Here is a 112,529-nt window from a genome sequence, read left to right as displayed (position 1 = left end):
CACTGTGAATCTCAGGAGTTTCTGAGTTTCAGTGAGACTCAGGACTGTGAAACTCCAGCCCTGCTGGAGCCCACGGTACCCACAGGTGAGCACTCTGCACTTCTGCACTGCCTCTGCTGCTAAGAAAAGGAAGAGTTTATTTTGAATCACGAGTTCTTCACTCTGTTCACGTACTGTGTCTCTCTCCAGATGAACAGTGAGAGTCTGGCATCTGTTTGAAACTGAGCCTTCTGTGAGGTGCAATCTGCAGTTGGTAGGAATTGCTTTACATTATGGAAAAAACCTACCCCCATTGCCAGTCCATATGATTGAGATGGGAACAGTTGTCAGGCAGATTTGACAGCCTTTGCTTTGACATATGTTATGCATTACCTTATTAATAATCCCAGTGGACTAGGTCCAAAGTTAGGGTATTGGTATTATGTGAAACCACTCTAATCTTCATAGCCCAAAACCACTGCTGGCTCTTGCTTTGTCAAGAGGAACAACCAGAAAATACACTGGCTTTTCTTGCACCAAAGACTGTAGAGCTGTTCCACGGACTCATCTTAATTCTGAGTTGAAAATGCCCCATAGACAAGGTGTTGAAGAAATATTTATCACAACTTCTTCACCTTTGTATTATTCAGTACTGAGGTACCTGCCAGCATGTTTATCTTTACATCCCAGGCACAAAAGGAACCTTATTTTTGTCCTAGTAGCCTTACTGCCCAGAGGACATAACCTCACCAGTATAGCCATGATTAATGTCTCCCTGGGAGTTTATACTCTGCTGCCTGTAGGCACACACAGAACCCGTTTGGATGAGTGCTATAAACAGCTGAAATTCAGATTATGAAATCTATTGATGAGGCAGCATGAGTTAAAGCACAATGGGCTACAGGGAGGCAGTGGACTGGTGAGCAGTTGGTCTTAGGTATGACTACTCACTGGAGTTTATTTCAGTGATGTGGTGTGTAGTTATATATATATGTTTAAATCTACTTCGGTCTTTTAACTGCAAATCTCAAGCATTTAACAAATGTGAACTGGCTGGGGATTACAATACCTTTGGGAGGGCACAGGGAAACACAAACCTGTTGCTGTCAGGTATGAAATAGCAGGGAAACAGAAACCATAAACAACCCCAGTGCAAAGTTCCCTTTCTGAGCCCTGCTGGGCCTTGATTTATCTGTCCTCTACTTGTGTGCAGAGCTCAGACTGTGAATAGGCTGTTGCTGTGTGGGGGTGCTGATGTCATTTTTAGGTAGCTGACCTCACTGTTGGACAAAGCTAATTGAGGGAAAAGAAACCCATCCATCTGTAGGCAGCACTGGATCTGATCTGGGCAGGGGCTGCACAATCAGTGAATTTCTGCAGCGCACTGAAGCCTCAAGCTTGCCAGGCTGAACCATCCTTCCTATGAATCTCAGCACCTTAACTTTGCTAAAATGCAGACACCTATCCTGACAATCTGCATGGTTGCAGATGGAGGAAAGAGCTTGCTGACAGGTTTTACATCCTTCAGCCAGGGATGCACCTTTTTGTGAAGCAATAAACTCGGGTGCAGACCCATCTCTTCCTAGGAACATGAAGGTACTGCAAAGACCTCCATAGGGAGATTGGGATGGCTGGGGCCGCCAAGGACAGGGAAGACCCAAACCCAGGTGAGCTCTGGGTGTACCCACAGCTGCAGCTTCCCTGGAGCTGCGTGTGCCTGGCCCCAGCTCACATCCTGGCTGCAGGAGGTTCGATGCTCAGAAAGGAGGAATTATCTGAGCAGGAGAAGGATCACAGCACCATCTGCTGGGACTGATCGACAGTCCCATGGCAGCAGGGGGCTAGTAAATAGCAAATACAGGATAATTTTACATTTTCTTTAAGTGTTGGAGAGCCATAAGGCAGCTGAACATTCTCCCAGAGATAGCTTTGCCCAAGAATAAATTTTAAAAAATATATGTATTAGCTGAATTTGTAGGATTTTTTTCGGTGCTATTCTGTATTGGGTTATGCTGTGCCATGGTCATTCTTGAACAGTGACTTTGCATTGCCCAGGGTTGGCTTGTAGTGCTTTTCCTTATTTCGACTCATGGTGTGCAGGGTGTTTTGCTACAGAATTTCCCTCTCTCAGCTCTCTGAGCATGGCTGCACCCTTAGCACACACAGTCCTACCCCTCTATTTGTGAGGCCACATCTGGGATGCTGTGTCCAGTTCAAGGCGCTGGTGGAGAGGGCTCTGTGAAGGGCCACAAAGATAATTTGGGGTCTGAACATCTCTAACGAGGAGAGACTGGAGGAGCGGGAGTTCTTAATTCTAAAGAGAGAGGGAATCTCATGAATCCATATATATATCTCAAAGCCAGATGTCAAGGGGATGGTGCCAGAGCCTGTTCAGTGGTGCCCAGCACCACGACGAGCAATGGCCATGAACTAGAACACAAGAGGTTTCACCTCCACGAGGAAGAACTTCTATACATGGAGGGTCCTTAATTCAGGGACTCTCCCTGGCCATTGGCAGGGACATGGGCACGCTCCCCAGCCCCTGCGGTAACTCCAGCGGTGCCAGCTGGATGTCGCAGTGCCTCTCCTGCCGTGCCACCCGTGCCATCCCCCCCGCCAGCCCTGCCCCGGGGCAGCCCCGCTCCGTCCCGTCCGCCGCTCCGCTCTCCGGGTTTCCCCGGCGCCGCCCGCGCCGCGCCCGCTCCGCGGTTCCGCGCTCCGCGTTTCCGCTGCGGCCCGCGCCGGCCCCGCCCCGCGGCTCCGGTTTCAGGCGCTGCTACAGGGACCCCCAAGATGGAAACGCAGGGGCTGCCGGCCGCGGAGGCGGCCCGGGCCCGGCCCGCCGCGCAACATGGCGGCCCCGCCGCGCCGCCGCCGCCCGGCTGGGACCCGCCGCCCACCGCCGCCTCCTCCGCCGGCAGCAGCCCCGCGCCGGGCCTCTACGTGAGCTTCCCGGTGCTGCTGCTGGAGGAGAAGCCGGAGCCCGCCGCCAGCCCGGCGCCCAGCGCGCCGCCGGCGGGGCCCGCGCCCGACAGCGACGGGCTCCTGCTCGTCTTCAACGTGGTGCGAGGCGCGGCCGAGCCCGGCGCGGGCGGCGGCGAAGAGGGGCGAGCCCAGCCCGGCCCGCCGCCCGCCGAGCCGCCGGAGGAGGCCCCCGACTCGGCCCCGCCGCCGCAGCCGCCGCCGCCTCCTCCCCCGCCGCCGGCACCGCTGCCCCCCGCGGGCGGCGACGGCGGCGATGGCGGCGGGGCGGAGGACGGCGCCTTCTCGGGGACCATCACCATCAACAACCAGAGCCTGCTGGTGCGCATCGAGAACGGCGTCCTGACGCTGGGGCCCGGCGCCGAGCAGCCCGCGGGCGCCGCGCCCCCCGCCGCCGCCAGCCCCGCCGAGCCGCCGGGCGGGCCGCGGCCGCGCTCGCCGCCGGCCTTCGCGTGCCCGGAGCCGCGCTGCGGAGAGGCCTTTCCCCGCAAGCAGCAGCTGCGGCTGCACCGGCTCTCGGCGCACGGCGGCGGCGAGGACGGGCGGGGCGGCGCGGCGCGGCCCTTCGGCTGCCCCGTGCCGGGCTGCGCCTGGTCCTTCGCCACGGCCTACAAGCTGCGGCGGCACCTGCACTCGCACGACAAGCTGCGGCCGTTCGCCTGCGCGGCGCCCGGCTGCACCAAGCGCTTCACCACCGTGTACAACCTACGGGCGCACAGCCGCGCCCACGAGCAGGAGGCGGCGCACAAGTGCGAGGCGTGCGGGCAGCGCTTCCCCAGCGCCGCCCGCCTCGCCGCCCACCGCCGCCGCAGCCACCTGGAGCCCGAGCGGCCCTTCCGCTGCGACTTCCCCGGTAAGCCGCCTCCGGGGCTGGGCTCCCTTCCCTCCCCTTCCACACACTGGGATCATCCCTGCCCTAAGGCCCTGCGGCGCTCGGCTCACTTCTTCTGCTCCCGCTGCTCCTTCCCCTTCGTGGTACCTCAGAATGTCAAGGAAGGTTCTCCTCCAAACCACCTCAGTTACCAAAGGAAAAGTTTGGGAGCTGGAGGATGCTGTGCTTTTCCTCCTGTGACTTTGTGCTGGTGCAGTGAAACACCGCAAGACACGGCGCCAGCGTTCAGAGCGCCTTAACCCAGGCTATACCTGATTGCCCACCCAACAATTGTAATTTCTGGGAGTAATGTGTAGGATTTCGCTGTTAGTTTTTTTTCCCTTTCACTAGACATAATATCCTGAAAAACGATCCTGAAAGTACCTCGCTAAAAGCTGGGAGGGAGAAAAGAGAGCAGTTTTGTCACTGAGTTTTGTCAAGCAAATTTGCTATTTCCCTTTCCTCCCCAGGCTGTGAGCGAACGTTTATCACAGTGAGTGCATTATTCTCCCACAATCGAGCGCACTTCAGAGAGCAAGAGCAGTTCTCCTGCTCATTCCCTGGCTGTAACAAGCAGTATGACAAGGCCTGCCGACTGAAAATCCACATGAGGAGTCACACAGGTATTCACAGGGATTATTTGTACATGGGGAGGTACATGGAACACAGTATGTGAAAGTGGACTGCAGTTTGCTGGAAAAACTGAAATTCAGGAAAGGTGACATTAGTTATTTGGAGTCAGAGAAAACATTTGATTCTTGGCCTTCTGGGGGTAGGATTCTGTTGAATCAAATTGTCATGTGCAAAGTAGTAAAGCACATAGGCAAAGCTGTGGCTTTTGTCATTGTGCATTTTGTCCAGAAAAAACTATCCCGGCTCTATTCCCAAGTTCATAGATGTTCAAAACGGTGCATTAATTTTACTCATGATACAAACAAACAGCTCAGAACATGTGAAAAACTCTCAGAACATGTGGAACGTACGTACCAAGGTTTGGAACAGCAAGAAGATAAATTTCAGCTCTGGCAAGCATGACTGACTTGCAAGGATCACTGCAAAGCTGAAATACAGCCTTGTCATGTTACTGGTGTGACCTCTCTTTTCCTGATTTCGTGGTTTTACACTTTTGAGGTTTTTCAAGTGTCACTTGAAGTTCATAGATGTGATGGAAACCAAATCACACTTCACAGTCTTGTAATCAAGACACAGTGGCAGACCATGAAAACAGGAAAAACCAGTTCAGTTGTGTTTCTGTTTTGAGTGATGCTGTTAGTGACTATTGAAGTATTTCAGGATATGAGGTGGATTGATAAATACTTGTGCTCTCTGATGCAACAGCATGGAGTTAAAGAAAGCCCAGATTGTAGGAGGGGGAAGGGATATGATAGGACTTTGGAGTGTATTGCAGGAGGGGCTGGTTGAGTTGTCTTTTCTTAAATTATTTCAACTTAAGCAGGTTTTAATATTTTCTAGTAGCAGTATGTGTTTTGTATTAGATTATTAATGTAACATTTTTTATTCAAGGTGAAAGACCTTTTATCTGTGACTTCGAAGGCTGTGGCTGGTCTTTTACCAGTATGTCCAAGCTTCTGAGGCATAAAAGGTACAGGAAGCTTTTTCTTATTATACTGTCCTAAGCCACTGGCTGTTTGCTTGTCTTTGTTTCTTTTCAGTAGCTAAGCAGTAGTGGATGTAATCATGCCAATGACAATTTCCTTCCCTTGTAGGAAACACGAAGATGACAGGAGATTCATGTGCCCAGTAGAAGGCTGTGGGAAGTCCTTCACAAGAGCAGAACACTTGAAAGGCCACAGTATAACTCACCTTGGTACAAAACCATTTGAGTGTCCAGTAGAAGGTATTGCTCCACTCCCATATGTGTTTCCTGCTAACTGGTGTGTATTTTTGTCTAAAGGTTATGTGTGCTTGGTACAGGACTGGAGCAATTAAGAGTGGGTCTTCTAACAGGGTTTGAAGAGGCAGAAGTCTTGAACAAGTGATCATTCTCAGAGTTACGAATGACAGAGCAAACTCTGTTTCATACTGTAGCTTGACCACCCTCACCACTTCAGTGACACTTCAGAAGCAAAGATTTTTGGGTGTGATCTGGATTATTCAGCTCTAAAGTAAAGCAGCTCTACTTGATTGTTTCTACTTTTTATGGTGTTTACAGCAATTGTCACGAAGAATTTCAGATGCCATAGTGTTAAAAGGTTACGAAGAATTTCAGATGCCATAGTGTTAAAAGGTTGTGCTTTCCACTCAATGACTTTAGAATTTCATGTTGTCAGAAGGAGGTTGTTAAACTCTCCTACCCTTTGACAGGTTTACTTTCTTGTGGTTCCTCTGAGTGTATGCACAGGTGCTGAAAAACAGCAAGCAGAGGATATTCTGATTTGTTAAGACATTAAAATGAATATTAAATAGAAACTTCATTAAATTTGAAACTTCAAAGCCTTCTATATCTTCTTTCAGGCTGTTGTGCAAAATTTTCAGCACGAAGTAGTTTGTATATTCACTCCAAGAAACATCTTCAGGATGTGGACTCGTTGAAGTCGCGGTGCCCCGTTTCCAGCTGTAATAAACTGTTCACTTCCAAACACAGCATGAAAACGCACATGGTCAAGCAGCATAACTTCAGCCCAGGTAAAGAGTTTGGCTATCAGAGGGTGCAGTGGAAAAATTAAGTGCTTTATTAAGGGAAATGTGTAATTACTGATGTTGAAACCTGAGTTCTATTGATATGAATGACAGAATCTTCTCTGAGACTGAAGTTGGTTTCACGCTCTAAAATTCAGTGGGATCTCTGTATCAGAAAGTGATACTTGAGTATGACCTCTGAAATTGTGAGAAATTGCAGCATTTTTCAATAAAGCAGAGCTTGTTCTTTTCCATGCCATGTGTAAAATATGAATAAGGACTAAAAGGATTTCTCTTTTCACCCCTTTCACTCCTCTACAAGCTGTACTTGGCCTGCACTGCCTTAGCGTTATTTTTTGGCAAGTGCTTTTATAAGCACACTTCTCAGTAAAAGAATGAACTTATTTTGGAAGGCTGCTTTTCCCTAAATATGCTTTCAGGGAAGGTGGGAAATATTTTAGTAGGCTATGAATATAGAATTTTATAGAATTTTACCTTTCTTTTCTTCCTGTTGTCTGTAGAAGCTCTGTCTTACAACCAAACCTTTCTCTTGCAGATCTCCTAACTCAGCTGGAAGCAACCTGCTCCCTCACCCCCAGCAATGAGCTCACTAGTCCAGGGCAGAGTGATCTCAGCAACATGGACCTCGTCTCCCTGTTTTCCAACGTGTCCAGTAACAACTCTGGAATTGCAGCGGACATGGCGCTGGTGAACTCTGGCATCGTCACCATCGACGTGGCCTCGGTGGGCTCCACGCTGGGGGGCAGCCTGCCTGTCAGTAACAGCTCCCTAAGCCAGGCCGTGGATCCCTTGATCCTGGTGGCCAGCAGTGACATGCCCCAGAGCCTGGACAGTTCTCTCCTGCTGGGAACCAATGCAACGGTTCTACAGCAAAGCACTTTAAATTTGGATGATGTACAGACTGTCAATGCCGAAGCCTTGGGTTCGCTGGCGTCTCTGTCAGTGAGGAATTCCAGTCAGGATGTGCACGGGCTGACATGCAGCAATAATTTAACAATGGACACAGCCACTTTGACTCCTTCCAGCAGCCTGGGCAGCACCAACGTGCCTGAGTTACTGACACCAGTTAAAGCTGAACGGAATTTGCTCCCCAGCTCGGATGTGGTTGGTCAGCAGGAGGGCAGCAAGGTCGTGACGCAGTTTGTGTTCTCCAACCCCCCAGGGAGTTACAGTGCACAGAAGGAAATGGATCTTGGCACAGTGACTGGCAGCTCGTTTTTGGTATGGAGTAACTGTACTCACCCTTGGATGAGACAGCCTGATTTTGAGGGTATCCCTGGCTGCTCGCACCTTGTTGGGAGACCTTTCAGATTTTGCAGATCATGCATTTTATCTCTCTTTTCATGAAAGATGTAGAAGGATGTGTTGAGTAGTGTGTTTTCACAGGTAGATTCAGCGTGGTGACAAGTTCTAGGAAATACTGAAATTCTGGTGGGGACAGTTCAGGAAGAACCTTTCAAAACAAGCAGCCGCCCATCTGAAATGGAATTTGCAAGAACACCCAAGAATAAGTGTTACACGTGTTACTTGTTCATTTCATTCCAGGGAAGGATTTGGGCTGTAACACTAACTGCAGCATTTTCATTCCAGTCTGCATTCCTCTTTTAAGTACTTTTCCCTTTCTGTTTCACTGTGTTATTGCAGACTTAACTTTTTGTTTATGTTATGAAGTACATGTTTACACACTTAAAATCTGAGCACTTACAAATGTGGAGCTAACTTCTTCTTGTGTTGAGCTGCAGATATTGAGTAGATACAGGGAATTTATTGAAACTTATCAGAAGATCAGGGGAAACTAGAATTCAATGTTTGCAGCATAGAAGATAAGTGCATCTGAGAACTCATTAGTGTGTGTTTTCATTATCTTGTTTTGTTCTTAATGTCAAAAACCTTGCATCTCTGGGCTTTTTTGTTTTTCCTTTAACTAGGAGAGCAGTGGGTCTGCGAGAACAGACTACAGAGCCATTCAGCTGGCCAAGAAAAAGAAACAAAAAGGGAATGGCAGCAGCACAGGTGAGAAGCCATTAGTTACATTTACTGAATAAAAATATTTCGTAATTTTGGCAGTGCAGTGGGAGCAGGTTTCTGAGTAACATTATTAAATGTCCTGTCCTGTTTATTGATAGTTAAAATAATTATGCCTGTGGTGTACCATCTGTTACTCAGGATAATCACATTCTGTGGAATATCAGATTCACAGGAAGTTTACAAAGAAAGCTGTGCCCTGTGTTTCATGATTATTAACAAGACACTAGCTGTCCATCTCTTCATCTGCTTCTTATTACAACTAAAAATTATGTTACTGTGCTGTTGTTTATGCTTTTGGTCCTATCTAGGAAGTTCTTTTACTCAGTACAGACAATGGAAATTTCAGCTAGATTTTGCTTTTGTATTTCACTTAGTAACAGTGTGAAGGAATTTATTTTTTTATTATCTAGATATACTCAAACCTCTCTCTTATACTTTAGCCTTGTGGAGAGTTCTTGTGCTGGGTGAGTTTAGGTCATGATTCCAGATGTGTCCTCTTAGTTTCACTCAGAGCCATTTGATGTGAATTCCTTTGTCAGATGAAATGTGGTCCATGATTCCCTGGACTTGCACAAGCTCAGGTGTTTGAGGTGTGCCTACCTTTGGGGCTGGGGTGGAATATTACAGATTTATGATACATCAATATCATATACATAGAGTGAGTTTAGTGCTGCCTTGCTGTGTCTTAGACCTCCCTCTGAAAATCAAGGCAAAAGTTTTTGAGGCAAGACTGCTTCTGATTTGAGAGCTGTTTTGTTTGTGTGTTTGTAAAATGCAGATGTGCACACATTCTGTCTGGTTCAGCAAATCATCCCATGGAAGGAGAAGTGCTTTATGAAGCTAGTTCTAAAGGCCCTTATATTATCAAACACATGCATGTATCATCAAACATGTCTTTTGGACATTAGTTTAAAAAATAGGATTGCACTTTGCATGACTCCTAAGATGACCTCAGAAAATTCCTGTTTCTGTTCCTGTTCAAGACTCCCAGTAGTCCACTTTTCACCAGCTGTTGCCTGAATGGTATGCTGTGCCTTTCAAAGAGGTCTAGAGAGTCTTGTATTTCTGATTAGTTTAACTAGATTGAGTGAATACTGTAGAGGGAAGTTCAGGGTTTAAATACAGGTTATCCAAGCCCTTCATTTATTACAGATTTTTTTTAAATCCAAACAAAAACCTGAGCTGACAGGACTGTATTATTACATTTGTTTTGAATAGGGTTTTGGTTTTCAGCTTGTGATACAGCAGCTGGTTCATCCTGCTTTAAACTGAAAAGAAGCTTAAGGTTGTTATAGTTGTACTTGTGTAGCCTGTTCTACCTAGTAGTCCTTGAAATCTTCCTGTAAATAATGATCTTCAGTATGCTTTTTTACAGTTTAGAAAAATCGTGCGTGACTTCTCAGGAAATGAGTTGCAGAATGAAAAATAGAATCCTAATACTTCCTAATTCCTTTCTATAGCACCACAAATATGCTGATATTTCTGTGCTACCACAGGGGAGGGCCCTAAGCTTAGCAGTTTGTGATTTTTCAGTGGTGTTCAGGTGAAAAGGTGCTCAGTGAGCAGCTGGGGTTCGGCAGCTGAGTGCTCTCTGCCTTTGAGCAGTTGTCACATGGTGCTTAATTATATTGCACTGCTGTGGGCATTTGCTGTGTGCTATAAACAGCTGCAAAAAGTTGAAAAATACGAGCAGAAAACTCTAGCAAATTTATCTAAATATTAAAATTGCTTTCTTTTAGGGGCATCTGGTTCTGGTCAGAGGAAAAACAAGGGTGGTAAAGTAAGCCCAACCAACTTTTCTTCCTCTACTCCTGGCAGTCGTAACATAGTTCTGCCAAATGGAGGGCTGACAATAAGGGACCCTGCCACAGGAGCCCAGTATGTGCAAATTCAGCTTCTCCAGGTAAGAGCTGAGGAGAAGAAAAACATGCTAAGCTTCTCTGTTATCCAGACTTGCATTTATGGAAGAATTTGAATGTTTGTGAACTCAGGTCCTACTACTGCCCCTGGGTGGAGTCTTGAGCTCTGCAGTGTTCTTACATTGTTCTACCTTTATTTATAAAGTAAATGAGCTGGACATGAAAATGTTCCTGCAAAAAGAAGTTTCAGCCTAAACTGTTATTTCTCTTATCCATTGAAATAAAGCTTAAAATTTAAAAAGAACTAAAACAACCTAATAATTGGTGGGGGCTGATTAGTGGTGCATGGCCGGTAATAGGTTTTGTGCCAGGTGTAGCTGTGTAGTATTCAGAGAAAGGATAAGTTCCTTCTCCTTCATTGCTAACAGCTGTGTTGTGGAGAGACCTATGGGCTGAGTTCTCCATTGATCTGTTTTTTGATGGATGTACACATTTGTAACTTCCATGTTAAGTATCAGCTTCATGAAAACATGAGAAACTTGTTGCATGTTTCTGTGTTAGATTTGTTGAAAGAGGAACCCTTCCTTCCTCTGTAGATCTTGCCAGTGTTCCAGGTTGGTGAGGACAGGATAATAGGTTGTACACTGAACTAGGTTCAGATTTAAGTTGTAGGGCCTTTCTAGTACAGTGCAGTGGCTTTATCAGATACTTTAGGGTTGTGAGACTGAGTGAAATTTGCCATATTGTGCTGAGTTACCTGCGGGTTGTGTAACTTGATAATTTTTCTGCATTCTCAGGATGAGTCCCCAGGAGAGGGAGATCTTCCCTTTCAGCTGAGCTCTCAGTCTTCCTCCTCACATTCTCAGCTTACAGTGGATTTACCTGTTTACATACTTCAGGTACAGCATGTCAAACCACTGGGTTTTATTGCCTTGCTTGAATGTAAAGACAGTTTACTGTGAGCACTCTCATGTTCTGCCTGATGAAAATACCTTGTTTTCCATTGGGAGTTGAATTCCATTCACAAGGAATAATAAGCAGAGAGCTGCACTGCACAAAGTATCTTGTGTCTGTTACCAACCTTTGACACATCAGAAGTGGTTGGGTAGTTTTTTCCTCTGTTACTGAGTAATGAATAACTAAAACTTATTTTTTCTGAAATGCCCCACCCTTGTTTTCCTGATCCCATCTTGCAGATATGAGGTGGGTCAAGAAACAGGATCAGAATTGGAATGTTGTAGGCTACAGAAAAGTGGGGTGGGAAGTGAGAAATAGAATCTTGAACTTAGATTTCAGAGTGATGCCCTTGTGGGAGTGTCAGTTAAGTTTAGAAGCCTGCTTGAAAACCTCATTTTTGATAAACTCTGCAATGTACCTATTCCTGCCAAGTGGGTTTCTCCTGGACAGAAAATAAATCTTTTTTGTTGAGGAGGGGCACTTTCCTCAAAACCTATAAGTACAAGACAAGTGGGGAAAGCTTTGGGTTTCCTCTGAGCCATTCCAAGCATTTCTCTGGTGTTGAATAAATGTCAAGATAATCTTGCTGATAAGCACTGAAACCATCTAGAGGTGAAAGTAGTTCATGCTGTCTGTTTGCTTTAACAGGAACCACACAATTCCACCGAAGATGATGCAGGTTCTGATAACTCTCAGTTCACTGGAAGCACAATAAATTTACAGGATCTGGAATGAGGATTATTAAGAGCAGTTACTTGAAAACAAATTGGGCAATCATGACAGAGTGAGATTACTGTGTGGGTCTTTTTCCAAGGAAAATAGGAAAAGTAGGAGAACTGAAGTATGGTTGCACTCTTTGTGATTTGCTTAAGACAGTTGCAGCTGAAAGATTTTTCTTTAAAAATGTAAATCCCACTTGATGTGCCTGTGTAAGATGCCCTGTCTGCCTGGTGGTTGGGAGGCTGAGGCAGACTGCTGTACAGTGTTGTTTCAGGGAGAAGTACTTTATTACACTTCAAACTGAGGTAATATTTACTGTTTTCACAGGAAAGCAAGTATTCTACAGCTAACAAATGCAAATTTATAATCCTGCCTGCGACAGTTAAAACTTTCCTTCCAAGGAGATGAGAGCTAAATTTTGCAAGTGTTTTCCACACACAAAGAAAAGGATTGTTTCGGCCCCTGTGTTTGGCAGAAAACCAGAATAAAGTGTCACATGTAACAAAATTAATGTTCTATGCCATGAAAATGAGATGCTCTAAAATCTTTGTTTTAGAAAGCTAGATTCTAAATGTTAACTTAGCTGTGAATCAGTTTGTAGCTCATGTTGAGTTTCTCCCTTTCCTTGCTCCTGCATCCCAAATACTTTGCTGAATTCTTCCAGCAAAACTTGAAAAAGAAAACTGCAATAGAACTGTACTCACTGTAAGTGATTTGCTAAGAGTCCAACAGCATCTGAGAGAGGTTTGTTTTATCTTTGTGTTCCCTTTTTTGGGAGGAATGTTGACCGTCATGTAAATTTAAGCACCTTGATTTTTATCTCATCTATAAACCGCTGCCAAGTTACCTGTGAACTGGTCACTACTTTTTTTATTTAGGGTTTTTTGGTGTTTTTGTTTTTTTAATTGAACACTGTTAACATGTGTTCTTTATTGCTATCCCAGAGTGTCAGATGCACCTGGAGCTGGTTTACAAAATATGCAGTTGTCAGAGTATTTTATGGGGGGAGAGAGTTGTTACCCAGGAAGAGTTGCCCCTGAAAAACTGCAGTTTCTCTTGGGGGTGGGGGGAGAGGTTGTATGTACTCACCTGGATTGCAGACACCTAAATAAGTATAGGGTTGTATAGGGAAAAATAAACCACCTTTGGTTACATTTTAAGGTAGTAATTTAATTGTTTCCTATGGTGATGTTCTGAATGCCTGTAAAAGTATGTATAGGAGTTTGATAAAAGACTGTTTGTACTTTTTTTTTATTCTCAGTGAGGTGTGTGTATGCACGTATGTGTATTTTCTTTTTTTTTTTACAAAATAAGATATGTCACAGAGGAGAACGTTGTGATCTTTTTAATCTTGCACATATTTATTTATTTTACAGTTATACTGATGTTAAATTCACATGAGGTCATTCAGAAATGCTTTTACTTCCTGTGCCTTTTGAACTATGTATGTGTCCATATAAATGCTTTTTTGATTGCTGACTTGGGGAGGAAAACAAGCATACAGGTTACAGTGAACTTCAGCTCCTGATTTGTAGGCAGTATTATATCTCTGGTTGAACCAGCTTTATTTTTCTATCTTTAGCCTAACTGAGCATTGAGGTCTCTCTGTTCCTCCCACTCTGAGTTTACAGCTTACATCCAGGGAAAGTCTGAACCCTCTCAGCTGGGTTTTCAAACCAGTTGGTATCTGGGATCTGCTGGTGGCTGTGGCTGCAGCACAGAGTCCCCTCCTGAGAGGAGGAAGGATTGAGGAGGAATTGTGCTGAGGGGTCACCGTGCTCTCCCTGGAAGCTGAGACACCTCGAGCTCCCAATGCCTGCATTATTCTGTTCTCAAGGACCATACCAGTTTGTAATCCATTAAAATGGCCAAGGAACACTCCATCTTTTTATGGGACTTGCAACCAAATCTTTCTACTTCTGAAAATGTACCTCACTCAGCTTTGTAAGTGAATGTAAAGTGCTAACCTCTTGAGGGCAGAAACTTGGATCACTTGGCTAGGGCTCCATTGCTGGCAATGGATACCTGAAGAACTGCTGGTGCAAAAGGGTTAATAAAGCTTTTTTTTTATGGTCACTTTGTCACTGGGTATTGTTCTTTGCATGGATGCATCTGACACAAAGCTAATTACTGGCAGCTTGATTTCTGCAGAGAGCTTGTGGTTTTCCTTCAGTTGTGTATTCTCCACCATAGTGGGGTAGAGTCTATAATGGCTTTTATAGTCCTTCAGAAGACCTGTGATTATCATAAATATCTATGAGGTGCCTGCCTTGGCTGTGCCTTAACAAAGATTGTCACCTAGGACTGTCATTGATCTCACTGCTCAGGTAATGCTATTGGCATCAAAAACTGAATGAGAAAAGAACTGGTGCTTAGCAGGAGCTTGAGAAGCAAAATGAGAGATTTTTTTATTTATTTTCATAGGCAAAACACCAAAGGAGGGGAAAAGGGGTTGCAAACTTTCCCTGGAATCTTAGGGTAGGAGAAGGAAATTTCATGGGACAGTAAAGTTCAGCTGAGCAAAGACTGACAGATTGTAGAGCTAGAAAAGACTTCTAGAACAGCATCAGCCCTGTAAGCTGTGGTTAAGGCTGTGCCATCAGGAGAAATAATACAATTGTTCTTCCTTCTTATCTATTTCCTTGGCTGTTCTTCCTGGCAGATGGGTTGGAAGGGAAGGCCACTTTCTTGTTCTGCAGAGGAGGAAGAGGCACTGATCAGTGCTTGGTGTCTGAGCAGGCACTGAAGCTACTGTGGGCCCTGCCCTGTGCCCCAGGCAGCTGCAGGCTGTCTGCAGAGTGACCTTGCTGTATTGGGAGGTGAATGTGAAGCACCTGAAGGCTGTGTGTGTGCTCCTGCTTCAGCTTCTGCAACTCACTGCTGTACCTACAACTGCTTTCTGACTAAAGCCTCATTATTCCTGTGTCAGGAAGAGGATGGGAAGTTGGAAATCCAAAGAAATTTTCTCTTGGCTAAAGGGGCAGGGACTCCTGGCCCCTGCTCCCAAGTCACCTGTGCTGTCACTGTGACAGAACCAGGGTCTCCTCATGGCTGTGCTGACCTGGGGAAGGTGCAGCAGCAGCCATGGCAGGAGCTCTGCATGAGCCTCTCAAGGGGCCAGAGCTGAGTGTGGCAGGATGTGGAACATGTCAGAAGAGATGTGGTTTGATGTGGCTGAGCTGATCTAGGGCCTTGCTACTGTCATCAGGAGTGTCCTGCTGCTGCCCAGTTCCTCATTTGCCAATTTTCATGCTTGGTTTAATAGAACCAAGGTCATGAGTTGAAATGAGCTTACTGAGAACTGGCAAGTAGTGGAGAGGGTCATGTGGTTGGGAGAAGGATGATGGAAGGACCCTGAGCTGGAATCATGTGCACTGTGACTGACTTCCCAGCAGTGGCCTAAGTTACATCACTCCTGCAAATTGGGTAAATCCTGCAAACTACACCTGGCTGTAGGTGCCATCCCCACACAGCTGTGGAGGCCCCTTAAGAATACTTTTCCCTTAAATACTTGATATTCAGGTACCCCCAGCTTCTCCAAAGTGAGCTGTGAAGTGAGGTATTTCCACAAACCCCTGCACTTACCTTATTTTCATCAGATACCTGTGATTTTTCCATATCCCTTTTCAATCCTTCATCCTGCTGATGCCTTGCTTGTTTCTGCTTTTCCTCTCTGAGCCTTTTGAAGAGAGGGAATAAAGGATGGGTTAAATGCAGCTTGCAGCTGCACCAGCTGTGCTTTTGGCACACAGCATCAACATCTAACACAACATTTACATCACACCTTCCATGCAACCACTGGAGCACAGGGGTTGGGGCACACCTGCTGCTGGAGCTGGTGGCTGTGAAGGGTGAGGGAAGCACTGCCTGCAGCTGGTCCTGCTCTTTCTGGAGTGATGGGATGAAAATGAAGTGCTGGAACAGGAACGGGCTCAAGCTATGGAACACTGGTGCAGAGAAACTGCAGTCTTAACCATGAAAACTTGAGGAAAATGTTTAATGCTCTTAGTAGGGCTTGTTGTGTTTTGGTTTTGTTGGTGTTGTTTGTTTTTTGGGTTTTTTTGGGTGTTTTTTGTTTGTTTGGGGTTTTTTGGGGTTTTTAAAAAAAATTATTTTTATTTGGGTTTAAAAAAAATTATTTCTATTTTATTTTTAATTTATTTTTTATTTATATTTTATTTATATAAAATATTTATATATTTTATATATAAATAAAATTTTTAATTTTATTTTATATGAAAAATAAAATATATTTATTTTATTTTATTTTATTTTGGGGTGTGTGGTATCTTTCCTTAATTATTCTCCTCCATCCCCAGCACAGAATAAATGTTTTTCATACTTATTTTGCAGTTTAAGAGTGCAAGCCTATTCACAGAACATCAGGAAGAGGCACCATCCCTTTTCTACTACACAGCTGAATAATGATGCAGAGAAAGAGAATAAGCAGAACCAAAATGTTGCTGTCTGGCTTTAAATCCTCATGTTAATCTGTCTGATCCACTTGAGGATGGCCAGATGCAGTCACCAGTTCAGTTATCTTTGTTATTTGTGAAGTGAAATTTTGTGTAACTGTGCCTATAAGAATGTGTCTCATCTTGGGACTTACACTGACTGTGTTTATTGCTACTATTTAATCTAGTAATACAAATTAAAATTAAAAGTTTTGTAGAAGAAACAATTCAAAGCTGGAGTTGTTGATAAATGCCCTTATGTACGTATTAAAGTCTGACAAAATATCAGGGCAAGGTGGGCTGAGGTTTAAAACTTGAGGTTTAATTTTCTATTTATTCAATTTAAATTTTGTTACTGAAATTGTTTTCTTAAAATTACGATTCTCAGAATCTGGTTTTGTTTGTGGGTTTAGTGTTTTCTTTTTTATTCTTCTAGATTTTTCTGCTGTAGTTTGCAGGCCTTTTCTAACGTAGCTGTGGGCTGCAGTTCACTGATGAAGAGATGCAAGTACTGTGAATGTAGAACCCTTACAGAAGTAAAATTGGATGGATTGCTTTAATGGGATTTCAGATTGCTGCTACAGGGTTTTTTTGGGGGTTGATTTGGCTCTTTCAGCTGTCAACAGTTAAAATAGAGATGTTTTCCAGAAGAAGGTCTTGCCTTACCTTGCCCTCTGTTCCCTTCTTATGTCTTTCACAGCCTTTTCTATCTTTGCTGCTGGGATTCTCTCCACGCTGTCCAGTAAATCAATAAGCTGTTTTTCTATGACCTTTAACATCTCTACTGTTGGCAGGTTTGCCTCATTGTCTCCAGTGCACTGGAAATAAACTTCCTGCACCTTCTTGTTCAGGCTTGTGAGCACTTTGTCCTGGAGGTGACAGGAGATATGGTGAGTGCCGCAGCTGGGTTCTGCCAAGTGGAACCATAACATCCCTCCAAAACCAAAGGAAATCTGTGAGGGAAACACTTTAATCCCCTCAATAAGACTCATTTGCTTGTTTCCTGGCTGGCCAAGGGCAATGGCAGGGACAGATGGCTGAACTTGTCCTGTTGGTCTCATCCTCCCAGCTTGGCTGTGACCTGGGTCAGGTGGCAGCTGCCCAGCTGTGTCTGGGAGCCTGCTCCCACCTGGAGCAGACAGGTTTGCCCCAGTTTGCTGCCTCAGCAGTGCCCCAAACCAGCCTTTCCATTGCTGGGAAACAGCTCTGATCCCTCCTCAGTGCCCCTCTGTGTGCTCTGTGTACGCCTGTGTGCTCTGTGTGCTCTGTTTGCTCTGTGCACACCCCTGTGTGCTCTCCCCTGTGTGCTCTGTGCACACCCCTGTGTGCTCTGTGTGCTCTGTTTGCTCTGTGCACACCCCTGTGTGCTCTGTGTGCTCTGTGCACACCCCTGTGTGCTCTCCCCTGTGTGCTCTGTGCACACCCCTGTGTGCTTTGTGTGCTCTGTGTACGCCTGTGTGCTCTGTGTGCTCTGTGCACACCCCTGTGTGCTCTGTGTCCTCAGTGTGCTCTGTGCACACCCCTGTGTGCTCTGTGCACACCCGTTTGCTCTGTGCACACCCCTGTGTGCTCTGCTCCCAGGATGGATGGGACTGGGGAAGAGGAACCACTTGTGCACATGTGAGCCCCCCTTGCCTGGATCCCAGCCTGTACCTGGTCATCACCTTCGTGTCCTGCAGGGGAAAAGAGCTGAACTTTGAGCTTCAGCTCGGCCACTTTCTCCTCTTCCTTGGCCACGGAGGCTCGCAGGGTGTTCACCTGCTCTTTTAGCACTGCCAGCTCCTTCTCCCTGGAGGGCAGAGAGAGGAGGCGTTTGGGAAGGGCAGCTCTGGAGCACACGGCTCTGCTCTCCGCAGCCCGGGCTGGTCCCTCTGCTGCCGGCAGATGGAGGTAACACTTCAGCCTTTCCTGAAAACCCGGGGAACTTCGGGGGTTTTTAATGGAAAAGCAGTTACTGTGCTGGTGTGTGTGGGGGGGGGGGGGAGAAGTAGCATTGCTAAGCATTCAAGATTTTGTAAATGTAAAAACTACATTTTAAATGGGAATATTTACGTCTATCTGACATTGACACTTAGATTACAATGGCACACGATGGGTTCTCTACTGCTTTCCTCTAGGAAGGTTTTGCACTGAGTCAGCATTTGCACTGATGACTCCAGGAACTGCCTTATTTCTTTCTTTGGTCTTCTTTCATGAGAATTGCACTAACATTGACTCCAGGATGCTCAGTGCATCATTCCCCACTATGCCTTGAGGACTAAGGAATTAGTCCCAAGCTCAACTATTACCTCCTAAATTAAGCACATATGGGACACTTTCCTAGGAGCTCAAAGAAAGACCCTGCTGTGTGTCTGACAGTGAGGTGTCTGTGGGGACAGAGGGGTCACTTATGTCTGGAAGCTGGACCCCAGAGACCCCTTCCATCCCCTGCAGGGCCACACTCACATGCTTTCACGTGTGCTGATGAAAGTCTGCTGGACCTTGTTCCAGCTCTCTGCAATATCCTGGGAGTTCAGGACAAAGGATAAGTTCTCATCCAGCATCTCCATGAAAGTATTAAGCAATTGTTCAGGATCAGTGAAGTAGAGCTCAGGCTCCTAGAGAGGAAAACATGTAATGAGTCTTTTCCCTGCTCTAGATTCTGTTTCACTGAACTGTGTGGAGATTGGTCTGCACCAGCCCTGGCTATTCAAATGTTCTTCCATCTAGAGAGGTCCATGTTTGTTTGTACATGGACATCCTTCCTGCTATGTGTGTAGTTCTACTCTGCCTCAACAGCTCACCCCCAAAACAAATTGCATTTTGGGGAGTAAAAAGTATTGCAAACATCAGTGAGTGGGAAAACTTCAATTTCAGACATAAGACAGTAACTGCACTAATATAAAAATCTTTCATTTTGTGATGTCATACCTCACTGGAGGATGGCAAGCTTAGAGATGATGGTAGGGTTTTGGAAACTGGAGGAAAGTTAAGCTAAGGTGTTTATAATATGTGTGAACAAAAGTGTGAACATTCAGGAATGTATAAATGTACATTTATAATTTGTAACTACAGTAAATCCTCAAAATTGTAACTAATGGTTAGAAGGTGAGGGAAATTAGTAACATTGATAAGTGACACAGGACAAACAGAAAATGCAAATTTTTCAACACATGACTTCTGACCTCATCTTCGTCCGAGCTGACTTCACTCTCTGCATCCTCCAGTGAACTTCTGAAAAAGCATTTTGTGTGTTAGGCCCTCAGAGAAACGACAGCTCAGAGGGATCTCATTAGTGACACAGGAACATTGCTGTTGTTCACTGTCCCTGTTTACTCCTCTGCACGTTCCCACTGTGGGATATTGAGGGGTCAGTAGGGTCGGGGGGCCACACAAACAAACAGCACAGGAGCTCCTTCTGTCCATGAGCAGCTGCCTTTAGTGCTGCCCTTGGCTGTGCTGGCCATGGGGCTGCCATGACACATGAACCTGAGCTGAGGGTGCTGATCCAAATGCCTTTAAACTCACTGGGAGTGAGTGTAACTCACTCATTTGTTTAGTGCTTCTCCCTCTGCACAAGAGCTGGAAGAGGGGGAAGTGATTCTTTGCTGCTGTTGGCAGCTCAGTCTGCTCATCACTTCCACTTGTACCTGTGCCATGAAGGGTTAAAAACCTCTGTTTGCATTGTCTTGGTGACAGCCCCCCTTGGGCAGGCTCTCAGCAGAGGATCTGAGGATGGAGCTCACTTGGAGCAGGCACACAGGACTGACTTGCACACTGACAGCTTTCTGTGGTCTCTGAGTTTGTTCCAATGAGCCCCAGAACCTGGAATGCCCAGCCAGGGTGAGCAGCAGGATTCCCCTGTGCTGGTTCCCAGTAAGCTCAGTGCTCTTTTCAGTCCTTAATCCTTTGCTTGCATCATCTGGTACTTACAGGTCTCTTGACAGAAGAGGCTGCAGGAAGTGTTTAAGCTGTGGCCTGAGATCGCGTGCCCTGAAATCCAAACTCTCTGAGAACAGCAGGGAGCTCGGAATATCCGTGAAAGTGACACTGTGGCCACTGGGACCCTGCTCTGGAGACAAGAGGAGGTGCCCACTTAGAGCCAAGGGCTGTCCCAGCAGCAGCAGCAGCAGCATCACTGTGCTGGCACTCACCCTGCTCTGTGCTGGAGGGAGGTGAAGCCCTTCCTTCATTCCTGGGTTCTCTTTCCTTATCCTTTTCCTTTTTGTGCCTTTTTCTGTGCTCCTCCTGCCACTCTTTTGGAGATAGCTGGTAGAGGATGTCCCTGTACATCTTGTACTCCTGCAGGGTGTCCTCAAATCTGGAGATGTCACTGGGGTGAGAGAAGTGGACAAGGTTTGTTAGCAGGGAGGGAAGCTTCTGATTGAACAGGTTCTTTCTCACTCTTGATATTCAGTTTCATCCAGAGAAGGGGAGAGAGGGCACACTTTTTCATGGATATGCAAAGGCAAAAGGGAACCTGTGCTCTTTGTGGTTTCTCATGTGGAAACTGAGAATCAGTCATATTCCCTGGTCATATCTCTTGCTATGGAACTGAGCTTGCTAATTTTTGAATTTTTTCTTGAAAAGGAATGAGACATTTTTCCAGCTCAATTCATAATGGTAATTATACTTTTTTTTTTTTTGTCTTTCCCTAGCTCCCCATCAAAATGCATTGCTTAGTTTTGTTTGGATTTTAATCTGATGCTAGGCATTTAATTTTGGAGTTGAAATATCTATACTTTAAAAAAAATATAATTAGAAAACTAGAATAGTTGTTTTAGAAACAAAGCCAGCATCTGGAAACAAAACATCTGGAAAACAAAAGCCAAAACATTTTGATCTTAAAATGGAAACATTTTTAGAAATCTATCCCCTGCAAGGACTGTGAAGCTGTAGCACTGTAGAGGCTGTTAAAGGTGAGGCAGAAGTAATGAGCAAGCTTACCTTTGGATTTTCTTTATTTCAGTTGTGAGTCCCTGGATCTCTGTTATTTTCTTCGTCTTTGCTGAGGTTTCTCTTTTGGCTCTAGGAAAAGATGCACAAACAAGCCATTAAACAATTTAGCAGTGAGTAGTGAATTGAGGTGCCTATGAAACAGTGAAAAAGATGTGATATGAGCCCTACAAATCTGTGTTATAGATGTGTGCCAGGAGACGCTTGGCTGCTGCCTGAAGACCCTTTGTCCTTGGCAGAGCATTGCACCCCAGTGTTCAGGCCTCCCTCACTGGCTGCTGCTGAGCATCAGTTGCAGCTGTGCCCCTGTGAGACCTGCAAAGGGCCAAAGTGCCCAATTTCCCTCACTGAGGGGCTGGGCAGAGGCATCTCCCTCCAGTGAAGGGTGTTGTGGGAAGAATGGAAGTGGTGGAGCCACCAGCAGGTTCCTTGCTGCCCCCAGAGCAAGGGCTTTTGCAATGAGGTATTCCCTGGATGTTGTTCTCCTTCCTCTCTTTTATTGAGTGTGTGGAGAGAAAGTGCAACCAGAACTGTAACTCTGGGAAACTCAGGGTGTTCAGACAAACCCTGCAGGGAGGTCAAGCAGCAGATTCCTGTGCCCAGAATGAAACAGCACAGTGGTGATTCCTTCAGAGCTCCTTACTTTCTCAGTGCTTCAACAGAGTTATTGTGGTTCTCCTTCAGGAAGGCATCAAACATGGCAGCATCCTTCTCCATCCTTCTCTCAGCCTTTTCCAGCTTTCTTTCCTCATCCTTTGTTATGTTCTCCATCTTTTCAATCTCCCCTCTCTTCACTGCAATGGTGTGCTGAAATGAGCCCCAAAGGCAACACAGACATCAGCTGGGTGGTTTTGAAGGTACATTGGTTTAGCTTTCCAAAATTCCCTGAGAGTTGTGGGCAGAGAGGGAAAGGATTTCAAACTCAGGTGTGTGACTTAGTGCAAGCCAGGTACATGGAGGCCAGGAGGTATTTCAGAAGGAACACAGTAAATAAGCAGTGAATCTAAAGACAGAATTCAGAAGTCCCAGCACTACATTAACTCCTGGCTGACAAAAGATTGATTCAGTTGTGTTACAGCTCAATAACAGATGACTAATGGGAATGTTTGAGCATGGTTACTCCATTCCCTCATGTTGAGTTCAGAGTGGCTCCCAGCCACAGTTTATTTACTGTGTAACTGTGCATCTCACAAATGGGATGCTTCCATGGTGGCTAATGAATGATGGGAATGACCTACATTCCTTTATTTCTTGGCTGGGAATTACTGGGCTACAGATTCTGAGTGGCTGTGAGGCAGGAGTTGGACAGTCAGTTCATGAGCTCTGATGTGTGCCACCTTGGAAAGACCTCCAGGCATTGATCTCGGGAGAATAAACATCAAAACAAAGCAACACAGGGAAGAGTAATTAAATGAACAAAGTAATGAGCTAAAAGCTATGTACCTCAAGAAAAAAGATCTGTTTTCTGTCCTGTAGGTAGCCATGGAAAGTCTCCCTGTCGAATTTATAATCTGAAATCAGAATATAAAGTTGCTTAGGCTAGAGAGGGGGAAATATGGCCAAGGCAAAACACAATGAATATGTAGGCTGCCGTGAGCATGGATCTGGCTGGCACTGGAGTCAGTAATACTGATTATTGTATTATAGTTATAACCTTGCTTAGGATCAGTTTCATATGGATTTTCATAGAGTAAAACCAGGGAGAATGGAGTGGACAATCTGGTCCTTGTCCTCTAGACACTAATGGCAAATCTTCTCATGTCAGAGGCAGAAAATCTAGGCCTGTATCCATTAAAATCCAACTTTAGGTTGGCTTAGTAGGAAGGTTTCCACCACACAAGGTCCTGCAACCCCTCAGCTGGCTACAGCTCACTGCTGCAAGGCTGGTGGGGCCCAGTGAGGGGTTGGCCCAGGCCCTGAAGGTAAACACCTGATCTGGAGATGGCTCAGCCACGCAGGGGCTGGCAAACACAGCACAGAACTGTCTGCATGGCCTCCCCAGGGTCAGCCAGAGCCAGCTGCCCTGCCCATCCCCTCTCTGGCCTTTGCTCTGGGCTGTTACCCAGCTGAGCAGCCCCACTGCAAGGACAGTGCCCGTTCTCCACCTTTTTTCATGGCCAACTTCCGCGAAAGCATCTCCTGCAGGTATTTCAGTCTCTCTTCACTGGTCGCCTCTTTTCTGCTCTCCTCTTCTTCCTCCCTTTTCAAAGCTTTTCTCAACCCACTTTTTGCCTTCATTTTAGTGGAGTAAGTAGTTTTCTCATGGACTTTCATGGTCTTCCTCTTTTCACGTTCCTGTGAGAAGTCAGATATGTGACTGTTTGATCCTGTGCTTTGTGTGCTGTGGTTTTTAAAGACATGAGTAAGTTATTGACAGCCTGGAAACTTGCAGTGGTGATACCCTGCTGATGCATATTTGCCTAGTTTATCTGACTAATTCTAATAATATTCTCTCTTGAGGCAATTGAAACACTAAATTTCTTAGCACTTGTTGTCATTATTCTGTTGATTTGTATTCTGCATCCATCCACCAGCTGTGCCAGTCTGTATCCACTCACTGTCCTCATTTTTCCTTCTTGGGTTATTGCTGTGAGCAAATGGAAATTTTCTGAGATTCATCCTTGGAGTCCCTTGGTTAAAGGGGGACAGCCAACACTTTACCAACTCAGTCCAACTTCTACAAGGACATTTAAACCATTAAATTCAGATTGAGAAGATCTATTCAAACCCACTCCAGAACCGTCTGGAGGGTAAAAGGTGTTCCTGCTCAGTGCTTTCACATGGACTGAAGCGTAATTCAGTGCTGTCTGCACAGTTTGGGCCTGGTTCATGGTGAGGACATCACGCAGCAGACATCCTTAGTACAATGCTTCCTGAGCTCTTCCCCATAATTGTCTAGTGCCCTTCAACCCAAGCTAAAACCAGACTGTGTCAGTCCCCAGTGTGAGGTGAGGAGGCCTTGCTTTAGACCTCCTGCTTCCTTTCACACTGTGCCAGGCTGTGCAACAGTCAGACCTCCCAGAGATCACAGAATCCCAGAAACGTTTGGGCTGGAATCTTTGGGATCATTTAGCTCCAAATCCCTGCCATGAATGGGGGCACCCCACTAGATCAGGTTGCTCAAAGCCTCATCCAACCTGGCCTGGAACAGGGATGGGACATCCCTAACATCCTTGAGCAACCTGTGCCAGTGTCACCACCCTCACAGTAAAGAATTCCTTCCTAGCATCTAATCTACATCTTTCTTCTCTTAGCTGAATCCTCTCCCCCTTGCTCTATCACAATCTGCTTGTGTGAAAAGTTGCTCTTTTGTTGCAAGAACCTTTTGAGTATTGAAAGATCACAATCAGGTCTCCCTAGAGCATTCTTTTCTCCAGGCTGAACATCCCCAGCTTTCCCATGAAGAGGTCTTTGATCTCTCATGTGCTAAATTTTGGTATTCTGTTGGGTGGGTGCCTGCCTTAGTAATTGCTTATTATACAGTTTAGCCTAAAGCATGTGTACATACCTCCTGTGCCTTCTTAATTTCCTTGTCTCTCATTGAGAAAAGTTCAGTGTCTGTTGGGAGCTTAAATGGATTTTTCATTGGCTTTTTTTCGTCCTCTTTTGTGCTTTCTGGGAAAAAAACAAACACAAAAACCAAACAGAAAAAAACCCAGGATGAGGATGTAGAAGATGTGAAGCTGAATATCTGGACCCAGTGCAAAGGGAGTGGGATGTGCTGGGTCACACCTGGAGTGTGGGCAGATGCTGGATCAAGGGCAGGGAGCTGGATTGGGCTTCTGGGAAGCCAGTGACAAAACTGAGACCTCTGTGTGGTTTATGTCACTTGGCCATTTCTGATGATCAACAACAATATTTCAGACAGGGATTTTTCTGTCTGTAACTGTTGTACCCATTTCTTCTGTTTTAGGGCAGAAGAACTCTGGGCCTCTCCTCTGAGCTGACAAGGAAACATTGCTGGAGCATTGTATCCTTACCTGACACGAGGTGAGTTTCCATTTCAAGTTTGGAAGAGAGACTTTTAGTTGTTGATGCTGTATGTCAGGATGGTGTCTTTGACCCTGGCCCAAAGAAAATCATAAATCAGTCAGCTGGGATCTGCCAGTAATTGATGTGATAAGTTTTACAGCAGCGACAGACCTGGGGGCTTTCTGTATCTTAACCACTGAGCCTTTAGTGCCTGTAGCAATTAACAAAAAGCTCCATTAATCTGGGAAACACATATGTTCTGACCTCCAGAAGATGTTCATCCTTGCCTTATGTGAAAGCTGTGTAAAACACAGTCCTCCTTACACATAAACTGATGGGAAAGCAACAACAAAACAAATTTGGACACAGCAAGCAACCCAAGTCCCCTGTCTCTTTTCTCACCCAGTCGCCAGTTCTGACCCACACCCATGCTTTTTCATCCTCCTGTCACTAGCTCACAAGCTACATTTTTACTCACTAAAGCTCTTCCCAGTAATTGCTTCAGCATTGTGCATTTCTCGCAATAAGCATGAATGATTGTTGGACAGCACAGACACACTTTGCAGAACTCTGTTCCCTTTCATTTTAGGTTGGCAAACTGTTGAAGGTTATTTTTTTGTTTCTCTGACTCTGGCCTTTTTGTAGTTTTTGCTATGGATCCTAAGGGACAAGCCAGAGTGGGAATGATCTCACTTACAAAGAACAGATAGAGCATTGTTAAAGCTATCCTTTAATCACCAAAGGCAGCAAGCTGGGCTTAGTGAGGTATTAGTTCAGTTGATGCAATTCTGCTGCTGGCACCATTCCTGACCTGCTCTGCTCTGAGATGCTGTAGAAAATATCCTCTTCTGCTTGCACTAGTTTTAGGGCTATTTTAGAGCTTCAGTTTTTGCTCTGAAGAGCCTCCAGTTTTTATGTATTTTGAGCTAAACTCATCTGGCCTAATTTCCATGTCTGTCCTTGGTGCTTTGTGTGTTTTCTGCAGCTGCCCAATTAGTACTTTATTCTTTGGAGGTGTCAAACTTTCACTGCTGATGAGACACAGAGGCTGAGGTAGAATTTAGGCTTTTGAATATATCCCAAATATTTTCTCTCTCCTTTTCAGTTCTTGAAGTACATTTACCAAGAACCTCCTTGACTGTTACTTGGAGTCCAAACCTCTCTGACCTTTGCTTAATGTAAGGGGATATTTTTCTCTAGGGTCTCTCATCTACGTCCTGGAACAGCATCAGCCTTGCTGCTGATGTGAGTTTTGGAGAAAGCCCCATCAGGGCAGGGGTGGGCAGGCAGTCAAATGCCCAAATACAGTTTGTGAACCTCAGAGAGCAGCAAACACCTGGAGCTTCAGCCCTCAGTGCACACCTTGATTTCTGTAATCCAAAGCTTTTATCACAAGAATTTTCTTTTTCCTGTGGTTGATTTAAATTCCTCCTACAGGTAATGAGTCTGAAAAGCAGGACTAGACAGTGGCATATGGAAAATAATTGTCAGTGCAACCCTCAGAGATAAAACGTGCTTTATGATAGAATTTTAGCTAAGTATAGGAAACTGTACCTATGATTAACTTATAAATATTCATTTTATTAAGATATTTTTTGTTTGAGGTTGCTGGGTTTTTTTATAGGTTGTTTGCGCAGCATTTTGGAAACAATGCCAGAAGCTACAGAAACTCTAGCTCTGCTAATTCATAATTATTAAGCTCAATAATGCATATTAAAAAAGCTTCATTGCTAGAATAATTTGGCATATATCTCACTGCCTCTGACATTATATTCCAGTAGCTGCGTACCAGTAGCATGTGAATCAATAGATAAGGCATTGAGGGTTTTAATTCACTGAAACCTTTATTCAGTGCTTTTTCCTAGCATCAGGCTGCCAAGCAAAAAAACCAACAAACCAAAAACAAAAACAACAACAAAAAACACCCCAAAAACCCCCAAAAAACAAACGAACAAAACCAAACTCCCACAAAACAAAACAAAAAGCCAAAGTAACTATGCAGACAGATCTAAGAACTAGTGCAATAAACCCATTCATGTTCCCAGAGCAGAGGGTGTCACACATCTGCCCCTTGCAGATTCTCTGCGCACCCTCCTTGCCCGCGGCTCTGTGTTGTCTCACCCAGCGGTGTCACCCAGCGGTGTCACCCAGCGGTGTCACCCAGCGATGTCTCTCTCACCTAGCACTGTTTCTGTCACTCAGGGGTGTCCCTCTCACCCAGCGGTGTCCCTGTCACCCAGAAGTGTCACCCAGGGGTATCTCTCACACCCAGCTGTGTCCCTCTCACCCACCGGTGTCACCCAGCCGTGTCCCTGTCACCCAGAAGTGTCACCCAGGTGTATCTCTCACACCCAGCTGTGTCCCTCTCACCCAGGGCTGTCCCTCTCACCCAGCCGTGTCCCTCTCACCCAACGGTGTCACCCAGGGGTGTCCCTGTCACCCAGCGATGTCTCTCTCCCCCGGGGCTGTCCCTCTCACCCAGGACTGTCCCTCTCCCCCGGGGCTGTCCCTCTCACCCAGCGGTGTCCCCCAGCGCTGTCCCCTGCTCGGGCCGGTTTGTGGCGCTCGGAGCGGGGCCGGGGCAGCGCAGCCGCCGCTGTTTGCGCTGCCATGGAAACGCGCGCTCCCGCCGCTCGGTGCGCGGCCACGGCAGCGCGCTCGGCTCGGCTCGGCTGGGCTGGGCTGGGCTCGGCTCGGCTCGGCTCGGCTCGGCTCGGCTCGGCTGGGCTGGGCTGGGCTGGGCTGGGCTGGGCTGGGCTCGGCTCGGCTCGGCTCGGCTCGGCTGGGCTCGGCTCGGCTCGGCTCGGCTCGGCTCGGCTCGGCTGGGCTCGGCTGGGCTGGGCTGGGCTCGGCTCGGCTCGGCTCGGCTGGGCTCGGTCCGTGGAGGGTTCTGAATCTCCCCCTAAAAGGGAGAAAACCCCGTGCGGTTCTGAATCTCCCTCCAAAAGGGAGAAAACTGCTCTGCTGTGAGAGCTCTCCCCGCCTGGCTGGGTTCTCTGTTCGTTATTTCATTCCCCCTTATTTCAGGCCCGGGAATTGGGTGTTTAACCCAAGCAGAACAGAGGGCTGAGGAAATGGGAGCTGGGGCTCCTGTTTGTGGAAAGGGCGTAATTTCTCATGCCCTAATCTCTGCCGTGGTCTGTGTTTTTGCAAAGTGTGAACAGCCACAGTTTGGAGAGTGTGGGATGGGTGAACAAAATGCCATTTACTGAAAGCTGCCCAAGTAAAAAGTGCTATGGAGCCCCCAGTGTCACCTTCTGAAATAATATATAATATAATATAATATAATATAATATAATATAATATAATATAATATAATATAATATAATATAATATAATATAATATAATATAATATAATATAATATAATATAATATAACTTATAATATAACTTATAATATAACTTATAATATATATTATATAATATATAATATATATATTATATATTATATATTATATATTATATAACAAATATATCTATATATAATATAATTCTGTAGAGGGTTTGACAAAATATTAGTTGGTAAAAAGCAATTTTAAGGATATTTTCCTCTATTTTTAAGGATTTTTTTCCTCTATGTTTTCATAGAGGAAAAAAGATCCTTAAATCCCCTTATTTAACCTTTCCTGTTTCTGAGAAGACCAAATTGGTTCCAAATGGATCGTTTTCCACTTTAGACCCTTTATAATCTCTATTAATACAATTTCAGTTTTCAGAAATAGCAGTTTCTTTCATTTACTGATAGATTTCCAAGCAGCTTTCTCTGTCTGAATAACTCATGCAATAAATAGCCTGAATTTCTGTAAGTGCAAACTCCCATTTGATTGTTAGAATTCTTTTCTGTAATTGCTGATTATCAAGAGACTGGATTCAGGCAACAGAAGAAAAATGCTTGTACAGAAAGAAATTTTTTCTGCACATGAATGCTTTGATTTCTAGCAGTGATGCAGAAAACCATAGTGCTATCTTTAGTATATTTTGGGATATTTTCCAAATGCATTGAGGAGTATGTATAAAAAATGACATTATAGAATCATTTCTATTACAAAAAAAAAAAAATTGAAAAAGGTAAAAATTCAGGAGTAAATTGTACTAAAGATGCATATTTTCTAAAGCCTTGATATGAAATGGTCTTTGTTCAGAAACACCAGTTTATTACAGAATTGTGAACTTGTTGCAGTGGAAACATCACAGAAATAGAAAATAGATAACAGAAACTGAAGGCATTTGAACAGTTCTGGCTCTATCTGGCACAATCTCTGTATCAATGAATTAAACATTTGTACATCCATTGCTCTGTTCTGAGCTATCCTTGCTAAACCAGTTATTTCCCAAAAGCAGAACAGAGATTATTTAAAAGCAGAGATGTATTTTGTGAATTCTTGGAAATGTGCAAGCTCTTCAAATCTTGCTTCATTATTGGTTCACATGCCATGAGCTACTTAGGCTTTGCATTTCCTTGAGGGCACAGAAGTTTTTAAGGCCAGAAGGACATCTGGGGTCTATTCTTAGCCACCATTAAGTTGGTTAATGAATGGAATAAATAGCATGTGCAACATCATGGGAAAATCTGCCTGCGAGGAGCAGGCTGTGCAGCTGACCATGCAGCTCCTTAGGGCCAAGGGTGCTTCAGGGCACCCAGCTTTTGGGGCTGGGAAATGTTTGGTGCCCAGCTGAGAAAGCCAGGCAGCTGGCGTGGTGTGGCAGTGCTTGTCTTTCCAGCAGAATGTCTGAGTTTTTGGGATTTGCGATTTTGTTAGGACGCAGGATTGGGATTTCAGGATCTTGTGATTTCTTTGCACCCATCATTTTCTCATGAAGGCGCTGCTTGTCTTCTCCACTCATCGCCCTGTTGGTACACAGGGATGCTGATCCCCTCCACAGAGGGGTTAATTAGTGTTGGCAAAACATTTTGAAATAGATGATTGAGAAATGGATGGTTGAGAGGTGAAAGTGGAATCAGTACCTGCATAAAGAAATTTTCCTCTGCAGTCTTATCACTATGGGAAACTCCCTGTGTACCCAAGGATGCTGGCACTGCTGCTTGCCCCTGCTCCTCCCAGCTGGAGCTTACTTGCAGGAAGGATCTTTCTTATCTCAAAGGAAAACCTTCCAGCGGGAAAGATGTCCCGGTCACCCTTCCTTGGCCAGAGCAGCCACGAGATGGCAGCAGCCTTGTGTCGCCGGGCTGGGCTTTGGCTCCTTCCACGTTTCCCACTCCGGCTCCTCCGAGCCCCTTTCACATTATAGATGAGGTCTCCAGGTCTCATCACCAAGAAACCTTCTTCTATCCTCTGGGCTGAAGGAGAAGTGGCCCCGAGGAAGGCTCTGAAAGAAGATCTGTGAGTTCAGCTCCCATCTTTGCAAACAAGCTGATAGAGCAGAACCACCCTGTCTCCTGATCCCCAGCCCCCAGGGTGTTCATGGCATGTCTCATCCAGAGTGAATGTGCACAATTCTTTCAAGGGCTCAGGTTTCAGCCTAATGGATCAAAATTGCTGAAGTTTCTGAAGGGCCATATGGAAATTAAGTCCCTGTCATTCTTCCTTTCACTGCACTACTCGGGTGCTGTGTGATGACTTGGACAACGAGCAGCAGGTGCTCAGTGATTTGTATTTCACACTTGTTCTTGCTGAGGATGCAGGCTCCTTCCTGCTGAAGAGAAAATGTTCTGCAGCCTGCAGCCTGGGATCCTGGCCAGGGCTGGGACACTTTCTTTTGCAATGCAAAGCTAATTCTGGTGTGTGCTGAGACATCTGCACACAGATAAGGTGTGTGCTTTGCTCTGGCTCCCAGCTAACACAGCCAAGGCCGTGGAGAATTGGTTGGTTTTTGCTCCCTGACTTTTTTGGTTTGGTTTTGCTCCCTGGCGTGTGGCTCAGGCAGTGTGGGACTGCTTGGGGGTGCTGTGGCAGAGCCTTGTGCAGATGCAGGGGAAAATGAGAGAATCCCAGGGTGAGGCTGTTGGAGAGGGACCCCTGCTCAAAGCAGAGATAACTTCCAAGTCATAGCAGCCTGCTCAAGGCTTTACCCAGCTCTTTTGAAAATCTCTGAGAGTGGAGATTTTGTGAAGTTTCTCGACAATGGAGGCTGAGCCTGGGTTCAGTGGTGTGACCCCCCTGGTTTGCTCTGGTAAGGATATAAATAAACAATATGGTTGCAATTTCCAGGCCAGTTCTGAATAACCACGTAGACCTGGTCCCCAGTTGAAAACTGTAACTAGTTCCAGACTTCCCTCTGAGCTCAGTTCTTTTGGGAACTAGAGATTGCATTTGGCCCACTGTGCAAAAGAGAGGCACAGAGCAGCAGCCAAGGAGACTTTCTTAAACTGGACTATAAATCCACATTATTTGCACGGACAAATGACCCAGGAACCTGAGACTGAAACTTCATGATTTTGCATTAAGCTCTTGAGGCACAGTTCCAGCCTTTTTCCTGGCTCTTGCTTTGTGGCAAAACTTCAGCTGCTGTCACTGCATGGGAACAGATCCAGCTGAAAAATACCCTGCCTGAGGAAAGATCCTTTTTTATCATGATCTCTGTGATGGCTTGAGGAAGAGGGACACAAGGGCTGGGGAAAGATGGAATTGCCCCTTTCAGCCTGTGCTTTGGTCACTTTGGGAGATAGGGAAACTGCAGCTGGTAAAAAGGGCTGATCCTGCAACTCCTACACACAAATTTTCTTCAACAGGAGCTTATGGAGCACAGCAAAAAGGATTAATAAACCAAAAGTATGGGTTGAGCTGCAAAAGGAAGCACATGCTTCACAGCTCCAAGCTCTTTCTGCTCATGTGGAATGGATTAAAGATAAAAACAACCCTGTTGTGCACTTTGCTCCTGAGCAGTTTCAATCCTATCTTCTTCTCCTCCAGAGAAGCTTGTGCAGGAACTATTATCTGTAACTGGAAACTGTGGCTCATATTGCTAGGGTAGCTCATGGGATCCATTCTCCTTGCCAGAGAATGAGGCATCCCTGGGTACCACTGCAGTGGCTCAGGAATGTTTAGTGCCAACCTTGTTTTCTTGCAGGATCTGCCTATTTGCATCTGTATTTTGAGTATGGAATACTGGGCACACAGAAACACAGACTGTGCTGATGCTGGGCAGGGGATCTCCTGTGGGACAAGCACCAAATCCACGTTTGATGTCTGTTTAGCTGGAATCATGGGCAGCACAAACACTCTCCTCACGCAACAACAGCTTCATTACTCAGAAATGCTTTGAAATTCCAGATCCTGTTCCTCTTCTTTTTGCCTGCACCGGTGTGAATGACCGCTGTTCTCCTCCCCACTGAGATGTCAGCAGATCCTGCGGGTTGTTTTCCATTGAAATGTCTCTTCTTAGGTAAATATTACATCTGGGGTTGCTCTGCCAGTGGCTTTCCTACCTGGAGTTTGTACAGCAGGTCACTGCCCTGCTGGGAGATAAGAGGAATGCTTGCTGCCAGTGCTGTTTGCTGCTGTGAAATGCCACCCAGCTCTTCCCTCATCAGTTGCTCCTCCAAAGTTTTTTGAATGTTGCTTAAGTCCTGGGGGTTTTTGCAAATCGAGGGAAATTTAAGACAAGATGTCGAATGTTTGGGCAGAGCAGAAGGACTTGTTTATTGCAACAGCCATGACTTGTAAATTATTCATCTGTGTGTAATTGAAACGCTCAGATCCTCAGAGGTCACGTTACAAAGAGTGAGGTGAAGGATCAGCGAGCTTCCAGCAAAACAGGAAGGTTGGCAGGTCCTGGGGAAGCCTTCTCCATCCACCTGCATCTGCTCCGTGGCAGTGCCTTTTTGCAGATGGAAATTGACTTTTCAAGAAGTGAAGTAATGTCCAAACACGTGTCTGGGAAGGGGAGAGGCCCTGTATAAAGCACCTTCCTCTGTCATTTTCCCCTCCAGTGGGGAGCACAGGTTTGGAACCCGTTGCAGTGAAACATCCAAACAGTCTGAGGGCACAGCCCAAGTATCAGCACACACATAATGGACTCTATGAAATAGAGAAGTTCCAAGGACCAAGAGGGACCAGAATAGCTGTGTAAGCAGAAAATAATCCAGTGCAGCTCCACTCAGCAGTCCTGTCTCCAGACAACACCAAACTTCAACTAATTAAAACGAGCAGATGCTAGCTGGAACGTTAATTGGAACAGCTATCAACTTTTCTCTGTGCTTAAATCTGTATTCTAGCTCTCTCATACCAAGTCTGGAGAGAAAAAGTTAACCCTTCAGGTTGTTTATTTATTTTTTTTAGGCACAGCATGTCCTTAGAAGAGAGCATAATGAAAGTTCTATGAACAGGTTTGGATCCAGGTTTTTTTCAGCTGAAAACAATTCTCTGTCTAATAATGCAGAACCGTCATCACAAACAGCACTCTCAACCCTTCTCTTTCACTGTGCTGTCAGTAAAGTGATCTTGCTCAGCTTTCAGAGGCTTTGTAGCAGTGCTGGGCACAGAGCCAGCTGCTCCTCTTCCCTGTGTGCATTGTATGAGATGCACACCTCTTCGTTAACCTGGGCTCATTTGTTCCCCTCAGCCTGTATTCCTTCTCATTAGACTTGATGTATGATCAAGAAAAGAAAGTGCAGAGAGCTCAGCTGACATCTGATACACTTATAAATAGCCTTTCTGCCCTGCTGCAGCTCTGTGGCCATCCCAGGGGAGAGAGCACTCGGTGTATCACACTCTTCCTGGAACTGGGATGCTATCGAAGATTTTCCTCTAAAGCAGCCAAATTTGGACTCTGTTGGAGACTGGGTGCTTGAATGCAGGCACCACTGGTCTGTTCCAGATTGGCAGTTCCTTAGTCTTGTCCTAATCTCCAATTCCTAAGAGATCAGGCATTGTTTGAACACTGAGGCTCTTCCACTGTTCCAATCCCTCCCTGTGACAGGCAGAGGCTCCCTCAGCTCTATGACATGCCCTGGACTTTTCTACAACTTTGCTCACACTCCACCCCCAAGCTCCTGTTCCTCCCTTCATTCCCAAGCCCTGTTTCCTCCCTCTGCCTCAGGGCTGGATCCTATCTGCTCCCTGGGCTCACTGAGTCCATCACAGGCCTGGCAATCCTTGTTGAGATGCGTCCTGTGTGCTGTCCTGAGCACCAGTGTTCCCATCTAAACACAATCTGCTCTGGCTTCCAGTGGATGATGAGGAGAGTATCCCTTAACCCCTTTTCTTTTGCTGACCTTCTTGGGTGATAACTATTGTCATCTCCTGTAAGAATCCAAACACCCAGTGCAAGCAACTAAATAACTATTTAGTGCAATACAACAATTTCTCACACCTTACTGGCACTGAATGAGCCTCAAATTCAGCTCTCAAAGACACTGCCAGGGAGTGATGAATTGAGGCAGAACTATGGAGGATTACAGGGCTGATTGAGATAGTACAGATTATTCCTGAATCATATTCTTGTAGGTCTGATGAAAGAAATGAGTCAGATCCTTCCAACACAGTTTGACCCGGCAGATGCAGCCAGCAGCCAGCTCAGAGGCTGTGTGAGCAGCTCACAATGTTTTGCAAATGGAATAAAGTTCATTTAACACAGCAGGCCTGTATTTGCTGTTAACGCAAAGGCCTCTCACCTGAAAACAACCTGCAGATCACTTACCACATCACTGCTCGTAGGAGGAATGAGCTCCTGAGAGCTGCTGCTGGGGAAGGAGGTGGGTATTTCTGAGAGATGACTCCCTGTCCCAAGGCAGGGTAAAGGTCTTTTCCCTTTTCCCTGTGATGCTGAGTTCATCACTGAAATACTCACAGTCCCTGTTCCATTTTTGGACAGCCAGAACTCTGCCCCAAAACCACTCTCCTGCCTCTGAGCTGTCTCTCTCAGCAATGCTTCCAATATTGGTCTTAATGTCATTTTGCTGGTTTTTGGCTGCTTTCTCTTCCTAGGTGGGAATGCTGTCACTACCAAATGACACCTGTGTCCCATGGGTCTCTTAGGTCAATAGAAAAATATCCTTTGCCCCTAGTTCAGCAGCAGGCAGGCATCTCCTGGGGCCAGTAGAACAGGCAAGCAGCTCCTTCTGACTCAGTTCTCCTGCTGAGCTCTCAGTGCCTGTCTGCCTTCTGGATGTGCCTTGTTGATCACTGACAGCCACAGGTGAGTGGCTCACACCCCGACTGATGGCGGATTTCTAGACATTTAGAGGTGAGGAGGTGAAATGGGAACTTGTTTCCCATTGTTTGCCTCCCATGTTCTGTCAGCATCTCCCCCTCAGCCCCCAGCCCAGTGTCACTGCCTGCCAAGTCTCTGCTGTGCTCTGTTTTCCCTCTTGGGCAGGTTCAGGTTTAGACTCTCCCAGCCCTTTTTCTTCCAGCAGGAGACAAAGTTGCATGCCTCCTGCACAGCCCATCCCAGCCCTGCAGGGAGGCCCTGCCCCGGAGCAGCCTTTCCCCTGAGCCCTGTTTGCAGCTCAGCTGCCTGGAGAGAGCATCAGCATTGCTGCCTTGGGACTGTTCCTCGGGTTGTTCTTTGCGGCTACTCACTCTGCCTTCTTGCCCCAGCCTTGTCAGGTGTGTCCTGAGGCCAGATTTCCCCCGTGGAAAATGGGGCAATGGCTCTCAGAGCCTGCAATGGGAATTTCTTTGGGGCATGGCAACGATCTCACCTGGCTGAATGCACACTTGTGCCAGGTTAAGCCATCAGCCTTGAATGCCTTCTCTGTTCTTGTTCCAAAGCAGCTTCTAAATTAGAAATCCTACCACCTGCATTTGATATGGGCAGGGATTTTGCAATCCTGGAAGGCTGAGTCAGGCACAGACAAGAGCCACTGCTGCTGCTGCAAGGTTCTGGTGCATTTAGTGCCCACTGCAATCATTTCCCTCCTCACCCCATCTCCCCAGGTTGAGCAAGCCTGGCAGATATGTTCAGCTCAGCACCAGAGCAGCAGCCCTGGGGCCCTGGGCCCTGGCTGACTCAGCAGGGACTCTGCTCCCTGCCTGCTCCTGGCTTTGCCCCTGTCAGCAGCAGCATGGCCAAGGTAAATTGCCTGGGTTTGGAATAGCTTTGGTTCCTGCTGAGGTTGGCAGCCTCTGTCTGACTGTGAACCTTTCTGATGCAGCAGCACAGCACCATCCAGGTATGGAAAGCAGGCTGACCCTCTCCAGTGGTCTGCCACGTGTGTGTTACATTCACTGATCCAAATTTCCCTAGGCTGTCCCCTGGAGGGAAAGCATCTGATTCCTGTCCTGCAGATCCAGGCCCCTTTGCCAGTTCCCACTTTTAAACTTCCGTGATAAAATCTAATGGAGCTCATTCAGGGGTGGCTCATTCAGCTGTGGGAAAGGGTCTTGTAAAAAAAGAGTGCTTAGACTTCTGTTATCCTCCTTCTGTTATCCTAACTTTTCAGTGCTTTCTGAGCATGGCTAAGCCATGCTCAAGGGATTAATTTTTTACTTTATTGATACTTCTTCTAGCATCTTGTTAGATATTGTCAAGATTTTCTGCTTTTGACAATAAATGGGGAATCAAGGAGTTCTATCAGTACAATTCATCTATGTTTTGTTACAGTAGAAGTTCCTAATTGAAGGTCTTTTAAGTTTATCTGAGTTTCTGTGTTTGAATACACAGCATTGCTTTAGGACAAGCCCAGTAAAGCCTCCAGCAGCTGATTTACCTTCCACTCTCCACACACTGTGCTAGACCTGGGATTTCATCCTCTGCTCATCCTGGGTCACAGCTTGATCTCTTTTCAGGTGGCAAATCCATTAAGGTATGGCTGCTCAACACAGCCCCTTGAAGCAGCCCACGTGGCTCCTCAGCAGGTCTGCAGGCTTGGAGGCAGCCAAAGAAGGCTCCTGGCACACTTTCCTCTGGAAATTTGGTGTGAGGGAGGAGGAGGCAGCAGTTATTGAGCTGACAAAATTTCTTGTCTCCTGCCTGAGTCTCAATGGGCTTCAGAAGAGGGTTGAGAAATGCCAAGTCCTCGGGCTGGCCCTGTCCCATGCAGGGCTGCCTTCCAGTGTGGCCCAGGAGCCTCTGCTCAAGGTGATTTTTTTTCAGCATTTTTATTCCTTTTGCACCTCTTGTTTGGGTGACTGACATTTTTCTGCTGGCTTGTGTTTTTATGAGGATTCTTCTCACCCACTGGGCTCTGATGACTGGGCCCCCTTCCCGTTGCTGGTGTGCAGCAAAGCCATGGCACAGCTGAGCTCACCCAGGGTGCCTGTGCCTGCTCCAGTGCTGTCCCAGCAGCTCTGCTCAGCCTCTTATGGCAAAAGCAGAGCTCTCATTCCTTCTCTGAAAAGCCTCCAACTCTCTCCATTCTTTGGCCCAGCTTTGAGCCCAGTGGTTCTTCTGTTGCCTGGACAGAAATGTTGGGTCTTAGTTTCCTCCTTGGAGGTGACATCCCATACCTGGGCCCAGCACTGAACCATTTGCCCCAGGCATCCTGTGAGTGTCCTGGGGCTTTCTGTGTTCCTTTGGAGCTCTTCTGTGTGCTCTGATTTTTTTTCCTCCCACCAACTCCAAAACCATCACTATCTTCTGGCTTCCCATCGATTTCTTTTGATTCTCTTTCCTGGACAAGGCCTAAACATCTCCACACACTCCTGCCAACCAGTGGGATATTTGTGGCCTTTATTTCTCTTTACCAAACCCATTTGTATTAGGCAGTGCCCCCAAAAGAAAAAAAAAAACAAGGATTATTGAAACCCTCTCCTCTGCCCCATGCAAACAGCCCTGCCTGTGAGACAAACAGATCTTTTGTTCATCATTTTGCTGTTCCATGGTGACATCCCCTCTTAAATACGAGGCAAATTATTAAACAGCTTTTTGAGCAGGCTTGCACCAATTTCTTTGCCAAACTCCTGCCATTGCTCCCCACTTGAGGCTGATGCAGGTGGTGCTGAGCTGCTGGAGGCAGGGTGTGCCTGATCCCTCAGCAAAGCCTGTGCTGGCATTGCACAACGTGCTTGTGCTCAGGGGCCATGTGCAATCTCCTCCTGGGACAGATGTCTGAGCTGGATCCCTCTGGAATGACGTCAAAGGCTGCAATCCTGTCCCTCTTCCCAGGGCTGGCAGGGCCTGGCCTCTGCAGTGGCATTCAGCTGTCACCAAGTGCCAGCACAGGTGGCCCCTGCCCCTTGGGGACCTGCTCACACACCCAGATCTTCCTTGCAAATTCCTGCTCTAGGAACCTCTGACTGAAAGCAAACAGGACTTGATTTTAAAAGGAGCATCCTGTGAGCAGATGAAAGCCCAGCAAACTCACAGCCCTTGCTGTGCTTGGGACACAGGCTGGCACAAACAAACGCCACTTGTCACAGAGCTGCAGCAGCCAGCACAGCAGAGGGGATCAGTAAATCCCTGAATGTGACTTGGCACCCGTCTCTGTGGCACTGATGAGGAGGACAGGAGTTATCTGTGTGCAGCTATTTTGGATGCCTGTGTGGAGGGCTGCTGAAGGCAGCAGCAGCCTCAGCTGGTACCAAAAAAGCCGTGGTGACACGGGGTGACACAGAGTGCTGCACCTGACCCCTTGTCACAGGGAAGGTTTCCCAGTGCTGCAGGGAAGGAGGGGACTGGCACATCCCTGGGGCAGGATTTCCCCAGGCTCTGCCCTCCCTGGGGGCTGCGGCAGGGGCTGTGACAGGATGTGATTCACAGTGACCTCCTGGCCCCAGTGCCAGCCCTGCCTGCTGCTGAGGCACTGCTGACATCCCACATCTGCCAGACCAGCCTGGAACAGGCTGCATCCAGCCTGAGCTCCAGGAAATGCTGCTCCTGATCCCATCAGCTCTGTGCTGGCCCCAGCCATGGTCCCCTTTGACAGCTCTGCACAAAGGTCAGGGGTGTTTGAAGAAGGAGAGTGTTTGACATTTTCAATTCTATATAAATGCCCAGACAGTTCTTAGAATCTTCTTAAAATGCTGATGACAGATTAAGAACAGCTCCCAACTTGGGGTTTTGGAAATCCTGAGATTTTCCAAGTTTCCAATGCAGCAGGAGGAGTTGCAGAGTGCCTGTGGCTGTGTGCAGCATCCTCTCCTTTAGTCAGCTCAGGGCTGCTGGGGGTAGCTGCTCCCAGGATGTGGCCTCATGTAGGGCATGACCTGGGAAAGTGAGAAAAGAGTCTGTAACATTAGCAAGAACATTTTTATTGGCTCATGAAATGACATAATTATAAGATGTAGAAAGCTATTAAAATTTGCTAGACTTACAAAAATGGGGGACATTGGTTTTTAACATATAAGTGCAGAGGTGAGTTATCTTTAAAGATCTGTAATTTTGAGCTGGAAATATGACTGAGACAAGTCTTGAAATTAGATATTTAATTACCAAATCAATTTTTCCTAAAAAGATCCAGAGTTTGCAATTGATTTCATTATCCTCTGCTGAGCCCACCAGTGAAACACCCCTGGTTAGAACTGGCACTGCTGTGTTGGTTTGATGCGGGTCCCATCAGCAAATTATTGTGATTATAAGAGACTTTGCATGGTAAAAGTGAAGAACTTGACATTCCAAAAACAGCACCCTTTCTGTCTTCTCTGATAGAGATAACTAGATGATTCCTAGGTGTAAAAGCAAAAGCATTTTCCTTGAGTGGCTGTGTTAGCAAGGCAGAGAGGAGAAGGGCTGGTGTGGCAATGCTGCACACTTTGCAGGGCAGAAATCAGCCAGTATTTACCTTAGGGGCTGTGATATTTAGACAGGAATTCCAAAGAGAGCTACCATAGTGAACTTCTGCTGACTCTGACAGGTTTGCAGGATCAATGCCTCGCTGTAGTAAGAGAGATGCTGCTTGCTGATGGCCAGGAGCCCCAATGGTATCCAGGGAAACCTGACTGCCTGCAGTAATTCACAGGGTGGTCACTGCCACGTGGAAATTTGTGCAAAACCATCTACATGTGGCTTGATCCTTGGGGTAAATTTGCTCTAGAGCTGAGGGCACTTGCTGTGCCAGCCTCTGCAGCAGACAGATTCCACATGGACAAAAACTGGGTGATTTGCAGTGGTTTAGATATCTCTTTTCCCTAGGGAAAAGAAGAACTAGCATGTCATTAAGTAGAGGTTGTGGAAGAATTAAACCACTCAATAAGATGTGATGTTCTCTCCAATTCAGTGATTACAGGCTATTCTCATAAAAGCTGCCATGTTCCCTCTGCCTCTAGCACAATCCTGAAAAAAAGGACTTTCTCATAATCTTTTTTCTATATTTTCCTCACCAGGCACTTGAAATCCATTTTATGAACATGAGTTTGTTCTGTATTGTACTTTGCCAAGATTATTATCCTTAAGGAACAGGAGGTGAAACCACAGAGCAAGGAGATGAGGTGAGTCACTCCTGGCCATATAGACATTTAAATAGCTGCAGAATTGGGAAGGGACATATTTTCCTCTCAAGCAGTGTTTGTGCAGAAAAAAATAGGTGCCAGTAATCTGAATTTAGCCCTCCATTATTGCTTGTAACACCACCAGGGGTAAATATTTTGCTCACAAACACCTACAGAATAAGACAATGGGCATCTTTAGATTGCAGGATATGTAATTAATCTTCCTCCAAACTTTCAGACAGTATAATGTGGATGAGAATGAAAACACTATGATCACATCTGTATTTTAAGAAAGAATAACCAGGTCTGAATCAGTGGTTTTTCATTGCTTGCATTGCTACTAAGGACCCACTAGATGAGAAAATAGAAGATTGCATCACAATGGATATTTTTTGATATGAGTGATCCAGTTGTTTGGGGTTTTTTGTCTGTTTTTTATTATTAATTATTCTGCTGAGAATATCTGCCCTGGGACAAACAAAGCAGGCAGCTCTCAACAGGAGCAAAATAAATCTCAGTCCAGGGCAACACAAATTGGGAAGAAGCTCCGGAGCGTGGTGCTATTTGAAATAAATTGAGGAAATATTTTAAAAGCTTGCATAGAGGAGCAGAGTTTTGCCAGCTATTACAATTGGACTTCAGAGTAACTGCTGAGTGGGTAATTAGTCCCATGGGAACACAGGAGTCTGGACAAATGTAAAAAGGAACAAGAGGGGGAAAAAAGCGTATGAAGAATTAACTTTGGAAAACAAGCTAGAACATTAGTCACAGGAGAGATATAACTCAACTTCCATTAAACATTTATTTCTGTGATGAACAGAAACATTGTTTTTAACCCTGTATAGAAGCAGGAAATACAAAACTCTCTGTTTAACAGCTGGAACTACTTTATTGAAGTTCCTCTCTTTGATAAGAGGGTGAAGAGGAGGGTAAAGTGATGTTGAAAGTACTGCAAAGCCAGCAAACAGGAATTATGTTCAGGTGGAGAAGGGAAAAAACAGTCGTGGAACTGGTCAAGATTTTAGGTGGGGATGCAGATGGAGTTAGTCAAGGTTTAAAAGATCATGTCCCCACCAACCTTTGCTCACAGTCTGCCTACAATGCTGGGTTGAGAGCACCCCAGCTGGAAGGAGGTGATTTACCCACCTGACATGCCAGAGGATAGCTCTTTGCACAACTCTTTGCTGGCTTTAGAAAGACTTGGTGGAACACAACTAGAAAGAAAGCTTGAAGCATGTGAGACACTTCTGAGGTTATCTAGTGCACTTGTGGTTGGTTCTGCCATTCCAGAGCTCCTGATCCCCAGTCCTGTGCTGTAACCACTGAACCAGAGACTTATTTATAGAGTTTGTGCACTTGGCTTTTGTGGTTCATTGCTCCCATTATTACCTCAACAGCAGTGATTTGCTAATCAGTCCTTTGTAGGACAGGACTAGTATTGCTTTGGCTGTTTGATGTGTAGAAAAAAGAAGAATGTAATTCTAGTGTCCCTGGAGGAGCAGGAAGCTTTGCAAAATCTCCTCATATATCTGGGTGTGAATCTATGTAAATGGGTCATATTCACTGAGCTGTGTGCCTGGAACAGTAACAGCAACATCACAGCTGAAGGCTCAGGACCAGGCACCAGACCTGGATCTTTCTAAGTTTGAGGACTTTCATGCTTTCTCTGCTCAGTCTCTCCAAGGAGATTGAGTTGATCTCCGTGCTGGGCTCCCACCGTTTCACTGGCCCAGTGATGGGGTCCCAGCTGCCTGTTCTGCCCTGGTACCCCCAGGTGCTCTGTCTGCTGGTGCCTTGGTGCTGCATTTCTGACCTGGTGGTGCTCCAGCTGTGACCTGAGCCAAGGTCACTGTGTTTGCATGTAGGCTTTGTGTTTGCTGCTGAAGGTGAACGAGAGGCTCTGAATTCCCTCGGTTGGGTCACCCTCCCTGTTTCCCAATTGAATGCAAATAGCCAGACAGGCAGGCAGCTCTTCCTTGAAGACATTGAAACTCTCGAGAGGTGTGCCAGTGTCTGGCAGACACGGTGTTGGCAATGCACGGTGGACACAGGGTGGTCATAGCTGTTCATTGTGTAAACACTGTCTGCAGAACCAGCATCTCCTCTCAGCCCCTCCCTGAGCCCGCAGGGCTCACACAAGGATCCTGCAGGAACGCACCCAGCCCTGGCGTATTCCTTCCAGGAGAGGGCAGGGGAACACAGTTTATCGCAGATCCACTCCTGAACTGGAGCCAACCTCCATCCAATCCCACATCTTCCTCTACGTCTTCTTGTGTATTTTGCTTTCCCAAACTTGGATGAGCAGAAGTGGGTTCTGAATCTCGTCCAGGTGAGTCAGTGGGTTTTGTCACATTTACAGACCTGCCTGTCCCTGAGTCATCTTCGCGAGGGGCAGCTTGGGCTGGGCTGTGCCCCTTGCTCTGGAACCCCTTGCCATGAGCCCTGTGTGTTCCATTGAAGGCATTCCCTGCTGGGCAGCTCCAGGACCTGGGTGGAAAGAGCCGAGCCCCAGCTCTGGTGCTTCAGCTTGCCCCCAAGGCAGGGGAGGCAGTGATGGGACACTTGTGTGTCACACTCAGCACAGCCCTGTCCCTATCCCTGCACTGATGGGACACTTGTGTATCACACACTCAGCACACCCTGTCCTGCAGTGATGGGACACCTTGTGTGTCACACACTCAGCACACCCTGTCCCTGCACTGATGGGACACCTTGTGTGTCACACACTCAGCACAGCCCTGTCCCTGTACTGATGGGACACTTGTTTGTCACACACTCAGCACAGCCCTGTCCCTGTACTGATGGGACACTTGTGTATCACACACTCAGCACAGCCCTGTCCCTGTACTGATGGGACACCTTGTGTGTCACACACTCAGCACACCCTGTCCCTGCAGTGATGGGACACCTTGTGTGTCACACACTCAGCACACCCTGTCCCTGCACTGATGGGACACCTGGTGTGTCACACACTCAGCACACCCTGTCCCTGTCCTGCAGTGATGGGACACCTTGTGTGTCACACACTCAGCACAGCCCTGTCCCTGTCCCTGCAGTGATGGGACACCTGGTGTGTCACACACTCAGCACAGCCCTGTCCCTGCAGAGGGGGGCTGATTCCCTCGATGTCCATGATTCCAGCAGGAACAGCTCTGCTCCGTGGGTGCTTTTGCCAGATTAAAGTGCAGGGGTTGCACATGGAAAGCTGAGGTTGGAGCTGGACCTGGCTAAAGATGGCTTAGAGAAATGCAGCCAGAAGGTCAGCAAACATTTTCTCTCTTAATGAACAGAAAGTTTGGGAGAAAATCAGAAACTCTCCCCAGGTCCCCCCACTGTCTTTAACAGTCAAAAACCTAATAGCATAAATAATCCTAAAATGAGTTTCTTCCAACTTATCTCCCCCTGGACCTATGATGCTGACTTGAAAAGACAACATAATTTCCAAAGCAGTGGAGGAAAGAAAAAAAACCCCAAATCAATGAATTGTTATCCCTGGAGCACAGATGCCCTGGAAAGGCCAAAGAAATTAAGTCCTGAGATTGCTGTTGCTGTTTCCACCTTGTCCTGCAGAGACACAGCCAGGGATAAACATATTCTTTGTGTCAATATTTCTGTAGTACTGAGAGAACTTACAGTCCTTATCTGTGAGTGTCAAGGACTGTTAAGTTAATGTGATCATAACATTACTGGAGAGTCTGACAGGCTTTTTTGTTCCCTCTGTAACTGTTCTGGTGCTGAAAGCCAAAGCCCAGAAGAGCTCAGCTGGATGTGGCCATGGGCTTTGTGGCACATGGAAAGGATCCATCTGCAGGAGACTAACTTACTTAAAAAAACCCTCAAACAACACACAAAACCAACAAACAGAATTTGGACTTCCTTTTTATTTATTTTTTTTTACTCTGCTTGATTTTTTTTTATTTTTTTTGCTTCTTTCAACCTTGATTTGTAAATCAGATGGAAATGTGTGAATAATCAATTCAGGCTGACTAACCCTTGTTTTGCCAGGTGGCTGCTTGGCTCATCAGATTACTAATAGTTTGCTGCTGCAGTAAATGGGAAATACCAAGGGCTGAGGCAGAAATACCACAGGTGACCTCTAAAGACAGCAAAGCACTCACCCAATGCAACACAATCCCTCTTTTTGTCCATCCATGAAGTTCACTTTGCTTTCAAGTCCCCTTAAAAATGAGGAATAATTTGTAACACAGAACTGTGCAAGCAACCTAAAAAAAGAGGGGAAAATCCGAGGCAGGAAAAGTCAGCGTCTAGAGCAGGAGGAAAAGCAAAGTATGAGCAAAGCCAGGCAATTCTTAGGTGTAAGCTGCTGAGTGTGGAGGAACCTTTGCTGCCTTTCCCACCTTTAATGTCTCTGTGCTATGTGGCACCAAGCAACTCATGAATAGCTCAGCCTATGGCTCCTTTTTAACTTTATAAAGCAGGGCAATTTTTATCTACAGGAAAATTTTTTAAAGCTTGAATGCTGAGGTTTATCTGCCTTTCCTGGCTAGATCTTTAGCACACAGCCACCAGACAAAAGCCACTTAAAAGGACCTTAACTCTGTGTTATCACCAGTGTTTGACTGGGCTGTGCCAGTGCCAGAAAGGCTGTCTGAGCAGGGCAACCAGTTTGACTGAAATTCTCTCCTGAAAGGTGGCAAAAGAGAGAATGGAAAATGCCCAGGTAATATCAAGGGATGGAAGTAACTATAGATTTTCAAAGGGAAGGAGATCTCTTCCTGATGCACAAAATGGATGGGTTGGGAAAATTCAGATGTATTTCACAGCATGGAATGAGGTCTCAGTTGTGCTGCAGTACCAAATGAAGGATGCTGATGTGAGACATCAGTCACAGATGCACAAAAATTCATTCCCAAAATCTTGTCCCAGCCATTGCTGGTTCTCATAAAAGTTGGCAGAAAAAAGGGATCAGAAGTAATTATATTTGTCTAGATCTGTGCATTTCTCCTGCTGTTAATAAAGGCTTGTAGTGTTTCCAAAGCCTTGAGCAAAACTTAGATGTGTGTCAGCTGGCTTTCACTGTCGTGGGGCTCAGAAGAATTAACCAGTTCACAGCTTGAGAAGTGCATGCATAGATCACAGAGGGGTGGAAAAGGGGCTGAGTCAGCTCAGAGGCTGCCACCTGCCACTGGAGCTTGTAATATCCAGTTTTGGATTTAAGCCCCAAAGTGTGCTTGCAGACCTCAAAACCAGGTTTGCAGTTTGAGGCACTCTCAGCAGATTCGTGGTTAAGAAAATATGATCTAGCTGAGAAAGGAAGTTTCTCTGTTAAAATGTTTGCTCAGGGAAGATCCTGTAATGGATGAAGCTGTAGGGATGTTTCAGCAAGGACAACCCCAGGCTGGCATTCTAGGAGGCAGTGACTTTTGTGCATTTTCCCATTATTCTCTGCTGTAAGGTGACAGGTTTGTGCTGTAGTGAGGCATCAGAATTTGTGCTGTTGTAAATCCCATTTGTTTGGTTTTAACATGTCCTTGTGTCTGTCTAGAAATTCTGCCTGAGCAGAAAAGAAGAGTTTGGATATTTGTCTCGGGTGTACTGATGTCCAACAGCCTGGTCAGGACAGCAATTTCTACAGCAGCTCTGGACCCCCAGGGATGCTGAAGGCAGTCTCTGAGCCTACACACAAGGGCTGTGCTGGTTTCCCCCTGGATTCTGTGTGCACAGCAAAGGGGATCTGACACATGCAAAAGGTTTTGTGCATCCAGAACTTGTCCCACTGTGTGAGTGAGCTTGGGTCAGGGTTCATTCTGTGTGCTCTGCACTCTCTTCCCAGGTGCTGTGCACTGCCTGCCTGCATTTCTAATACTTTTTTTTTTTGTTTTTTCCCTCACAGGGAAATCTCAGTGAGAAATACAGATGCTTTAGTTACCCTGTCCTGATATTTTCCATTGCATTTCACCTCCCAGCAATACTGGAATGCTGAGATGCCCAGTAGGGTTCTTCAGATGTGAAAAAGTATCAGATCCCTCCTCCATCATGACATGCAGCCACACAGGGGCAGATGCTGCCACAAGGGATGGATGTTGTGCATCCTCTCCCACAGCAGCACATTTGGATCTGCTTGAGACCACTGAAAATTCTCACCTTCCTATCTCCAGCTTCAGAAACAGCCAACAGCACAGCCCTGAAGCTGCACAGTGGGCAAAGGACCCAGCCTCCAGTGGTGCTTTTAGGGAAGTGAAAAGGTGGTGGGCCCAGTAAAACAGATGAAACTTGAAAAGCAGAACTGGGAAAACACTGCTTTATTTCCACTTAAGGTAAATGTGGGACTTTACTGCATCTCTAGCAATTTAAAGAAAGTTCAGAACTACTGTGACTAAAATATGAAGACATTGCCTTTTGCAAGTGGAAAAATGCAAGTTAGAGAAACCTCTAACATCTCCCAGTGCCTAGGTAAGTTATAGTAATGATAAAATTAGGATTGCAACTTTTGGTTGTTCTCATGTGATAAACATTACAAGGGAATTTTGTACGTGTTCAAATTCTATTAAAGCCCAGCCTTGTTGGCTTAGATTTTAGCTGTATCTAAATTTAATGTCCATTGCATTGCTAAAACACACTAAACTTCACCTACTCAGGAAACAAAGGGGGTTTAATTGAGAAAAGCAGTAAAGCGAGGTTTGCCAAACATCTATTTTGGGTAAAAATATTTAAGGCCCACATTTTTACCAACGTAATCCTTTTTACGTCAGTGAAGTTACACTAATGCAGAGTTTGGCCCTGATGTATTTGTACAAATATAGTATCTAGGATTTTGATGAGTACGTATTCATGCATTATTCATTGAGACAATGTGGAGAGGAAGAATGAGGTCTGTGCATGAGAGCAGAACCGTGAGCATCCCCAGTTCCTTCGATGGTCCCCAGCAGGATGAAGGAGCACCTGTAGGGTCATCCCTGTGCTGCTGCCTGGCCAGGACTTGTTGAGACTGAATGTCCCCTTCGAAGGGACTGATTTATGTTTGCCAGGCTGTGGGATGTGTTACTGGCAATTCTGAAGAAATGCAGATGGAGGATATTTTTGTGAGTTTAAATTGAGCTGGATTTGAAAAGAGATGAGATTGCATCTTGGTTCTGCCACAGACCTTTTGTTTGAGCCTCTGTGCCTCTGTTTCCCCATAAAATGAGAATAATACTTCATTTTCCCTGCAGGACAGTGAGGCCTGCTGTGGGGAGCAGGAAGGGTGTGCTGTCCCATGTGCCCTCACAAAAGGGTGCACAGACCTGTTGTCACAGGACTGCATTCTATATCCCAGGCTACACCTTCCCAGGAAATCTGGAAAAAGGGAAAACTGCATTTGGAAAACCACTGATTGAGCAGCAAAACTGAGTGCTGCTGCAGCTGGCCCCACTGTGAGCTTCCTCTGCAGGAGCTGAGCATAGATCCTGATCCATACCAAGTATTGCAGAACTACAGTGTGTTTGTGTATGTATATACCTATACATAAATTATTACGTGTGTTTGTATGAAGAACTAGTGATGTCTGCAGTAACAATGGGGTGTGTGTGTGGGACACACATCCAGCATGGTGGAAATACCCCCAGGCAGGAAAGGGGCAGGTGTGGGGCAGGAGAGAGGGCATGGGGCTCCTCACATCTCCCGAGGGACTCTCTTATCTCCAGATGTCCAGAGGCTTGCACCCTTACCGACTCTCACAGCGGTTTGGGTCGGAAGGGATATTACCAGGCCACCCAGTCCAACTCCCTGCAAGGAGCAGTGACATTTTCAACCCGATCAAATTGCTCAGAGTCCTATCCAACCTGACCCGGAGCATTTCCAGGGATGGAGCATCAACTGGCTCTCCGAGCAACCTGCTCCGGTGTTCCATCACCCTCACACGGACTCGCAGCCCCCCGTGTTTCAGTTCAGCCCGTTCCCCCCGTCCCGTGAGGCAGGCCCCTCCGGGCGCTCCGGGGCCCGCAGCACCGCCCCGGGGCCGAGCGCGGCTCCCATTGAGGCCGGGCCCGGGCCGGCCCCCGCCGCCGCGGGGCCAATGGGGGCGGCGGACGCGGTCGAGCCTCTCCCCGGCCTCCCCCGCGGCGGCCGGGCTCCCGTCATGTGAGGGGGATATAGTACTACGGGAGCGGGGCCGCGCTCCGCAGCCGCGCACCCGCCTCCCGGGGGAGCTGCGCCCGCCTCCCGCCGCCGCTCCGCGCTCCCGGCCGCTCCTGCCTCCGCGGGCTGCTGCTCGGGGCTTGCTTGGGTCTATTCCCGCGGGTTTATTGTGCGTGTGTGCCTTTTAAAATTTTTCATTTTTTAAAATTATTATTTCTATAATTTTTTTTCTTCCCTAATTTTTTTTTTTTTTTTTTTTTTTTTTTTTTTTTTTTTTTTTTTGTGGCTTGGTTGTGTTGTTTGGGTTTTTTCCCCCACCTCGTTCTCGTTGTTGTTGTTGTTGTTGTTGTTGCGTTCTTCTGGTCGCCCGTGGCCTTTGCTGCCCCCCGGCTCGCAGAGGAGTTCAGGTAAGGGCTGATGTGGGCGCGGGGGCCGCGTCCCGCCGGCGGTGCCTCCGCGGCTCGGCGGGGCCGGGGCTGTGTCCCTGCTGCCGGCAGATGGAATTCCATCCCGCCGGGGCACCGGCCAGGGCTGGGGGCTGTTTGCGGGCTGCAGCGGTGCCGTGCCACGGAGTGACAGGCAGAGAGGGGGGGCGTTCAGTCCCGATCGTCGCGACCACGCTGCGAGGGGAGAGAGGCCCCCCAAAGCCTCCTGAAAAGGGATGGAAGGAATAAACAATACATAAATAATTTTTTGAAACTCTCAACAGACGGAACAAACAAAAAAATCACGATTAAAAAAACCCCAAACAAACATGCTTTGCAGCCATGGAAGCCTGGCTGTGCTGTGCTGGAGTGGCAATTCCGTGTGTGTGTCCCGCACCCCTTTCCCTGCCCAGCGTTATTGCGGGGTGCGCTCCGCCGGGGCCGCTGCCTGTGCCCGCTGCAGGTGAAACGTTTCCTCCTGTGGAAGCCAAAGTTTGGGGCTGCAGCGGGACAGTTTTCAGAGAAGAACGCTTTGGGAATGTTTCTGCAGCTTCCCAGGAGCGACGGGTTTGGGAAAAACAAGCCTGATCACCCCGCTGTGTCCGGGGAGCAGCACAGCCACCTTGCGGAGGAGATGAGAGCAAATGGGTTTACTCCTGGCTCACGGCTTCTTTTTATTATTATTTTTATTATTTTTTTTCTCCTCCTTTGCATTTCTCTTTTAATTTCTTAGAAGCTCTGGGCCTGCTTCCTTTTCTTGTTTATGGCTCTGTCTGTGGAGCAGAAGTCAGCCTGAGCAGATTTAGAACAAGAGAAAACCCTGAAGAGATTAGTCTTAAACTAGAAAAAGCTGTGGCAGTAAATGTAGGAAATGACTGTCATATATGCTGTGTGATCAATTGTGCTGGGCTGACTGTCCAGAAATGACAGGCTGGGAAACACATCCCCGTGTTTCAGCAAGTTCCAAGCACTTTACATTTTAATGTTGCTCTGCATCAAAATATGTCTTCTCTGGTTTGCTTTTTGTCATTATTTTTTTTTTTAGCTGGCAATTAGATGGTCAGGTTTTAAACAGAACAACATGTTTTTGGCAGAAAGGACATCATAACAACCCAGGGAACTCGTAAAAAAAAGTTGGAGACGGTGGTGCTGCTGAACAGCTGCTGTATTTCACTCCAGGAGAAGCTATTTGCAGTGACTGCAGTCGGACTATAGGTGCTTACATTTCTAACATGTTTTCAGCGTTCCTAGAGATAAAAGTGTGTTGTGGAAACAGCATCATTAGTTTTCATGGCCTTCATAGCCCCGGCTTTTTTTGGTTTTGTTTTCTAATCTTCTGTTTTTGGCCGTGTCTTCAGGCAAAGTAAGGATAAAAGTATTTTGGTTGTTAGCCTGGCCTTTAGGAAAAAAATATAGCCAGGGCCCGATCCTGCATTCCAGGCATTCTCTAAAATCTTCTTGGCTGTTCTGCAAGTTTTGAGAGCACACAGAAAGCAGAACTGGCCCGTAATGTGCCTGGATCTATTTGGCTCTGACAGTCCTCTCTTAAAAAGCCTCTGGTTACATCGAGTGACATTGTTCCTTGTCAAAAGAGATGGGAAGCAAGCCTGCTGGCTGTTTTCTGCTGAGGTAACCGGGCCACAGCAATTGTTAGGGGTTCATTATTGGTTTTTTTCTCCCTCATTTAAGTCCTAATTCAAATTGCAGTTTAGTTCTATTCCCAGGGAAATATATTGATATTTTGATAGTGGCTTCCCAGCTCTTCCAAGCATTTAAAGAAATCTTGAACATTTTAAGTTGTTTTTTTTTTTTTTAACAAGAAGTTCACCAACTGCTTTTGGTGCACGCAGAGCATGCCAGCTTTTCTTAGAAAAGCACGTGTTGCAGTCCAGATTTCCCTCACAGCCCTATTCTTCAGAAGTTTAGGCTGGAATAATACAGACATTAGAGGAAGAATCAGAAACCACCTGAGGGCAAGTCTTCCTTTCTGCCCTGTGTTTCTCAAGGCAGTCACCAGTTTTTGGTGCAAGATAGAAACAATCAGCTTGGGTGAATTCTTACCAGATGCCAATACCAATTTGTCAGAAGCAGATGGTGCTTTCTGTTTCAAAACTGGAATAACTCAGCTATGGGACTTCTGCTGGGGGAGCTTTCCAGCAATATAGAGAGTAAAAAAAAAAAGTGTGTTAGAAATAGTTCAGTTCTTCTGACTCTTTGCTTTTACTATAGGACATGATTATAGGCTAAGGTCACCAAACAGAGCCACTAACCTCTGTTTGAACTTCCTCGTGTTCAGCACATGTAGGTATTTCATTATTGGTTCAGAGGCACAGCTGACTGACGGGGGACACAGACCAGGAAAATGTGCAATCTTCCTTTTAGTCTTTATTTCAACCTGTCCCTGTTTCCTCCATGTGTCTGTGAAGGAGGAAGACAAGTCTTTAAGAAATGTGGCTTCCCCCCTCTCCTTCCTGGGAAATATTAATAGATGTTGCCAACGGGACAGAGCTCTTTAAGGGTGTTGTGTAAAATACCTCGCTTTGTGTTCACTGCAGCACTGAGCATACAAACACCTTTTGATTTTTCTCCAGAGAAGGAAAGACAGGGCAAATTTTGGAGATTTTGGAGGCAGCAAAGATGCTCTGCAACAGCAGTAACAACCATCCCCTCGTCTGCACAAAACTGGGAGCTATTGACTATTCATGGAAAAGCGTCCGCAGCGGCAGAGCCTGTGGAAAATGACAGCGTGTAACAAGATTGACTGGCATTTCCTTCACGCTGGGTCACATGCCTGCTAATTCACACACACACACTGGCTCATAGGCTGATCGAATGACTGCTATCTCTGCACTGCACATACCTTCCACAGAAAGAGTTGTTTTATTATGCACATGTACAGCTCTGTTTCCAATCAGTCACCTTGAGCGAGTGACTGAGGGCCAGTGTTGGCTCCATCCTGAGCTCTCTGCCTTTGCTCTCTAAGGGGCACAATCTCCATCCGTAAGCAATTTCTGTTCTTTTCCCTCAAAGAGGTGGGGAATAAAATCATACATAGATGTCCCTCCTGCCTCCCCCTCCCCAGTGGCCTTTCTAGGAAGTTTGCTTGTTTTAAATGGTGAAGTGTGGGACAAGTGAGGCTGTCAAGTGGGCACCAGGATGGCTGTGCTGGCCCGGGTGGGGTTTTTGCTCTTGTGGGTTTGTAGCGGGATTAGGGCTCATGGAACCCGGGATTTGCGGGATGCTGCTCGTGGTTTGTAGCGGGATTGGGGCTCATGGGCTCACGGAACCCGGGATTTGCGGGATGCTGCAGGTTGGGATGCTGCTCATGGTTTGTAGCAGGATTAAGGCTCATGAACCCGGGATTTGCGGGATGCTGCTCATGGTTTGCAGCGGGATTAGGGCTCATGGAACCCAGGATCCTGCAGGTTGGGATGCCGCTCATGGTGTGCAGCGGGATTGGGGCTCATGGAACCCAGGATCCTGCAGGTTGGGATGCCGCTCATGGTGTGCAGCGGGATTGGGGCTCACGGAAGCCGGGATTTGCGGGATGCTGCCGGCCGGGATGCCATGCAGCCCTCCCGGTGCAGCAGCTGGCTCGGGGCTCAGCCCCTGCTGCGCAGAGAGAGGAGCGCAGTGAAAGCAGCCACCAGCTGGCAGGCAGGGCATGGCAATTAGCTCAGTGCCAGCCTTATTAAGGACAGTGCAGGTGATGATGACGTTGGCACACTGATTCATTACATCTGGAGGGGAAAATCCACCTAGTAAATGCTGAAGCACAGTAAATATTTTTGGCTCCTGCCAGATTGATCCTTTCATTATGCTGAACAGCCTATATTTGTAGAACTGAGGAAGTTAAAAATAAGGTTGGTGGAAAGCTACAAGATAGGAAAAGGATTTGCATTTTATGGTCACCAGCAATAAACATTTTTTATTTGTTTCTTTTTGGTGGTAAAAATTTCAACACTTTATTTTTTCTTTCCCATTCCCTTCTTTGGCTCTGGATTTCACTCTAGGTGAAAGCTTGTTATTTATTTTCTCTTGCTGGTAATATTCTATAAGGGAGCTGTAAATCTGGAGCACGGTTGGGAAATGATTTCTGACAGCATTCTTTTGCAAATATGTGGTGCAATCCTGCAAAACGCTTCAGCCCTGACAGTCCTCAGGGGGTGGTGCAGACCTATCAAAGCTTGTAGCAGCCTGTGTACCCAGGGAGGCTGGATGCTCTGTACTTTCCTGTGGGCTAGAGGGCTTTATGCGTTTCAGTTCATGGAGATAAATTATTAAACCAACTTCTGACTGTTGCTGTTTTGTTTTTTCCTGCATTTAGGCTCTCACCTGAACTTTGGCTGCCTGGTATATGCTGTTTGGATATCCTTAAGAGATCATCCAGGAATGGTGGATCACTTGCTGCCTACTGATGAATCCTTTTCATCAACAAGGTCTTCTCTTGGATACTTTGGGGACATGACAGCTGGCGTGAGGTCCTACCAAATGCTGCCCTCTCCCCTGTCAGAAGATGACAGTGACTCGTCCAGCTTTTGTTCTTGTTCCAGCCCTGACTCCCAGGTCCTCAGCTCCAGCTATGGAAGCACATCCAGTGCAGAAAGTCAGGACAGTATCTTAGACTATTTATTGTCCCAGGCTTCTTTGGGGAACACCACCACTGCATCATGGTGGGACAAAAGGAGACTTCAGCCAATAGTGAAAGAGGAGTACTTTAGGTTGCCTGAATTTCCCGTGGATATGGAAGACTCAGGACCATTTCAGCCCACGCTTGAGGAGATTGAGGAATTTTTGGAGGAGAATATGGACTTGGAGCTCAAAGAAAGACCTAAAAGCGAGACCAAGGACTTGAGAGCTTGCAGCCAGGTTTCTGTTGCTTCGCTGCAGCAAAAAGACCATATGTTACCCAGTACTAGTTTAAAAGAGAGTAAAAATGAGCAGTTGACTAGCTCAACGGAAGGTGGCCAAGCTTCAAATGGAGGAGTGACCCTGGAGAATGGAATACCAGTTATGCTCCAAATTCAGCCTGTGCAGATCAAACAGGAGTCCAACACCAGCCCCACGTCCCAAGGACCAGCACAGGAGAACATTAAAATTGCACAGCTCCTTGTCAACATCCAAGGACAGACATTTGCCCTTGTGCCTCAGATAGTTCAGTCGTCCAATTTGAACTTGTCCTCTAAATTTGTCCGCATTGCTCCCGTCCCCATCGCCGCCAAGCCAATTGGGCCAGGGGGCATGATCCAGGGGCAGACGGGAATCATCATGGGTCAGAAATTTCAAAAGAACCCTGCAGCTGAACTCATTAAAATGCATAAATGTTCTTTTCCTGGCTGCACCAAGATGTACACGAAAAGCAGCCATTTGAAAGCCCACCTGAGGAGGCACACAGGAGAAAAGCCCTTTGCGTGCACGTGGCCGGGCTGTGGATGGAGGTCAGTATTGGGGTCCAGCTCTGTCCCCCTTCCCTTTCTTGCTCACTTGACCTCACTTGCTGAGCAAGTAGGTTTGCACTCTGATTTATAAACTGTTTCTGTTGCCAGAACTTGTTTGGTTGGTTTGACAATGAAGACCTTTTTTCTTCCTGTTTGGTAACGCAGGGGTTCTGATAAATTAAATAGCACAGCTTCACCTGCTGGCACCAGCAGCTTTAGTGTCTTAAAACAAGTAAAAGCAGTCCATCTTAATCTGTATTTCATTCTGGAGGGTCAGGTGAAGCTTGTTACCGCAGGTAAGACCTGGTGTTTGCATTGGTGTGGTTGCAGCACCAGCTGAGGCTGAGTGAGCTGAATGGTTTAGGGCAGAATTGCTGTGCACAGCCCTGTGTGGGACTAAATGTGGCCAGTGAAAGGCTGTGATAAGCAAGTATGGTTAAAAGCAGTATTCTGTGCATTTTCATAGAAAATGCACTCCATCCCACTCCTTCTTAAAATGCTGGCAGCGACACTCTGGCATACTCTGAGTTTTATTCTCTGTCTTGATTCAGAAAAATGCGTGGGTGCCACTCAAAGTTGCAAAAAAGCTGTCAGATGTAACAACATAACCAGAAGGCTGAGGTGGAGTTAAGGATTGCTTGAATGAAAGATTGCAGGTTTGATTGAGAAAATGTTTGGCAGAAGGATTTTTAAAAACATTTTATTTTATTTTTAATATGAATTGAAAAAATTTAGTCTTTTTTAAAAGTATCAGCTTTTTATTTTAAGGAAGCTTTGACAAGTGCCTTCCTCCCTCTTTCCAGTTGGCTTTATTACTGGCTTGCCTGCTGGCAAGTGCTAATGTACAGCACCACAAATGATGATGGGAGAAAATATAATCTTAACTGCCTTGTGTTAAATTAAATTGAATTTCTTGCAAATAATGTGCTGCAGAGCTTCAGTGAGCAATGTCTAATGAGAAAATGGGTTGTGATCATGGGCAACAGATGAGGTAAAAAGTAACAGGAGAATGTTGTGTAAAAATGCAAGTATGTGAGACATGCAGCAGTTAGAGATGGCTGGATTGGTTTGAGGGAAAAGGTCACAGTGGAGCTGAACCCTCTGTTCTCCAGCTGGACCAGGCTGAAGTTTGTTTCTCAGAAGGGCTGGGGGATCAGATTATGGTGGCTCTACAAACTGGTGGTGATTTGTCTCCTTTTGTCCTGGTGGCACCTCTCGTGGGCTGTTTGTTGCTCAGGGTACCCTCTCACCAAAGCTGCATTTTTCAGCTGTTTGGTCCCAGAAACTGTGGGCTGGGTGCTCCCAACCTGCAGGAGGTACTTGCTGCTTTTTATTTGGCTGCCAGAGTGTGTGTGCACAGGCAGCAGATGTGGGTGTCATGCTGGCTTTTCTTGCATGTGAGCACAGCTCTCCTTTTTGTGACAAATGTGTGTGGCAGTGAGGGTTTGTCTAATCCAAACTGAGCTTTGTACCAACGCTCCCAGGGACTGGTGTGGCTCAGGATCAGGAGCCTGAAGCATTGCCTGTGGGTGACCTTCTCCAGCTCTGTCTTATCACAAAGCTGGTGTTCCCCAAGATACAAAACCAAGGGGAACGTTTAGGAAAAATAGTAAGTGATAAAGGTTGATTAAATTTGCAACAGGTGCCTCTCTTCTCGAAATGTGGCAAATGATTTGCTGCCTTGGCTGGAGGGTCAAAAGAAGTGCAGGTCCCACAGTCTGGAGCACCCTGAACTTTCAGCCACCACAACTTTTTAAAGAGGAGCCCAACAGGAAGGAGGAATTAATCATAATGAAGAACATGTGTCTTGTCCACAAACAGCTGCTGCAAAGGGCTTTTCAAACTCTTGTGCTGTTTGTCTTGTGGAATTTCACAGCCTGGGCTGCAATCTCAATCCCCAAAACCCCCAAACTTTGGAAGGGCTCTGCTGCAAGAGGAGAAGTTTATAGCCAGCAGGAGAGGCGTCCTGTGCTCACAGCAATCCTTAGCACCAGCCTGAGATTGCTGCACATCCCCTGCATGCTGCTCCACATCAAAGGCCAGAACCAACTGAGCATTGAATTACCCAGTTCCCTTTCATCAATAAACCATGTTTACCTTTGCAGAAGTTCAGTGAGAACTGTGACTTAAGTCTCACATGACTTAAGTCCACTGCATCTGGCCACTCTGTTTGCTCCCAGGTCTACATAATCTCAAATGAATTTAAGCACTAAAACACTGCTGGACTCTGCTTTCCCCCTTTTTCCCTGCATTCTTGTGCTTGTGTATTTATTTTTTCACTGAAGACACTTAAGAGCTGATCTCACTGGAGACAGTAATTTCAAAACCAAAACAGAGTGTTGCCTAGCACAAAGTGCCTGAGCTCAGTGGGAGGGTTAAAGGTTCCTCAAGCTCTCTGTACACGATGTTTTAAATACACCAGGGTTGGAGTGTGTACCCAGCAAGCCCTTAGGATGGCTGGAGACCCCTAGCACCTCCCTGATGGAGGCTGAGCCCTGCTTGCTTGTGCCCTTCCTAGGCACAGGGCTGTTTTAGGCAGTCTGTAGAGTGGCGCTCACTGGCAGTGGCCAGGGACCCTTTGTGCTCCCTGGGATGGGTCAGGGCACTGATCTGCGTCGTGCCACCTCCTACCTTTGGCACCCCAGGTTAGCACTGCTCAGGCCAGAGAGCTGAGCAGCAGCTGTGTTATGGCACAGGGTAGGAGAAGCTCCTGCTTCCCTCCCTGGCACAGCACTGTGCAAAGCTGCAGCTGCTGCAAGGCTGGGGCTGAGGCCATGGCCTTTAAATGCCCCACTGCATCTTCTGGCTGGTGACAGCAGGGGCCACAAGCTCTGCCTGGCTTGGCAGGGAGGGTTTAAAGGCTTGTTAACATGTGGCCAGAGTGTGCTTGGGCAGTGCCACACATGGGGCAGGGCAGGCATCTTGCATTGGCTTTTCTTGCTGCTGCTGTGCAAGGGGATGGCAGGTGCTCAGGAGCTGTGCTGGTTCCGTGCAGGAAAGCTCTGGGGATGGGCAGGAAGGATCTGTCTAGAGGCTTACTCCCCTGTGGAGGAGAGGTACAGCCTGAGTTGGCCTCAGTGGCTGGTGGCCATGGCAGGGACCAGGAGTACCAGGCTGAAGCTATTGACCTTTCTTGCCCCATGAGCCACATAGGGATGTCCCCATGTGTCTTGGAGACGCAGGTTATGTCCTACACATCAGGGAGCTCTAGGACTTTTCTTCAAGTGAAAGATGTAGTTACAGTCCCTTGGGGTCCTGCCAGATAGAAGGATGAAGAAGGCTCTTTTTGTTGCTGTGGGATTTCCCAGATCCCTTCACTTGTCTTTTGAAGGAGGAATCCTTCTGGAAATGGCAGTGACAGAATAGTGAGGTATTCCTTGGGGCTTCCTTTTTTTTTTTTTTTTTTTTTTTTCCTTTTGAATTTTGCATTCCACAGTGGATTATTTTCACTTTCTTTGGGTTGATCCCAGTGCCAGAGTGTGTTGCAGATATTTCACTGCAGAGCCAGACCGCCAGATCCTCCCAGCTTCCTCGTCCTAACCTTTGCGTTGTTTTTTTGTAAACACACAGACAGCTTGAGGTTTATTTCTGTGGGCTCTGTAAGTTGATCTTTCCGTCACTGCTGGGGAACAGTGTTGCAACATTCCTGCCTCTTCAGCTAAGGACATGGTTATGAGGCAGAGTGTATTTTTATCGGATGAACTCATCCAAGCTCAATCCTGACATGTGCCTCTTTCTCCCCCACCGTCCGTGCAATTCCCCTCAAAATGCACTTGTGAGGCTCTTGTGCAGGATTAGCCAAGTGCTACTGCACTTCTGTTCCAGATGGTGACCTTAATGGCCAAGGACATAGGACAGGACAACCCAGACACATCTGGTTTTGCTTCTTTGAGGTCTGTATACAAGAGGATGGCTCTTTGCAAAAGTGCTTTTGCTCTTTTCCCTGGATGTGGCACAGCTCTGTTCCTTGTCCAACACTCAGTCTGCACAGGCAGCATCCTACACTCTCCAGGCCCACTCACCCATAGCCCTACCAGAGCATCCCTACAGGGATCTGGCCCTGGGACTAGCTCACTGCTTAGGACTTGGGGGAAATCCCTGACCCTGCTGCTCCTGGGTCCAGAATGTGGTTTTGGGAAGCTGTGGCTGAAAGGACCAGGGGTGTTAGAGAAAGCAAACATGCAGTTAGAAGGTGTGGAGAGAAACTTCTGTCATGGCCCTTCAGGTGGACAGTTCCATAACAGCTGCCTCTTTATCACGGAGAATTTGACTCTTTCACCATGAGGATACCAGAGCAAGGAAAGGAAGAAAAGCAAGTGAACAGGTGAAAGAATCTCCCTTAGAAATGCCCCAGGGAGAGATGCCCACACCATACCTTACCCATGGTGAGTGCCTGGATCAGTTTTCCAGGGGCTGAGTGCTCTTTGGGGAGCATGACCAGTCTGAAGAGCTGCAGCAACGGAGGAAACCATTACCAGCTTTCCCAGTGCCTATGCCATGGTCCTCAACTGTTGGCGGGAGATCAGAGCTAATTAAAACCTTTATGTGGAAACTTACTTTTCTTGCATGAGGGATTTATTCATAGGAGCCCAGCAGTCCTGGTTTCTCCCTTTCATAAAAATAGCGAATTCGCTCTGTTGGTGATGTGATATTTTGCTCCAGAAGGGCACATTTTTCTACATGTTCTTTCCCTGGTTTGTTCAGCTAGTGCCCATGACTTCACTTATTTATTGTAAATAAACAGCTGATACCATTTCTTGCAAGCTCTCTTTCTATGCTGCTCTTTGTTACTGCTCTGGCAACAAAACCCTTAATTGCCCTTTGTCAGGCAGCAAATTTTTTGTACCCATCTGGACAGGGCTGTTTTAGTGTGACATTGTTAATTAACCCTCTGTCTCCTAGTCATGTCCAAAGTGGAAATAGAGCCAGCCCTGCTCTTAAGGCCAAAGGATCAGCTCATTTGGGTTCCATAAAGCCTGTGGGATTCGTGGTGGCTATTTTGGATTTTTCTCTGGAGAGAAGGTGGAAAATATCTAAATTTCAAAGGATTATGGAATACAGTTTTGGTAATTAAAGGCTCATTCTTGATTTAATTTACCCATGCTAACTATGCAAATAACTATGCAAATGGCCATTGGGGCCCACCTGAATTTCAGCTGTTGGGATGCAGAGCATCTCTGGTGCTATTAATGGCTCTTTATTTAGCCTGCAGGAGCACACATAGAAGCCAATTTTTCATCTGGATCTAAATAAGTCATGTTGTTTCTGGGTAGCTCTGGCTGGATTTATCTCGAATCCCTCTCAAACTGGGTGCACTTAGGGGGTGTGCTTGTTTTAGTGGGAGCTTGAAACAGACCTCACCTGCAGGACAGTGGTGGTTATTTCTGCTTGAGGAGTCTGTGCTTGGATTTGCAGGACAGAGATGGTGGGGGTGGCTTTGGAGGGGACTGCAGGGGGATGGAGAGCAGCACTGTTTTTGTCAAGCTGTACCCATGCCGTGGGGTCCAGGACAAGGCTGGTACCAATGCTGCCTCTGTGCATTGCTGTGAGTCCAGGGCTGGTAGCTTTGTGTTTCCATCATTGCTGGGACCAGCCCAGCCCTGCTGTGTGTCCCTTTCACCTCCTGGAGTCTCCCTGTGACCTGGGGGGATGTTTTTTACCTCGCTGTGCGACACTTGGCACACCAAACCCCCATTTCTCTGACGAGGCCTCTCCTCTCTTGCAGGTTCTCCAGGTCAGACGAGCTGTCCCGGCACAGGCGCTCCCACTCGGGGGTGAAGCCCTACCAGTGTCCAGTGTGTGAGAAGAAGTTTGCTCGCAGCGACCACTTGTCCAAGCACGTCAAGGTGCACCGGTTCCCGCGCAGCAGCCGCTCCGTGCGCGCCGTGAACTGACGGCTCCTGCCCTGCCTGCCCGCCGGCCGTGCCCAGAGCCACCACAGCACTTTGCTCACCACCACCTTCCTAGGGATAATTTATTTGTCTCCACAGAACAGTCCATGCTGTTACTTGATACCACCGTGTTTGAGTGCCCCCATGTCCTTCAAAGATGATTGGAGAATGAAGCTCTTTTTGGGTCAGGGGAGCGGGGCGCTTCTTCCTTTTTTTTTTTTTTTTTTTTGTTTTCTTTTAAGGATATTATTTTCCTTTCCTTCTATCTGTCTCTCCTTTGCTGCTGCTTCTTTTGGAAATTATAGTGTTTTATTTTTAGCTGTTTTCTGCTGCACAGGAAAATGTAAAAGTTGCTTGCTGCTAGTTAATTATAGCCCTGGCATTCCTGAGGGCTTTGCTCATGTACAGGCCACTCATTGTGAGTTTTTATTAAGCTGGTCTATTTGTCCAGTTTGGAAACAGCAAATTCCTTTTGAAATGAAAACAACTCCTTTGTTTTTGGGTCGCCTGAGCCAAGGATTTGTAGGGGCTGGCCATAGGAGGAGGAACAGTGGGAGTTGGGGATAGGGGGAGACAGGGCTTGGAGAGCACTGGAATGTGCCTCCATGCATCTCTGATTTTCCCAGCTCACATTTACCTTTCCCTTGGCTAGGTTATATATAAATATTTATGTATACATATTCATACATACATACATATATATATATATATTTAAGGAAAGACACATCCCAAGCAAATCCAGAAGCTCAGGCTGGATGGAATGGCTTGGAGTGAAGCCTCTGGAACTGTGTGTGTGCTTCTGTCCCGTGCTGCCGAGGGGTGCAAGGATGCCCAGGCTCCAAAGGACACTGCTTTCCTTTGAGGCTGGTTTGTAGCATCCACTGCCTTTAGCAGAAGAGCTGTTGTCTGCCCACGAGGCAGCACAAAGGTGTTTGTGAGAGCCTCTGAGCTCTGTTCTGTCTCTGCCCCTGCCCTCTCGTGTGACCTGGGGTGAGAAAGCAGAGCCCCAGCCCTGGGGGTGCCTGGTGAGCACTGGGCTCACCATCACAGCATCCCCACACCCACTGAGAGTCAGGGCCTGGCTGGCTGGAGCTCAGTGTCTGTGTGCAGGCAGGGTCTGCAGGATGTGCCTGTGCCCAGAGAGAGTGGAGGGAACCCCGAGCTGGTGGGACAGTGCTGTGAGCCCGAGGTCTGGGAGTGATCCTCAGTGCCAATCCTCTTCCTCCCAACAGCCATGTCAGAGCTCCGTGCAGCTGGGGTGGGCACATGGGTGAGAACAGCAGCCAAAAGAAACAAATTTGTGTGATAGCTGGCTAAGAAGGGAATTTAAGCAAATAATCAGATGGTAGCAGGCAAGTGATTTTATTTGTGTTTCTTCTTGTTTTGTTTTTCCTTTTGAACTCTGGCGATTGTACGAAGCTTTAGAAGAAAATAGGATTCAGTAATTAGGGATGATTTTACAATGGATGTTGCATTTCCTTTCCATTCGCAGACGGCATCTGTTTGTCTTTTCTGTTGGCAAAATGGGAAGGAGGAAAGTGTGATCCTAGAGCTAGGCAGAGCAGGAGCCCATGCTGTGTGAGAGCAGCAGGTCTGGCTAAAGTGAATGCATTCCTTTTGTCCTCTAGAAATTAATATAAATGAACTATCATCTATTGACTGGTTTATATCACATCCTATGAATGTATGTAAATAAAACTGTACATAGATGCGTATCTATATAAAATATCTTTTAATAACGTATCAAATTTGTGTAAATTGGAAACAAAAATACCTATAAAGCCAGTGTACATAAGTTACAATTCTGTATATTTTCTTTTGTTCTTCATAAAAATATATTTACTTTGACAATAAAATGAAAATGGAAATTTTAAATCCCTCCTTGAAATTATTATTCATTAATTTCCTTTATAGCCAGCTCTGAAATTTTGATTCACCTGGACGTAACTTTTCAGGTGCTGTGTAACAGGGAGAGGATGGATCAGTTCTGAAGTTTTCCTCAGTTTTTCTCATCTCAGAAAGTTCTTGGAAGGCGTGAGATGTCTGAGTTGTCTCTCTTCACTGGAGCCCTCACGCCTTGCCTGGCAGCCACGCTGGGACACAAACGCCTTCCATGGCTCCTGACTGCTCTGGAACAGCTCTACAGGTGCAGTAAAACGGTGGTTAATGAGGTAGAGCAAGCAGGCTTTGAAGGAATTCCAGCTTTAGTGATTAGTGTGGAGGAGGAAGGGCTTCAAGGTCTGCTTCAGACTGACGGTGACGCACTGTGTGACCCAAGACAAAGGACTCCATTGCCTGTTCTGCACGTCCCTTTCTTGTAAAAGGGGGATAATAACACATGACAATGGTACTGTGGGACTTAATTTGCCTTTGTGTGATCCCTGGATGGAAGGAGCAAGCAATGAGGCCAGTAGTCACAGGATTAGATTGTTAAAGGAAGGCCCAGCATGATGGTCTTGGTGCCAGGGCACCTCAGTTGGCTCTGCTACAAATCCCACACCTGGCAGAGAGATGTGAAGGAGCTGTGCTAGGAAGGATTGCCTCAGGCCTGAGGAGAAGACGCCCTGTTCTGCAAAAGCCATTGCTTCCATTTGTAACAACAGGGGCATGAACACCATGCTCTCGTGACCTGCAAGCTGGGACATGCCTTGCACTGTGCTTCTGCTTGCTTTGGCCTCTGCTGGAAGAAGAAAGCAGGAACATGACTGGTGTTAAAGTCACTTCTGAGTCTCCATGGGAGCAATGGTGCAGTGGGTCCTGATCTTCTCCCAGCAAGAATCATTGTGACACTAACAGGCACTGAGGGATTGAAGTCTCTCCCTGAAGAACAGCCACCAAAAAGTGCCAGCTGATGAGCCAGGGCTCTCCAGACCCCAGATTATTTTTCCCAGAGAATCCTTTTGAGTGTGGCAAGAGGACCAAGGGATGAGGCAGACTAAGTTCTGTGCAATCCAGGTTGTTGTTACCTCCTGAGGTGTAGCTTGAAGACCAGAGTGCTCAGGACAGTGGTTTTAAGTTTTAATTAGCAAGCCTGCACCAAGAGGATCTGCAATTCCCTTCTGTTCTCACCCTATCCACTTCATCCATTAAACCAGCTGCTTTTTTATAACCAGCATCTCAGTCTCTTCCCCATCTCACCTGGAGTTCTGATATTGCTGTAAAGTTGGGCAATTCACCCTGAAGGCCTTTGGGGCAGAAGATGCTATTTTTCTGCAAGAGGTAATACTTAAATCTGAAGTGGAATAATGCAAAATGCTTACTGTTGGAGCACAGCAGGGCAGAAATTTAAGTTTTGTTTTAGCCTGTAATATTTTCCATGAAATGTGTATTCTCTCTCTCTTTTCCGTTCTCTCTTGTCTGTTTTAAGTATGGGTTTTGAGTGTGAATTGTGTGGGTTTTTCTAGTTAATACCTAAGGAAATGTAAGCTTATGTAAAAGTTGCAATATTTTGCTGAAAAGAGCAGGGCCATGTTTGCTGTGAAAGCAGAGTTTGTTTTTCTTGAAATGACTGACATTTCCAGAGTTTTGTCCCAAAAAAGCAGAAATTTCCAAGAGAGATTTTGATGTTTGTTTTATGTGGAATTACTGGCCTGGCTGGGCTTTGTGGATTTATGAGAAAAACGTGGCCCTGCCTTAAGCCTGACTTAATCCACCTGAAGATAAACATATATTTGAGTGTTTTGATGCCACAAATGGATAAGTTGCCCCAGCTTCAGCAGCTCTGCATGGCAAAGCACAGTTATACACATGCCTAAGTCTCATTGACTTCAAACATCTGTAATTTGGTTTCTGAGGTGTTTGCAGTGGTACAGCCTTCACAAAGTGATCGTGATCTGGTTCCTGATGCTTGTCAGAACTTTGTGTGTTTTTGAAAGGTTTGTAGTTCCTCTGTAGAACCGGTGGTGAAGGAGTAGTCTTGGGACAGGTAAGGAGCTGTCAGCTGGGGAGGTTGTACTCAAGGTAAGGACTTAGCAGGAGGAATGGGAGTAAAGTGATCTTTCTGAAGGGTGACCTGACTTCTGTGACCTGTGGCTAAACATAGAGCAGTGCAGTGATGAGTCTGAGACCACAGAACAGCACAGAGGGGAAATGGGAGCGGAACCAAGATGTCCTAAACCTCCTTTGCCCCAGACAGTGGCACAGACCACATGCCAGCGACACACAGGAGGCACAGAGTCACAGCACACGTGAGACATCAGATAAGCAAAGAAGGATAAGGACAGGACATAGGTAAAGTCAGGTTGCACTGATAATGTGTGCTTTTGGAAAGGACGCCAAGGGGAGAGGAACGAGGTCCTGCTTGCTGGGGTGGCACATGTGGGAGTCACCAAGGTAAAGCTCCCTAGGAAGAGTTCTGCCCCCTGACCTGTGTGATGTGGGGGCTTTTCACCCTGGTGGTTTTGAGGAGAGCTGCACCCCCGTGGAAAGCAAACCAGCCTGTGGAGCAGAGTGTTTTGATGGAAGGCAGCAACTCTGGCAAGTCCCTGGGGTGTGCTTGAGTTTAGATCCTGTGATATTTGCAACAGTCTTCTGCTTCCCACCCTCCCTGGGGGTTGTTTTCACTGAAGTCCTTGTGCCAGGAGCCTTCTCCTTGTCTAAATGGCCACTATGCATTTAATCCAAACAGCCAGGTGACTCGAGCACAAAGGCAGTGGCAGTAATCCAGAGTTAATGATTACCCTGGGCCCCTTGGGTTATGTAAGCCTGGATGTGCTGTACTGGGCTGGGACCTGCCCTCCCCATCTGGGAGAAATACCAAGGGCCTGCCAACACACATAGAAAGCTCTTTGGAGCCAGCTGGGATTTTCCTTTTGACAGCACCTATGAAACCCGTTATTCACTCAGTTCAGCTATTGCCATGCCATGCTTGCTTGTTATACAGAGACGTTGCTCTTAAAGAATGAGTTGTGCTAAGCTCCCACTGGCTTCAGCACAAGCCAAAGGCAGCGACTGCCATGGCTTATCCAGGGGAAAAATTTCCCAGCTAAGGCAGGAACTGCAAATCCCAACAGGTCCTTGGCTTCCCTTGCTCATTCCTGCTGGGACATTTGTGTTTTTGTGGCTCTTAATCTCTTGTTCCATGGGTTTTAGTTTTGTTCTTGCCTATTTTTTGGGGGGTTGTGGGAGGGGTGGGAGTTGTTTGAAGGTATGTGATGTGTGAAAAAAGGTAATGAAGAATATTCAAAGGGTTGAGGCATAATGCTTCTTCTGGTTAAATCATCCAGATCATGAAGTTTGCAGCTCCTCAGTGCTCAGTGTTTCACAGGTCTAAGCTTTCATCTGCTCTGCCAGATCAGTGCAGGTCTTCCTCCAGCTGGAGCAGGAGCACATCCTTCATCTCTTGCCAGGTTCCCTACTATGCTCTACTTCTCTGGTAGTTTTGTGGTTAGGCTGGCTCAAAGCACATGTAAGTACTTGATCTCCTAAAGAGATAAGGCTGGAGGAACCTCAGATCTTGGAGAGTCTATTGCAGAGAGCTCTCATCAGCTCACTCATCCTGCCTGTGGAGCGTGTGTTCCTTGGCCAGCATCTCACTGAGCCCCTGACTGCTGTTTAATCACCCTGAAGAGTAGAACAACATCTGACAGTGCTAGGCCATCATGACAAGAGGGCATCTCTGCCCAAGCACAGCAAGACAAGGTTCTAGGTGGAGTGGGAGTGAAATACAGGAGTGACAACGGACTATGGGGAAAGCCAGCTCTTCTCTTGCTCACACTGGTGTGCATCTGGAAACCCTTGCCCTGTTCGTGCTGGGTTCAAAAGCATCCTGAAAGGGAGAGAAAATAGAGGTGAATGTGTCCTATGGTTTTCTGTGAGGGAGCTGAGGAAGGAAAACAGAAGATGGAGCAAGCTATGGCGTAAGAGGCACTGTTCTGTCTTTTCCAGTAAAAAGAGAGCCATGGGCTCTTTTTGCAGAATGGGCTCTGCTGGCAGCCAGTGTCAGAGCTGTGCACTGCTCTGGGGCAACAACAGCTTCACATCAGGAGGTCTAGTGAATGATAATCAGAGGGTTGTGCCTTGGACCCTTGGCAGTCACAAAGAGAAGGGTTTGGGATTGCTCGCTCTCGGTCCCTCAGGTCCCTTCCTTGTATGATTCTGCTTTTCTCCTGAATCTGTAGCTGATTCCTGGAGTGGACTCTAGGGGATTCTTGGCACTTTCCAAAGCAGAAATATTATTTATCCTTATAAATCAGGAACCTCCATAAGCAGTCCAAGGCATTTAGTAGAAAGATCTACCCAGGAATTGTTTTGCTTGTGGCTGAGGGTGGAGTCCAGAAGCCCACAAAAGGAGAAGTAAAAAGAATTACTGTTATGTATCTAAAAAAGATTCTGGCATCTGCTTTTCCTACTGAGTCCAGTGGGCCCCAGCATAAGCCCTGCTAGTTATTCCAACATTTTGGTTGCAAATACAGGAATTGGGCTATTGGGCTGAAAAGCATCCAGGCATTTAAAAGCACACCTTCCATAAGGGAGTGACGTGAGTATTTGAGTTTGGCTGCTGACTGCTGACTTTTTCTGAGAAGTCTATAAACAGCAGCCAGGTAGTCTCTCACTTTTTGTTTCTCTGGTGTGTGTTGTTTTTCCATGGACAACATGTTCTGGACCTCAGAGAGTTGGCTGGAGCACGATTCATTCAGCTCCTGCGTCCCTGGTGGCAGATAATGCATCAGGGAGGGCAAAGGGCTTGGAAATTTCGTCGTGTCAGAGCAGTGATGCTGCAGCCAGCATGGCTGCAATCACACCAGGCTGTGCTGACGGTGGCAGTGCTGGAGCAAGCAGCCCTATGGACCCCTGTCCGTGCTGGGCTCAGCTCCCCTGTGCTGGTTCTGGGCTCTGGCTGGGGCCCTGTGTCCCCATGGAGCTGGGAAGGGTGTGTGAGCATCCAGGGACAGGGATGAGATGGGCATCCTCTTGCTCTGGTGAGAGCTCTGCCTTGGCTGGTGTAGGAATGGCCCTGGTGTGGGCTCCCACTGCTGGAAGGGGCAGATGCTCCTGGGCAGGTCCCCTGTGGCTGGAAGGGGAGCTCAGGGTGATGAGCCATCTGTCCCCTCTCAGAAAACCAAGTTAGTTACAGCTGACAAGTTTGCTGGTGGACTCTCCCAGTTGCTCCTTAGGCATTAATGGCACAACTGGAGGGTGTTCATTTACCTGTCACACAGGACCTTTAGTCTCCTTGCAGGGTGTTGGTATTCCAACAGCTGATAAATAAACACACATTAGTAAGGCATTGGGTGGATTTTGTTTGGTGCTCAAGCTCCAATTGCCCTTGCTCCAGCATGGGCTCCTGAGGAATAACCCCTCACTCAGTGTCCCTGGCGGATAAAACAGGCTTGAGATCAGTAATAGCCATGAAAGTTTAATGTGAATCAATCTCTGTCATGCCTAAAGGAAAGATTACCAAATTAGAATTGGTCCTGATGACTTCATGCAAGTTACCTGATAGCCTGTGACTGATCCCTGATGGGTGGAAGACCATGAATCCAGGAAGAGCTGGAGCTACCCTCCTTGCTTTGCTTCTGCATTTCCATGTCAATCTCATTGAATCAAATTAGCTGCTCTAAATGAACAATGGTATTTGGCAGCTCTCTAGCATCTTCCAGCTGGGGAAGCTGAACACACTTCCCAGTGGGAAATTAAGCCTTTCCTGAAAGTGACAGTTGTCACTTTCACTGTGCAAAGTCAGAAAAAGTATTTAAATTATTTGACCAATAGTCCTTGGGGAGCTGTTGAGGAAGTCCAAATGTACCAGTTCCTCCTCAGACCCAGACATCAACCACAGCTCAATGATTTGGAGTGATTTGGAGCCATCTGCACACTGATGTATACGTGCACACTGGGGAAGAGGTGGGGATGCTTTGTAGCCCTCTGGATAGGCTTAAGACTTGCATGAGGTGAAATCAAGGAATGAGAAACATATTTGTTTTGCTGATGCAGCAGGAGTGATGCTGGTGCAGGGGTGGCCCTTGCAGCTTCTGCAGGACCTGGGGAGCAGAAGGGGAGAAACTTGGCTGTATCTGCTTGTGACTTTTGAGTCATTGCAACGGCCCTCAGTGACCTTTGCAAGATGGGTCATGTTCTTCATCTTCTGTGGAAGTTTGTGGGCTCCCACAGCAAGTAGCAAGAAATTCAGCTCAGGTTTTTTTCTTGCCTTTATCACCCCATGAAGCACTTCCATGGTGCTGAAGCTGTCACCCTTTTGGTGAGGAGATTGATTAGTACCCTCAGAGGTTTCCTTGCACTAAAATTCAACCTGCACCTTCCACCACCTTCCTAAACATCTACCCACCATCTTTCCTCCTTAACTTTGATACTTTCAGCTTGCTGTTCTCAAACACATTTGTTCTAAAAAAAATCACCTGCTGATGCACGAGCTGTTATCTATTAACCCAAACATTTTAGATTGCATAAGAGTGCATTTAGAGTGCATAAGATAGTACAGAACTACTCCAATGTAATCTATGTTGTTTATCCTGCTCTTTTATTCAACTTCTGGAACTAGATAATTTGTGTGGGAATTAATAAACTATACTCCTTGTTGTGATAAGTTCTAATTATTGCTTTCCAGGCAGTTTGTTTGATCAACAAATAACCAGTCACTAGAGTGATATGCTGTTGGCAGAGAGACATTTCTACCTTGTAGTGACTGAGGAGGTGTTTGTAACCCACAGGGAAGCCTTGCAAGCAGGGTCTCTGCTGTACATTTGCAAAGCTAATAGCCTGACTCAGCTGGCAGTCTAACAAGGACTTATAAAGCCCATTTGGGGCTGTTGAGAAAAGAAATAAATTCTTTCTCATTAGGAAAAAAAATGAAAGTGTTCATCAGAAGAGCAAGGGAGGCAGGAGAGACAGCAGGACTGGCAGTGTGGTGCCAGGCAGGATGCTGGCTGTGCTGCTTTGTTGGTCCCTCACTGAGACGATGAGACACCCACACCTGCCCTTGTTGGGTGGTTTGAGGTGCTGCTCCTTCTTCCTCCTTTTCTTTCACTGAGGCTCCCCCCTGTGAAATGTAGAAGTTTTGATTTTGTCAGAAGGGTTCTGCGACCGAGCTAATGTTAAAGAAAAATAAAGTTTCTAGTGTAAAGCATGGCAGACAGCTGGGGGTTTATTTAAGTGAAATGCTGTTTGGGGACTTGTTGTGGCCACACAACTGTGCAGAGACAATGAGGAGTGGAATCTTCTCTAAGTTTGTCCTTGAAGGCTCCTCATGAAGCCATAGCTAAGACTGTGTTAGCAAAGAGAAAAATTCTGGAGAGAGGAGATGTTTAAATATTCAAGGTGATATTCCTGGTCATTCCTAAGCTCAGCCATTCTCTGCCATGCTTTGCTGTGTTTGCTCAGCTGTAGTGCTGGGGCAATGCAGAGACATTTGCTACACTAATTTTTCATATGGACACAAAGACAGAGATGGATAGACCTCCTTGCTAAAGGTGGAACAGCAGCTTTTGATGTCCTGCCTCATGTTTAATGTGGGATCCTGACAAGCAGCAGCAAATGGATTTGGAGCCTCTCCTGTTCAGGCTCTGGCTGCAGAGGGCCACACAAAAAGAGCTCTGACCCAGGAGAGGCCTCATGTCTGTCAGAGCAGGCAAAAGCCCCACAGAATTTGTCAGAGCCATGGCTTCATGCTCAGTTTGCCCTGAGACAGCCCTCCCTGCCCAGGGCTGAGGACTCTCCTTGCTGGGCTGACCTGGGAGCTCACCTGGGCCTGGGTTTAATCAGAGATCTTGGCTGAGGAGCTCAGGTGAGGGGTGGAGGCTAGAGAGGGAATTTGGGTGTAGAAACCTTCAGGAAGTGATCAAGGAGGGAGACTACAACAAGGAGGAGCTGGCCTGTGTGAGAGGTGAGAGGCCTTGAGGAATGAACCTTCAGCAGGTACTCTGTGAGCAGGGCTGAGATTGATGTGGTTGAACCTTTGGGGTTTTTTGAGAAAATGTGTTCCATTCAGGTGTGGAAGGGGCTTGAGGCTGGTGGATAGAGCCTGTTTGCTGGTGTTTGAGCCCAGGCAGTGATGGATTGTGCTTGGCTGGCAGGAAGTCGTGGTGCTCCCTCAGTGAGGTGCTTGAGCTCAGTCCTGTTTGTGTTTGGCTCTGCCCAAGGGTGTAGGACAGGGCCCTGGCTCAGCTCAGGTGGCAGAGCCCAGGCTGTGCCAAAAGTCATGACTCAGGGGATCATGCTCCTTTCTGGACCTGTTCTCATTTTTCTTCTCCTGGCACACAGGAGGGCTTCCTCCTTCTCCAGTGTATTTTCTTCTTCTCTGGATTAAGGAGGCTGTGCTCTGAACCACAAAGACCAGCACACAGGCTGTTTGTTGTGAGGCAAGGAGGAGCAAACACAGCTTTGCCTCTGAGCTAGCGAGTTTCCTAGTACAGGGCACGGTCCAGATTTTTCCACGTGTGGGCTTGAGCCCAGACATCACCCTGACAACATGTGAGAGCATAAATACAAACAAAAATAATTTCCAGATGAGGGATGTATGCAATATTTTCTTTTACTGGCATTTATGCTTGCTTATTTGGCTGGGGTTGACAAGCAACTCTGCTTGTTGCAACAGGGCAGCAGGAGGATGCTCCAAACTGTGAAAGTGCCTCCTCAGCTCTGTGTGCATCCCCAGAGAGATCCAAAACCCAGAAACCTTGGGGAGGCTCTGTGCAATGTTCAGAGGGAGGAACCAGAGGGTCCAGGAACCAGCAAGAATGGTCTTGTCAAAGCAAAAGCTTTTGTGGGACCCTGATTGACCCATAACCGTTCAGGAGCTCTTCTATCTCATCTGTGCTTCTTGTCTGGCTGCGCTGTGTGAGAACCCCTCCTTGTGGTGTGTCCTCATGGATCTGGGGAGGATTCCATCCTCAGGAAGTGAAAGCAGTACCTCAGGAAGGGAGGTTTTGCATTTTATATTCTTTCACTTGTGAATAACACAAATGGGTTGTTCAAGGGGATTTTATTGCTGGGAGAATCCCTAAGCAGCCAGGTCTCAGGGGGATAAGGATTTGTTTGGGTTCAATGCCCAGCATCTCTCAGGATTTCTGATGGGGGAAGAAAAACCAGGGGCTGTAGCCCCTTGTTTTACTAAGGCACCAACTTCTTCCCCTCTGCTTTGTGTGGCTTTCCCATGGGCTGCCTGGTCTGTTTCTGATGCCCCTGAAGCTGGGGTACAAAAGCCAAATCTCAAGCTTCTTTTATACCAGAAGATGAAACCATGGCCTCTCACACGGGTGTGTAAATATTCCCATAGATAATGCAGAAAGTTGCTGCTCCAAGCAGTGCAGTCAGGATGCCCAGACATGATGCAGCCCTTTGAGGGTCCTGGTATATCTAGGCACTGAATTTCTTTCCAGCTTATCCCCAGGGCACCATTAGGAAAGACAATAATGACAGCAACATTAAAATTGGTGAGTGGAAAGCAGGGCTGATTTGTGCTGGCTGCCCTTACAGCTATGTCTCCTTTTCTTTTTTTCTTTTTTTTAAATTTTTCTTTTCTTTTCTCTCTCTGGAAAAATCAGTCTTGAATGTAGCTTCAATATATTACAATAGTCAGCCATTGATGTTGCTGCTTTGAGGCTGTAGAGCTACCAATTCTAAAAATAACTAAATAAATCACTCAAATGAGGCAGCAAGCAAATAGATTTGCCTGCCTGTTTATTAATAAACACATGCACATGAACCTATATTTCTATATTAGAACATGGCTCTGCCTTTCCTCTGGGTATAAAAAGAAAAACACCTGGCAAAGGGCGAGGGCAGTAAGGCAAGCACAAAGTTTCCACAGTAAACATATTTGTGTTTGCTGAGCAAGTGTTGCCCTAGGAAGGCAGCGAGGGCAGCAGCTCCTGCTGCCTTGCAGAGCCTCAGATTACCAAGCACAGGGAGAGAGATGAGTCCCTGACAGCTGCAGATGTGCAGGGATCTGCAGTGGGATCACACAGGGCAGCACTTCAGAGATGGGACAGGCAAGAAACCCTCCTCCATGCTGACTGTACCTGTGTGAATTCCAAATGCATTTCCTCCTTGAGGTGTGCAGCTTGGAGAAAGTAGCCACGAGATACCACCACCAAAGCTCACCTTTGCTGTTGTGCTTTGTTTTGTGGGGGATTTTACATCATTATTTTATTTATTTTGGTTTTGGGGGGCTGTTCCTTGGGAAGGCTCAGAGCATGCCTTACCCTTGCAGAAATATCTCTGCTGACTTACAGAGCACAAATTTCACAGCCTTAGACAAAGGTGATTCAAGCAAACCTCTCCTGGTTGGTTTCATGGTCATTTGTGTCAAAGCTGAACATGGGGGTAAAGGATGAAGGAGACCCAGGAGGAAGCTGAGGGAAGGAGTGTGCCCAAGGCATGCCAGGCCCTGGCAGAGGCTGTCTGGGAAGGGAAGATCAGGGTCTCATGATGACAAGTACCATTCCTGTGCTCTGAACTCAGGGTGGCTGAAAGAACTCCAAGTGGATGAATCCATCACCATGGCTCCTGTTCTTCCTTCCCATTCCTGTTTGCAAGCTGTGGTGTGCCACCCTGGCACCACGCTGCTATTTCTGCTCCATCACAGGGTCAGCTAAAACATGCTGAACAAGGGGCAGTAGGATCAAAAATAGTGAAGCAAGGAACTGTCTAACTGGGACACGCTGAGATGTGTGGGTGGGTGTCTCAGGTCTGTCTACACTGCTTTCTAGCTCTGCAAGAGACCCAACAGTTTAATTAAGGATGATGCCTCTTTAGAATGAAACAGATAGTCTTGCACTAGATTGAGACCTAGCCTCCCACCCCACTGCCTGCAGCTGTCCTGGTGCAAAGGCAATGTCAGGTTAAAGCCTGAAAATGGAGCCCAGGACAGGCAGTTACACCTGGACTGGGCTCCTTCAACTTATTTATAAAGCTTTGGGTCCTCCCACTCCATCACCAGTGGCAATAAAGGTTGTGAAGCTGATGGGTAACATAATCAGCTTCACAGCTTTACTTGAAGGGTGATTTTGCTGACCATTAATGTGCAAACCTGAATGTTGCATTTATTTGTGTGGTCTCCACTCCGGATTTGACACCTAGGGGAAGGAGGATCAGAAGTATAAGAAGTGCTGTGAGCAGTGATGTCTATGTCACTGCACTTGGTTGCATGACCTGCATTTTTCTGACTGAGGTCGGCTGCTGTTTAATCAGAATCACAAAATGTTGTTTAATTAGATCACAAATGCACAAATGGCAGTGAACTGTCATTTATTCTGTGTATTAAAAGCCTTGAGTAGCCTGGAGAGATCCCATGAGGTAGGCTTGCCGTGCCCTATCAGTCCTGAGAAACTGCCTTTACCTTGGGACAGGGCAGGCTTGGGCATTACTGACCAAATAATTCCTGGTTGTGTGTAAATGATTTGTATCAGCAGCTGCTACCTGCAATGAGATCTCCCAAAAACAAACTGTAGGCAGGGGAATGCATCCAGGGCTGGCAGAACCCTTCTTTGAGCCAGGACTACTAGTAGGAATCAGAGAGGCATCTTTTCCTCCTGGTATTTTCATTAAAAGCTGCGTTCATTTGGCATGGGTGTTGTCAGAGACGTGTGGGACCTGGTGGGGCCATGAAGCCACACAAAGTCACTGAAAGCAATGATCTGCTGAGGTCCTTTGGTGTCTGTGAGCCGAAGGAAATGTGTGTGTGCTCCTGAAGCAGGAGCTGACCAAGTGAGGGCCATCTTTGGTGCGTTCTTGCTCTGCTGGTGGACAAGCCTAAAGCAGCCCCAGTCAGCAGGTCCCTCCTGGCTGTCCACAGATGCTATTTCATTGAAGAAAACCAGCAGCTAGCACTGAAAGCTGGGCAAAGAGTGCCCTGCCAAGCACTTGAGACAGCAGCGAGGGAGGCTAGACATGTTTAAGCAATAGTAGGGGACGGGTCATGTAGTTTTGCCACAGCAATTTATTTCCATTTGGTTCTGCCTGCTGGGCCCAAGGCAAAGCATAACTCACCCTCGGAATGGTTGTCCAAAGCACAGAATCTAGTGAAGCCAGAAAAGGCTCCTTTTCTTCAGCTCTTAAAACAAAATAATATATAATGCCAATAAACTATGGAAATCATTTAAGTGACCAGTGACTGTCAGACACAAAAGATCAGAGGAAATAGGTTTCTATCTAAGCATGTTGTTGCAAGATTTCTGGTAGGAAGCAGCTTTCAGAGCCTGCCCCACAGAGGAACTGGACGTTATTTTGGGACATGCATGAAAATTTTGGTCATCTCATGGCTCTACATTTATTTTTGAAGTAGGTCCATGAGGCAGCTGCTAATACAAGTGAGATGCATGTTTTTAAACAAATAAGAGAATTTAGGTTAAATATTAACTTTTGGTCATTCCAGCTCTGATGGCTTTGGCCTTCAGGCTGATCATTTAATGAGCTCCTTTCTGTTGCTACAGCAACTGCAGCCCTGGCAGACCTTGATGTTCAAGTCAGGAGAAAAAAAAAAATTAAAGCTTGTTCTGAAATTTGCTTAGGCTTCTATTGATAAGTGTCTGTGCTCAGAGTCAATTGTTCAGACAAACAAGGCTTGGAAATGTACCACAGGGTTTAATGCAATCCTTGCACAATCCCATTCCAAGCCACGGGCTCTTGTGCGCTGTTAAAAAAAAATAAAAAAAACCAACAAAACAAACCAACAAACCTTAAATTCTGTGCCCTCTTCTGACGTGCACTGAGCCACTCAGTGATGTTGTTTTAGGAGAGCAAACAGACTGGTTTGTTCTTGCAGAGTTACCTTGGTCCGTGGTGTAGCTGTGCCCGTGTGTGAGGTGTGGCACGGGCTGGAGAGCTCCTTGTGCCCCCCTTGAGCACGTGCTGACCATGGCACACAGCTCCATGACACATCTCAGCTGCTTCTTTTCCATCCTTTTCACATACAGCTTCTGGCTAGGAGGTCCTTTCTTCTTGGACCTCTCCCAGACTTTAAATATTCCAATTTCCCCTGAATGCTGGGTCCATTTTACAAACTCCAATTGTGAAGACTTCTAAGCAGGTGTAAATCAATATCACCTTCTTGAATTCACAGCAAGTATGCCACTTAATGCCAAATGATGTTTTGGCCACTTGTTTTTGCAGTAATAGAAACCTCCTCAGTTCTGTTTACTTCTCTGAATGTTTGTCTCAACAGTGTTGTTTGAATTCTCTGATTTTCAAGGTAATTTTTTTTTTGTCTGGGCAATCGCATCTCCATCCCTAATATAGAATGAGACTGTGAGCACTACACACATTTTTCTTTCTAGGCAGAATGTTCCCACTCTTTCTTAGAGAGGTATAAATATTTTAATGAAATGTGGAGCTGCAAATGTACAGCTGAGTGCTCATTGAAGCTCATGGCAGAGCTGCTGTTGTCTTTAGTGTGCAGCCCCAAGGGCATCCTGTTTGAGTCATGTTTCACAATCCCTTTCAAATGTAAAGCTTTATGGCCCAATTTAAAGTACAGCTGGGAGGAAACGCTTTTTCCTATCCTGAAGAACACTTGAAACCTTCAAAAAACAGTCCTGCTCCGTGCTGAGATGGACTGGCAGCTCCCAAACTGGAGAGGAGAAGCAGCCCATTATAACCAGTTAAAGCCCAATAATCTGGATTCCCCTGGAGGAGCTGGGAGGTGTTTGAATCCAGAGTCTGAACCCGACTCAGCCTGCTGCCTCAGGGTGGATGGCCTGGCCAAGAGCACTTTGCTACTTCATGTTTTCTCTTCCAGCTCTGGTTCTGAAAAGTACATTGTGGACCTGAGATAACAGCAGTGTTTTCACTGAGCTGTCACTGCGAAAGCTATTCCCAGGAACTGTTTCAATTTTAGCAAGTCTGCATTTTCTGTCAAAATAACATTTTGTCAAAAAACCTCCAGACTGTTTCTCATCCAAAGGCTGCTGAAGTCAATGAAAAACATACTTCTTCAAGAGAGTTTAATTACTATTAAGAGTACCAGAATGAAAGCGTAACCACATTAGACATTTGCTCTCTTGATGGAGGTTTATATTGATTTTTTTGTTTTTCTGGACTACTGAAAATTGGGAATGGGGCTACTGGATAATGATCTGGACTTCCCCTTTGAAAAATGGGGTATGAGACCAGTCCATCCATGCCTGATAGAAAACATGTTTCTTGGATTGCTGCAGCAATCCATTATGACAGGCTGTCATAATGGACAGACATGACCACAAAGCAATACCTTGGTCGGATATGTGTTAATAAAAATTCACTCCCATACTTTTTTTTTTTTAGCAAAAAATAAGCCCTCAAACAGGAGCACAGCCCTTTCCTCCTCCCTTGAAGCTTTTGGCAGATAGAGCATCAAAGATTTTAAAGATGACTGAAAGAAATTCAAGAGGCAACAGTTTCAACATCACAGGGTTTTTTTTAAAGAGTATCTAGTTAAGAATGCATGACAATAAAAGACAAATGAAATCACCTCTCCACCTAACTCCTTCCAGAGAATGCATGTGTGTGCTCACACAAATATCTTGGTGAGTTATTGGCCTGGAAGTCACTCAAGTCTTAGAATGATCCAATTCTCTTGAAAAGAAGAAGAAAGTAAAGCTGCCAACTTCATGCTTCAAGTGGAACAATAATCCTGAACTAAGGGAACAGCTTCCAAGTCTTCAGATGGCAAATTATTTATCTGCTGACACAGAACAATGCACACTTTGTAGTTGATGTATGAGGTTCCCTATGTGCACTGCATTAGAAAGGAAGGGGGTGTGGAGTTTTACAACTATACTTTTTTATTAATGGGGAAACACCCGCTCCCTCAACAGCTTTAAAATCTATAATTAGTCACAAGGGAATCCAAGTGCCTTTGGCAGCCCCTTTTGAGGTGTTTGACTGTTTTGTTACTCAGACCAAAGGATGCTGCTGGCAAAAGTTTTCAGAGTCAAAGCTCTGGGATTATCTGCCAGTCCCCAGGACAGCTCTGGCAGAGTGTCCCAAAGGTCCCCAATCAGTGCACTCCAGTTGCTTTTAAATTTTTTCCATTTTTCCTCCTTTTGTGTTCTCTTATTTCTTTAGCTTTTTATTTTGACTGTGAGTCTTTAATGTGGGGAATCTTGTCTCCAAGACTTTCTGTGAAACACCTTTTTACCACTGTGCTGTTGGGAGGATGGCAGAAACATGGTTTGTTTCTCAACAGGGGAGAGCCATTTTTGAAAGCCAGTCTTTGTTTTAGGATTGCCAAACCTTGGCTCTGAAGCTGAGCTAACAGGCCAGGGCTCTGCCTAAAGGCAATTGCTTTTGGGTTTTCATAACTGGAGCCCTCTCTGAGCTGAACTGGGCTCATTTCACCCAGGAACTGTCTGAGTATCATGAGTTTGCAATGTCACCATAAAATAAAATCTGTATAATTAGCACTGGTTATCTAGAGCTAAAAAGACCTTGTATCTCAGCACAAATGTTTGATTCAGCTTTGAATTGCTTTAACCTTTGTTAAAGGTAGGGTTTTTTTCTGTGGGCTGCTTGCATCCTTGTCTGTGATCAGCGAGTGGGTATTGCTGTGTGCGCCTCCTCAGAGCAGGCAGGATGCTGTGCATGAATTGCCAGAGCCCAGCCCTAACTCCATCCCTCCATAAAACCCCCCCACTGTACAGATTTCCTCTGTGCCTTGCAGTGCCAGGTTATGAGCCACAAGAACTCCTTGGGAGATGTTTAGCAATGTTAAACAAAATTCCCTCCTGATGGGAATGAGTTCACCTGCCCAATCGATAAATGTCCTCTGTCTGGCCATCAGAGGGGTGACATTACCTGCCCTGTGTGCTGGCTTTGGCCCTGGAGGGGCCCAGAGCTCAGCCAGGGTGGGCAGCCCTGGGGTCAGGGCCAGGGCACGCTGTGCTGCTGTTGTCTCTGGGGAAGATCAATACGGGACTTGTGCACCTTTCATTGGAACAATCCTCACGTGCATCCACCATGTGAAAAAACCCAAGTTCCCATTCAGGGCAGCGTGTGTGTCCTGCCAGGAGGCTGGCATGGAGTGGTTCCTGTCTGGATGCATTGCCCCTGCTCCTGGAAACTGTGGCTTTTGCTGTTTATCCCTCAATTTGGAAGAGCAGCATGAAAAGACACCCCACAGTGCATGGGGGAATGAAACAAAGATTGAGGCTGTAGACGCCATCTCATGTTCCAGTGTGAATTACCTTAGTATATCCATTTCCAGAGAGCAAAGTGAGGTGTTTTTTAACCAAAATCCCGTGGGCAGCAGGAAGCCACTGTCAGCTCTTGCAGTGTCATTCAGAGCAGGAGAAAGCTGCAAGGAAGTGCAAGACAAACGTGGTTTGGTGTTGGTGGTTTGTTGGTTTTTTTCCCCTCCCTGATCTAATGTTAACACTGGTTCTCATGAACAGTCTGGGGTTTACTGGTGCTGAGTTGGCAAGGCTTTCTTTCCTTAAACAAGACAGAAGAGCAGTTCCAGTTATATTAACTAGGCCAAATGTCAATGAAGCTGATTCAATCCATTCCCTCGAGCTCAGCTCCCTTGGCTGTTTTTGCAAAGTATTGATTGTGATTACTGCTGATTGCCTTTTTTTTTTTTGATAAAGGTATTAAACCCCACAATTTTTTCAAGAAGTATAAGCTCCAACAAAGGAAAGAAACACAGACATGAAATTTTACACTGTTTTCTGTATTTAGTCAGCCAGCCTGATGCAGTAAAAAAGCTTAAATCTATGTCTTTTCAGAGCCTTTGCTTCCTTGCTTCAGCAGTGCAAACACCTGCAAAACCCTTGGCAAATATCTAATCAGGATCTTTAATGTGACTGAATGGCAGGACCATTCCCAGACTTCATCACCTTCAGTGGCCTGGCCAGGGATTACCAAAGTTGCTCTTTGCCTTCACTTTCTTTGAGCTTACACAATATTGCTGTTAAGCACATTGCAGAACAGCCTGGTGACTGATGAAATACCTTGCAGAGATGACAGGACACTGTGTAGATCTTCACACTGCACTCTCCCAGGAGAGAGGTGCGCATTGCAAAAGGCCAGGGTTTGTCAGAAAGCTGCAGAGGTTTTGACTGACATATTCATGCTACAAACGATATTGTGGTCTGATATGCTGAACAAGAAAAACTCTGACCTTGAACTGAATTCAGCTTTGCATTCAGAATGGTTTTTCATGGAAGGCCTAGACTTTTTTATCTTAAGAGCTTTCCATCCTGTGCAACTGGGGTCCCAGCAGAGCAGAGGCATTTTGTGCTACATGTTCAGGGTAACAATCAGAGCCTAAGACAGAAGTGGAGGGCATTTGGTTTGCTGGAGCCATGGAAGGCCTCCTGGCTCTGTAGAGCTCAGTACAAATAGGTCTTGTTTTGTCAAAATAGGGGTTTTGGCACACACCCATGCTTGTGCTGTGCTGGTAGGACCAGCTCTGCTGCAGGCTCTCAGCAGGAGCAGTGTGAGCAGGAGCTCAGCTCAACGCTGGCTCCGTGGCATTCTGGATTGGGCTGCTTCTTACACCCTGCCTCACCTGGGCTCTTTGGAAGGTGCTAAGGTGAAGAAAGCAGCATTTGGCCTCCTGGGAGATATATGTTTTGGGGTTAAAAGGGGCAATTCCTCAGGAGCAGGAGTTTGTACAAAGGGCTGAGGTGCTGTTCTGCTTGTTTGCCAACCTGGCCCAGCTGGTGACATTTCCACACACGGAAAGTGGGCACAGAAGTAGCTGAACCTGATATTGTGTTTGTTCTACCATTGCTGCAGGTCACTGTTTTATAAACATTTCAGCTCTATGAGAAGGGCTTTATCCTTCTCCCAGCTGCAGGTTGTTGCATGTTGTAAGAAGATCAAGCAGGAGCTTTGCCCTCAATAAAAGAGGGACAGAGCTACCTAGTTTGGCCAGGTGCTTGTTTCAGTCATTTTTAAAGAGATATTCTGTTCTGCACTTATTTAAAATATGGCTAAACTGTTGGCAACAAAACAGTTCAGTGCTTGCTGCAAGATATCTCTGTATATGTAAAATAACACAGGTAATTCTGTGAAATTCTGTGATGTGCACCTTATGCGGCCTTTTTTTATACTCAAATGGCATGAGCATGTAGGTGCCCAACTCCTAAGAGGTCAGACAGTCTGAAAGGGAAAGATTTTCTCTCAGCCTTGCATTCTTTCCTTCCTTGCTTCCCTTTCCACTAATCTCAGTCACTCCCTGATATCTTTGCTGGCAGCCTGCTCTGTGCCAAAGGCAGTGATGCAGGGGGAGCACTGCAGCCCTGTGGGCACCCAAGCAGGGACAGCACCTGTCAGCATGGCTCTGCTGGAGCAGCCTGTGCCTCTCAGCACACCTGGGACCTCTTCCAGGAGCCTTGTGGGTTGTGCTGTTGAGTGGAGCTGTTGCAGGTACTGTGGCAATGCCAGGCATTGACAGATCCAGAAAACTTGATTCTGAACTTGGAGGAGAGTGTGTGCCTTTCTGGGCTTGGGGCTGGTAGAAATCTGATTCCCAACCAGCATAAAAGCAAAGCATTTGTGTGTCCAATGCCCTGACTTTTGGAAATCTCAGCCTCCAACTCTCCTTGGTGTGTGTGTCTGCTGTCCCAAGTGAGGCAGTGCCCCGGGACAGCTGACAGAGTTCACTGAACTGGAAACTTGACCCTCAGTAACTCTTTTTGGACCCTGCAACTGCTTAGCAAGTCTTCCATTTTAACCAGTGCACTCATGTGGCACAGTTTTAATCCTTCACTGCTTCTGGAGAACGGTCATTTAAAATGAAATCCTGCCCTCAGAGGAGCCGGTGGGAATTGTGAGCTGCCTCCAGCCCTGCTGCCCCCACAAGGGCACCGCAGCAAGCAGGGGGTCAGCAGGAGGAAGTCAGGGCTGTGAACTGTGCATGGAGCTGCTGCTGCTGCTGCCAAGGGCCTCCTGCCAAGGAGGGAAGATGCCCTTTGCATGCCCCATGCTCACAGTCTCTCCTTGCTCGGCGTCAAGGCCACCGCGTACCCAGCGCTGCTGGGAGAAAGCAAAGCAGGCAAGTAAACAGCAGCTGCCCTCAGCTCCAAACCTGTCTCACTTGGTTGCTCCTGTTTTCTTGTCTGGGGAGTGGTTCAGCTAAGGGAAAGGTGATTGAACCATTACCAGAAGGGAAAAACACCTATTAAAATTGAAATAATTCAAAATGCTGGAAGTGGCTCCTTTATGTGAGCATACCTGTTCCATTTGGCCACTGAGCAGTCCTTAGCAATCCTTTTATTTCTCTGCTGACAAACCCATGTTCAAAAGCCATAGGGTGGTTCCTGACCTGAAGGAGAGCTGGAGAAGTGTCCTTGTCTATGCTGGCACACAGGTGAGTTGGGAAAAACAGTGACAGTGACAGGATGCTTGAGCCAGCTGCAGGGATCTGGAGGCTGTGAACACTGAAGCATATAGAAAGGAAGGGAACGGGATGCTAAAACTGAGCAATGGAGACTGTAGTTCTAAATGTCAGGGTATATTTCCTAATAGTGATTTCTGTCAAGTTGTTGGATAATCCCAAAGGGAAGTGGTGGAAATCTTGTACATGAAGACGTTTCTCAATTTGGATTTTGATGAAGGCAGCAGAAAATACATACTTACATAAAAACTCAGTTGAACTAGATAATCTCAGAGTATTTTCCCATCTCTAAATTGTGATTTATACTATAAACACTGCCAGACCCTGCAAACTAATCTGTTGTACTAAAAGTGACTCAAACAAGACTGCTTATATTTTTATACCCCTCATGATGTCGAACATTTGGTTTGCCAGGATGAGTGGGAGTATCCAGGACACACTTTACTGTGAATGGATTTCATGAACTATAATTGCTAGGCAATAAATCCATACAAATGGGAAATGTCTCAGGCCTTGTGCTGGATAGTAGGAAAGGACAGGACCTGATTGTTTTGGGGGAACACATTTTTGTTGAACTTGGAAGGAATTAAAACACCAATGCTGCTTTTGAAGGGCCAGTTGGGGCAGGGGCCACGGATTTGTTCTTTACATTAACAGTAAAAAATGTATTTGCACAGCTATTTCTTGGATGGGAGCTCTCACAGAGACAGCTGGTTTTAATTAGGCAAACAGATGCAATGGCTGTGCAATTACAACTTGATCATGAGCCCATGGAAGGCGAGGGGGTCTTTAGCAGTCTGTACTTAAACTGCTTGTGTTGGACTGGATTAGACCTGCAGATGAGAAACCCTGCACCCACCACAGCAATCCTAGGAAGCTGCTGAGAGCAGGATTTTTTCCCATGGCAGAGTCCATTTGTGCACCAGCATTCCTAGTTCTGGTTTGGTGGTGGGCACAGGTCTTGGGCAACAACCAACTCATTGGCTCTGCTGTCATTTCTTCCTGTTTTCAATGTGATAAAGGATGGGAGAATAGGATTAGTTTCCTGAGGAATTCTCTGGCTTCATTTTACGGGAGAATGCAGGTATTTCTTGTATATTGCCAGAGCAGTTTGCTACTCATCATTACAGAAATTATTACCAGTGGTAATTATTAAAATGCTCCAAAGGAGTTTTGTATCACTGCAAATTGAATAAAAAAATATTTTCTTGCCAAAAAGAAATAAAAATGCAATCTCAAATAAGTATCTATGAAGCTGTGACTGAGACACAGATCCACACAGTACCAAAGAACAACCTGGGCTTATCACCCCACTGAGGGCAAAAGTACTTCTGGTTTTAGTGGCAACACAAGGGGTTAAGCCCCTACAATCTGTGACTTATTATTCAGTGTCTTTAAGTATTATTTGTAATATTAGTTATATGTCTATTCAGTGTCTTTAAGTATTGTTTTCCTCTCCCTGTTTTTTACAGGGGATGTGCAGGGTATCAGTGGGTGAGCATATATATGTGCATATGTGTGTGCATGTTTATATGTGAGAGCATCTACATATACTTACAATTGCTTTCCAAATAAGTAATTACAAGCTCCCAGCAGTCCAAACTCTGCATTATCTTATTGTCATCAGCCATTGGGCTGTAGTAGAAGAGCAACTTAGCACTGCTGACAAGGACAAATAGAAACTCAGCAAAGGAAAGACAGGCACTTGTTCATTCAAGCAATTGTGGAAACCTCAGCTTTACCTTTACCTGCCTTACCTTTTTATGGCTATGTAAAAAGTAATAAAAAGCTTCTGCAGGGGGTTCCTGTCCCCCCTGCCACATCCTGAGATGCAGAACAGTGCAGAGCCTGTTCACTCTGTCCGATAGAACTGAGAGGAAAATCTCCTAAGTCATAGTCCAGTCCCCAGCCTCTTGGATCTGACCCTGAAATAGCAGCTCTGGCCTGTGTGAGGCTGGGCCTTCCTCTCTCTGTTTAACATCAATGACAGCTCTGTGGAGGAGGGCTGCTTCTGGCATGCACACGAAGCTCTGCTCTGCTGATTAAAACATGAGCAAAACAAATTGTGTCAGGTCCTGCCCTTCCCTTCCTTGGGGAAGCCTGCCCAGCCAGCTGGGACCCTCTGTGAGCCTGTGCTAGGGAGAGGAGAGGCTGTGAGCCACTGTGCCACGGCATGGAAGGGCACTTGGTGAGAGATGGACCCAAACTGCTCCTCCACCAACATAGTGTGACCAGCTGGCTGTCCCAAAGCTCTCTGATATGGCAGTGTCTGGCTTGGTTTCTCTGTGTCTTTGTGATGCTGTTGGAGGAAAACCTACAGGCTTCTGCCCTCAGGCTGTACAGGCAGCCTGCCAGGTGTTTGTGACAATTACAGCTGGATGCCAGGCTGGCCAGGCTCCCTCCTTCCCCCAGCTGCACCTGACTGTGAGGGGCAATGCTGCTCACATCTGGCTTACAAGTGTCTCTCTTTCCTCCTCCTCCTCCCAGCCCTGTAGTTCAGATCCCCAAATCTGTCCCTGTATGTTAGAGAAGGGAACGTGGGGTGCCCCAGGCCTTCCCTCCAGACATGGCTGGGTGTTTTTTTGAGCCCTGCTCACTCTTGTCTCGTCTCTTTCTGCACCCCAGCTCCTCTTCTGCCATGACCCAGACACAGCACTCTCCTTTCCTTCTCACTTCTGTTTGAAACTTTTCCCTGAACACAAGTTCTTCCTCTGTGGGTGTCCTCACAAATTGCATTTGATGTGCTGTCCTAGGCAAGGAGAAGGTGAAAGGAACTGGTTTCACATGCAGGACTCACCAGACCCCACATTTGCTTAATTCTCTGCCACAAGATGTTGGGCAGATCCTCAACCTTCATTCCTACCTTTGTGATGGGAATCATTTGCAGCCCACTTCACATTATAGTGGGAATCCCTTAATTCCTTCCAGAATTACACCCTTGCTATCCAAACATCCAATTCCATTAGAGATCCTAGACCAGCCTTTATGTCATATTGCTTGAATACTGAATTTCTTTCTGTGGCTAGTTGCTTTTTCATTGCAACTCCTGTTATGACTTTCCCAACACTGCCCTTTTTGTCAGTCTGTGTGTTTTTCTGGTTGGAACTGTAGATCTCTGGATAAGCAGTATCAAGTATTGCTTTGAATATTGAGCAATTACATGACAGAAAGCTCCTCCACAAAGCCAATGAAATGGTCCCTGGTGCACATACAGATATCAACAGTGCTTTGGTGCTCTGTTCCCTTTTGCTTTATTAACCCTGGCCCTGTGGGCATTGAGCAATGATCCAGATTATATCTGTGCTGCACGTACAGTGCATTCTGCTGGCCACTTCCAACCAGCAAGGCAGCACTGCACATTTCTGAAGCCCAGTACTTTACTTGCAAACACATTTTCGTCAATAACATAAATTATCATATGCTTGCAAGCATCCATGGTGCATACATGACTTTTCAGCCAGGACCTGGGCATGCTCACATTAACCTCAATATGGACAATTTGCTTCTCTAAGCAGATGTGCAGTATCCTGTACCCTCTCTAGCAACTTTTATCTGCAATTAGTTTTTTAATGCTTCTTTCAAGTGAACTCTGGGGGATTTGTGGTTTCTTTTTGTGAAAATAAACAAGATGTTTTCTTGAGAAGGATTAAGAGAATGGTAGGAAAAAGAGCTGTCTGACACTCTCATGCAGAAAATATGATTTCAGTATCGTGCAATGGGCTTTATTTTTACTTCTGATGGCATCTTTGGGGCTTTGTTGGCTACATGACAGCAACAGATGAACAGTGTGTTACTCATCTAAAGCTACCTGGCATGACTAGCTAAAAAAAGAATAGAGCAGTGAACAAATACAGCAGAGAGGGAAGTGATGACAGCAACCACATTTCAAATAAGATCATCTTTGTCTAAATGGTGTTTTGATGAAGAAAGATTAAATGATGTGCTGGAATGAGTGCAGTATGACTAATGAGAGGATTCACAGCTATAAGTGATAGGAGAGAAAAGTATCAGAAGGGACATAAACCATCAGGCATCCACACACTGGTGTATTGTTGGGGAAAAAAATTGCTGATTGGCCAAAAATGCTGCTGTTGGCTGGTTTTTTTATCTTCCTCTGAGATGTTTCAGCCCATTAGAACTATCTTCAGAGGATCCAAAGATGAAAATCTGTGACCAGAATTGTTTTGCAGCAGCTCCAGGCTATGACTGCATGAAAAGATAAATTGGGGCTGATTTCTGGCTTGTCCCAGTAAGAGCCCAGCTGCCCACTATGACACTGCAGAGGGCAGAAAGCATCTTCCCATATTTCCATGGCCAAGGAAGCACAATGACATTTGCCCAAGGGGGGCAGTTTGCAGGATGGCAAAGTCACAGGGAGTTGTTTGTGTAGCTGTGCTTGGACAGGAGGGAACAACAGGAGCATCAAAACCCCTCTGGCTTTCCAGGGGAGCTGAATTTCTCAATTATGTGATTAGTATTAACATTGTATTTCAAGTCTAAGCGTATTTCCTCATGAATTTGCCACTGTTTATTAGGCCTCTTAAGATGGGTATAAATCGTGTTAGTGACATTTAATAATTAGTTCTATTTTTACAGAAAGTAAAACTGCAGCAGAAAAATGGCCTGGCAGGTGCTTAGCTCAGGGCTAGAACCAAATGAGTCCCCAGCAGCTGCCTAAGCAAGAAGCATTACTGCCAGAGTCCTTGAGATGACAGAGGCTTTTCCTTTCCAGTAGTTTCAGATTTACACCTCTCCACTGTTTTGCTCTTGGTGTTTCCTTGGCTGAAGCAGAGCATAACAATGGAGAGGACTGAGAAAAGATTCTGGATGGCTGCTCCACATGGAGAGTAAGCAAACAGTTTTGTTATATGAAGTTGTTCAGATAAATGCCCAGAGGCCACAGCCCGTTTCAGGTGGATATGGCAGAAGTGGCCATGGGGCTCTCTCCCTACTCTGTGCAGAGCAGCACAATCCTGTTGGGACTGCAAGGCCTTGGAGACACCACAGCAGAGGGAAGATGGAGACACAGCACCTGGCAGCTCAAACCAAGCCCTGACACCAAGCCTTGTGACCACACACAAAACAAACCACCTTTCTTTCCTAGCAGAGATTTTGGGGACTGATCCTGTTGGCGTTGGACATGCAAAGGATTAAAATAGCAGGGAAAATGCTGCAAGAGAGGGAAGAGGTCTCTGCATTTATCAGTTAAGTTGTTGTATTTCAAGACTTATCCAAAATCTAATGGATCAATGGGAAGCCTTCCAGTAACTTCTGCTGGGACTTTATAAGGCTTTAATTAGTGGTCTGGATGCTGTGATTGTGAGTGTTCGTCTCACAGTACCACTCAGAGCTGTGCCTCCAAAACAGACTTGAGCAAACAGGGCTCCTCAATCAACATTTTGCAAAAGGGAAGAAATTAACTCACTTGGGAAGCTCTTGATAACAAATATTTGTCTCCAACTGTCCAAAAGTTGCCTATTATAAATGAAGGGTGAAGAAGCCATTTTTGACCCTGTTTCTGACTGAGTTCCAGCTGTATTAAGTTAAAGGCTAGTTTTCTGATAAGGGGTAAACATTTAATATTAAGAATGAAAATATCTTAGAAATAAGAAACACCTAGTAGTTAATGTGACTATTTGGCACAGGACTGCAAACTGCATCTGACCTGGAGGAGAAAGAACATGCTCTAGTGTAAAGGTTTAACTTCTGCAGTTCTCATTTTCCCTTGGGGTGTACCAATCCAGCTGCTACCCTGATTCCCCAAGATTCTTCTTCCTCCTTGTGCATTTTGAGGAATCTGTGCCCTCTCTTTTTAACCACACTGCTTATTTGCTGAAAAAATTCTCTTTTTGCCCACCCCATGTCTCTTCTCCAGCAGCCACAAAGTCAGATACATTCCTTAAATGCCAGACAGGGTTTTAGTAACCAACTAGTAAAGAGAGGCTGGTGTGGAGTGGTAGCTTGTGGGTACTCATATACCTGCTTGCAGCCACAAACAAGGCCCTGCAATCTCAGCCTTATGTTAGAAAATAACTGGGTTTTAAACCACAGAGCTGCAGACACAAAGCTGTGGTTGAGGCTGGGCTGAAGGAGCAGTGCCTGTCCTGGAGAATGTCACTTTGTTTACAACTGGATCTCTGTCCTTTCAGTGATGGGTGAGAAAAATTGGTAGTATGTACTCTGCAGGAGTGAGTGTATATGTGTGTGTAAACTCAGAGACAGGCACATTTATAAATAAACCACAGAACACATTGCAATGCTTGAAAACACTCCAGTGTGACTATGGACATCTTGTTCTCTCCTTCTGTCCTTGAGGTATCAGGTTTCCTTGTTTACAGTCTGCCTCATTCAGGATCTGGAATTCCTGAAGAGCAGCAAAACCCTCTCATGTGACTGAGCACCGATTTCCAGGAAAAGCGGAAGGGGCTCTAGGAAAGGTCTGTTCTCACATTTTCATTTGTTCTCTTCAAGAATACAGGATGAAAGAGATGAAGACAACATCAAGTCCCTGATCCTTTGTCTCTCTGATGAGCCTGGAATGAGATCTAAAGGAAAATCCTGTGCTTGATGCAGAGTTCCTCAAGCTCCACATGCTTCCCCCTCTTTGACGGTTTACTGACATGGGACATTTCACACAGAAGTGGGAATTCTGCCCCCAGGATGTCAGTACTCCCAATGCTTCTTTATCTGCTGAAGTGTTGTTTTAGCATGTGCAGTCACAAGTGGTCATAACCCTGCTTGTGACACCACTAACAAGGACATGGGACAGATCCAGGCTAGGTACATGCAGGGAGAACTACATTAACGTAGTAACAAAGAGCAAACAAAGAGAAAACTGCAAACAGAACCAGCAGGACACATATTCAAGGCCACATATTCCAAAAGCATCAATGAGAGCGTTCCTAAGCCTGTCTTGCTGGGCAAGAGCAGGACCAGTGAGTGTTGATTAGATGGGGTTATCTAGATGGATGGTGTCTGGGTCTCTGGCTGGGCTGGTTTTGGAGACCCTGCACTATAACACAGCTGTAGGGCCTCTCCTGGCTGTGCCCCATGGTCCCAGGACAAGAGAATCCTTCTCTTTGTGCTGGGACATGCCTGACTGACTGCGCTGTGCCAGAGTTTGCGCTGGGTGAAGCCTTGGCCAGGGGTCTCTTGTGCTGGTGTGCTGCCAGGCTGCAATTCCAGGGCAGTCTGGATCAGGAGATCTGACTTCTCCTTTTGCTGAAATCTCACCTGCTCTGCTATCAGCTTGGGTCCAGCCTGGTGGATCAATGAAAGTTCTGACACGCTACAGATTTGTTTTTCAGTGGCATTGATGAGGCAGTGTTGCAAGATCCTCAGCTCAGACTCAGAGTCTGGCTAACAGACGGTTGTGAAATTTCCAAAGGCGACAAGGGAGAAAAAAGCAAAAAAGGCAAAAACCACTCTCCCCTGTGTTGCAACTCTAACTGCAATCAGTTGCAAACAGTAATTCCCTCTTTGGACACTCAGATTCATTTGAGTTGGGTCCACAGAAAGTAATTTCTATATATATCAGCAACATGTCTGACCTGAGGGTTAAACCAAAAAATATGCTTGCAGAGAAGTTGTGAATGCCAAATTCTGGCATGGCAGTCCAAGTTCTGCCTTTGACTAATATTGATTGTCTCAAAATTGTGAGTGTGTTGAGCAATTGTTCAGGGGAAGAGATCTTCCCTATTCTGAAGAACCTCTGTAGGATAAAACACCAGCAATGAGAACCAGAAATGGAAATACTTGGTTAGAGAGCAACACTGTAATGAAGATTTTTACTGTGAAATAACTCCTGAGACTGCTCTGGTGCTTCAAAGCATTCTTCCTCATCTTCTTGGGCAGCTGTTTAGTTCTTTTAAATGTTGGCTACCTGCAGGATCATATGTGCCATTGCTGTATGGACATTTTTCCTTAGTGGAATTTTCATTTAATTTAACTGAGATAAATCACAAGAGGAAATGCTTATTAATAGTGGCTACACCCAAGAGAAGCCTCGTGAAGATTTTTTTATTAGGATCATTGTAGCAACAATAGGATTGTGCCATGCTGTGATGATCTAATGATCAGCACTTTACTCACTGTGGAATTGCCGCTGTGGGTGACCTTTCAGCAGTGGTGAAATGTAGCGCAGAGCAGGATCCTGATTCACCTTCCCTTACATCAGTGGCCTTTCCAAGGAGGAGCTAAGCTGGTCCCTCATCTGAGTCTGGAAGATCTGGTGTAAGAGCAGGCCAGAGCCCTTGATAGATTTCATGCAGTAAATAATGTTGAATATGCAGTGTATCAACCACTGAGAGCAGTGCTTAACACCTCAGGTAGTTTTCCATTTTTCCTTGAAGAGTACCTTGGTTATCAGACTTCTGTATTTGTAACTGATGCTACATTGGACTCTGAATATCAAAACTAAAGCCAAGGGAAAGCCACTCGACATTTTCATCAGTGCTGAGCTGAGTGACCCTGCACCAGCTAGGGCAGGAGTCTGATCCCTTTGTACTTGAGATACTGCTCTGAACCATAAAATCAAATGGGGTCACAGAGATAGTGAGGTGCAGAGTAAAGGTGTCACAATCTGGCACGTGTCTGCAGAGGAAGGTACAACAGAAGGGTGAAGTGTTAATAGCTCCTTTGAGGTTTTATTACTCCTGTTTTACAAAGAGTGGTCATGTGCTGTTGTTTTGAAATTCACTCATGTTTTTTTTCTATTTCCTAGATCTACCTTTGTGATGGCCACTCCCAGAGCAATCAACCTAGAGGAAATTCATGTCTGAACTAATGAAGCTCAGGTTTATTCTCAGCTTCTCATTAGAAATATGGAAGTTTTTCTTCCATCTGCATTTTCCCCAAAGGTGTTCCTAATTAAAAATCTGTGGTTAATTCTGGCTGCTTTGGTGTCAGCTCTTCCATGTCATCAGCGCATATATAGGATCAAAAAACCACATGTGAAATGTGCCAGGTAGACTTTCTGTTGCCTCACGTACACAGGTCCTGTGTTTAAATTCTGAGCCAGGTGTGATTTCAGTGAACCAGGAAGTTGTGATAACACCATGGATAGGGGCTATAGAAAAACTCATTTAAGCCAAGAAGAGCTGAGTCTGCACCACTTGGTGCTGTTGAGACCATGCACTATTCCCTGGTGCTGGGCTTGCCTCTATTGAGTGGGTGCAATGTTAGGTCAGTGTTAAGCTACTGAGGATGGCTTGTGTCCAGCCAAGGTGAGTACGTTCCTACATTTCCCATTTGTGTGCAAAAATGTTTTGGGACTCTCTTCTGCTTGTTGAGAGGAGGATTTTGATGAGCTCAGCCTGGTTTCTCTTTCCCCTTCCTTTAAGGATGGTCACAGGATGATATTTTAGTCCTGGAAAGAGAACCTTTTAAACCTTCCATGTCAGCTGTAGACTCCAGCCAGCAGGGAGTGAACAGTGTCAGCAAGAGAGGACGAGGCCTGGGGTTATGGAAACAGCCACTCAACACCAGTGAGGCCAACAGTGGACCTCAGGACAGCTCTGTGATCCTACAGGGACAGAGCTGACATGCCTCCACACCAAAGCACAGAAGCTGGCAGGGGCAGGAACAGCACGTTTTTTGACGCATGAAGGCTCCACATTAAGACAACCTTCCCAAAACAAGGGAAAAAAATAAAGTGTTTCAAAATGTGAGCCCAAAGGAAAAGCAAATTGACGTCTAACAAAAGACTTATTTTCCTCTCCATAGAGAGGTATCTGCCACTTACTCGAGCTGGCAAGGCAGGGTCTCAAAAGGCAATTTAAGCAAGTTGCATAAGGCCTTGGCTGGGTGGCTGTAGAAATATAGGGCCTCTTATCTGAATAAGAGCTGGCCACAGCTGTTGCAGATCTTGAAGGAATTATTTCTGTGCCTGTCAAACATCTGCTTTGTAAGCAAACAGAGCAGCTGAGGCACCAGTGGTGCACATGACATGCTGCAGCTCATGGGGCAGGGCCAGCAGGCAGTAAATGGAAACTTTTTTCCCCTGGCATCAGAAATATGATTTCCCATGAGAGTCTCAGATGGACAGATAGGCCCTAAACCCTCTGTGTTACATGGACCTGTGTCTTGTCTTGGGAAAAGAGCCAGTGTGGTCCAAGCACTGATCTCAGTGTCTGCTAAGATATAAATCATCGACAGCTGTCAGGAACATTCTGACATATAGCCTACAGAACTACATTTATTTGCTTTCTCACCACCCAGGAATCATTCCATATAAACATGTGTCGACCCTAAAAGGCTGATGCTAAAAATCAGGATGTACATTGCAGCCCTTTGACATTGAATATCTTCTTCCTCTCCTGTTTTTCCTCCCTTAGTCATCACCATATTCTTCCTCTATAAAACAGCCACAGTGCATCCTCTGTTAACCACACCAGCTGCCTTTCTGTGTCTCTGGTAGTGTCCTCATTACCAAACTCACACACTACACAATAAATACCCTCTAGAGCCTGGCCATGGGCAGTGGGGGATGCCTGTACACTGGTGACCAGAACACTTCTGCTCCCCTGTGTGTTTTTAGGTGCCACCAGTCCCATAAAACCCCCTAAGTGCCCACTGCTGTGTTTCTTTGCATGTGCAATATGAACCTGGGTCTGGAACGTGAACCTTCACTCTCCCAAAATGTAGATGCTGTGGGAGAGCCCAGTCCAAACATAAGGACTGGCCACCACACGAGGATACTGATTTTGTGTTTTTTCACTCAAAATTTTCCTTCTTTGTGCTCTACCAAAACCCACTACCACTTAAAAAGCAGGATGGTGACTGTGAATAGATGAACAACCAGATGAATGAATGTAAAAGATTGACCTGAGGTCTTTCTCCTCTGTTTTTCCCCTGGCAGACTTCCAAGTGTTCCTGCAGTGTGTTCCTGAGCTGTTTGTCCACGTCTTTTTGAAAATATCCTAGTTCAATGTGACACAGCTCCACATTTTCTCTATATGTATAATCAAAAGCAAACAATTAAGATTGCCTAACTGAGCTTTGTGCCAACAGGTAACTGCAGTTCAAAGGGCCTTTTACGCAGTTAACACGTGTGACAGCATTTCCTCCACACCCTTCAAACAAAGTTATGGTGTAACATCTAGCAGAACTTTCCTGTCAAAATCTCCAGTTCTAGGCTGAGCTCTCAGGGCAACTACCTGATCTCCCAGGTGGTGAAGAACACCTCTAGGCTGAGCAGAAAATCAATGTATGACATTCAGTTTTCAACTGCAGAGGTGGAATGGATCCATTTCAGGCTCCATGCAAGGCACAGAGCTATTGCCAGTTCTCTGCTGTCAGCTGGAAGCTAACAAAGCAGTATCACCTTGCAATGAAGACAATCTTATCAAAGACTTCCAACTAATTTCCATTCCAGCTATGTTGCTGCAATTTTTATCTCGTTGTTCTCAATGACACTGGGCAGAGGAGGTGCTAATATAAAGGAAGAAATATAAAGCAAGAATGTGTTTCTAGTCACAGCTTAACACTATGGGCAGAGAGAGTTGGGTTTTGTTATGAGCTTTGCCATGGATCTGGGTTGATTAGCATACCTTTGACTCGTGGCTTTTAAACTGCAGTGTGGTGTGAGCAGTCACACTTAACTGTGAATTTAAAATCATTGCTAAATTTGAAGCTCTCTGGAAGATGCAGGTGTGGGTGGCTTGGCTACGCTTGTCCTGGGAGAGATCACCTCCCAGTGTCCGCTCAGACATTGCATTTCAGAGATTTGCAAAGTCAAGTTTGTGCTCATCATTCACACGGGTAGCTGGGTTTAGCTTAGCTGGGGCTGGAGGTGGTGCTTGGCCAGACTTGTGTGAATGGAATCTCAATCTTCAAAGAAAGGAGAGCAGCAGGGAAGGGACCCAGCCAACATTGGCTGTGAGATGTGGGGCTTTTCAGCTCCCAGGTTCAAATCCAACAAAGTTAATAGAAATCAGATGGCTTTCTTGCCATCTGGCAGCCAGTTGGGAGCTTGTGTGCATTCTATAGGTGAATTTTACTATTAAGTTACAGGATAAATGACTTCATCAGCTCTAAGGACAAGCTGGGAATAGTGAAAAAAATGGAATAAACTGTATCAACCTAGGGCAGTGGTGTGGTACTTTAAAGGAGTGATGTGTGGGAGGAATGAACTAAGTCTTGGTCTTATAGCTTCCTTTTTTCTTAGTCTTATAGCTTCCTTTTTAGTAGAGGAGGGCGGACTTTACAACACCAAGGCTTCTTCCTGGGAAACTGAGAAGGTCAGAGCTTTCGGTCAACCCTGTGCTCCCTTCCATGAAACTGATGATTCAGATGCATCAGGGAAACTCACAGCCCTAACCACACATTTTCTCTGGTTTGAGAAGGCAGGGTAACCTCCCCATTAAACAGAGTTTCATTTATTCTTCACACTCACAGTAAATGATGGATGTGAACTCAAGGGAAAGTAGAGACAGTTTTACAGGATGGCCAGAGCAGGGTGTAAAATCACACAGCAACTTGTGGCTGTGCAGGGATCCTATAAAAACTGCATTAATGGTGTGCTCTGGCCTCGTGTCACCTCCTGCTTCACAAAGCAATGCAGTACCTCAGTTGGTGGCCATGTCACAGTAGCCCATGGCTTCTTCTGTACTGCAAAGAATACAAGCCTTGTAATACTCTGCTAATTTGAAAACAGATCCCAAGACACTTCACAGTTTAGCAGGAGGAGAAAGGGGTTTCCAAACTCCTGCCCATCCCTTTCTCAGCCCTGTGCAAAGCTGTCATTTGCCCACAGGCTGCAGAGCCTGCTTGTGAGAAGTGCTGGTGTACTTCTCTCAGGGAATCAATTAACAGCCTGGGCAGGACACTGGGAGGAAGGCGACTCTTCCAGCAATTTCTCACTTTCCTTCCTCCCCTGTGACAGCTGAGGGATGGTGCTGCAGGTGTCAGGGGCTGTGGCTGTCTGACGGCGCCCAGGTGCCCAGGGACAGCAGTTCAGGTGGTGGGCTTTGGCCAGCAGGGGTGGGTGGGCTCAGTTTGCAGAGTAAAACAGCTGAGGTAAATTGTCTTTATTTAGGAGTGAGCAGCTTGGCTGTTCTGTGTGATGGAAGCACTGGCCTTGTCCTCTCATCCCAAAAGGCTCTGGAGGAGAGCTCAGCCTGTGTGGAGCTGGCAGGGAAGGTCCAGGGCAGCAGGTAAGGAAGGCTCTCTGGACTTTCTGGGCTTGTTTATCTCAGTGTTATCTTGCTGGTGCAGACCCTGCTCACAGCAAGTGTGTGGGAGCAGCTTGTTTCACCCTCTGGGTGTATTTGGAGAGCTGGATTGGGCCAGCTGAGCTGGAGATCCTGGCATGTATTTCTGTGATGTTAGGTTGTTCTTTTTTATTTACTTTTTTAAAATTTACATTTGCTTTATCCATCTTAGTTTCCTGTTTGTCTCCACTTACCTGGAAACTTGTAACACCTCTTTTTGTGGTTACAACAACTCATTTTCCATGGAATAACATTCACATTGTTGTCTGGCTGGAAGTGAAGTACCAAGAGGTTGTTTGGTACAACTGATGACAAGAGAAAGGCTTGGCTGTCTCAGCACAATATTGGAGGAGCTTTCCTTTCTCCATGTTTGATTTATGAATCTCTTTACATTTCACAGGGGTTATAGAAGCAGAATTTGGCTGATGCAGCTGGCATGGTTCTTCCACATGAAATTTTATGGTTGGGAGAAAATTTCTGGGGCATTTTCAGTTGGAATTGCATGTCCCAAGCCAAGGCTGGGGCTTCTGCAATTGTTAAAAGGAAAAAAAGAAAGAAAAAAAAAAGAAGGCAGAGCTTTTGCATGGCATGAAGCAGTAATTCATGGGAAGTGTCCCAGATTAAAAAAAAGCAAACAGCAGCACCACCAACCCCAAACTGCTGTCATCCACGTTCAGTATTGGCAAATAAGATTTATCCTCATGATTGTGTAACTGAGGAAACTGAGGCAGGGAGTGACCAAGAAATCATTGAGAGAGCTTAGACTGTCATTGAAGGGTTCAGGGTGGGACTTTTGGTTAGAACTGATGATTTTGGGTGTCTCAGTGCAAGACCTCTAATAGAATCTGGTGTGTGGTTTTTGGGGTTTTATTTGTTTGCTGTTTTGTCTTTTTGCATCAGCCCTGTCTGTGTACCCCATCTCGTTCCCTTTCTGCCCTGCAGGTGTGCACTCCTGTCTGTGAGGTATTTGGTGCCTTTTCAGTGCACAATTCCAGGTGCTGTAGAAGTGAATTGTCTGAATAATACATGTATTTGAAAAATTCATACCTTGCATCCACCTTAGGCAAGAAAGAAAAATTCTTACCTTGTATCCACCTTCTTCCTTCAGTAAGAAAAAACTGTCTGCAGGAAATAGTTTCACCTACAAGTACCCTAAAGCTAGAGGCTGATCCAGAGAAACCTACTTAGCTTTTGTCTGCTGTAGTGCTCAGGTGAGAATGGGCTGCCAAGGACGTGATTTGCTGTCTCTAAAATATACAATCCTTGTGCAAGGAGCAGCAGATGCAGCTCCAAACCTGCCAGAACTCATCTTCTTCCTCCGTGCTGCTGGAACTGGGTCTCACTTTAAGGGAATAGCAGATGGGGCTGTGAGAGGGACAAAGAGAAGGGAACCCTGGCGTGTTTGGCATGTTAATGTGGGCTCTGAGAGCTCCACAGGGGCTGTCCCACAGGCCTGTGCTGTTTAGCAGTTTTGGCTTGCCACAGGTAATAAAAGTCAGCACTCGTGAAGAACTAAACGTACGAGTTTATTAAAACACGAGCAGGCTGTTGTCTTTCTCGAAGAAAATGTCTTGTCCTCTTTCATCACACTTTATAGAGCATGTTGAGACACAATGGAGAACACTGCTGATCTTGTTCAGGAGCAGGGAGTGTTCCTGTGAATGGGAGAGCTCCATTTGAATTAATCATGGCTGATTAGGCATCTAATAGGCTCTGCAGCTCTTTAGATCTGAGCTCTGCAGCGGTAGCTGATGCAGAAGTTGTGTGACAGTGAGTGAGAGCATAGGTGCAGCTCTCTCTGCAGGCACGCACAGGGGTTTTGTTTCCATGGCCTTGCAATTTCACACTTTCACCAGGTTATGTCTCACAGCTGTCTGCATCATCACTTATTCTATCCCTCAAAAACGGGGCTAGTCAGCATTCTTTGGGCTTTTTCTGGGAATTGCAATGAACTATGGAGTTGTCCGGAGTGTGTGTGTATAGAAATAATAACAGTAAAATTATCACCCAAAAGAAAAGATTGAATTTCCCAGGATTTTGTGCATGTTCCTCCTTTTATGAGCAAAGAACGAATTCATTAAATAAATTAACCAGACACTGCTGGGAACATGCTAAGTGAAATCTGTGTTTGCTGTGTGTATTTTTCTGGGTGATTTTAAGTGATGGGAGAAGAAAACACTGAACCGCTTTGTAGAAGTCTCCCAAAGCCTGTTTCAGATCTAGGCCTGCTTACCCATCCATTCAGCCCCTCGTCTGGGGAGTTCCATGAAAGAACTTTTTTCTGCTGGCCATCTCTCTTTATGCTGCTCCGTGTACTTATTGTCAGGAAGAAAGATCTTGTTGTCTCACATCTAAATATCTATTTCAAAGTGAAGTAAAAAGCATGAGATGTCTTTTTGTTCAGCATTTGTACAGCTCCTGCTCAGCAGGACTGCTTATGATTGAGATCCTTGATCTCTATATCAGTACAGAAAGCCAGAAAAATAAGCTCCTACCTGGGGCAGGACGAATTCCTGCATCTGACCAATGCAAAAAAGCAAAGCTCTTCAAATGCCAAATAGTCCATCTGTTAATGTGCTGTGCCAAGTTTCTGGAAGACCATCAATGCAACTCAGGTTGTAAAACTATCTAAAACATTGAATAGATAACTGTTTGTGATAGAAAACTTTCAAGTTGTGAGTGAAGCTGTGGAAGGCCCTGCCATGGAAGTCGCAGTGCCTGGGGAGGGAACAATCAGACAGCAGCAGTTCAGCTGAGTGCCCTGGCTCCTGGGGATGCTGCTGGACATGTCACAGGGCCGGGCACCTGAGGAGAGGCAGCTGCATTTCAAAAGTCCATGCAGGCTAGAATGTTCTACTCAACCGTTCTATTCATGTTCTTGGAGAGAAACTCTGATGGAAGTACCTTAACTGAGGCTCACTTGAGCTCGGTGAGTCTGCTGTAATGATTCATACACAGGAAGGCACAGATCCTTGATCCCCTCTGAGCACTTGTTTGCATCCTGATGGCTTTCAGGAATGAATAGACTATGAGGTGCTAAAAGCTCAGCCCAGGCTGAGTGGGTGGAGGAAAGGGGATATTGCTAAATGAATGCTGTGCTATTTATTGCTGAGTGGATGCCTCCCAGATTGTGAAAAACAAGTCTTTTTTTTTTTTTTTTTTCTTTTTCTTTCTATTTTTTTTTTCTTCAAGGCTGCTCCTGGTAGGTGAGATGCACCAGGATAAGTTGGGGCCTGACCACAGTGAGAAGGTGGCTATGGCACCTGCTGAAAATTGCGGTTCCAATATGTGAGTTGGGATTGGGAATGGTCTAGGCTGGTGCTCTCCATCTGAATGCTTGTGCTTCCCTAGCTCCCCTTTGGTGTGATTATGAGCTTAACCCTTTGGTGTTTCTGCTGTCATATGTACTATGTTTGAATACTCATTAAGTGTCCCATGTGGATAGAAGTGGAAAGCCCTTCAGACTGCAGTTTTTCCCCAAATTAAAGAAACAAATTAAACAGATGGTGCAGATCCATCCACTGTGGTTTTGCCAACAGGGTTGTTTTCTTTTCTTACAGTTTCTGCTCTGATTTTGTGACCTTACCTTGCTCACCCTCTGTCTTGTGGAGGGAGATATTTCTCAGCCCTCACTCCAATAAGAGCCGTGGCTTTGGCGTTGGATCTTCAGATGGGAGTGTGCCCACCCGAGTTTCCACAACTGTGCTACAAAACCTGCTGGTTTCTGTACTAAAATTAAATACAGGCCTATGTGTTTGTATAATTGGGACCTGAGAACTGAAGCAAAATATCCCAGAGAGCGTGTGCTTTTTCCTTTGTAACCCTCTGATGTGTATGTGCTTTGAATTTGTTCTTGAAATGCATCCACTTTGCTGTGTCTGAATGGGAGTCTTTTTTCAAGGAAAAAGGAAGAACAAAAATATTTTAGGTTGTGATAGTTGCTCTTGGTAGGAGATGAGATCAGATTCTAAAGTGACAAGCTGATCATCTGTGTCTCAGGGTCTTGTTCAAGCATCTCTCAATGTGAAGGGAATTATGGGCACAGATCTTCTATGTCAACTAAATAATGGCTATCCTTGGGTCATCTTGGATATCTAATGAATGTTTGCTGCTTGTTTCCAATAATACTGCAAAAGAAAAAGTGTTGTCTTGGATTTTAGAGGCAGTACAAGTCTGTGGAAGGTGTTGATGCTGCAGAGACTTGAAGACAGACCTGCATTGTACTCTGTCAAAAAGGTGACAAAGTTAATTCAGACCACTCCAGAAAAGGGAAGTGACTGTGATGCTTAAATCTGCTTTCAGATATTTCTTTCCCCAAGTTTAGGCATTTACATCCAGTTCAGATGGAGCTATAGCAGTTCAAAGAAGAGAGACAGCACCAAAACCATCCACTGCTCCTCCTCGAAGTCTGGCAGAAAGAGTCTTTGTGCTGTGGCAGCCCTGGGCATTTGGACTGAGGGCATGGAAACAAACACCAAGGAGTGAGCTTTCTGCTGCTTTCACATTGATTTGTTTCCTGTAAGTTTTTTTGGTGTTCAATACAGAAACACATGACCAGGAGACACCTAAATGGAGTGCAGGTTGTATCTCTGCAGCTCAGAATGCAGCAGGGTCTCCTGGTTGAGCAAGAACCGGTGTGAGCTCTTCTCCCCATCCCCTGCAGTCACAGGCATTCGTGCCTGTGTGCTCCCATGCTGCAGAGCCCTCCTCGCTGCAGAGCATCTGTCATCGTGTGTTCAAAATGATCCAAAGCTAAAATGGGAGCATTCCCTTCTCTCCGGCCTGAGCCCAGAACAGGCAGCAGAGTCTGTCTTAGACTTGCAAGTAGATTGTGCAAATCTTGGCACTGAGAGTGTGTGGTGTGTGCTGCCACAGCTGGGGAGCTGCTGTGGAAAGGGTCAGGGGACCCTCTGCAGGAGTGAGGAAGATGCCAATATAGAAGCCCAGCCTGTATTGACAAATTCCTCTCCCCAGTGACTCCTGGGCTGCTGGGGGAGTGGATGTATGGGAGCTCTGATCTTCAGATCTGTTCTCCCTATAATGCGTTATGTCAAACCACAAGTCTTCAAATGATGCAGAGGAGCAATTTCCCAAAGTGCAGGGTTTTGTTTCCCAGCTCACATCAGGAGAGGTGAATGGCAGCAAATAAAACATGTTTAGCTTCATGGGGACCACAGCAAGACAGATGGCTGCTGGTGCATCACTGGCTGCAGGCCTGGGAATGCCAGCTTCTAGTGAGATGAGAACTGAGAAAGTGCTCAATTAAGCATTAATTAATTAATTAATCAGAACCAGAGGAGACAGTCTCAAGCTATGTTAGGGAAGGTATAAGTTGGATATTAGGAAGAATTTTTTTCACCAAAAGAATAATAAAGTACTGGAATGCTCTTCCCAGGGCAGTGGTAGAATCACCATGTCTGGATGTGTTTAAAAAAAAGACTGGACATGGCACTTGGTGCTGTAGTCTAGCTGAGGTGTTAGGGCATAGGTTGGACTCTATGATCTTAGAGGTCTCTTCCAACCTCGTTATTCTGTGACTCTATGATCTCTCTGGAGGCAGGAGCTGCTAGTCCTCACTGCTGAGCTGCTGTGGGATCCCCACTGTGGCTGTGAGTGTGTGCTGTCTCTGAAGGTGCCTGCACAGGAGTGATTGTTCTCCAAATAAACACCTTCCCTCTCAGGCAAACCAAGCAATTTCTGCTCAGACAAGTACTTGCAGTTCTCCCCTTTTGTAATTCATTTTTCAAAATGCTGTTGCCATTCAGCTGTGGAGAAGAAACAATGCCATCCACCCACAAAGAAAGGGCAGCAAAGGGTCCAGATCCCTTCAGGATAAAAATTGTTTGTTCAAAAGGTTTGGCAGCTTCTTTCAAATATCAACCATCTTCACAAAAGCGTGGAATGGGTGATAATTGGTGTGAGGTGTTTGGTTGGGTTTTTTCACCCTCTTTCCCTTGTACCTCCTGACCTGCCTCTGTGCTGTACCCTGCCCTTAATGTGCACATCTCTAAATCCAGGGCCATTGCACATGAGCAGCAGGTGCTGGGAGGGACAAGTAAGGGCAGTGTTTTATTTTAAGGCAAAGAGAGTGCTGGTAGATGTTGCCTTTGATCTGTTCCCTTTATACCACTGTAGATGAAATTTTCTGACTTCTCCTGGATATGGGTGAAGGACTCACTAGATAGCTGCATCAATTTATTTGGGCTGTGTGCAGCACTAGACAGCAACACCAGAGTGGTAAGGCAGATCCAGAAAGCTCCTCACAGATCAGTGAGGGTGCACAGAAAGCTCATCCCAGATCAGTGAGGGGACAGCACAGACCATGTCCATGCTGCTGTCTGCACCATTGCAGTGAGCAGGTGTGGTCTGAGTTCCTGTGTGTATCTCTGCAGGTAAAGTTCCTCCCAGCAAGGTCTTGCCTTCTGGTGCACCCATTCTTTCCAAACACCTTGCGCATATAATCCCTTGCTGCTTTTTTTCCTAAATAAAATGAGCAAATTTCCTGCTAATTGTAGCAAAATCAAGCAAGGCTTTTCCAAGATTCTCTCTCCCCTTAGCTTTTATTCATAGTGTTTCTAAGTTGTCCACAAGGAAGTGTTAACTGAGCTGGACGTAATGCATCAGATGCAACCCTTTAAATTGCTACTTGCTGCTGAATTCTTAGCACTGCTGGGAAGCACAGTTTTGAATGACAGAAGGTTTTGAGCTGGGTTTAGTACAGGAACAAATTTCAAATGGAGATGGGAAGAGAACATATTTGATTTTTGTGCTTCAGAAGCAAAATGGCCACATACAGCTTGAAGGCTGTTTGATGACCCTGCATTATTTTATTTTATAGCAGTTTATTCTGTTCTGTCCTACTGTGAGGGACAGATTGTTAACAGAGAGTTATGATACAGCTGGGAGTGGATTCAGCCCACTCTGGTTCCTGAAGGTGACAGACACCAGCTGGTGAAGTCTCTTCTGGAGGGACTGGTGATCTGCCACAGGAGATGTGGATGTGGCGTCTCCTTCCTGCTGAGCACAACTGGTGGGCGTTCAGGGCTTGCTGCTAATGTCATTTCACTAAAGACCTTCCTGCTCTACCACAGAGTGAGAGCAGGCAGGCACAGGAGCTGCGTGCTCCATCCTGGGTAAATCTCCCTGTGCAGCTGAGAAAAGGCTCCTCCATGGCCAGCTGAGGGGCTGGGTTCCTCACAGTGCCAAGGATTTATTTCCCTTGGGGCTTGGGCAAGCAGGCAGGTTTGTGCAGAACCTGAGCATGCATCAGGAGGTGTAGGTCTTTTCCAGGAAATTTGCTTTTCATAGTGAATTCTGGTCTCTTCCCTAAGCTGCTGTACCCCCTGGCTTTAGGTGATGATGTATCAGACTAATACCCACAAAATAGCCACAGCTATAGTAAAGCTTTGTGTGCCTGAAGCACAGGAATGCTGGTTTCTTTTTTCCACCTTAATACAGAGAATCAGCCAAGGGGGGGGAATGAGGTACAAAATACAATGACCAAAAAACGGTGACTGAAATAGGAAAAATAAGCATGGGCCATATTTTTTCTGGCTCCCCTCCAAATTCTGAACATTGAAACTGAGACCTCTTGAAGGCAAGAAGGCTTTAACACCCAAAAGTAATATTTAATCTGTGGGGAACTATGTTCTGAGTAAAACTCAGTGTACACAATTACAAGTTCAAATCTATGCTGGCATAAATGATCACAAGACTACTAACTGATGGTGACCCAATTCAGATTGCGTGCATCTCCCTTCTGCTCCATTTACATGTTGCTGTACCTCAGTTTTATCAGATCTGTGAATGCCAAGTGACAGAGAGAAAGAAGTCAAATGATAGAGGGATGGTTCTGTGGAGGCTGTTTGAGTGCTGGACTTCAGAAGCTTCTCTGACTCTTTCAAAATCACACTTACTTTGCAGCATCTATCATTATGCAATGCATTCTTTGCAGCCCTTATAAACCTTTAAGGGCCTATAAATTACTATACAGGACACAGTAATATATTGCCTGCACCAGAAATTGCACGGCAAACTGCTAATGGAATTAGAGTGGAATTCTCTGTACTGTGAGTGCTGTCTACTATACAATAAATCATATAATGCTTCTGTTTAGCAACACCTGATTGAGCAATAAGGTTCAAAGCAGCACATGATGAGATCATTTTATGTGTGATTTAAAACCCTCTAAAGCTATAAGGCAAAGTAGGTATCTTATATTTAGAGTGACCTGAGTCACTCTAAGTAATGCTGACTACCCACATTCCAGAGCTCCAGTCACATTGTACAGGTTACTGAATCAGGACTTGTCTGTGGATACCTTTGTTTGAGTAATTGCACTTGTTAATAAGGTGCAACTTCTGGGAATTGGGTCAGATCAGGCCTTGTAGGATGTTTTGTATCATAACATGTTGTTCCATTGGACATGAACTTGTGCTGGCGCCTTTCAGGGCTGTAATAGCTGTAATTAGTGGCAGCTCTTTTCCCGTATAAACACCTGTCTTTCCCATGCAGGTTTTCTGATTAATTCTCCTGTGGATTCTTCCCAGGATGTCTCATGGGAGAGGTGTCCTGCCACTTCTGAGCAGGGCAGATGTGTCAAAACATGCTGAAGAAGCATCTTTATATTAACGTGGTGGCAAAGTGTCTCTGAATATGATGCAAAGGTCAAAACTTAAACTCTTTAGACTCAATGAGCTGTTTGTAAGCAACCAGAATGTGGCAAAGCCTAGGAGGAGAAAGTGTGGTACAGATGGTATTAGCAATTAAACCATTTGTTCATATGCATAGATTTCTGCTCTGAAGTTTTGAATGCTGCAGTGGCCAGCAGCAGACTGCCTCGAACAGAGTTGATTCTCTCCTGAAATTGATACTGTTCAGGTCCAATTGTTTAGCTCCTGGTTTCTGCTGGGTGATTGTGACCTGCGTGCAGTGGCCAGGAGGGTTGTTCCAGTGCTCCTTTGAACCCTTTGGTAACCAAAGCAAGATGTGTGCACCACAGTGGAAGAGGTGGGGAAGCTGTGAGGACCATAGGAACTGCTATGGGAGCACATTAAAGGAGGAAATGGGAGATTTTCTGTTGCACATGCAACTTCCTGAGGTTACCCTGCCTAGGGCAGTGCAAGGGAGGGGGAAAAGTGCTGAACTGGGTTAGAAAGGCTGCTTTGATTATGAACCTGTGTTATGCTGACTTAATTCACCATCACTGAGTTCATCCAGGTTCTTACAACGTGCAAAGCCTTTGTAGCCACTGAGAAATGAGGCTTGCCCTGCTGAACTGCTGTGAGCAAAGTATTTAACAGACACAAAGGTCTCTGTAAGTTTGTTCTGATTGCTTGTGTGCTGTGGCATTTGTTTGTTATCTCCCGTTCCAGTTTCTTGGTCTGTAGTTTAATAAACACAACAAATTTACCTTCCTAGCTGTTTCTAATTGCACTTGGTGAAGCAAAATCACTCTCAAGAAGTAATGCTGCCTTACACAAATCTGGTCTTCCTACTGCATTCATTATTCTCCATTCCCATGTCTTGACCCCTTCAACAAAACATTTTCCTGCATTCCTCCACGGACCCTGCTATCCTGCCCTTCTCCTCAGCAGTTTGAGAAGAGATCATGGTAATAGCTTGCCTTAATTTGATCAGGGAGATGGTGAAATTTTTATTAGCCTTTTACACACTCTCTAAAATGCGTTAGCATACAGAGGAAAAGAATTGCTCAAGGAGCAGCAAGATCAAGCCTAAAGCTTGAAGTAGTTAGTGAAAAATAAATTGAACAATGGACAGTGAAGGAGATGTATCTAGGAAAGGAATTCTTGGCAGTTAGGAAATTCCTTGACAATGGCTGGTTTTTTTGCTAAAGGGTAAGATGGAGTTGGTTAAACCAGATGCATTTCTAGGGCCAGGCTGTAAAGCTGGGATCCAAGAATGAAGTTTTCCAGGGTCTAAATGCTACATTCTGGAAGGCTGACTTAGACCTTTCTCTTTAAGACTGAACATGACTTTATTTTTTTCTCATTTTGATTTTTTTTTCCAAGGAGCACATCCCCAGTGCTGTGTTACTGCTGCAGTGGGATGGATGCACAGGGAGGAGGCTGCCCTGGTGGATTGCTACCTTATCTCCCATTCTGCCACCCTAAACTGAGAGATCTCAAAGGGACAGGGTGGTAAAAAGTGCCTAATCAACTTCACCACAGACTTGGGACTAATTTGAATGTGCTTTGTCTCTTGAGTAACAAAGGCACATCAGCATTTCCAAGATGAAAATATGAAGTGAATTTTCTAACCAAAGTAACTTGAAGATTAACCAGTACCTGGTGCTTGCTATATTTTTATATTTGCAATTGGTAACGTGATAGCAGAGAAGTTACTCAAATTTTTTTTAAATGCAGACTCTTCTGCAGTAAAGACAGGAATCACCTGATTTCTCTAGGAGGCTGCTGCATTAGGTTGTCTTTTGTGATTTCTTGGAGAAATAGTGGGATGGGAGGAACTTGAGCCCAAACAGGACTGAAACATCCTTTGAATAGTCATGTACAGCTCAACTGCCACCAAAATCATCAGCCTTCTACTGAAAAAATGTATTTCTGTGCTTTCCCCTGCAGCTTGGTGTTGTTTTCTCAATGCCCGGCTCAGGGGCTCTATTTTTGTCACAATGTAATTTCAGTTATCTTCCTTGGATCTGCAGCCAGCTGAGTGGGAACAAAACTGTGACCATCTTTTTCTAGTGATGGAAGGTGCTGCTAATTTTCTATAGGATGTTTATTCTCAGGTTTTATATATATATTTATATATATATATATATATGAAAAAATAATATAAGTATTTATATAAAAAGTATTTATAAAATAAATATATATAAAATATATATATATATATATATATAAAATTTATAGATAAATTATATATATAATTTATTATCAGGCTTTAAAATCTCCAAGGTAAGAACCAAGGACTGGATTCCTTCGTTCTCAAACCAGAATTGAAGTTGCCACTCTTTCCCAGTGTGTGACATTTGCAAATGTTTCTTTTGAGGAGTGGCCTCGAACTGTGTCCCTGGGCTGGCAGGACCTGCTGAGGTGGCAATTGGATGTCCCTCAATCTTTTAAACCTCTGCTCAGCTCCGCTGGGCCTGAGCATTTTGGCTGCTCTTCTGCTTTGTTATTGAGTCTGGAGTCAGTTTGTGTTTCTGCAAGCACATCACTCATCACCTCCGGGGCTTCTTGATGCAGGGAGAATTCCATGCATTGCTCTCATTCATGGTGCCTGACTGGTGGAGGCTGGATAATGGTGCAGGTACTCCTCTGGAAAGTGAAATTTCCCGTTGCCAGGTGAGTGAAAAAGCAGGAGGATTTACAGCAAATGCAGCTACTTGAAGGAAAGGTGTGATGAGCTATCACAATTATGCATTATTCTTTAAATGTATTTTACAGCATCTGCTCCTGTCATTCCTAATTCATGTGTCAGGCTTGGATGTGCCTTAAGTTGTGATAATTTGAACATAATAAATCTGGGCTCCCTTCTGTTTTCCCTTGGTACCCACATGCTGACAGTTTCAGGAGGTTGAATGTGAGCTGTGTGGCCCCTCTGCTGTGACACAGGGCATGGGGCAGCTGGAATTGAACACCCATCCTGAAATCCCCACAATGCCCCCGTCTCCTCCTCACCTCCTGCCTCCATCACTGAAAGGTGCATCAGGAATGAGGAGTGAGGAGGAAATGAGGGTGTGTAACTGTTCTGTTTGTCTTGGAAGTGGATGTGTGTGGGGCAGAAGGCATTGCAGACTGGGCTGTGTTTTCTCTGTAGGTTTATTGCCTCTTGACAGGAGGGTTTGTAACCTTGTGAGATGCCACTGTTCAGGGGATGAGACCTGGCTGGATGTGTTACTGAGAGTGTAAAAGGGAGTCATAATGGTCAATATGAGGAGAACTTGAAAGGTTTAAATAATGAACATCCATGCTGGCCTTTAATAGGAACTGTGAGCCACATTGGTCAGGTCTGATGTGGCCTGGTGGATAGGCATGGATAGACATGGTTCACCTCTTTTTCCTATCTAAGAGCTGTTATTTTGGTGGCAGATATACTGTTTGAGGTGCCTTTACTCTTCCCCTGGGTCCCACCCACTCTGTGATACAAAGATAGCTGCTGACCTAGAGCATCCCTTGCTTCTCATTCAGTTTTTATGCTGTAGCAGATATTTATCTTTAGGCAGGAAGTGACAGGGTTAGTCCCTGATGAGCTGTCAGATTAGCAGAAGCTATTTGAGAGAAATCTGATTTACACAGTAGCTGTAAAAGGGAATGGGGACAAAGAAAGGAAGGATGGTCAAAATAAAACCCCAACTCCCTCAGCCATTTATTGTATGATTGATTCTCTAAACTCTTCATCAGCTTTGCTGCCCTTCTCTGGACACTCTTCAGCATTTCCATGTCTTTCTTGAAGTGAGAGACCCAGAACCAGGCTCCAATAAACTGACTGCAAGTTACAGAACCCATAAATAGATGCCTTTTTTCATTTGCTTCTTACCCATTAGGGAGATGTTTTATCTGGAACTGAAGCTAAGTTTGAACTCCCAGAGCAGCAGCCATTGAGCTGCTTCTATGGGCTTACTCTGTGACCAGATATAAAAGCATTTCCAGATGCCTCTTGTGACAGTCTGGGCTGATGCTGGATCCTGCCACAACCTCTAAGATCAACTGTTCATGTTCCAAGGTGGGAATTATTTCACTGTCCCCATTGCCTAGGAGATCCAACTCACTTGTCCTCTTTCTGGTGATGAGGTTGATGCCCCTGGCAGACCAGAGCTCTGGTGAGGATTGCAAGAAATGAGAATCTCTTCTCTCCTGTTAATCCCACTGCAAGTGGTTGGAACCTTTACTTCAAGGAAAGTGAAGGTGCAGCAACATTAAATTTGGGCAGATATTTGCAGATGGTGGAATGAGGACTGATGGTGGGTGATGTGGGGACACTTCATGTAGGCTGTGGGGCTGCAGTGCTCTCTGCTGTTGCATTGCAGCTCAGAATATCTATAAAAAAGAGCTGGTTGAGTTTGCCTTCGTAGCCTTGAGCATTACCCTGCACAGCACAAATAACACAAAGGAGGTAGTGGAGCTTAAAAGGACAATTATCTGTTGCAAAAACAAACAAAGCCATCAGGATGTCAGACAGCTGCATTCCTTTCACACTAGGCCATAAGTCAGGAAAAAGAAAATGATCATTTTCTTTGGAGCAGTGAAGCTGTTTACCCCTCTCACCTTTCCCCATGGCTGCATTTCTTTATCAATGGTATGGGGCTGTTTATCAAACACACAATTTATGGAGGTCCCTTTTCTTTATGGGTTAAATGTAGGTGGCCCATCCACCTTGGTCTGAACCCTCCTTTCCATTCCACCTCTTTGTTTGTGTTTAAGGGACCTTCTTGCCGCTCTGCTAAAGCTGAGTTCATTACCTTGGAGCTTCCCTGAAACAAGGTGCTTGTCCTTGAGGAACTGGAAGTACCTCTTTTGGTTACCTCAATATGCTGGAAGTATATTTTCATATACTTTTTAGGATGTGGAAAGAAAGATTGCCCTGAGAAGAAGTTGGGGAAAACATTTTGAGGACCTTGGAGGCTGTTGGATGAGTGTGTGATACCGGAGAGTCCAATATTTGCATTTCCTTCCTCATTGTAACAGAGGAATTTTCAGTAGTCTCTACAGGAACTGTTTATCTAAAGGCTGTGTGGAGAGTTTTGAAATAAACACGTGTTTTGGCTACAACTTCTTTATTGCTTTTTTTGGTTTTAATGCAGAACCTTAAGGGAGCTGGGGGAAGCTGCAGTGATGAGCTCAGCAGATAGAGAGCTGGAGATGGGAGCTCTGCCCCCATCCTGGAGCCCTGGCCAGACTGTAATTTGTGAAATCCCATATTTGCTTCCCCTCTGTGTTTTCAGCTGGTTGGAGCACTCTTTGCTTTCTGGTAACAATCTGCTCTTTATTGCTTTCAAGGTAGAGGAGGAATTCTGCAAGGGGGAGGCTTGCAAAAGCACTCTAGAAAGAATGTCAGGGCATAGCTGCATACAAATACTGCTGTAAATAAAAAGCTTTTCAGCAGATCTGTGCAGTGTAAACCTGACAGTTTTGTACAACATTTGACTGAGCCATTCACTGAACTAGTTTGGAGACCAGACTGCTTGTTGCCAATGTCTGATATAAAATTTGTATCACGTCTGTATTTTTATCAGGCCTGGAATTCTGGCTTTATCTGGACCTGTTCAAGAATTGATATTTTTTCTTTTCCCCAGTCTAATTTAGCACAATACAGTTAAAAATAAGTTCACTGTTATTAAGATTTTGCATGCCTTTATTGTTCCCATGTTTCACTTTTGGTATCAAACTGAACCTGAAGTACTGAACTTTACAAGGTGGACTTGAGACTGGAAGCAGATGGAGTAAATTCTCTTATTTCTGTCAGTTTCTGTTTTTTAAAAGGGAAAGAGGAATTAATTTCATCCTTTCTGCCACTTAAACTTCAAACAGTGATAATTTGGAACATATGGTGAGTGTAAGACTCTAGTCCCTTTTGCTGAACTGTTGTAGAGAAAATTGTATTAAGATAAATAAGGGTGAATCATGCAAAGTATCAAAAAATCAGATTGGTTTTTTTTTTTAGTTATTCTCTAGGGGAATATTGGCTTTTCAAAACCATGGGAATAAATGAAAATATTATTTCTGAATCTATGTGATCTCAAAGCAGAAGCAGCCCAATTGTTATGCTGTTCAAGGCTTCTCCTGCCATTCCTGGTCAGTAAAATCCACTGTGATAGATTTGCTCAATTAAGAGTAAGTCTATTCCAATAAGTGTAAGCACAGTTTACAATAACAATTTCAATTCAAAGCATCAGAAAAGGAGAGGAAATAAATGTTATTTGACACGTCAGTATACCTTTCTTTTTTTTTAATCTTAGGCTGTTTTTCCCCCAAAAGAGCAACATATTCTAAAAGCTATGGCTCCTAGGTACTGTGAGATCTTAAATTAAAATATGTTTGTAATTCAGTTACACAAAGCTCAGCATTTATACAGTGAGTGTTGCAAAATTGAAAACACATAAATCTTTTATATGGGAGAGCAATTGTTAAAATTTTAAATGTTGTCTAAGTCCTCCTTAAATATTGCTGGCTTGACTATCAGAACACTGATTAATGAAAAACTATGGAGGAACTGTAAGAAAAAAATCAAAATTAGCTTTTGGAATTGAGAAGTGCTTTCAATATCTCAAAACATGTTTGCTAACTTTTTTTTTTTTTTTTGGTGGAGATGTTTTTCGACAAGGAGGAAAAAGAAATAATAGAGGATTTTAACACCAAAGTACAGTGAAAAGAAGTGTTTTTCTCCAAAAAGAGTTAAATGAGCTTCCTATGGCTTAGTCATTGAACCATTTGAGGTTTAAGGGTACCATGGGATTATGTTGTTCTCTAAGGACGCTGAAATTAGACAGTGACTTTTTAAAGTGGAAGCTGGGACTTGCTGATAATCACAAGACCGAGCTGATCACAAGCTTCAAAATGAAATAATGACATTTGCAATGCTGTGAAAGAAGCCTTTTTTTTTTTTTTTTTTTTTTCTTCTTTGACAGTAGGAGTCAAGTGTGTGATCGGGGCCCAGATGAGATCAAGGACTTTCCAGAATGTGGCACAGCTTTTTATGATTCATAGTCCATGGTAAAGCAATCAGTTTGTTGCAATCTCTGAAAGGGGCAAATGCTGAATTACTGACTTTTCCTCATAGTGACAGTCCTCTAAACCCAAAAGTCAATATGTGAAACAATTGGGTTTTGCCAGGTTTATGCTCCATGTGTGAGCCTTCCCTCAAGGTTGTATGTGATGTTTAATCTTGACATCATGCCAAAGATGATGCAAAAAATCTTATTAATATTCTCATCTATAAATGAAAGATTTTCAGATTATGAAGTTCAAAGAGTGGCTTAAGAATAATAATGTGGCAGCCCAAGAAGAGGTTTAAATATTTCTGGTGTTGTTTTTCCTGTGAGAAATGGATGTGAGCACAAGGAAGTGTTCTCTTGGTGGGAGCTGATGGCACTCCTGGTATCCAGAGTGTCCCTTCAGTCTCCTATGCCTGAAAAACCAGCAGTTATGGGAAGAAACTGCACATAAAGAAATCCTGGGCAGGGAAAAGTGCATCACTCATCAAGCAGATCAAATTTGAGCCTCTCTTGTGCTCTCTGTATTGAAATTGTTCAATGTATGTCGCTTGGTGGGAAGCTGATTCTGTTTCTCAACAGAAAAGGCCGCTGTACAAAAGCAACTTTTCTTCTTTGTTTTAAATGGAAGTAAGTGGGAAGCTGCATGTAGAACTCCACTGTTTTCTTTCTGAATATAATTTCTCATTTTGTTCTGAACATCTCATCCTCTGAGAAAACTATTTCCAGAGAAATAAGATCTCTCTCCATCCAGAGTTAAGATGTTATTGCTGCAGTGAGTTTTGAAATTCTTCCATTTGGAGGAGGAAATTCTGTCTTCTGACCAAAAGAAAAAAAAAAAAAGAAAAGAAAAATTATTGGTTTTTCATTGGATCCAGAAGATTCCTTTGAAAAAAAATTAAGGAGCAACTTTTTCACACAAAATCTGTTTCTTGTGGAGAACATTTGGGACAAGAAAGATGCAGCTTACCTCAATTATGTGATGAGCAAATTTCTAACAAAGTTGCAAAGTCCTCTGTTAAAAATAAACCAATAAATAAGTAGAAATTAACCCAACTGATAGAAATCATACAGGAAGAAAACTTCTGACACAGACAAGATTTTTCTCAATTCTTAGAGAAGCAAAAATGTGCGCACTCTTCCTAGTACACAGTTTTGGAGAGATGCCCTGTGGTGTTAAGAGCAAGCAGATATAGAAATCCACTCCTAAGGGACACCAGAGTGTCCAGCAGGCTCTTGGGCCAGTGTTAATGGCTTGCTAAATATCCTGTAAACAATAGTGCTAGCAATTGCTTCATGTGTAGTTTCTTCATTCCCAGAGTACCAAACTATGAAGAGCTTATCTAAATTTGATTTTTATGTCTAAACCCACTGATATGATTAACCGTAACAGTTTATTCTGTCAATTGTTGTGAATATTTCATGTCTTGGAGCTGTACTGACAGTGAAATGTGGTCTGTGCAGGTGCTGTTGTGGTTTAACCCCAGCTGTCAGTTAAGCACCATGAAGGTCTGGTGGATGGGGAGGAGGATTGGAAAAAAGGGGTGAAACCTGTGGGCAATGATTTTTTATTTAGGTCTGATAGAACTTCAAAAATAAATGATTATTTAAAAAACTAAAACAGACACAACCTTCCTCTCCCTTCCCTCAAATTATTAAGGGTGATTCCCTTGGAAGGATGATGGAGCCTGACTTTGAGTCTCTTCTTAGACTAATTTCAGTGGCTTTAAATGAAAATTTCAAGGTATATTGAGAGGGGAACATACAAAAACACAGGGAGTAGAGAACAAGATACAGTTCAGTACGAATATCAACAAATGCCAGTTCAAT

General features: G+C 45.7%; 3 protein-coding genes and 2 long non-coding RNA genes across 7 annotated transcripts; 4 read left to right on the top strand and 1 right to left on the bottom strand.

The window, feature by feature from the left end:
- Positions 1-2,772: 2,772 nt before the first annotated feature.
- Positions 2,773-14,133, top strand: ZXDC (ZXD family zinc finger C). Its single transcript, XM_063164793.1, has 10 exons — positions 2,773-3,814; positions 4,303-4,455; positions 5,357-5,435; positions 5,560-5,690; positions 6,308-6,478; positions 7,029-7,714; positions 8,422-8,506; positions 10,261-10,424; positions 11,178-11,279; positions 11,986-14,133. The coding sequence occupies exons 1-10, from the start codon at positions 2,773-2,775 to the stop codon at positions 12,070-12,072; spliced, it is 2,700 nt and encodes an 899-aa protein (XP_063020863.1). The 3' UTR covers positions 12,073-14,133.
- A 307-nt stretch (positions 14,134-14,440) lies between these two features.
- CFAP100 (cilia and flagella associated protein 100) lies at positions 14,441-28,019 on the bottom strand. 2 transcript variants are annotated; one of them, XM_063164796.1, is made up of 15 exons: positions 27,935-28,019; positions 25,427-25,510; positions 24,955-25,061; positions 23,552-23,741; positions 22,890-22,957; positions 22,090-22,253; positions 21,438-21,518; positions 20,645-20,823; positions 20,424-20,562; positions 19,676-19,724; positions 18,957-19,108; positions 18,165-18,300; positions 17,178-17,380; positions 15,643-15,736; positions 14,441-14,750 (listed from the first exon to the last, which is right to left on the bottom strand). In XM_063164796.1, the coding sequence occupies exons 2-15, from the start codon at positions 25,446-25,448 to the stop codon at positions 14,688-14,690; spliced, it is 1,647 nt and encodes a 548-aa protein (XP_063020866.1). In that variant the 5' UTR covers positions 25,449-25,510; positions 27,935-28,019; the 3' UTR covers positions 14,441-14,687. The 2 variants fall into 2 exon arrangements, with proteins under 2 accessions (XP_063020866.1, XP_063020865.1); XM_063164795.1 differs by having other exon boundaries at positions 14,667-15,736.
- Positions 25,315-46,990, top strand: LOC134422579 (uncharacterized). The gene is made up of 3 exons (XR_010028845.1): positions 25,315-25,436; positions 40,586-40,690; positions 46,545-46,990. It is a non-coding gene; the product is annotated as an uncharacterized LOC134422579 (long non-coding RNA).
- A 2,027-nt stretch (positions 46,991-49,017) lies between these two features.
- Positions 49,018-62,395, top strand: KLF15 (KLF transcription factor 15). 2 transcript variants are annotated; one of them, XM_063164792.1, is made up of 3 exons: positions 49,018-49,173; positions 53,519-54,629; positions 60,355-62,395. In XM_063164792.1, the coding sequence occupies exons 2-3, from the start codon at positions 53,584-53,586 to the stop codon at positions 60,521-60,523; spliced, it is 1,215 nt and encodes a 404-aa protein (XP_063020862.1). In that variant the 5' UTR covers positions 49,018-49,173; positions 53,519-53,583; the 3' UTR covers positions 60,524-62,395. The 2 variants fall into 2 exon arrangements, with proteins under 2 accessions (XP_063020862.1, XP_063020861.1); XM_063164791.1 differs by lacking the exon at positions 49,018-49,173 and adding an exon at positions 51,633-52,191.
- A 19,080-nt stretch (positions 62,396-81,475) lies between these two features.
- LOC134422325 (uncharacterized) lies at positions 81,476-90,670 on the top strand. Its single transcript, XR_010028786.1, has 3 exons — positions 81,476-81,770; positions 88,269-88,459; positions 90,520-90,670. It is a non-coding gene; the product is annotated as an uncharacterized LOC134422325 (long non-coding RNA).
- Positions 90,671-112,529: the final 21,859 nt, after the last annotated feature.

This window comes from Melospiza melodia, chromosome 10, assembly GCF_035770615.1.
Source record: "Melospiza melodia melodia isolate bMelMel2 chromosome 10, bMelMel2.pri, whole genome shotgun sequence".
Classification (NCBI taxonomy): Eukaryota; Metazoa; Chordata; class Aves; order Passeriformes; family Passerellidae; genus Melospiza; species Melospiza melodia.
This window is presented reverse-complemented; position numbering and strand designations above follow the sequence as displayed.

Bases quoted from the DNA above. Each gene is read 5' to 3' on its own strand.
- ZXDC (XM_063164793.1), top strand. From the start codon at position 2,773: ATGGAAACGCAGGGGCTGCCGGCCGCGGAGGCGGCCCGGGCCCGGCCC. The intron at 8,507-10,260 runs GTGAGAAGCCAT...GCTTTCTTTTAG, and splicing joins AGGGAATGGCAGCAGCACAG to GGGCATCTGGTTCTGGTCAG. The intron at 10,425-11,177 runs GTAAGAGCTGAG...CTGCATTCTCAG, and splicing joins TGCAAATTCAGCTTCTCCAG to GATGAGTCCCCAGGAGAGGG.
- CFAP100 (XM_063164795.1), bottom strand. From the start codon at position 25,448: ATGGAAACTCACCTCGTGTCAG. The intron at 20,824-21,437 runs GTAAGCTTGCTC...CTCTCACCCCAG, and splicing joins GAAATAAAGAAAATCCAAAG to TGACATCTCCAGATTTGAGG. The intron at 20,563-20,644 runs GTGAGTGCCAGC...TCTTGTCTCCAG, and splicing joins TCCCTCCAGCACAGAGCAGG to AGCAGGGTCCCAGTGGCCAC.
- KLF15 (XM_063164792.1), top strand. From the start codon at position 53,584: ATGGTGGATCACTTGCTGCCTACTGATGAATCCTTTTCATCAACAAGG. The intron at 54,630-60,354 runs GTCAGTATTGGG...CCTCTCTTGCAG, and splicing joins TGGCCGGGCTGTGGATGGAG to GTTCTCCAGGTCAGACGAGC.